General features: G+C 41.1%; 5 protein-coding genes across 9 annotated transcripts; 1 reads left to right on the top strand and 4 right to left on the bottom strand.

Moving 5' to 3' along the window:
* Positions 1 to 6,739: 6,739 nt before the first annotated feature.
* Positions 6,740 to 18,332, bottom strand: arcn1b (archain 1b). The gene is made up of 10 exons (XM_049576925.1): positions 18,159 to 18,332; positions 16,622 to 16,885; positions 13,406 to 13,585; positions 13,050 to 13,255; positions 12,692 to 12,853; positions 12,200 to 12,365; positions 11,018 to 11,165; positions 10,753 to 10,861; positions 9,791 to 9,995; positions 6,740 to 8,470 (listed from the first exon to the last, which is right to left on the bottom strand). Exons 1-10 carry the CDS (start codon positions 18,159 to 18,161, stop codon positions 8,381 to 8,383), a joined length of 1,533 nt encoding a protein of 510 aa, XP_049432882.1. The 5' UTR covers positions 18,162 to 18,332; the 3' UTR covers positions 6,740 to 8,380.
* A 2,973-nt stretch (positions 18,333 to 21,305) lies between these two features.
* On the top strand, positions 21,306 to 37,272 carry LOC125889178 (porphobilinogen deaminase-like). 3 transcript variants are annotated; one of them, XM_049576955.1, is made up of 14 exons: positions 21,306 to 21,577; positions 26,599 to 26,652; positions 27,016 to 27,088; positions 28,692 to 28,741; positions 28,964 to 29,019; positions 29,653 to 29,730; positions 29,911 to 29,988; positions 30,081 to 30,156; positions 31,472 to 31,585; positions 31,682 to 31,720; positions 31,821 to 31,940; positions 32,053 to 32,115; positions 33,265 to 33,357; positions 33,456 to 37,272. In XM_049576955.1, exons 1-14 carry the CDS (start codon positions 21,554 to 21,556, stop codon positions 33,627 to 33,629), a joined length of 1,092 nt encoding a protein of 363 aa, XP_049432912.1. In that variant the 5' UTR covers positions 21,306 to 21,553; the 3' UTR covers positions 33,630 to 37,272. The 3 variants fall into 3 exon arrangements, with proteins under 3 accessions (XP_049432912.1, XP_049432913.1, XP_049432911.1); XM_049576956.1 differs by having other exon boundaries at positions 21,308 to 21,577; positions 32,053 to 32,106; XM_049576954.1 differs by lacking the exon at positions 21,306 to 21,577 and adding an exon at positions 26,146 to 26,462.
* A 5,589-nt stretch (positions 37,273 to 42,861) lies between these two features.
* ubash3bb (ubiquitin associated and SH3 domain containing Bb) lies at positions 42,862 to 109,003 on the bottom strand. 2 transcript variants are annotated; one of them, XM_049576909.1, is made up of 14 exons: positions 108,735 to 109,003; positions 61,039 to 61,092; positions 58,776 to 58,962; positions 57,223 to 57,421; positions 56,496 to 56,665; positions 56,199 to 56,407; positions 55,443 to 55,587; positions 53,180 to 53,306; positions 52,942 to 53,061; positions 52,746 to 52,838; positions 52,484 to 52,628; positions 51,697 to 51,803; positions 51,444 to 51,553; positions 42,862 to 48,653 (listed from the first exon to the last, which is right to left on the bottom strand). In XM_049576909.1, the coding sequence occupies exons 1-14, from the start codon at positions 108,860 to 108,862 to the stop codon at positions 48,516 to 48,518; spliced, it is 1,932 nt and encodes a 643-aa protein (XP_049432866.1). In that variant the 5' UTR covers positions 108,863 to 109,003; the 3' UTR covers positions 42,862 to 48,515. The 2 variants fall into 2 exon arrangements, with proteins under 2 accessions (XP_049432866.1, XP_049432867.1); XM_049576910.1 differs by having other exon boundaries at positions 53,180 to 53,303.
* Positions 109,004 to 111,109: 2,106 nt separating this feature from the next.
* LOC125889158 (glucuronokinase with putative uridyl pyrophosphorylase) lies at positions 111,110 to 124,112 on the bottom strand. The gene is made up of 23 exons (XM_049576913.1): positions 123,964 to 124,112; positions 122,156 to 122,262; positions 122,004 to 122,048; positions 121,744 to 121,897; positions 121,543 to 121,614; positions 119,933 to 120,021; positions 119,623 to 119,779; positions 118,277 to 118,354; positions 117,740 to 117,831; positions 117,473 to 117,578; positions 117,287 to 117,366; positions 117,132 to 117,200; positions 116,837 to 116,897; positions 116,710 to 116,726; positions 116,567 to 116,624; positions 115,679 to 115,771; positions 115,499 to 115,559; positions 115,296 to 115,409; positions 114,820 to 114,877; positions 114,437 to 114,505; positions 112,559 to 112,622; positions 112,365 to 112,436; positions 111,110 to 111,620 (listed from the first exon to the last, which is right to left on the bottom strand). Exons 1-23 carry the CDS (start codon positions 124,018 to 124,020, stop codon positions 111,525 to 111,527), a joined length of 1,869 nt encoding a protein of 622 aa, XP_049432870.1. The 5' UTR covers positions 124,021 to 124,112; the 3' UTR covers positions 111,110 to 111,524.
* Positions 124,113 to 124,242: 130 nt separating this feature from the next.
* On the bottom strand, positions 124,243 to 135,979 carry usf1 (upstream transcription factor 1). 2 transcript variants are annotated; one of them, XM_049576963.1, is made up of 11 exons: positions 135,928 to 135,979; positions 134,351 to 134,412; positions 134,117 to 134,166; positions 133,101 to 133,213; positions 130,105 to 130,218; positions 128,531 to 128,684; positions 128,202 to 128,289; positions 128,035 to 128,093; positions 127,838 to 127,941; positions 127,360 to 127,488; positions 124,243 to 125,061 (listed from the first exon to the last, which is right to left on the bottom strand). In XM_049576963.1, the coding sequence occupies exons 2-11, from the start codon at positions 134,356 to 134,358 to the stop codon at positions 124,972 to 124,974; spliced, it is 909 nt and encodes a 302-aa protein (XP_049432920.1). In that variant the 5' UTR covers positions 134,359 to 134,412; positions 135,928 to 135,979; the 3' UTR covers positions 124,243 to 124,971. The 2 variants fall into 2 exon arrangements, with proteins under 2 accessions (XP_049432920.1, XP_049432921.1); XM_049576964.1 differs by lacking the exon at positions 135,928 to 135,979 and having other exon boundaries at positions 134,351 to 134,619.
* Positions 135,980 to 137,594: the final 1,615 nt, after the last annotated feature.

The raw sequence follows: 137,594 nt of genomic DNA, 5'->3' as shown, positions 1-137,594 counted from the left end.
TTTTCTCCAATCTTAAAGTGAGAGTCGGCCCAGCCAGACCTTTCTTTTCTTGAGACTACATTCTGCTTAACTCAGACCTGTTGTCCTCGTTCTTGGACACTTTTTGTGCCACCTAGTGGTAGTAAGAGCACAATACACTAATCCATGTAAAAACAAGATGGCAGCCATCTCTGCCAAGTCAGTCTGCAGCCGATCCCGACACAAAAGTGGACAAGGTTCAAAACCTGATCACGTTATGGTTGAAACTTGTTTATTTATGATTAATAATGTTTGTAATTTGACTAATTTTAGCAACAGTAACAAGCTGAGACGCTGTTAATTAGGAAGCACTCGTTTGAAGACCCTGGGGATTTATTATCGTTGACAATGTTTAGTTTTTTTATACTTATCAGGTGCTACTGATCCCAAATAGCTCAGAGAATTTGAAAATGCATATCAAACAACAGTTCGGGTCTCAGGAGGATAATAAGATAATATCAGATGACAGTAGTTGTCTATCTCATGTCTGCATCAGCGACAACAGTAAATCTTTAAAGTTGAAGCTGTTGCTGAAGCGTCTCTGCTCTGCTCTCTGTTCTCTAATTAACACCTCAGTGTCAACACACACACACACACACACACACTGAGCAGCAGCGTTTCCCTTTGAACTGCTGCTAAAGAGCCAACACAGCTTTGTTCACCGACTATCTGAGAGTGGGTTTCTTAAAAGCAATCACACACAATGCATGTGCATATATTTAAATGTCCACTGGTGGATTAACAGTCATTCAACAATTATTAAACTAGACACAGAGATGGTTAGGTTGTTTTTTTTTATCTTTGATGGCAGGCTGAGGTATTCGTCCTCCATGTTAATAGGGATTTGTGCGGTTATTTTATTTTATTGAACACATATTCAACCAGGTAAGTTCCACTGAGATCAACAATCTCTTTTACAAGGCAGACCTGGTCCAGACAGCAGCACACCAGAAATTACAGCCACAATAAAACACACGAAAGATCTACAGTAGCATGAAGAAATATCAGAACACCTGCGCACAACGACAAAACCCAACTGACTCATTCATCCTTGTACTAATGAGAGACCAGTTATTACTGTGCATGAAGTTTTTCCAGATAAAGTAAAACTCATCACTTCCTGTGGGCCAGAGGATTTTAGCAGGAAGGAGCCGCCAGACACTCAGTGTTTAGATCAACCGGAAAAGATTTCGTACAGCTGATATTTGCTTGTTGAGTCACTGCTGTGTTATCTCAAGATGAGTTTACTCTGTGGAAATGTCACATATTAGTGGGAGAAAAAAACTTTGAGGCACCTCTACAGTCTTTCTGGTAGAAAAACAATTTTATATCTGAACAGGTCGGAGCTTTCTTGAAGTTTAATGTTTATTCTGAACAGGGTTTCTAAATAAAACACACCGTATATCGGCTGTGATGGTATAGTGTCCGACAGCTTAGTCACCATGAGACAGACTAAACATGATGAGTTTGACTGTGACACACACAAAGTGCATTTTCCTACCTTGAATCTCACTTTCTTCAGCATCATCCTTGAATCCAGGTATCAACTCTGAGACGTCACCAAACTTTTCCAGCTCCACTCTCCATTCACTTCAGTGTAACCAAACTCCAGCTGGTCAATCCTCTGACTCCAGATCCGGTCAAAACATCCAAACCCAGTGACCGTGTGCTCTGCGGTGTGAAGCGTCCGTCTGCCGACTGTGTGTTTAACATGCCAAAGACAACAGTGTCTGCTCCAGCGTGGCCCTGCTCTCCCCTCTCCCTCTCCCTCCTCTGAGACCCTTCACAAAGATAATCAGCCTGCTCATTCATTCGGAAAACAGACACACCCTCTTTTTATGACTGGAGGGCTGCTATTAACACCCCCCTCCTCCAACAACATCCCACAGTCCAAATATGGGTGCTGGTAAGCTCTCTTGAACTCGCCCCCTGTGACCCTTTACAGCCCTGCCTCCCCCCTTCACACTGTTCATCTCCCAGCAGTTACCCATCTGTTGGGCCGCAGTGTCTCAGCTCAACATCTGACTCGTCTCATCTCCATGGCTGTTCCTGTCTCACAGAGTTCATCTGTATGAAGAGACTTAACCTCACTCTGTGCTGCGACATGCTACTCATCATTTACAATTAAATACAACAAGCCACGTACGTGTCAGGGATGATCACTGCAGTGTAGAGTGGCTGCAAAAGTTTGGGCGCCCCTGATCAAAATTTAATTTACAGTGAGTAGTTAAGTAGAAGATGAACTGATCTCCAAAAGGCATGAAGTTAACAGTAATGCATTTCTTCAATATTTTAAGCAAGATTAATCTTTTACAGTTTCAAAATAATATAAAAGGAAAAGGGCCTGACGATGATGGAGCAAAAGGTACCATGTTTCCATCTGAGATGTAGAGGAGCAGAAGTACAGAGTAGCTTCAAATGGAAATACTCAAGTAAAAGCACCTCAAAATTCTTAACTTTTATTGATAGCAGTTGCAAAGTATTTTGTTTCTACTCAATGCTAATTCCAAACAAAAATTAATATTTTTAAAATCACAATTTGTTATTAATCTGGGGGGAAAAAAATACTGTTTTTAAGGGTAAATATTAGAGCTGCCCCCTAATGGTCAACCAAACGTTAGTCGACCAGAAAGGTCATTAGTAAGCAAAATTTCACTGGTCGCTAAGTCACAGAAGAAAAAAAAAAGTGAAACTCTATCAGGAGCTGCACCTTGTCGAAATAAATCCAAACCTATATGACTGGACCATGTGGGGCTTTAATGTGAAAGGACAGACACAGGAAGTGTCCACGCTCAGCAGTCAGACAGGAGTCAGGTTAATCTCCAGGGCTGGTACCTGCGGTTATTCCACAGGCTAGTTAATAACATGTCGGGCAGGAAATCCAAAGTGTGGGATCATTTTGAGAAGGTGAAGGATGAACCCAAGGTGATATGTAAACTCATCTTCATTGGTCGACTACAAACATGACGTATCATCTGAAACATGGAAGTAGCTACATGCCCATTAGCCCACAGCGTCATTAACAGGCGGCTCGCTCAGTGTGTGACGTGCACTTGGAGATAAAATATAGGCCTATATTAATGAAGGGTCATTAGTACGGTTTGTATTTCTCTGTAATGTAGCACAGTGTTAACAATGTTACTGATACTATTCTTTCTCACACCTTCAACTCAAACCACCAACATATATCATTTAATAATAACATTCATATCAGAAACATGCAGGAGACTAGTCCACTGATGGACCTACATGACGACTATTGGTCGACTAGCAACACTCTTAGTCGGGGGCAGCCCCAGTTAATAAGACGCTAGAGTGCAATAAATAACATCTGAGCCTCTAATGTCCTCAACTTCTAGAGACGCCCGTGCACAAGGGGGCAAAATTTTCATGTAATGCCACAAATGAGACCTAATGTGACCTAATGCGTCCTTTGATGTTTGAAGAAGGGTTTGTTTGACCTTTGACCCCATGGGTGCCGCAAACACAAACACACAAAAAGTGCTGAAACTGTATAAGCCCGTCTTAGTTCACAAGCAGTCACCTGTTCAGTCAGTGAAGACACTTTCTTCAGAGAAACACTACCGACAATTCAAAAAAGTTGCTGTTAATTTAGAGACAAAAACTCTGCTCACACACTCCCAAAAGCTCCAGACGATCTAATTCCAGTGAAATATTTCGTCCAAACACATTATTACATCCATCATTACATCTCTTCTTATTGTACACAAGTAGTTGATTCCTCTGATTTAAAAATGGTGGCTGAACTCTGACCTTTTATTGACACCTCAGTTGAGCCAATAGGAGCTTCCATGGCTTCCCTATGGCCTACAATAGCCAATGAGAGCCTGCCTTGTTTACAGAGCCAATCAATAGGCAGCAACTGGCCCGATGGCTTATGGGTGTTGTAGTCAATGACACTCCTGACCTCAAGTGCACTTTTGAACAGATTACAGGCCCCATAGACTGTCATACATGTACAGAAACGATAAATAAAGGGCTCCTCCGTTATCATATATAAGGAAAAATATACGGTTTTTTTTTCAAAATTAGTTTTTCTAGAAGTGTTTTTATACACAACAAGCTCATAAATAGACATTCATTAACACATTAATTGTACTACTTTCCCCTCTTTTTTTGGAAAGTGCCTGGACAAAACCTTAGAAAAACATGGAAAACGTTTATTTTCTATGGTATTGTTTGAATTTGGACTATGTGAGGCTTCATGCTATGGTCCCATGGTGTTGTCCAGCTAATACCTCCAAGGTCTGGTCATCTCTCGTATCTTTTTTTTTTTTTTTTTTTTACAAAATATTCAGGCAAAGATAGAATATAAAAGACAATCTTTAATTTCAGTGTGTTGAAATGTATCATAACTCAGTGACAGGAGCACCTACAGTGATTTCAGTTCATTACAGCTTTCAGTTTGCTTTGAGTATACCCTGGGTGGGCGTTTTAGGTGAATTTCGGTTAATTTTACAGTGTAAATGGCACAGATGCAGCCAACAGATGGCACTAAAGGGCAGAGACAAAAGTTTCACAAAACACTAAATTACCGTTTCATTCTGCCATTATTTAAATTTCTTCGTTGTCCCCTATGGTAATATCTCGATGGAACTGCGCTACGTTGCCTCCATGATCTCCAGTGGCACTGCTCCATTACATACCCACAAGCTGTCAGGGAACGTGCACAAATATCAACGAAATGAACGCAGAGTATGGACAGAGCGCCCAGTCTGTATCTTGAGCATAATGAGGCCTCAATCTTAAAGAGTGTAGGATTTAGTGCCATCTAGTGGTGAGATTACAGATTGCAACCAACTGAAACTTCTCCTGTGTGTTTAGAAGAACGACGGTGGCCAATGTAAAACTTGAATGTAGACATAAACGGCTCATTCTAGGATGAAAACACAACTGGTTTCAGGTGCTTAACCACTAATGGAAACATTGGTATGAATGAAGGACATGCTCGACTTTAATTTGTGAAATGCTGGATAATCTAAGCCACTATTTGCTATCACAGTTTCAGGTTGAACTGCTCATAGGTCTTTGACATGTAACTGGTAACATGGGGTTAGAGGGATTGAGGGTTACAACATAAAAAGGTTGGGAACCACTGTGAGTTACTGAAGGCGCCTGTGCTTTGGTGGTACAATAGAGCTCAGACATGAGTCATGCATGTAGAAATACAACCTGCTGCTCACTGCTCCATGTTTAGTCTGGCTGCTGTGACCCGCACATTTCATGCTAATGAATGAGGCCTCACATGACCTGACAGGATGAGTCAGTCTGAGAGTTTTAGTAAAGATTAAGTGTGGTTAGTCATCACGTAAGATACAGCGATTTGAAATACCCCAGATTTACACTGAGTTCATGCAGGACGGACATGTTATGCGGTTAAAAAGAAAAAGGTGGACACCCAAGATTAGTGTATCTGATCAAATGTCTCCCCTTCTGTTCCCTGAGATATGACAGTGAGTAATGGCCAGTAATTTTTTTTGGAGAATATTATGATGTCACAGTGAAGTTGACCTTTGACCTTTTGGATATAAAAAGTCATCAATTTCTAATTCCATCCTGTTAGACATTTGCATTATGTTTTGTCATAATTAGTATATGAATTTGAGTCTTGGCCAAAAAACGTGAGTTTTAAGTCCAAGCCGATGTTTGTGCCAAATTTGAGGAAATTCCCCTCAAAGAGTTCTTAAGATTTCGTACTCAACAGACGGACGACATTGGAGTGACTTTGATTTTAACCTATAACCCCCAAAATTCAATCAAGTCACTGTCGAGTCCAATTGGAGGTTTGTGCCAAATTTGAGGAAATTTCCTCAAGGTGTTCTGGAAATATTGTGCTCATGAGAATGAGACGGACGGCGACAAAATGACCTTGACCTTTACCCTCTGACCCCCAAATTCAAATCAGGTCATCATTGAGTCAAATTGGACATTTGTGCCAAATTTGAAAGAGATTCCCTGATGGCGTGTTTTAAATATCACGTTCCTGAGGGAGAGACAAACACACGGTCACAGCGGCCTTTGACCTATAACCACCAAAATCCAATCAGTTCTTCTTTGAGTCCAAGTGGAGGTTTGTGCCACATTTGAAAAAAATTCCCTCAAGGTGTTGTAGAAATTTTGTGCTCACGAGAACAAGACGGATGGCAACAAAATGACCTTGACCTTTACCCTATGACCCCCAAATTCAAATCAGGTCATCGTTGAGTCAAATTGGACATTTGTGCCAATTTGAAAGAGATTCCCTGATGGCGTGTTTTAAATATCATGTTCCTGAGGGAGAGGCAAACACACGGTCACAGTGGCCTTTGACCTATGACTACCAAAATCAAATCAGTTCATCTTTGACATTTGTGCCACATTTGAAAAAAATTCCCTCAAGGCATTCTTGAGATATATCGTTCACATGAATGAGACAGACAAGGTCACAGTGACCTTTGACCCCCAAATTCAAATCAGGTCAAGTGGATGTTTGTGCCAAATTTGTGCATGTATTTGCGTGTTTCACTGTCATGGGCTACCTCCGCCTCTGTTTTATGTAATATTCTACTTTTAATCAATTTAATTGTAATTAATACAATAATAAATGCCATTGAAATATAAAATTAAATCTTCCTGACAAGCAACAGGACACGTCACTCTTCAAATTTCTTCACTGCTAATAAAGCCGAGCTAGTCACCGACACAAAGACCCAAGTCAGACTGACATTTTCAATAATACATTTTATTCCATTAAAGATTCTTTTTTTCTAATTGTACACTGGAATGTTAAGATTCCCCTTCAGTAATTTAGTTAAAAATGCTCAATCTAGTCATTTTCAACCCCACATCCACACAACCATTGCTAAGTTGAAATTTGGGGAGTACAAATGGAAAAAAAAAAACAAAACAAAAAAAACAAAAAAAAAAACAATAACATGAAAGACAAGTTATATCTTGAATAATGTTGATGCACTATGAGAATGTAAGTAAAGGATGACTCGGTGGATGAACAGGGGACAGCAGAGATTACTGCCAGGGCTCTGGTGGGCTCTCTGCTTACCTTGGATGTGAGGGGGAGTGGGTCGTATATCAGGCTGGCGGTCTCTGATCCCTGCTGTGTGTGTATGTGTGTGTGTATGGATTTACACCATCATGCCAACACACATCCACCATCTCAGATCCCTAACGCCTTGTGGGACGCTGGATTAAGGGCTTGGATGTTGTTTCTGGGCCGTGTTCAAAGTACTTCCGATATCTGAGGGCTGATCGTTGGACGTAAATGGACCAGAGTGAAACATGGCGTCTCTTTCGGACAAAGTGAGGAGTGGCTGCAATGGTGTTACAAAATATGATAAGAAGAAAATTCAACAGATGCAACAGTCAAACGTATTTACTGGTGGGTGAGTTGCCCTGCAGCTGAGAGCTCCTTACAAAGTCCTGCTCGTCACGGTTGAATTTCAATTATCCAGATTAGTGGTAAACAATGACAAATTATACAGCAAACAGTAAAAAATACCAGTTAAAAATAAAAAGGACAGTTTTGCTGATGACTGCAGACAGTACAGACAGTATACTGAGCACAGAGCCATATGCTGCTTTTCAGCGAAGTGTTACCTCTCTACAAAAACTCCGAAAAGAAAAACTCAAATCGTCTGAAGTGAGATATCAAGAGAGCAAATCACAATAGTTTTACGATTAAAGAGTGACAGGCTTATAATGACTGAGACAGCTACGACTCTGCAGTTATTATTATGGATAAGGAAATCTGAAAAGAAAGAAAGCAAGAACCCCATTCAAGATCGGCTTATTCGATGATTCGCTGTAATGTGACTGAAGAAGAAGAAAGGGTGGAGGATGCGTGATGCTCGGAGGGATGCTAAACTAGCAGCGCTCATTCTAGTGGAGACTGATACAGCGGCCTCTTCAGTGGTCCCTGTTCTCCCCTCTCTATCTCCTGGCAGGGTTTTACTGATAGATCGACGAGGAGACGGCCGCCGGCCTCTCCCGCACCCCCGCAGTCATCCTCTACTTAGTCCCAAGTCCTCTTTACAGTTCTGCTTGGCGAACACAACAGCATCAGTGTAGTTTTCTTTAATGTGTTTGTTTGGGTTTTTCCTGTTCAATTAACTCTATATATAGATGATCCTCTCTCATACAAACATAAATACACCACCGCTGCTCTGCTCCACCACAGGAAGAGGCTTTGCCAGAGGGCTGACGTAGTCCTGTCGATGTACACAGTCTCTGAAATAGTATACAGGGTGGGCAGGCAAGAAATCTTCAATCTTTCTCTGTAGCATAGATTTGGACTTTTTTTGTTGGTGATTTTTTTTTTGATTTTGTCGTTTTCTTTGAATATTTTTTACAGGATTTCATATTTGTCAACAACAAAGGAGGTTTCTGAGGAGAATCTAACAGAGCTGTCGCCGTCTACGTGAGTCACTTTGGTAACCTGGAAGAAAAAGAGAAAGACAGGAAATTAACAGCATGTTTCAGAACATTACTGAGCACAGTCTGGACGGACCTTCACCTGCACATCTTCGCTTCATACAGTTATATCTATCCACGACATTTCTTCAGCCCGGCCTTCAGCCCGATGTTTAGAATTCACAATCTTGACTAGTCAATGTCAACAATTATCCAGTAATCAATTAACCGCTGAGAACATTTTTGGCCAGTTACGCATGATGGTCTATAGGTTTTGCTACTTGCACTTCACACTAGCCGGGTCTGGTGGGAGCTAACGTTAGCTAGCAGCACTGCTCATTCAGGAATTACTGCTTCTAACACTATCCTGACCCAACAGCCATGCTGTCTGTTCAAGGCAGGAATATCGTGCTTTATTTAAGGTACAATCACGTAATGGTGGACACAGTGGTCTCGCCTTTGAGCCACCACAGCAGGTAGCAACAGGGCCAAAATGGCATCTGTATAAGAAACAGACAGGCAACAGGACAGGTGTGACATTTGGACGACATGTTATGCATGAAATCTACTGTGGGAGATTTAAAAAATAGCTGTTAAAAGTTAGGAGCTAATTCAAAGAAGAACAGCGGCCGTAGATGTGAAAACAACAAGGTCCAGGAGATCTGGGAGCTAAGCAGCGCAACCTGGGGGGAGACAAGAGGGTGAGTGCTGCCACTAGCTAGCTATCACCCAATTCGGGAGGTGCCCCGTGCAGAGCAACCAAGGCTAACTTAAGCTGACCAACAGCTAGCCGGCTAACTGTCAATGTCAACAGAAAATCAAAGGCAAGACATTTACATCATAAAACATTAAAATTTTACCACCTCTACATGGATAGCACTTTTAGCGTGCTGAAGTTCACCAGGTCAGTGAAGTGCTGAGCTAAAAGGAAAGGCCTCTTTTATTTCTCATCGCTGCACTTGTTCTTTTGTTTCCTAAAAAAGAACCTGCTAGTCAGCGGCTAATGTGTGCTGGGCTATCAAACTAAAAATTAAGTGATACTGGCGTCGTTAATCCTGACTTGGATCCCTCAGATTTATTGTGACCAACACACATGCTTACTTAACATTTTACAGTGTGAGCTCAACTTGTTGGTGCTCTCTGGTGGACAAACTATGCAACGTAGACAGTTTCTGAACAATCTTAAACTCAGTTTGGCATGTCTGTATGTATTGGTCTCATAAAGCACCTAATACATGGTACCTAATAAACTGGCCACAGAGCGTATGTGATCTGGACTCAGTGGCTCCGGACTCCGATCACACACAGAGACCGTGACAGGAAACGCTTGTTTTCAGTGACCCACCTGGATGTCGCAGTAGTTGCGCTTGGACACAAAGGACACAGCGATGGGGAAAAAGTCGTTGGGCTGTCCGGCAATGCTGAACTCCAGGCTGCCGGTCTTGTTGTTGGCATCGATAACAGGTAGGCACCACTCCAGAATGTTTCGCCTGCTGTCGTGTTTGTACTCTCCATCCAGATCACCAATCACAGGAGCTCCCACACCAGACCTGCACAGGAACAGGTCATGGTATGGTACGTTTTTTAATACAGCAAAAAAGTAGAAATGCCAGAGAAATTTCCTTGACTTTTCAAATTTTAAATACTTGGAAACTAACATAATTTGGGCTTTTTTTTTTTGTATTGAGCAGGAATTCTGAAATGGTCTGAAATGGGCACGTTAAATCAAAACTAGTGATTGTTGTCTAAACGCATTACACCTTAGAAAACACTTGTTGAAAACGTGAAAAGACAGAAATGTGTGATACTGAACTGGAGTTAGACCGTTCAACTGTTTTTCTTTTCTGTGTTCTTCTATATGTATACTACATTACTACTAACATTAGAGTGCAGAGTATCAGTGTTGTTTCTTTCGCCCACTTTGTGTCAGTGGTGACTTTGCTACGTCCCACGACCTCTCTGAGCTCTTTCAGTTTAATAAATGCATGAATAAACACAAGCTAAATAGCCGTCACCAACCTACCCTTCAGTCTTTCTGGCTGAATCTGCTGCCCTGTATTTATCCAGGGAAGTGTCTTTTGTTATTAAGTGGGCCTAATTTCAGCCACACCCTGTTTACGTGATGAAGCTACACACTGACAACTGACAACTTCCTTTACGAGGTTCAGACTGACATGAAGGTCTGTTGATAATGTTGAAGAGTGACTTCAAATTAAAACTAATTTATGTTGATCTCAGGTCTGAGGGTGGTCATTTTTGTCCATCAATAATGCAGTTAATATAAAGTTACTTAGTGGATATACTTACGGTACAGGGATGCTGATGACCACGTCGTTGAGCTCGAGGCTCTCCTCCTGCAGCTCGTATTCAATGTTGACATCACAGCCAGTACCGCTCTCTGAAGGCCAGCAGTTTACTGTGGAAGGGTCAAGACACTCATATTATCAGTCACATTAGAGTCAGATAAGTGACAGTGAATAACAATATACCACAATGCTCTCATTATCACATGAACAGCAGCATCGTATCAAACTGGCTTCGCTCCAGATGAGGTACATGTACTGGTGCTTACTGGTTAGAGGTATGAGGGACTCGTCTGTGGTCTGTAGTCTCCACTTCAGTACACCAACATCATTGTTGAGAGGGAAGGACTTCTCTGGGTTCTTCAGGCCAATCACAGACTCAGCTGTGAACATCTTCTTGTCAACATTGGGATGTGTCTGAGCAGAGACAGAAATACAATTATCAATACAGCTGTCATAAGTCACGGGGTGATGCATGTGTACATTACAGTTCAGGTCATTTAAAATACTGAAAATGAAAGGGCAACGGTTTTAAAGAGATGTCTTTTTAGTGACAGGTGTTTTAGTTGCCTTCTTCCACTTGTCTCTGTTGCCTGTGTGAAAAGCATGAAAGGTGACATCTCACGTTGTAGCATCTTCATCATCTAATTAAAACATTATTTATATATTTACCAGCCCCTCCAGGATGTTACGATGCTGCAACCATAATAATTAACACAAATTCAGCCAATCCCTGGGAATTTCTTCAGACTTTTAAAATTTAAAACAGGTAAAATTTTATCTCATTGCAGAGCTGCGTGCAGCGTATTGATTCCTTTAGTGCCTCCTTGCCCCACTCTCTTTCTTCCTCTATTTATTAGGAGACTACAGCTGCAGGACCGGAGCTCTGAGCCTGGGACAGACTCACACACACACAGTGACAGGGCTAACTGTTAGCATCAAACGGCTAACATTACCCAACGGTTGTTAACAGGCTTGACAACAGAGACAAGTGTCTGTGTCAGAGTGAGCTTGTTGGGACCATTTAATGGTTCAGTGTTGGATGTTAGCTGCTGCTGCGCTAGCTCCTGCTAACCGGGCAGGAGGAGAGCGGGTCACGGAGATGGTCCCTCAGCACTGTGTCGATTGGTAGCAACAGCTACAGCTAATCATCAGCGATCGTGATGCCCAGCGCCCCCACCATCACAAATAGATTCTGAGGGAAACACTGAATGTTTAAAATAATAGGTTCTGTTTCCGAGACAGTATCGCAACTATTTTTTCATTTGCCCATGCAATTTCACTGCAAAAAATGCCTAAACACATTGCAATTTTTCAAAAAGCTGCGGAGAAACCAGGCGTTTCAGGCCCAAAAACCCTGAGAAATCTCGAAAGGACTGATTTACAGAAGCTATACTGTCGTATGACAGAACACTGTCTCCAGCAATTTTCTAAATATGCAGTCAACCTACCTGCAGCTGCAATCCTTTGTTGTCATTATTGTTGATGACGAGGCGGATGCGTCCGTTCTTATCGTCAGTGACTCGGAGCGTCACCATGCCCAGCACCTCCATGTTCTGTAGGCCGCCGTCACGACCGCAAGTCAGCGAGATCTTCTCCTCCACACGCAGATGTACACTGGAGAGGAAACACATTCAGTCATGCTGTGAGTCCCAACAGATGACAGAAGACTAAAAGCAGCTACTGTTGCACTCAAGTCCATATCATTTTAGTGTGGTACAGGAAGTGTTTTCAATGATTAAAATTCAATTTACTGAAATCAAAAGAAAAAGTAGAGAATAGCTGATGAGGTCAGAACATTAAGAAGGAAAAGATATGTAGGATGTTAGTGTACACTGTTTTGTTTGAGTTCAATCAGCATTGAGGTCCTTATAAATACACAACTCACAACACAACTCCCAGATAAACAATAATCAATGATGTAGACTGTGATGCGTGTATACCTCTCCACGTTGACTGGTGGTGGTAGAACTTTGGATACATCTGAGCCCCTCTTTCCTGTGGAGGGCATGATGGTTTCACCCTCGGACTTGAGCTTGTCAACAAAGTTGTCCACCTCTTTCCCTTTAGCACCCAGTTTCAGAGCCTTACTGGGTCCACTTGGTCTGAAAGAAAAGAAAAATCACCTTCTTTGAACAGTGATCTACAAACATTAAAAAGAGCATTAACTTCTAAACACCTCCAATTACAACAACTGCAATGAATGGCCACAAAAGTCCCCGTGCACCATCCTCCAACATAATATGACAACAAAAAGATATGTTCAGATCCAAAAGGATTTCACACATGTATTTCTTGTACCTGACTGGAGCTGGTGTGATCTTGGGCTTCTCAGGCTCGACGATGGTGTCTGTGATGATGGACCCTGAGGAGACGCTGGTCATGCCGGCGCTGCCAAAGCCGCCGAAAGCTGGCACCTTCTTCCCAGAGCGCTCAGCGTCCCTCCTAGCCTGCTGCAGCTCCTTGGCCTTCCTCCTCATCTCTGCCTTGGCCTCTCTTTCCTGAGTCTGTGGACAACATTTAAAGTTTGTTTTGAATTAAATGACACAAACACTAAGATAAATACAGTAATTCATTTCCAAACTGCAGCGTTGAGAGATAAAAAATAGCAGACTTGGATTTCTCCATGGGGATCAGTAGAATGCGCGTGATCTCACCTCTCTGACAGCACGGAAAACCTTCTCCTCGTGGGAGTCCATCTCTGTGAAGGTGCGAATCTGAGCCAGGTTGACGTTCTCTCTGTAGCCGAGCGCCACGATCTCATCGAAGGCAAAGATCAGGTCAAAACAGTGCTCTGATATTTCGCTCTCCTCAAGCACACGACAGTATTCTGGGATCTGGAACGGCAGGGAAGAAAAACGAAGATCAGACATCTGAACCACAGCAGGCAGTCCAACATTTGGCACATGCGGTGAGTAAGAGATGTGAACCCTTAGAGAAGTGACAGAAAAATTATTTCTACAAGACAGTCTGGGCTAAAAGCTCGACGACTGACAACTCCACTGATCTGATCACAAATAAAAACACGAGTAAACGATTTTTTTTAAAGCATTCTCATTATTTTTGTGACATAAATGCACCTTTCACCTGTTTAAAGTCTGCACAGTATTGATAACAGAGCTTGATGTTCAAACCTCTAGTCACAACTAGTCATCACTTATATCACATAACTTTAGGTTACTCACAATTACAATCTTATGTCCCTGTTGGATTGTAATTTAAGTCTTTCCATACTGAGGAAAAGGACATGTATCACGCAAGTGCCCTGACCCCAATTCCACATGAGTATTTCCTCTATAGTATGTGTATGTAAAGTTTTAGTGGCTGACCGCCCAAAACAGCCAAACACATGCTGCATGCCACTTAGATTTTCTTCCTGTTTATATGTGATACACAAAAGGGAAATAACTTACAAGGGGTATCAGATTACTTGAAGAGCACTCACATAAACCAGAAAATAAAGGGGACACATAAGAACAACATTGTTTTCTTTGACATGATGGAATTATGGTCAGCCAACAGATTGACTTGAACTGATTTATTTTGAATGAGCTAAATACTCCAGGCTATACAGGAAGTGAAACTCTGTTTTATCTGATGCTATGCAGAGATTAGGGATGTTCCTGACGACTAATTTCCCTGATGTGTAAACAGAACTTTAAACTCAGACTAGTCGACTGGTCTAAAAGCAAGAAAACACAAATCAATCTATAAAGTTAAACACTGTCTCAAAAAATACTGTAAAAGCCATTTGAGATGGCTGATCACATTTTTCAATAATCAAATCAGGTTTTAAATGCTGTCGTAGCACTTTGCACCGTGCCCTATGAACACTGCACTTTAGGGATGCATGATATTGGATTTTTTTTTTTGCCAATATGCAACAACTCATTTGACTGATAACCAATAACGATACCAAAAAATCCATTTTTCCCCACCTTATTTTAATGAGCATTAAGTCTCCTCTGTTGTGGAATTAACATCATATTATACATGCATACACTTATCATGATGGCCCACCAGCAGATGGAGACATGAAATACAGTGCTTTTCAATGTGTGTAAAATTCATTCAACGTCTAAAATAAGAAAAAGCATATTGGCTGATTCTAGTAGTTCATGTTTATTGGTATGATACCGATATTATCATGCATCCTTATTGCATATTATCCCACAAGTCATGACAGCAGCTCACAAAATAAAAGTTAACTACTAACCTTAATTGAAAGCAACATTCTTTAGGAAAATAAATCTTAAGGAAACGTGCCTGATTATTACAACATCATTTTTAGTGATGACGCAACCACACAGCAAACAGCCTATCTTATGTTTAAAAAGATAATAATAGTCTTCAGAATATGTGTTAATATATCATTTAAATGTGTACACTCATTTAAATTATAAGTTTAACCAACTACAGGGTGTCTACATGCTTTTTAAGACCCTTTCAAGACACCTTTTAACCAAATTTAGGAGAGATTTTTGGACAAATCATATTTTACTTATCTAAGCATTGCAGGTAAAAAGTGTATAGCGTATGTGGTCTTGTGCAGGGGTAGGTGTTTTGTAGAATATGGTTATTAGAGTGAGTTAAGTTAATCTACATTTTGCCAACAGGTGCAAGTACAAAATAAAATGACAGTATTATAGTTTATTGAAGATTTGTAACATTTGAAATGTGGACTTTTACACAGAAAGGCTTCACTCATTTTCACTAAAAGCTGTAGACATTAAATAAGATAAAATGTTAGCAGTTACAACCTCACAAATTCAAACTGAAGACTATTTAACAACTTTTAAGGCCTTATTGTTATACAATTGAATTTAACACTTTTTAAGACTTTTCAAGGACCTGCAGACACCCTGAACTAGTATTTCTCTCGCCGACTTGTAAGGGTAGCAACATTGAATCGACTAATCATGCACATCCCCCTCTCTGTCTCTCTCTCTGTCTATGAATCATTTTGTCATATGGATTACTCTGAGTTCAATATGTTGATCTGTTCTGTACGACATCTATTGGAAGAGGGATCCCTCCTTAGTTGCTCTTCCTGAGGTTTCTACCACCCGTTAAATGTTTTTTATTGGGGGAGTTTTCCCTTATCTGCTGTGAGGGTCTGAGAACAGAGGGATGTTATAAGCTGTAAAGCCCTGTGAGGCAAATAGGGATTTGTGATAGTGGGCTTTATAAATTAATTGATTTGAATCCCTACTAGAGATATAACAATTAGTTAGCTTTTCTCATCCAATTCTCTGTTTACTTCCCAAATAATATTTTCCTAATTCAATACAAAATCACTTACAGTTGTGAAATGCAATAACGAGGCCCAGCACTGAACATGGCTCTGCCTCAAACTTGTACATTTGCTTTTCTTTAGTTTAATGTGATCTGTGGTTGTCAGCCACTGCATGACAGCTACGTTTGAAATTAGGATGAGGAAATAGTAAAATGTTCATAAATGGTTGTACCTATAAATTTCTACTAGATTATCAAAGAAGCAGACTGTAATCCATTCTGTTTTTAGCTTCAAATACTGTTGGATATCCACAATCCCATTCCTTCATTGACAGGCTGTTGATACACACAGAGATGCTGAAGACTGCGACTGTCAGTGCATGTTAAAAAAAACTCAAGACTCAAAAGGAGATGACAAGAAGCTGGTGACAGAGGCTGAAAGATTTCAGTGAAAAAGTATACATCTACTACATGCAGTTATTTGGATTCATTTAGAAGTAACTCATATGGACCTACAGCTACAGAAGAGAAGTCATTTAAGATATTGCCAGTCCCTTATACTGCAGTGTAAAATGTTGACTTTACATCAGACAGATGATGGATGTAATTTAATTTTACAGACACAAACATTTCCTTACCACTCGGGAGAAGAGTCTGAGTGTCTCCAAGTCCTCCAGGATGTTGCTGTTCTTGGTGGTGATGAGGACCATGTACAGTTTCTCCAGCGGCTGGTACACATAGCGAACACTGTCTGTTTCCACAAAGGTGTGCTGCTTGCCCGTGTTCATGAGTTTAGGGAAAGCAGCCAAAAGACCCTCGATACGCGTCCGGGTCATTTCCACAAACTGCCGTGATACAATGGCCTTGCCGGCCTTGGTGCACACCGCCGCTGCCAACAGCACCTGGAGGTGAGGAGAAAACCTGACTGTTACAATGCCTGCAGAGCTTTATTAATATAATAAACACAGTGTACATGCATAATTTGTTTGAGCATGAAAACGTTACTGCTAGGCAAAACTGAGTTATAATACTGGAGGAACTTAATGCACAAATTAAGCTGACAGTTCCCTTCACTTCAACCTGCAGTAACCAGAATTGGCACTAATGTTTGCATCTTCCTAGGAAGATCAAGTACTGCAGAGTTAAACATCACTGTATTTAGTGTTAGACAAAACTGAGTGGCAGATTCAGCATTCACATAACCCACTCAGCTAGTAGCACAACTCATAGTGCTGGTTGGCACTTCTTAAGACAACCTACTATGTTGAGTGTTGGTGGAAGAAGACTGTAAGAGTAACTGGACACTTGCTTTATAACCTGACATTTTCAAAAAATAATTGTTGCTGCAGAGATGCCATGCATGCCGAATTTAACAATGGTGTGAAGTGATGGATCTGAAGACACTAAGTCGTGTTTACGATGTGTGTATGTCTGCTGAAGAGCTAAACTAACTTTGAATCACCAAAATTTTGAATGGAGTTTGGTGACACACTAGAGACAACGGCTGTGTGGAGAGGTACGATACATTTCCAGTAAATTAACTTAATTAAAATTTAAGTTTATGTTAATATAAATAGGCATCATATGAGTGCACTCTTTGTTTCAGTCTGGGGAATGAATGAAGGAAGTGTATTGATTCCACGTTGACAATGGCTTAAGTTAGAAATGAAAGACATCGATTGCGATGGACCTGAACTTGCATGATATGGAGGTTAACGTTGACAGTACTGAATATGTGTTGTAGCAGCTGCGCAGTCATAATGATAACACAAATGTATACATGGCTATGGTTTATTAAAGGACAGTATTCAGTGTTACCTGGTTGGAAACAATATGACAGCAGGTAACGTTAGCTCGGATCCGGCTAATGACAGGAGCTAGCGCTAGCTTGTCAAGCTAGTTAACGTCAGCAATGTCTGCACACTCAGAGCCGCCTACTCACCTGATATTTAACTCGAAATAATAAAACGACAAGCCATTTACTTTATTTTAGCAACTCAACATAAGGTCAGCGCTGTCAGCCCAGTGGAAAGCAACGTCTGACTTTCCCATTATTTCGCTCTTGGAGGACCTAGCTAGCTGGTAGCTAGCTTTAGCCATGTTAGCCAGTGTTATGATAATTGCTAGGCCCGATCAAAGCAAAGGAAATAACTTGATTGTTCGACTGTCACTCACCATTTTGGTCTCTCTCTATAGTACGACGATCTTCCGTCTCTGGTGTTTCTTGATTTGGTGATCTCTAGTCACTGTGGAATAGCAAGGTGCGAGTGTGCAGCTGTCTTCAAGTTGTGTGATTGTTAGCTAGCTAGCGTCAATATGGCAGCAGTACAGAGCCACGTCTCCACCGGAAGTAGCGATAGAACTGCCCACTGTGGAAACCAGTGACGTGGGCCCCAAAATGTTGGCTCTGTTTCATAAATGTGTTACTCGCACCACTTCCACAGGCGTGTACTACTCCTGTTGACATTATCAGGTGATGTTGAACAGGGCTGTGGAAGTTATTAAACTTAAATCATCATGATCATTAGAATGTATCACCATTATGTGCACTATGACAGACACCTACATAGTTATTATTATGATTATAATGAACTTTTTTTTTTTATGAAGCACCTTCCAAAGTGCTGTACACTAAAACTAAAAACATTTAAAACACAGGGAGAATAAAAGAAATAACATGTGATAAAATGTCGTCTAGTAAAAGACGAAATAAGGAAGGTTAAAACTAAAATCAAGATGGCTGCAAAAGCTCTGTCCCCTTTGGTCCTCAGCCTGGACTCTGGGACGAGCACAAGACCTCTGCCCAAGGATGTCAAACTCGCAAAGGTTCCTAAGGGACTAACATGTCCATAAAGAGCCTTAAAAGTAATCAGTGAGATTTTAAAGTCAATCCTTAAACAAACAGGGAGCCGATGTAAAGAGGCTAAAACATTAATACTGTAGGCAGTCCATACAGACAGATTACACTGTAATATCCTCCTGAGACCAGAGCTTTTGCTTGCCATGCATTTTGTTATTTCTCCTAGTTATTTGGGATTAGTAGGATCTGATAAGTATAAAAAAAACTAAGAAAAGAAAGTAGTTTTGAACTAAATTATGTCTTCATGTGGGCACATTGGGTTTATTTTATTTCAAGTGTATAATAAAGTCTAAAGATTCAATGCCTGAACATCGTTGTGCAAGAACAAAATTACAAACAATACATTTGTTCCGTGTTTTGTAACTCTACAGGTCAGAAGTCATTGTTCAAGTCTAAAACTGTTCAGAACTGTTCATTTCAATGCCTGAAAACTAAACTGTGATTTGTTCATTCTGTGATTCAGTATGTATTTCCCTGGCTCCTCACTCCAAGCTACGAATGTCCTTTGTGTCTGTAGGAACAGTTTGCAACACCTAACTGGCCTGTGTGAAATGTTGCAACAATCAAATCCCAATGTCCTCAAACAAATATTTCCAAATTTACAGTGTCTTAGTTTGTTACTGTTGCTAAAATTGGTCAAATTTGTCTGCAATATCAAACTCAAAGTCACCAAAGTCACACAGTAACACAAACTAACTGATCAAAGCAGCCGCAGACCAACAGCTCCTGTGTTCAACATGCTAGAATTACTGTTTTTCTCAGTGGAGTCTGGCTTTGACGAGAGATAGACGGGGAACTGAAACCATTAACGGCTTTCCTGTCAAAACAGGCCATCTGACATTAAGTAAAAACTCTCAATATAACACACACTTAAGGTGATAGTGATTTCTTTTAGGTGGCTTAAATATGTTTTGTTGCTGATCCCTCCACTTCAGTATATTGTTTAGCTTCTCTGTCAGACTCCTGCCTGCTCCTGGGGGTGTGCCAGCTGACATCTACTGTGTGTAATACACTGACCTTCGATGAGTACCCCATGCAACCTGACTTCAAAAAATCCAAACTATCCCTTTAATTTTAAGTTATTTTTTTGACACCTGTAATTATGAAGTTTATGCACCAGTAAAGCACAGTATCAGCTGACATGAGTTAGGCCCTATGCTGCTTGAGCTTGAAGCCATGTCTTGAAGAGGATCCATGTGTTACAATCTAGTCATAAGACCTTTATGACATTTCTCAGTTTGTGCTTATGTGTTGCAGATTCCCAGAATAATGTATTAACTTAAACTTTGCAAACCTGGGGACAGGTGATTTTGTTTAAAGACAGCATAAAACATCTTTAAAGATCTCAGTTTAATCTGAAAGTACCACACATGCCATTTCAGCCTTGGCTTGGGGACCAGAGGGTTGCCGGTTCAAGGTCATGCACGGAGCTGGACTGGTAGCTGGAGAGGTGCAAGTTTGTCCCCTGGGCACTGCCTTGAGCAAGGCGCTTAACCCCCAGCTGCTCGGGACGCCTGTCCAAGGCAGCCCCCTCACTGTGACATCTTTCCATTTAATGCATGTAGAGGTCCTGTTTGTGTATTTCGGGACAGTGTGTAGCCTATATGACAACAGAGTGAAAGTAATTGAGTTTCCCCCTCTTAATAAAGTATATCATCTTCTTCTCTTCTCTGTGGAGATCGGACATCTGGAGGGAGCTCGGAGTAGAGCCGCTGCTCCTTCGCGTCGAAAGGGGTCAGTTGAGGTGGTTCAACATCTGATCAGGATCCTCCTGATGGAGGTGTTCTGGGTACGTCCCACTAGTAGGAGGCCCCGGGGCAGACCCAGAACACACTGGAGGGATTACATATCTCATCTGGCCTGGGAACGCCTTGGGGTCCTCCAGGAGGAGCTGGAAAGTGTTGCTGGGGAGAGGGATGTCTGGGGTGCTTTGCCCGGTCCCGGATAAGCGGATGAAAATGGAAGGATGGATCTTCTTTCATCCAAAGCTCCTCCAAACTACAGAACTCACAGTGTTGCAGTGACTCTGTTTGGTCAGCAGATGTCATTATTTGAAGTGTGAGTGATGAGAATGGAGCCACACTGTCAGCTCTGTTTATTCAGTGTGAATGGAAGGTTTTGACACATTTCACCCTTATATATCTGAGTAAACGAGGCGTATAGGGACAATGCTGTATTCTAAGAAACTTGCCTCCTCTCCCTCCCTAAAGACTGTCTGAATTGTCCTGTCCACCCCTTTTGGCAACACTTTCCCACGGAGGCTGTAGATAGGTGTGGTACCTGACAGACAAGTCCAAAGCTTACGTTTATTATGTTTATTAAGGCCACATCATCACGTCATGACTTATAAAGAACACGTCTAATGGTGCACGTGTGTTTAGCTCTGATGGTGGCAGTTTTCATTTGACAATTATAGGACTTTATCACAGCTACAGAAAAATAGAAAAACCCGCACCACACACCAAACCCATATTCTTCTTATTTCTTCACCGGGCTCAAACTTTACTCAAGAGGAAACTGACAGACGGAACAAGGAAATGACCTCTAACCGGCCCAATGACATCACAGGTTCCGCGTTCATTCATAGGGAAGTAGTATGAGAGCAGCGCCCTGACTACTTTCAAGGATTTCGTGTTTTTAATCGTCTCTGAGTGAAGCTAAGAGGACTGCTGGGTCGTGCTACATCACCGGAGTGAACCGGATCACAGACATGTCGGAGGAAGCAGCCTCTCCGGTAGGTTTTAACCAAACTGCCTGGGTGGTTTGCAGCATGCGTGGAGCACCTTCACTGCTCGCTGTGGGTGAACAGCGCCATTTCCGCATGCGGCGTAATTTGGAGCGCGGTGATTGGTTCATCCTCCTGTCAGTCACAGAGCTCGGGTTCCTATTGGTCGGTTAGAAAGAAATGAGCGGTTTGTTGATCTTTGACAGATACGAGCATGAAAAAGCAAATGACTGTGAAATTAGACCGTTTTGAGCACCGTGTTCACCTGCTAGCTTATTAAACTAATATAATATAGAGTGTAAATCTTTTGTTAACATTACGGAAGCAGGAAAAGTTTCCCTAAATATCCATTCAAAGCTCTGTGTCCCTTTTTATCTGATTAACCTTGCAGCCCAAACTGTTAACCTATTACACCTCCAAACACGCTATGGATGGTAACTCTTTAACAAGGGACAGTTTTACTGGTATTCGGCAAAGAAACTGAGCAGAATCGTTTCATATTTTACTTGCTTTTATAACCGAATTGCATTTTTATGAAACGGGCAACATTGCCTGCTCCCGCCCACCAACGTTACATGTGGCTGTGATGGTCTGAAACCATTTTAACCATTAAAACAAAACAGGCACATAATAGGATAAATTAAGCATAATAAACTTTAAATTAACCATAAATTAATCATTATTAAAACAAAAATAAAAAATATATAATAAGGTTGAATAAGCAATTTTAAATATTTATTTATTACTGATTAATCTGTAGAGGTATTTTGCACATTAGAAGTGTATTAATTTAAGGGACTTGGTGTAAAGTTTAATTTCATTATAGTAGCCAATAAAGATAGGTGGTGTTTTATATACATTTAAAATAAGCAAATCATTGATCATCAGGTCCAGTTTTTTATCTGTTAATGACACACCACAAAGACTCTTATGAACTGAAACAGGCGTTATTGTGGTTTTCCTACATTGTCACTCTCTAGATTGTCACCAGAATAACTGTGTATGAGAGCATGAAATAAATAAATATTCTGTCATCACTGCAGAAAACACACATTGTTCTCAAAACCAGATCCTAGTCTTAAATTCATTGGAAAGGTCAAAATAACTCATTATTTTGTTGTGGATTTCTTTTGTTTTGGGTGTTTTTCTCAACTTGAATACTGTTGATTGGTCAAATAGGTTAAAAATATTTCTAGAAGATTGCACAGGGTATAAATCATTTGTTGAGATGGATCAAATTAATTTGCTTAAACATCTTTTGTCAAGAAAATGATATCCGTTCATAAAAAGGGTGTGTACATGGGATGAGGACTGAGAATGCAGTTGTGTGTTTTTGGCTGAGATGAGAGGTGTGTTGGTACAGCCTTGATGAGTCAATTAAATTCTGTGAGGTTGCAGTCATATCTGGATTTATAACAAAACTCGTGATAAGAAAGTCTATTTCCATTTGTATCTAATATGTGAGTCCAGAGATAGTCTGAAACATGCGACACAAAAAAACAGCATGAATGTTAAAATTCTTTTCATGGTACGATAACAGTCTCAGAAAAGGTGAATGATGTAACAGCATTTATATTATCAGTCAGAATGAAGGGTTATTGTTGGTTGAACAAACCTTTTTACGACTAACTGAAACGTGAAACCATTTTGTTGATGGAAGTGTGTGTGTGTAAAAAGACCCTTTAGAATATAACTAAAGTAAACAGAGTCGTTGCATTTATTTTCAATATTGTAGATAAGAAAATGAACACAGTTTGATAACTGTCACCTTTTATATCATGGTATACCTTTAAACTGGTATATCGCTGCAGCCCTCATTACATTAAAGGATAACTTCAGTATTTTTCAACCTGGGCTCTATTTCCCCATGTGTATGTGTGCGTATGATTCATAGGTACAACTCGTTTTAAAATTGGTTCAGTATTGAGGGAGGCGGATGCAGCCGGCAGCTGTGAAATGAGCTAAAACGGTAACGGGGGCAAATACGTCCTGCATAAGTTTGCGCATTAAAAGAGCTTGTTTTTCACCACTGACCGGTTCAGATCACCAGTGCTATCTCTGTAGATAGCATACTCAGCGTTTCCCTTACCTCTGGGCTGTGTGACGTCATCTCATGAGAGCTTTGCTCACTGTGTCTGTAGCTCTCTCTGCTCGTGGGACAGCCGTTTTCTTGAGGAAGAGGTGTTTCGGGATTGGATGTCTTCTCTTCTTCGGCTGGCAGTAGTCATCTTGGGAGAAGTGAGCACTGCAGACCCGATGGTCTGCAAGGCGCAGTGTCTGCAGAGGAGTGTTAGCATCCATTTGTAGCACAACTAGCCACAACTTCAGCATCTCGCCGTCCGACAAAGGCAGCCTATGAAAGCTGTACGAGGTGTTGCGCGACATCCTGTTCTTGCAATTCGGATAAGCACAAACATGAACCATTGTTTTCAATCGATGCAGTAAAACTCTCAGCTGTACTCTGGGACAACCAGAGCCACTCTGAGCGGCGCTCTGCATGGCTCCTCTGTTTTCTTCCGGCAACAAGCAAAGCTCTCGCGAGATGACGTCACAGCCAGGAGGAGGTGAAGGGTCAGGGAGACGCTTAGTATGCTATCTACAGAGATAGCACTGGCGATCTGAACCGGTCAGTGGCGGAAAAAAGCACTTTAAATGCGCAAACTTATACGGGACGCATTTGCCCCCGTTACCGTGTTAGCTCGTTTCGCGGCTGCCGGCTGCATCCACCTCCCTCAATACTGAACCAATTTTAGAACGAGTGGTACCCATGAATCATACGCACACATACACATGGGGAAATAGGGCCCGGGTGGAAAAATACCGAAGTTGTCCTTTAAGCTGTTTGTTCTACTTCATACATGCCGAATGGAAGAATGGCAATGACTTATTAAAAGTATAAATATCACACTGTAAACATACTTCATTACAAGCAGGAGTCCTGCATTGAAAATGTCACTTCAGTAAAAGAATACAGGCCTACATTATACTCATTGAGTGTTTTCAGAAAATGTATTAAAGTAAAAGTAGCCGACTCAATGCAGGAAAAATATGCATGCTACTATTGTAGTACAGGATATATCATTATAGTACAGTCCATTAAATGTTTCATTTTGGCATTAAAAAAAGAAAACAGTTAATCGGTAGCCTAATTAATTTTTGGATTATTGATCAACCACCTAATTGATTAATCGACTAATCATTTATGATCAGACCTTTCTGTGCTGTTGGATAGTTTGGGAGTGTGTTACTGAGTGGAAGGTGGCACCTTGTATGGTAGCCTCTGCCACCAGTGTGTGAATGTGTGTGTGAATGTGACTGGGAGAAGTAGTAGTGTTAAAAGGGCTTTGAGTGGTCCCCAGACTAGAAGAGCACTATACAAGTGCAGTATATTTACCATATATACAGTACTTGAGTAAATATACTTAGTTACATTTCACCACTGTTGACGACAAGCATAAAAAAGAGAAGAGATTGCAAGATATTCCTGTTTTGACACTGTAACGTTGTCTATGAGACTCCATAGTGGCCAAGGTGGCCTAATTGTATAAGTACAGAAGTATATTGACGCCACGGCAGAAAAAAAATCAGGTAATAACACGAAAGGTTTCTTGATAAACATGTTTTCATCTTATAAAAAAAAAAGTTCCTTAACAAGAGAACATTGTGTTGTAACATGTAAATATCTTGTAAAAAAAAAAAAAAAAAATCAAAAGCATCTTGTTATAACGAGAGCCTTGTCATGTAATTACGTGATACTGGAGCATTTTTTACAAGTATTTTCTGGCCTGGCAGTTCTAGAGTTGCAGCGGTGTGAGAGTTTTACTGTACGATAACTGTCTCAGAAAATATGGCGGTGTCATGGTATCAAGATATTACAGAATTTATATTATCATCAGTCAGAATCACCCTTAAAGGAAAGAAAACAGAAGGGTTATCTTTTACTGAACAAACGTTTCATCACTATAATCAAAAATGATTTTGTTAATGGAAGTGTGCGTAAAAAGTCTAAAATAAAGGAGATTCAACATCTAGTTGCATTTTTTAAAAATATTGTAGATAAGCAAATGTACATGTATGATAACTGGCAACTTTTATATCACTGTATACCTTGCAACTAGTGTATTGCTGCAACCCTAAGCAGTTCTGCGTTTCCATATATATATATATATATATATATATATATATATAAGTAATCACGTACATTCATAAAGAAATATATATATATATATATATATATATATATATATATATATAAATAAAACAAGTAAATTGTGAAATGATTTGATAAAACTTTTAAATTTCAGCTTATTAAATGTAACATTACTCTACAAGAATGTGATATACTATTACACATTTAAAAACTGTCTTCATGTTCACTGTAAACATGTTAATATCAGTTCATATGTTATTAAAGCAAAGTGCTTTTTTCCAGTGATACACTTTTTTAAATTTTATATTTCCATCAAAGAAACAGCGGTGACAAATCTGCTTTAAAAGTTCATTTTACATCCACTTGTGGCTGATGGTGCAGACACAGAGATCAAAGTTTGTAGCCGCAGAGCGCTCCATGTATCAAACACCCTGTGACCACACCTCACACACCAGCCTCCACTCGGCCGCCCCTCCCTGCCTTTATAACGGACTCAGTGAATCGGCACACTTATCTTTTGGCACCAGAGATATCATGGGGTGGAGGTCCTGAAGGAGGAGGGGTGAGCGTCCGGTAAAAAAAGACCACTGTTCAGTATCTTGAGGCTATATGACCTCAGTCCAGCTCCTCACCAAGACACAGCAGGCGGTCCCAGCCACACAGCCGACACAATAGCCTCCACAGTGCACACGCTCGCTGCGGACACACGGGATCATGGAGCAAGGACCTTACAAGTATATCAGGGTGAGGCGGGCAGAGAAAATGGTTCAGTGCGTTTATGAGCTGGTTATAGAGGTGGTTGTTTAAGTGTCCGGCTGGTTGAGGCGTGAGAATGTTGAACAGTGACGGCAGAAAGTAAGTTTGTCTTTTGTCCCCGCAGGATGGGAATGGAAAGGTCAGTCGGGTCATTCGGATCGGAACCCGCAAGAGCCAGGTACTGTACTGCTTTTGTTAAAACATGAGCTTAAGTGCATCATTGCTGCTTTAAATATTTGCCTTTGATTTCGGTTTTAGCTCTAACTGAAATGTGAATGCAACCCTGACAGAGCCACAGTGTGTCAGTTAAACATGAATTATCTGATGCAGCATTCCTGCGTGCTGCTTCAGATACAGCCGAGCTACATATCTGGGGCTCCTCTCGCAGAGATAACACAGCGCTGCCTCAACATTGTCATTTTGAGATAACTCTTCCACCTCCAGTGTGTCATACTGATTTGATGGTCTGCTCTGTGGATGGGTGTTAGAATTTTCTACGACCATCAGTACAATCCAGCTAAAGTGTCTTCTTCTGTCACAGCTGGCTCGCATCCAGACCGACAGCGTGGCGGACAAGTTGAAAGAACTGTACCCCGAAATCCAGGTGGAGATAGGTGAGGATCTTCATCACAGCGTTTTCTAGAATTTTCATGGACACCTGTTTCATATTTGGCAACATGCAAATTAGGGATAACAATATTCATTTTTAAGATTCGTTATATAGGCAAAAATTGCTGCACAGATAAAACACTGACTGTGTCACAAAAATGAAATGAGAATATTCACGTATCGGACTGATCAGATGAGATGAAGATACAACATGAGAGAAGCGCTCTGTGTGCGCCGTCAAGTTTAATCATTTGCTTGCTTTTCTTATTTCCATTTCTCTTCTTGTGCACTGACTTTCTAAAGCACCAGCACACTTCACCATCAGTTCATCATACCGAAAAGTCACCAACTAGTGCCAACAGTACGGGACACACCGCATAAACTACAGCCACAGACACTTGCTAACAGTCTGACATTGGCTGATGGTGTGTCAGGGCTTTTAACCAGACAGAAAATGTCCTGCATACAGGCATTAAACTACGAACTGGCAGGAAGCAGAGTTAGACCACTGATAGTAGGAATACTTTTTGTAAAGAGTGTTAAAAAGCTATAAAGATTATTATTTATGGGATTATTCATCCCAAACATTTCCAGCAATACTCAAACCCAGTTTTGGTTGGAGGTGCCTGTCAGTGGTGTCTTATCATCATCATCGTCATCATCATCATCATCATCATGCATTCTGTCATAAATTAGACTTCTTATCCAGTTTTTAGCCACATTTTTACAACACACTTTTTTGTTTTGGTCATTTTTTACTAAATGTTTTAACTGGATGAAAGATTTTACTCAAAGGACTTCTGGATCTTGAGTTAGCAAACATTAGCGGCCGCTCGGCTCTCGCCCCTGCTGTGATTTTTAATGTGAAACTGCTTTATTCAGGGGTTTTTTATCAGTCTAATTCACCTGATCTGTTTGTTTAAAGAGGAAGAGACTGGGAGAAACTGACTGCGATGATGGCATTGCTCCATCTTCTGTCACTCTTTTGATTTAGAGACCCCTCATGACAGAAAATTACATATTGTACAAGGGATGCACGATGATATCAGCACGTCATCGGCCAATATTGGCTTTAAAATGAATCAGAATCAGCTAACGTGCTTTTTCTTATATTGAACAATAAATGAATATCACGTACATTGAAAAAAAAAAATCATGTCTCCATCTGCTGGTGGGCCGTCACTCTAAGAGTATGCATATATAATGTGATGTTAATTCCACTATAGAAAAGACAATGCTCACTAAAAGTGGGTGTGGAAAAGGGTAGATACATCAATATCGTTATCGGCCATTAAGTTGTTATATAGCAGCATATCGGATATCAGCAAAGAAATCTATTATCGTACATCCCTATATTGTATATTTTATGTTAAAATGTAGCTTGTTGTCATTACTTCCTCTATCTTATCTGGCCTCACACAACCAATGCTTGTTTCCACTTCTAAAGTATTGTTGTCTGGACCTCCAGTGTGCCTGCCAGAGGGTGCACTCTCTCTCCAAAAACTTGTGAATGAACTGCAGACCTGTGTCTGTAATGTCACATTGGTGTTTTTGCTAGTTGACACTGGTTGCTCATATTATTAAATCTCTGTATCTCCTCTCTTTCAGTTGGCATGACAACGACAGGAGACAAAATCCTTGACACAGCGTTATCAAAGGTGAGGTTTGTCACGATGGCCACAAATCAGAGGTTACACTATTAACAGACATGTTCACCTTTTTCAACATCTGCAAACACAAAAGCAGTCAGTATTTAAAATACACTGCAGACTTGTAGGTACATTAATGAGTACAGTATGGATCTGCGACTTGTGAAAGTCTTAATTTAAGCGTAACAGATAAATGTGATGTAACATTTGTTTTTTGTGTGTCGAATGCAGATCGGAGAGAAGAGTTTGTTCACCAAAGAGTTGGAGAACGCTCTGGAGAGGAATGAGTGAGTGTTAGCGCTGTCATCTGTGGCTGACACCACGCTGGCTTCACACCATTGTTTCACCAACTGTTAGGGTCTCACTGACAGGGGATCACTTGTAAAGTGAACATTGTAGCTGTTAGTTACAGATACATGGTCTCATTCATGAAATGTGGGTAAATCTGTGAGTAGATTTGCACATGAAAAACCTACACTGGATTCATGAATGCAGTAGAAAACTTGGATTTAATTGTGGGCATGTGTGTACGTTCATGAAAGCCTATCAATCAATTTACACACAAATTTATTCCACTCACGTTTCATGAATGAGACCCACTTTGTGCCAATACTTACGGCTTTAACACATTTTCATGCCACAAAAATCTCTTAAGGACAAAAAAACTTTTAAACAAAATGTAGTATTGAGCCCACATCCACAACACTCTCTGAAAATCTGTAAGAGCACCCACTGTGTGCTCCACATAAAATCCATACAGAGGAAAGTCCTTTGATTTCCTCCACAGCCTCTGATGTAGCAGGTGACTCTGATCTATAGCTGCCTCGAGGATGTAAAACACACGCAGTACTGAATGGCTGTATTATACCATGAGACATAAATGGAGCATGGATATATGAGTGTTCCTCTGTGTCCTGCAGGGTCGATCTGGTTGTTCACTCACTCAAAGACCTTCCCACCACGCTGCCCTCAGGATTCACCATCGGGGCCGTGCTCAAGTGAGTGCACTCACACAACACTGTTAAGTATTGATTATCTTTGACTTTATGAGAAACGGTATAAATGTTGAATTAAATCTGGATCACTGAGTCTCAAACAAAAGTGATACAGACCTAAATAAATATGAATCTGAAACTGAACATCACATTAATGAATCTCTTTGCTGCCTGCTGCTTCAGGAGAGAAAGCCCCCATGATGCAGTGGTGTTACACCCCAAACATGTCGGGAAAACTCTTGATACTCTGCCAGAAAACAGGTACAGTCCAGGAGAACATTAAACTAGTCATGTTTGTTTTTTCCACTCATATTAAAAGTATGATAACTCTCCTTCATATTGTGTTTGTGTAGTGTGATCGGCACCAGTTCACTGCGCCGCGCCGCTCAGCTGAAGAAGAGATTTCCCCACCTTCAATTCAAAGATATCGTATCCTTTCAGGAGACTTCCTGTTGTGAGTCAGAACATGATGAAAGCTGGAGATACGATGGAAGTTGTTTAGATTTTACTGCACAAGGTTTACTGAAAGGTTTTAAGGCCCTGACACATCAAGCTGACGGTCAGCCATTAACATTTGATCATCAGTAGGGCATAGCCGGTGTGGCGTGTCCCACACTGTTGCCCCTTGTAAGCCCCCGTTAGCTTTTTTTAATCAGATCAGCACATTGAATCGGTAACAGCGGAGCCCATACTGATTGGAAGTTCAGCTCAGCGCATGAGAAGAGAAAGGGAGGAAGTGAGGAAAGCAAACAAACAGCAAAGTCTAGAGGGAGTGAGATCAAAATAAACTTGTTACATATGTCATGCTGCTATGCGAAACCAGGCTCGAGAAACCTCATCAGCCTCATCAGCTAGCAAGCTCGTAACTGAGTGTCTCTCCCTACGTGTTGCATTAGATGTGAGGAGTGTGCCTGAACTTCCCTGGGTGAGTGTGACCTCTGCTATCTGGGGTGTGTGTGGTTGACTCACCACCAGGCCACCGCTCTTGTTCGGACTGGATGACTCCACAGGACACTCTTGGAGTGCCGTTCCGTCGGACCAGTCAGCCTTGCTAGCTCCTCTTCGTGGTTGTGCAGAGTGAACGTGTATTTGCATTGACAATTTGCGGTAGCATGTCAAACGTTTTCTCAGTCTCTTTAGTCTTCAGAATGTCTTGCCTCCTGCATCTCCCTCATGGCATGGCCTCCCCACCTCTCCCTCCAGGTGTGGCTAATAGTTGCTAATGAGTCATTACCAGCAACCCCCAGGTGTGATGTCAGTGCTGACCCTGCCTCCTACCACCTGCCTAAACCACACCCACATCTACAAGACATTCATTAAGCTACCAACAAAGCATCATAACACATAAGATTATTTTTCTTTAGCCACTGAGCTGTTTAGCAGAAACATTTTCTCATGGTTTGTGTTATTGTTCACTGGCGCACGATAAATATAGTCTGTTCTTTCAACACTGGACTGTGTTGTTAAATTGCTAACTGGCTAACTAGTGTCAAGACAGTCTTCTGGTTTCCCTTTCTGAATGATGATTAAAGATGATCGACGTCTGCTGATGTAGAGAGTTATGTTCTCTCACACAGGTGCAGAATGTACGTGCTGTTTGGTCATCGGGTGAAGTTGTTGCGGTGTTTTAGCTGAAGTCGGTTTGGTGTCTGGGCCTAAGAGTAGTATTTCTCATAAGTGATGCTGCTAGCAAGCCAGAATGGATATTAGTCTGTGAGGTGTTTTCCTGAGCTGGCGTCTGCAGCGTGGGAACCTGAACACACGTCTGAAGAAGCTGGATGAGAAGGACGACTATGCTGCCATCATCCTGGCTGCTGCCGGCCTCAGGAGAATGGGCTGGGACAACCGGATCAGCCAGGTACAGTTCATGATCATCTGAAGTCCTTTCTGTGAGGTCCCTCTGGGTGACATTCATCATCTAACAGTCCAACTGTCTGATTGTTTCCACTGGTAGATCCTGGAGCCTGAAGACTGTATGTACGCTGTCGGACAGGTGAGAACCGCAGGATGGAAAACATGATGAATACACAGATAGAGAGCGAAATAACAGCTTAAAAATGCCACACTACATCTGTATGTGTTCTTGTTGTCAGGGGGCTCTGGCGGTGGAGGTTCGGGCCAGAGATACCGACATCCTGGAGATGGTGTCTGTCCTCCACCACCCAGACACTGTGCTGCGCTGCATAGCTGAGAGAGCCTTCCTCAAACGCCTGGTACATCACACACACACACACACACACACACACACACACACTTTCTTTTACGTATTCTCACATTGTATAAATATGGAAATCTTCCTGTGTTCAATTTAACTTCCATTTGTAGGAGGGTGGGTGCAGTGTTCCAGTGGCTGTACACACAGAAGTGAAGGACTCCGAGGTAAGGATGGTGGGTAGTGACAGATGCACACATACAACTAAACATTTGCTAAGCCCCGCCCCTCTCTAGTTACTGTTGCTGTGCCTGTTTATGTTCTCACACAGTTTATCACCCACAATTTTTAGTCTTTTGTTTCTCAACACATCCTTGATTGCAGACTTAAATCACCCGATTGGACAGTGGGGGGGGGCTGATGAAAAAAGAGATGATGTGAGGCGCCTCCGCTCTAACTGTGCATTCACACCAAACGCGATGGACGCCATGAACGCCACAAGTTTCCATTCAAAATCAATGTAAATGACGCGATGACACGGGCGACGCGTTTCAGACGATAAGAGCGATGCGATGAAGCGATGACGCGTCCATCGCCTCATCGCGTGTATCGCTTGAAGTTCAAAAATTTAAACTTTTCAAGCAACATCACGTGACACTGTGCCGCGACATCCAATCAGCGTTGATATCCAACCATTCATAAAGAAATTATAAGCTACTAACCGGAGACAGATGGACAGGCGCTCCGCAGCTGGGATGGAGCGCCTGTAGTTGGTGTCCAGGCGGGAGATCCTAGCAGGAGGTGAAGAAAATTGCGGGAGGAGGGTTGCGTCATCGCGATTGAAGCGATGAAGTGATGATCAAAAAGGTGACATTTGTGATCAAGCGACGCGATACTCGCGTTACGGGCAATGACATCGCGTCCATCGCGTTTGGTGTGAACGCACGGTAAAACTCAAGGAGTTCAGAGCATTTTGGCAAAAATGCCAGGCGTCTAGAGTGCAGAAACGCCAAGCACATTGCAACACAAAAAACACCAGCAAAAAGCTTCAGTCTCATTAAGAACAATTTCAAAAAGCTGCCTCCAGCTGCTGAAACACTCTCTGCATGATCGAGGCCTAATAAAATTGTTCAGAAAGTGCTGCCAACGTGGATGTCACGTGTCATATTAGAGGCAGACGCTGCTGTTTTACGTCGTGCCTGTCACAATGAGCACCAGCTCTGTGTAAAAAGGGCTAATGTGACTTGATGGTTTAAGTGTCCAGTCTGTTTCTTTACAGAACATAGTCATAAAGTTTGTAAATAAAGCAAACTGAATAAGAAAAAAAGGTAGAGATTAGCTTTTATATTCAAGTATTAAAGTTGAGGGTCAAACTGTTTTTGCAGCTTTACCTGACGGGGGCAGTCTACAGCCTGGATGGATCGGACAGTCTGAAGGACACCATGCAGACTAGCGTTTCTGTTGCTGCTACTGACAAGGTAACAGCTCAGCGTGCACAGTTTTCGTCACATTGATGACATTTTATTTGTGTCAGTCCTCATATCATCATACTGATAATGTGTGTTTGTGATGTCAGAGCGTAGAGGAAGTGGACGAACAGGTCCAGCGAGTGGGAGTCACAGCCAGCAAGATCTCGGGTGAAGCCCTAGACGGGGCTGAGCGGCTGGGGGTCAACCTGGCCAACCTACTGCTGAGCAAAGGAGCCAAGGAGATCTTGACGGTGGCGAGGCAACTTAATGACGCCAGTTAATCCCGCCCAGCTGAGGGTCAAGGCTCCGGAGGTGACCGGGTCCTCGAGTGCAGTCAGTCACAGCCTTGTGTCAAGTAAAAACTTGAATTCCTTTTTTATGTTACACATTTGATGTTTTGAAAGTGAAAGAACGGCGACTCTGTTGCACCAGGTGAGCTCAGCCAACGGCAAATAAATTATTGAGGGTTTTCAACACTACTTGGACCAAAGTTGTGCTCAGTGTTACAATGCTGCTGTCATTAAAAGCTTGTTCAGAGTCTGTAGCACTCTTGGTCTTGGTTCCAGCCTGCTCTTACATATAGTACCTCATGGAACCATCTCCTGAGCCATACGGGATTATCAGTGACAAACACACAATGGCCTTCAAACATTTACATCAGTTACACTACCATCACTGGCTTTTTTTGTTTTTTATAAGTATACTGGTACAGTATCAGTGTCGGTATATTAAAAGGGAGGCCACTAAAACTAAACATTCTCAAATACTTGACCCCATAACCAAGAATGGTTCATCAGCGTCCATTGTTCCCCAAAAGAGACGTAACCCAGAGTTCTTCTCTAAGCTCTTAGACGCACTCTCATTTCAAGAAGCTGACTGATAGCACCAAAGATGCGTTTTCGAACATGTGTGCACATTTTGCTGTTCGGAGCAGGCTGCACTGCACTGAAGTGGGTTTCATTAGGTTTGAGAGTTGAGAAATGTAAATATAAATGTAAATTCAGTCCTTAATTCATCTGTGGCCACAAGTCAGCAGACCTTATACACGGATGTAATGAAGGATGTTTTTTCATGTTGGCCTCCCGATAAATACAGTAACCTTTTTTGCGTAGCTTCTAGAGATGTTCTGATACCATTACTGATTGCGATACCTGAACTTGATTATCGGCCAATACCAATTACCTATATGATACCATTGCCTTTTTACCAGCATAACCTGCTGGTGAAGAAGAACTGATTTCTGGAAAACTGCTGTTATCTGCAGGTGTGAAACTACTTTTTAGTTTAGTGATAGAAGATGTGGTATCATGATGCATGGAATAGCATGCTCACCATATCACATGCCTTTCTGACACTGGTATCGGAACAACTCTAATAGCTTTGCTCCTTCATTCAGCTCATTTTCAGCTGAGGAGGTTCACTGCTTTTAAGAGTATACTAGCTACCTATTTTACAGAGAGAGAGAGAATATATTTAATATACATGATGAGAAGCTGGAGGGCGCATTTGGTTTTATCCCACCTGTGGCACAGCTAGTGATGCTTAGTTTGTGCAGCTGCGTCCCACTACATGAACGCTGAAGCAATCCCTGCATCTGTTTTCAGTTTCCTGCTCTGATTTTAAAAGTGTCCTGGGCTGCTATTTAGCAACAGTTTGAGCTGTTCATGCTTTGCTGATATTGTGTCTCAGATGCAATATCGACCCATAAGCATTAACTGTGAGCCGATCATTTCAGGGTTCCCACGGTCATGGAAAACCTGAGTCAGGTATTAGTAAATATTAAAAGTTTTGGAAAACTCATGAAATTTTGATGTTTGTAATAAAAGTAATTGTTACGTTAATCTAAACGTAATGGCGAATTTATTTTCTGTAAGCTAGCTGTTGACATAATGTAGCTTTAATATGCGTCAATTTATATATAGATATATCGTTCTAGCATCAACACTGTGATGGGCAATTGTCGCATCAAAACGTGCAACGTCAAGTAAGGCAAATTACCTCAAACAACTTATCTGCTGCTTGATACAAATGGAAAACTTGGACAGTTCTCATTTTCCTTGACTAATACCCACCAAGCCTTCTGCTTTTAGACGTTGCGTGTATATGTGACGTAGTGTGGTGGTGTTTGTTATGGGAAGTGAGACTCTCCTGCATTTGTGTGTGTAGAACAGTATCGTAACCAGGCCGGCAAGCGCAGCAGACACAGTGAAGGGCATGCTTTTCCCCAAAATTTTATTATGGGTTCTTGAGGAGTCATGGAAAAGTTTTGAGGTTTTGTCCATGAAAATTTGTGGGAACCCTGTTATTTTTAAATGTGGTGTAAACGCCACAGTTGTGGATCATAGTAGTATAGCCGACTGTATAAAAGGTAAAGGGCACAGCAGTGAACTCAGTCATACCTCTTTTCCACCAAAGTAGCTCTGGTTCTTGAACCGGTTCTGTTCAGGACTGTTGGAACCTTGTTGCTCTCTCGCGAACCACGCCATGTTTCCACCAGTGTCAATCAGAACCAATGTAATCAAGGGTGCGTCATTAACGGAGGTCGCTTCACAATGCACAGTTTAAGTAAACAGTAGTAGCAAGATCGGTCGCCTTGATTACCTGCGAACGTTTGTCCTGTTATTTGTTTTTATCTAAAAACTAACTGTTAAGACCACAGCATGTTTCTCTTCCCTGATGATTTCTTAATTAACAGGTTACGAACCAATTAATTTTTTGTAAAAATGCTCCAAACGGTTCGAGCTTAGGTGTGGGAACCAGAATAGAGCCCGTTCCATGTTGGTGGAAAAGGGGTACCATTGGCTTTCATGAACTGGGGTTAATCACTGTTGTGTTAGAGATGTAAAGTAGCTCAATAAATCGTATTTAACTGAAAGCATCACAGGTTATTTCTTTGTTTCACAGCTGTATACTCTGACTCACAACTTGAATAATGGCCATTATGGACTCGTTCTTGTATGTTGTGGTGTAGATCTACAGAAGCACCACTGCATTCAACAAACAAAAAAACGTAGCCGTATCTCTTGATTTTAAGATAGTTTTCTTGTAATTGCAAGACAAAGATCATGTCATCATGAGGCAGTATTCTTGTAATTATGACTTGGCATCATAATTATAATTATCTCCTAATAATGACACCTTTATCTCATGTATGAGATGTGCATCTTGTATTTATCGTATATTTCTTCTTTTTGAGATAATTATTAGACCTTTCCTTGTAATTATGAGATAATTATTTCATAATTTTGAGAGATGCTCATTCACAATTAAGAGATACATAAGTCATAAGTACGGGAATATGCTTTGGTGAGTGCAGTGCATGTCAGTAGGGTACATCCACAATATATATCAAATTAACTAAGACAAGAATGAAAAACATTTTTGCTGTAATATTTTCATGCCAGATGCTGTACTCCACATATCAGAACTGAAATGTTTCCAGAAGCAATATATTTTCAAACTTGTCGACTTTGATGACTTGCCTAATGAAATAAACATGTATTCAATGCCATAGTTTGTCTTGTTAGTTTTATCAAAGTGCCATCTCAGTAAATGTATTATTTCTGCACATCTGCCTTACATCAAACATCGAACAACGCCTTCATTCTTTCTTTATTCAGTGTCAGTACACCGACTGTACAGTTAGTTTGATGCCATATTGTATTTCTTTTATTTTATGGATTTTTATTGTATATTATCCTTAATTTAAACCTCCTGAGAGACACTGTGAGGCATATTTGTTTTGGCTTTAATTTCTGTATGAATTAATGTAGAGTGTTCCTGTATTTAGATCACAGTACTCATTGTTGCATCAATCTGTTATGACATGTTTACATGGTATCTGGTAAGTGTCTTTGTTTTGCCACTTATTCCAAGACAATGTCAAATAAAACTACTGATGTCAATAAAGCTATGTGTGTTATACCTTCCGTTTTTATGATTCTGTGTCGGCATCAGCTGGAGGCATTATGTTTTTGGGTTATCTGTCTGTCCCACTGGGGGATCATGAGAGAATTTCTTCAGATTTGGCACAAACGTTCACTTGGACTCAACGATGAACTGATAAGACATTGGTGGTGAAAAGTTAAAGTCACTGTGCCCTTGTGTCCATCTCATTCTCGTGAAAGCAATATCTAAAGAAGGCCTTGAGGGAGTCTCTTCAAATTTGGCACAAATGTCCACTTGGACTCAAGAATGAACTGATTAGAATTTAGTGGTCATAGGTCAAGGTCACTGTGACCTCACAAAACATGTTTTATTGCTATAACTCAGGAATTCATACTCTAATTATGACAAAATTTCACACAAATATTTAGTGGGATACGATGATGAAGTGATGACATTTTATATTCAAAAGGTCAAAGGTCAACTTCACTGTGACATCATAATGCCACAAGTGGCTCTTTAGCCCCTCTCCAGTGGCTTTGACAAAAAAAAAAATAAAAAAAATCTGGAAATGAATAACGGATGTTCTTTTTTTACATTTTAATTTCTATATATCAGTGTTGTAGGCCTTAAGAAATTCTTACATTCTCCAACTGTAAAAATGTGAAGCCTCTATATTAAATTAAAATGTTTTAACATTTCAACAACTAAAACTGACTGCCTAGCACCTTTTCCTTGAAATTTTGCTGAACCTCAATAGCAGCAGCTAGTCTTGAGTCTTCCTCGGTGGCTAGCTCTGGATGCTAAATCCAAAAAAGTAAGTCTTGGAATAAAATAGAGAATTTAGTAGTCCGTGGACAGAATTGTTTGCTTTTACTGCCAGCTCTGCAAAGTTAAAGTGCCAAATAATTATAAACAGTGCTGTGCAGAGTCACTGCCTTGTGTCGGCTAATTTAGACTCAATAGGCTGTTTTACCATCATTAAAAGCCTTAAACACGTTTTGCGGCAGTGCTGGGCTCCAGTCATTCATGTGTAGGATGTCTCCTCTGTTGAGAAAGCAGCTGGAGCTTCCTGTTACAGTGGTCACGGCCCACTCTGCCACATCACTTCCTCCAGCTCACATCACACTCTGGTTTTTGTCCTCAAATATTTGAACTGTACACTTGACTGGGAAAGTAGAAAGAGTCTTGCAGCTCCAGTCTTCTACCAGCCATAAAAACTAAAGGCCAGGGTCTGTCAGTTTTAACAGGAGGAAGAGTCGAGACAATGGCAGCAGTTCCCCACCAGTGAGTGACATCAGCCTTTTAAATACCGTCTTGGGTCACAGCCAGAATTTAGCTTCCCCCTCCGAGGAGCTCCAGGGTCACCTAACATCCTGAACACCCTCTGCAACTAGATGGAGAAACAGGAGGAGCAACAGCTCATGGTGGTGTGGTCATCCAACAGGAACAAGTTCTTTACTCCAAGGATTTCAACAACGAAGAGGGTGCCTTCACTGAATTAAAGCATTTAAAGTGACTGGTGAATGTTTTAAAATCAGAAGCTCCAGTGGGCTGCAATCTGCAACCTCACTGCTAGATGCTGCTAAAATACACGAGACTAGTGATACTCATCTTTTGGCCTGTGGGCCAAATCTGGCCTGGGATAGATGGCAAGGTGGCCTGCTGACCATTTTCTAATGAATAATGAAAATAAACTGATGCACTGCTATATACACTCACCAGCCACTTTAATAGGTACACCTTGCTAGTACCAGGTTGGACCCCTTTTTTTCCCTTCAGAACTGCCTTATTTCTTGGTGTCACAGATTCCTCACAGATTGTGGTCCATATTGACATGATGACATCACACAGTTGCTGCAGATTTGTCCGCTGCACATCCATGATGAGAATCTCCCGTTCCACCTGTGGAGTGTGGAGGCCATTGGAGTACAGTGAACTCATTGTCATGTTTGAGATGATGTGAGCTTTGTGACATGGTGCGTTATCCTGCTGGAAGTAGCCATCAGAAGATGGGTACACTGTGGTCATAAAGGGATGGACACGCTCAGCAACAATACTCAGGTAGGCTGTGGTGTTTAAACCATGCTCAGTTGGTACTAAGAAAATCTCCCCCACACCATTACACCACCAGCAGCAGCAGCAGCAGCCTGAAGCGTTGATACAAGGCAGGATGGATCCATGCTTCCATCTGAATGTGGTTTTTCCAATCTTCTATTGTCCAGTTTTGGTGAGAAAACCCGTGTGAATTGTAGCCTCAGTTTCCTGTTGTTAGCTGACAGGAGTGGCACCTGGTGTGGTCTTCTGCTGCTGTAGCCCATCTGCTTCAAGGTTGGACAAGGTGTTGTTGCTTCAGAGATGCTCTTCTGCACACCTTGGTTGGAACCAGTGCTTATTTGACTTCCTGTTGCCTTTCTATCATCTTGAACCAGTCTGGCCATTCTCCTCTGACCTCTGGCATCAACAAGGCATTTTGGCTCACTGGATATTTTCTCTTTTTGGGACCATCCTCTGTAAACCCTAGAGATGGTTGTGCTGAACATCCCAGTAAATACTCAGAGCAGCCTGTCTGGCACCAACAACCATGCCACGTTCAAAGTCACTTAAATCACCTTTCTTCATCATTCTGATGCTCCGTTTGAGCTTCAGCAGCTCGTCTTCACCATGTCTACATGACTAAATGCGTTGAGCTGCTGCCACCTGATTGGCTGATTAGCCTTTTCCATTAATGAGCAGTTGGTACCTTCTACCAATATGACAAACCGTTGTTGTTTTTAATTGACAAAGACAGCATATACAAAACATCGCATAAATGATACAGCACAAGTAACAGAACAACATATATTAAAGTTTTACAATTATGTATTAAGAATATATCATTTATTGCTGCCTTAATTACCACCAGAGGAATGATAACATGGCCTCAGTGCTTATGATTCAGTTACTAACTTTCTGATGCACAAGTACATGTACAATATAGTACAAAATGCTGATACTCTCTGTGTGAAGATAATATTCACAATCACCATAAATTAACCAGACACCCAATAAGTTTGTTATTTCAGTGTATTAACAAACTGTTAAGAATAAGAAATGAACGTTGGAGCTCGGAGGAGAGTATCCTGTAACGTTACTTACGTTACCGCGCCGACCTGACCTCGGTAAATCCATTGGCCGCTGCCTAACGAGCTCCTTCACAGAAAAAAACTGTTTTAAATCCATATATCGATGCCAAAAAACTATAATGTCCAAGGGTGAGTCTCACAGTGTTGTGTTGTCCTCTCTTGAGCCGCCGACAGACGTAATCTCAACTGCTAAGCTAGCTAACGGCTAGCGAGCTACAGTCCACACTGGCTAAAAGCAGCCAAAGTAGCTAGCTCGATGCTAACGGGCTAATCCGTCCTCACAGTTTGGTCCAAAAGGGTCTTTTTTACTGCCATTCACAGTCACTGAACAAAGCCCCACACTCTGCATGCTCCCGTGTTCACAGTCACCTCTGATCGGCTCAATATTTAGTCCTTTTTCCTGCTAACTGCTAGCTACTCTCCTCCATGACTCCGTCTCTCCGGGGTTGCCAGGAGTGACCTTCTTCTTCTTCTACGCCGCCATGAGCTGATTACCACCACTTCAACTTGACCTTTGCTCAGTAAAACAAAAGGATGTGAATTATTATTTTCCGTAGGCCTTTTCAAATTTAAAAGGAAACGTTATTTATACATGCATAAATTCAAATAATGAAATAACAGTACTACACAATGCAAACACCAGTACATGGTCTTAGACCAGTGTGTTCACATAGGTAGGCCTACAGCTTCTTTATTTAAAAAAAGGGTCAGGTAGGACTGTAGTGAATACCAGTTTTGGGACAATGAAGTGTCAGTGACAAAAACTATAAGATCTTATATGGTAGTAGTGAGATAAGGTGTCTTTTTTTATTCAGTGAATGCAATGTGCTTCATTCACTGGCCCCTGGCCCGCTGTCATTCTGTAAAAGTGGCCTCTGAGCAAATTAAGTTGAGTATCCCTGCACTAGCACTGTCATCACTTCATCATACCACCAACATGTACCACTGAGCGCCACAGGAAATCATTCCTGCCTGTGGCCATCAAACTGTACAACTCTTCCCTCTGAGTGGCCCATAGACTATTTCACCCACTGTCAACATGTGCACTATGAACTTAACTTAATGCAATGCAATAATACAATACAATTTGTTATCTATGTTTGCCACTGTGTCTGTGTATATTTGATTTAGGTTACTATATATATTTTTGTAAATAATCTTGTTTGTTTTCTTATATTTTCACTTCGAATTGCTCGGTACGATATATCTTTCTACTCTTGTGAGGAGCACCTGTAACGCCAACAATTTCCCCTCGGGGATCAATAAAGTATCTCTGATTCTGATCATTATATCCTGTTAGAAATTTGTGTAAAACTTTGTCATAATTAGTGTAAGAATTCTTGAGTTATGTCCAAAAACATGTTTTGTGAGGTCACATTGACCTTCGACCTTCTACCGCCAACTTCTAATCAGTTCATTTCTGAAATTTGAGAGAACTCTCTCAAGGCCTTTTTGAGATACTGCATTGACAAGAATAAGATGGATGGAAGGTCACAGTGACCTTGACCTTTGACCCAAGTCCAAGTGAACATTAATGCCAGATTTGAACAAATTACTTGAAGGCTTTCTTAAGATATCGGGTTCAAGAGAACGAGACACATAACACCAGAGTGGGGCGTCGGTGACTTAGTGGTAGAGCAGGCGCCTCATGTACAAGGCCGTTGCCGCAGCGGCCCAGGTTCGACTCCAGCCTGTGGCCCTTTACTGCATCACTCCCTCTCTCTCCCTCCCCAACACTTGCCTGTCTTATACATTAAAGGCTAAAAAGCCCCAAAAAATATCTTTAAAAAAAAAAAAATGTAACATCAGAGTGACCTTGACCTTTGACCTTCCAATTTGAATCAGGTTATTGTTAAGATCAATTGGATGTTTGTGCCAAATTGAAGGATTTAAGTGTTCTTGAGATATTGCTTCACAAGAATGAGACGAACACGCGTTCACAGTGGCCTTGACATTTTTACCACCAAAATCTTATCAATTCATCCTTGAGTCCAAGTGGACGTTTGTGCCAAATTTGAAAACATTCTCCCAAATATCAAGCTCACAGGCAAAGAACAGATGAAGGAACGTATGAACAGATGGACAACCAGAAAATTTAATGCTTATGGCCACAGCTAACGTCAGCACGGAGGCTTAAAAAAGGAGTATGTACTGTCAGGGTCTATCTCTGCCTTTGTCTTTTGTCATATTCTACTGTTAATTAATTTAATTGTAATCAATCCAATGCTAAATGCCATTAAAACGTAAAACAAGCCACAGGACACATCGTTATTCAAACTTCTTCACTACTTAACAGAATAAATAATGTTCTTGAGATATCATGTTCATGAGAGTGGGACAGACAACCCCAAAACGCCAGCGCAGAGGTATGAAAACATTCTTATTTTAACCGGAGGACAAAAACCTTCTGGTATGATCTAATATCGGAGACAGAAAAGCTTTCACTGGTCAGCTGTGTTTTACCCCTGTCATTCTGGATACGCTCACAAATCAAAACCAAAAGAAGGATGTAAAGTTTTATTGGATTTGAACTCCTTTACAGTGTCTGCAGCGTCGGTGCAACCCAGATGGATAGATACATGTAGTAACTGTGCACCTGCTGTTTGGTGATGTTATTGCTATGGAGAAAATAATATTTCATGTTCAATCAGAACAAATGAACACTGTCACAAATCATACAATGGCATGTTATTTGCTTTCCCTCCCGAGTATTCAAAATATGAAATTACTGGAGCTGTTTAAAAATGACAACTGCTTTTCTCTTTTTTATAATTCAATGCTTTACAAACACAACGACATTCAAAACTAAAATAAAACATACAGGAAGCCGAGAGACACGTCTTAAATTACAAATCAACAAATACAGATTTTAAAAGAAGTAACTTTAAGTTAATTGCTGTACACGTTTGGTGATATGTTCAGACAATAAATAAAGACTACAGGAACAACATGGCTTCTTCCTCTCTGGTTCTCTCACACCACTCTCCTCTTCTGGTCTTAATGCAACGTGTGCTGCTCCAGTACGTCGTCTGATGAAAATGACATTTAGCTCCAAATAGAAAACCTTCCACATTTCTGCAGAAGCAGTGTTTCTTCCCAACACCTGCAAAGCATTTGCAACATTCGCACAGCAATACATTTAAAGATGTTACTGCTGATCAGAGAAACAGGAATGTGTTGAGGTGGTTGTTTCTGTTCTCACAAGATGGACGACACAGACGTAGGCGTTAAATCTACTTTATGATGTCCCAGGAAAATAATATGTTGATCATGATGTTTTAGAAGTCGTGCATTTTTTTCCTGAATAAAGTTAGATATGAGGCAGATGATTCCCAGGGAAGATTTCCAGAAGAGCCGAATAGGACCGAATCACATTGTGCTGCAGTCAGTGGAGAAATGTTTGTTCACTTAGCTTTCATTCTGCTATCTGCAGCTCCATTTCTACTTACAAGTGAAATGTCAAGTGCTCAGAATGCTCTTTAGATTTATAGTTGTTATACATTTGAAAATATGAACAGACGTGTTTGAACAGACTGTTTTTCAAGTGTTTAGATCCAGTATTGTTCACAACCATGTTTACTTTAAGTCCCAAGGAATAGCGCCAAACTTTGAAGCCAATTTTCATAGTGGCCAAAAGTGGAATTACACCGTCATGTGACACCACGGGGCCCAAAATACTTTTCCCATAGAGTGTGCCAGTAAACCTGGAACTCCGTTAGCGCTTTTAGCACTTCCAGTTCTCTCGTCTAAAAGTCAATACATTTTTTTAATGGGATTTTGGTAAAATGCCTCAAATAAGTTCTGTGGTTAACAAAAGCTTAAGCGAGTTTCAGGTTTTGTTCTACGACATAAAACACGTCAGTAAATACCCTACTTGTGAATTCTGAAGCTTTTACGTGTTGTAAAAAAGGCGGTTGCTAACAAGTTGCTCAATACGACTACAAACCCTGTCGGGGACAGTAAACGTCATCACCCTAGAACAGGCGAGAGTGCTGTCAGTCCGCCATCACAGCTTCTTATTTAGCTTAAACAGTCCGATTTCCCCATTATACAATGTTTTTAAAATAAAGCGGCCGAAATCAGTTGAAAGCTTAGTGGAGGTGACGTCAAGAGTCACGCGACCGTGGAGTAGTCATGTAGTCCGTTAAAGCCTGACGTTAGCTTTTTACTTCTGGCGATCGCATTTAAGCTTCAAATGCGGTATGAAAGGTGTTCATATGTGAAGATTAACTCGCTGAACAAAACTTGTAAGTATCATAAACTTGTGTTAGCCACAGAGCTTATTTTCTGACATAATCCAAAACGCAATGCAAAAATCACATTCACTTTCTCTTCTGGGAACCAGAGTGATGCTAAACTTCCGGGTTTTGACGTCAGCCCTGGCACACTCTATAGACTTAGATTGTAAAAGACACCTGTAAAGGGTTTTGCACAGACTCCACCAAAATTGTTGCAGGTCTAAAAATGAATACGACCTCATGTTGTGTCAATCATGTTTGCACACTGAGTCAGAAACTGTTCAATTTTCTGCGTTTTTCACATCTGTCAGAGCCTTCAGAGACGTTTGACCAGGAATCAGGGAAGAAAATGTGGCGGTTTCAATGATTTTTTACTAATTCAACAATTTTTCTAGGCCTGGAAAATGAGATTGTGACATTCCATCACTTTTCCAGGTCTTCTCTGACTGTGGGAACCCTGCAAAAAAAGGTGGCCAACAAAATGGATTTTTGGGGCGAAATCTCACTGTGGACAAGTGAAACTGAAGGGACTATATGACTATAGAAAATACCTGATGTCACAGACAAGACACTTAACTGTCAATTCTCCAAGCAACTAAATATCTCGAAAAGGCTCCAAATGTGACCCAGAACTGACGGGAGTCATGAATGAGGCTTTGATGAAATCTGTCTCATAGTAAGTTCAAAACGTGCAACTTTTAAAAATGTCTTCATGAGCTACATGAGTGGTGTGCGTCAAACATCAGCCTGAGCAAACTCTCTCTTCCACTTCTCCCTCTACAGCTACGAGTGGGCAGTCAAGTCCATCAGGAGACATCACTTTAATTCCAACAGGCACTCACAACAACACAGTCACTCCATCAATGGAACAAGTTTCAAAGCTGCATATACGTATGTCTTAAATGCAGTCGACACCTGAGATACCGAGCATAAGTTCATGCATGCTGTTAATATTTTTGCTTGTAACATCTGAAAGACAGGTTTATAAATAAATAAAAATGAAACTGGAAGACTTTTTTTTTTTTTTTTCCCAAAATATGATTATTTACAGCTACTCTGAGGAAAACATTTAACAGACGCACACTAAAGATGTGCTGGACCAGAATCAAGAAGCTACTGTGTGATTGTCAATATTGCAGGTTGTGCTGTTACAGTTTTTACATGAAGAAGACACTGCTGCACTGGATGTGCTTCCAAAATAGAGACAACATGTGGGGCCACGTTATATGAGTAGCATCAGGAAGGTCCCTTACGAAGACTTGAAGCCTGCACTGATATGTTTCCTCTCAGCCACTGAAGAAGGGTGAAGCAGGGCAAATGTACGGTGGACAGCAGTACTGTTATGATAAAACACTCTTTGTACGTATTCTCAACAGTCTCATTCAATTTTGGAAACTAAGCATAAACTGAAGAGCAAATTAGATGTTGTAGATACAAATTATGCAAACAGTTGACTAGCAACTAAAGTCTATGGCCTCTCAAGAAACCCACTGAGGCTGTGATGTGCATTACACACCATAAAAAACAAATGCTGAGACCACTTTGTCATTAGGTTCTTTAGATTACTGGGGGCTTTTTTCTTACCCAAATCAAAATGGTGTACACTCTTCTCTGTAAAAACGACTTGCTAACGCAGCATGTTATCTGTCTTACATGTTGAATGCTAAGATTTAGCATTTGAGATACACTGGAACTACAGTGGCATGCTTAAGTTTGGGAACCCCTGGTCAAAGTTTTGTTTACTGCGAACAGTCAATTAAGTAGAAGATGAACTGATCTCCAAAAGGCATGAAGTTAAAGATGAAACATGCTTTCCAACATTTTAAGCAAGATCAGTGATTTTTTTTTTTTTTTGTGTGTTGTACAATTTTAGAGTGAAAAAAAATGAAAGGAGCACAATGTAAAAGTTTGGGCACCCCAAGAGATTTGAGCTCTCAGACAACTTTTCCCAGGGTCTCAGACCTTGATGAGCTTGTCAGGGCTCTGGTTTGTTCACAGTCATTGTTAGCAAAGGCCAGGTGATGCTAATTTCAAAGCTTTAAAGACTCTGACTCCTGAAACCTTGTCCCAACAGTCAGCAGCCATGGGCTCCTCTAAACAGCTGCCTAGCACTCTGAAAACTAAAATAACTGATGAAGACTAGAAGAAGACAGCAAAGTGTTGTCAGGGAGCTGTTTCCTCAGTTGGTCATGTCAGTAAGAAATGGCAGTTAACAGGAACTGTGGAGGTCAAGCTGAAAACTCTCTGAGAGAGCTGCTCGTAGGATTGTTAGAAAGGCAAATCAAACCTCTGTTTGACTGCAAAAGACCTGCAGGAAGATTTCTCAGACTCTGGAGTGGTGGTGCACTGTTCTACTGTGCAGACACACCTGGACAAATATGAGCTTCATGGAAGAGTCATCAGAAGAAAACCTTTCCTGTGTCCTCACCACAACATTCAGCCTCACAAGTTTGCAAAGGAACATGTGAACAAGCCTGATGCTTTTTGGAAACAAGTCCTGTGGACTGATGAAGGTAAAACAGAACTTTGTGGACACAATGAGCAAAGGTATGTTTGGAGAACAAACTGTTAAACACGGGGGTGGATGGATGATGCTTTGGGCTTGTGTTGCAGCCAGTGGCACGGGGAACATTTCACAGGTAGAGGGAAGAATGGATTCAGGTAAATTCCAGACATCACAGCATCTGTAAAAAAGCTGATGATGAAGAGAGGATGGCTTCTACAACAGGACAATGATCCTAAACACACCTCCAGATCCACAATGGACGACCTCAAGAGGAGCCAGCTGAAGGTTTGGCCACGCCCCTCACAGTCCCCCGACCTAAACATCATTAACAACTGTGGATAGAGCTCAAAGAGCAGAGCATGAAGACGGCCCAAGAATCTCACAGAGCTAGAAGCCTTTTGCAGGAAGAATGGGTGAAAATCCTCCAAACAAGAAGTGAAAGACTCTGAGCTGGATACAGAAAGTGTTCAGAAGCTGTGATACTTGCCAAGGGGGGCGCTACTAAGTGCTGACCATGCAGGGAGCCCAAACTTTTGCTTCAGGCCCCTTTTTTTTTTTTTTGCTATTTTGAAACTGTAAAAGATTGAAATTAAAAAGTAATCTTACTTAAAATATTGAAGGAATGTGTCATCTTTAACGTCATGCCTTTTGGAGATCAACTGATCTTTTACTTAATTCTTAACAGTAAACCAAATGTTGACCAGGGGTGCCCAAACTTTTGCATGTCTCGTTAATGTTAAACGTGAGCTAGCTCAGTTTGGGCAAGTAAACCAACTGGAGTTTAGTTTGTATTCAGGAAACTTAAACTTTTTGTCTCAGTAAAAAACAGACAAATTTCAGTGAAAATGAACCAAACTGATGAGTTAAAATTAAAACCTGAGTCACCATAGCTGAAAATACAGGTAGCTAAAACCTCCCAGCTCCATCGCTTTTGCTTTTCATGGCATTCCTTCAGTGTCACACTACGTCTACTGTAACCCTGCGTTCTTCATGTGATACATTCATGTTGGTAGGAAATTATTTTTAACTGGTCACACACAGAGCACGCTGTTAAATGTGATAAAATGTAGCTGGGATGATAACGTCCACACAGAAACCAGCTGGATCTCAGTGACAGCTCCCCCAACATAGTGCGGCTAACATCCACACTGCCCAAACTAACGTCTCCCTCATTCTTGCAAACAAACAAATAAACAAACAAAACAATGCAATGACATTTGAGAGTGTACATTTGCTAAATCATTGTTGAAACCAGCCTCAGAGGGGCGCCGTCAGTTCACCAACCACGCACCGGCTGGTACTCGGCTCCTCATCCTCAGACCGTCGCTGTGAAGCCGTCAGCTGTGTAAAGACGCTGAAGAGAGAAAGGTTCCAGTATTTTTAGGTCTGAAACTTGTCGGTTCAGATCAGATGTCATTCTTGCAGAAGTGTCTCCCTCCAGTCAAAGGAGTGGTTTGGTCCATGTGTGAGGGGGAGGATGGGAGGGTCCACTAACTGCCACACCCCTGTGTCGCCCTGCTCCTCGCAGGAGCAGAAGCCCAGGTAGGGGATCTGAGGACCGAGCAGAGGAGTTAAATGTTAGACTGAGAAGAAACTGAAGGAAATGACACGTGCTTTTTGGATGAGAGTAAATTCAGTGTTTCCCAGTATTTCCCGGTGTTCCTGTCTGTCTTCCTCCCCCTGTTTAGTTTTGTCTGTGTGCTGGCGTGGGCTGATCCCCCTCCCTGGTTTCCCTGGTTCCAGGCTCTGCTCACAATACTCACCTGCCTGCTGTCAGCTCATCGACCACTCACTGCCAGATCGTTGTTTAACCAAGTGGTAATAACCTCACGGCCAACTAAGACATTCTTAGTAACTTCTTCCTCGTGTGTTTTCTCATGTTCAAGATCATCCCTCTCCTGCACACCACACCAGCTTCCTCTCAGCCTCCTCCACTCCATTCTACAGACCCCAGATCACGACCACTCTAATTTCTTGTGACAATAAACCTCTTCATCATCTCCTTCCTGTGTCCTGCACTTGGGTTTCCCTTGTGCTCATAACAATATGAAGCTGCACTGCTTGCGTCAGTGTCATACAACATGTTGCACTCTACAGCCATCTTGTGGCATAAACAATAACACTGTTTCATCATATGAAAATTACAGTTGAAAGTTCAATATTGTCTGATTTTCTAGGCGTTGATTTGCTTTTGTTAGTTTCCTATTTGGTGTGCATGTTAAATATTTCTATATTTGGCCATTACAATTCCATCGCGGTGGAAAAGCCTCTGAAATTTTCGCTCATGGTCCATTTGAAAATATAATAAATAGTGAGCTACTACTTGCTTACTACTATTATTCCTAAACTCACAGTACTACTGATCCAACATGCACATGCACAGTGGTGTGCAGTAGAGGGCTGCATTGGGATTGGGTCCCACTGGACCCAATGTAAATATCGCGGGAGTGGGTGGTTTGAACTTTGCTGCAGGCAGGAACGGGCGGCTAAAAAAACACTGCAGGATCATTACGCACGACAATTACGCACGGCTACGCGGTCTTTATAACTCACTGTGAACCTATGTTGCATAATAAAGATTTACCCCCTCATAATTTTTAACTGCCCCCTCAGTAACTTCATCCTAGCGCCGGGCATGCGGAAACGAAACAAACAACCCCATGAATCTCTTTATTAAAAGCCTATAAAATGACATGTTTTCTCCTGTGGGACGGGAGAAGACACAAAATCAGTGCATCTCTATTATTGTGCGGGCATAAAGTCTCAGAGTTTTGCGGGTGCGGGCAGGAGTGGACATACACATTGCGGGAGTGGGCGGTAATGGTCACAAATTCAGCGGGAGAGGGCAGGAGCGGGAAAGGTAGAAAGGAAGAAAACAGTCCCGCACAGGGCTCTAGTGTGCAGTTGATGAGGTGGGTGTACTACTAGTTAGATGGATAGGTAACTAGGAAGTGTGCAGAGTCCTGCACGGGTCGATTTCTAAAAACCCACACCTGCCTGTACCCATAAAGCTCAGTACCCGAACAGACACATAACCCGTCATTATGTGTAAGTCAAAGCTGCACCTGTTAATAAAAGTCCCGCAACCTGACAGGATTCGACAGGATAGATAAATGACCTCAATGACCTCTTGCCTCCTCCCATATTTTGTTGATTGACTTTTGCAACAAATGTTTAAATTATTTCTTAAAGGGATAGTGCACCCAAAACTGAAATTTCAGCCATTATCTACTCACCCATATGCCGAGGGAGGCTCAGGTGAAGTTTTAGAGTCCTCACAACACTTGCAGAGATCCAAGGGGAGAGGAGGTAGCAACACAACTCCACCTAATGGAGGCTGACAGCGCCCCAGATTCAAACGTCCAAAAATACATAACTGAAACCACAAAATATCTCCATACTGCTCGTCCGTAGTGATCCAAGTGTCCTGAAGCCCTGACATAAAAAGTTGTTTGGAAAAACGTCATTTGAATTCTGTTTTTAGCCTCTACATAAAGGCGGCCTTTACATGAAGGCGGTGCCCATGTCTCACGGTCTCACGCAAGCACAGACACGTCAGCGCGGTGCACAGAGAGGCAGTCAGAGCTACAGGCTACAATGAGGCTAAAAACAGAGTTTAAATGACGTTTTTCCAAACAACTTTTTATGTCGGGGCTTCTTGGACGTTTGAATCTGGGGCGCTGTCAGCCATTAGGTGTGCAGTTGTGCTGCTACCCACTCCCCCCTTGGATCTCCGCAAGTGTTGTGAGGACTCTAAAACTTCACCAGAGCCTCCCTCGGCATATGAGTGAGTAGATAATGGCTGAATTTTCATTTTTGGGTGCACTATCCCTTTAAATTTATTAAATAAAATTTCTGATTCACAGTTTCAATTAAAATCTACTGAGTAGCTCACAACACGAGCCAAAAAAAAAACATTCTGCAGATTTTCATTTTGGATCATGGCTGAAAACAGCAGATTTCTTCCGAGCCAGAAAAAGAACTGTGATCTAAAGAGGAAGTTTGGTCTGGTAGCAATCCACAAACAGCACAAAGTCGTTGTGAGTAGGCGAGAACATGCAGCTCCCTGGCTGCCTCCTTGTTCACCGAGCTGGAGTCAAAAAATGACATGCTCAAGTATCCAAATATGCTTAAGATTCACTGAAAACATCTCTTTGATTTGTTCTTCCCTTTTCATTTATACGCATGATTCCTCACATCTCTGGAGTTTCATCAACCATGTGTTTGCACGATGGGCATGTGGAGAAGAACTGAGGAAACCAGATGGAAGTAATGAAGGATGGACAGGAAAGTGGGATGTATTATCAGAAAGAAAATCAGATGGACTAGATAAAAACAGACCTTTCGGACTACTTGGATGAAGTCCTTGGCGCTCTGTGGGCCGCGGCCCTGCAGCTGGCGTGTGCAGGCCTCTAAGGAAGAAGCGTGGGCTACAATCAGTACGTTGTTTCCTACGGAGAGTGGTAACCCAGGCAGGATGCAACATCAGCAGTGGACAAACACATGAGCACGTAAAACAACAGAGAAAAAAGTTCACCCACACAGACTCGGAAACATCTTCCAGACGCTCCAGGAGCTCTGCTGTGAGTCTTACCAGTGTTTTTGCAGTCGGACAGGATATCTTTGGTCACTTGGTAGCTCCGGCTCATGTAGTTCTCATACGACTCGGACACAGTGAGCTTGCTGACTGGGATCAGAGGTCTGTATGGACACACACAATAATATAATAAAAAATCGGTTTTATATAGTGCTTTTCTAAATACTCAAAGACGCTTTACAAAAGAATAAGCACAGAAACAGGCACTCAAAACAAAACACTCAAACAAAGGACACTCAAACAAAACACTTAAAAGGGAAAGAGTGGGTGGAGGATGACAGGGGAGGATTTTTAGGTGCAGGAGGTGATCCTGAAGAGATGGGATTTAAGCTGACTCTTGAATGAGGGGAGTGTGTCAGAGTTCCGGATGGCCAGCGGCAGGGAGTTCCAGAGGGTAGGGCCGGCGATGGCGAATGCTCTGTCCCCCAGGGTGCGGTACTTGGTCTTGGTGATGGGGGTGAGAAGGTTGGCATCGGTGGAGCGGAGTACAGTACACTTTACTCCTAATGTTAAAAGGTGGGACACGGAGCAGTCGAGCTACCAAAGTAGGGGACTGACCACCGGCAGTTCAGTCAACCTGCTGGTTAATTTATTTGTGGAAAAAAAGCTCTGTACCCTTGAATCATCATGCTCTACTCTCAGAGCAGTTAAAACCAAATTGTAAGCCCCTTTCCACCAAACACTTTCCATAAGGTGCCTTTAGAACCAAAAATAACCCTTCAGACAGTACCCTTCAGATGGTACCTACACCCTCGGTCTGTGTGTTTTGCCTTGTTTGTCTCACCTGTACGTTGTGTCCACACTGAAGTGAGCTGCAGCCAGGTCAGTGGGAGGTATCCATGCAGGCAGGGAGTTCCCAGAAACCCACTTGGTCCATTCAAAAAGCCCCGGCTCCACTCGCACCTTCAGCTTCCCGTCCTGCTGCAGACCTGTTCACGCAAACACAGCTCGTCTTTAAAGCCAAACAAAGACCACTGATCCTTGTGAGACCTCTGTTACATCCCTAGCACACTACATTCGATCAATGAGCTGGAGAATGATATTACCTTTCAGGATGTTCTGTGCAGTCTGAACACATCGCAGAGATGGAGAGCAGTACACAAAGTCTATCACTGTGTTACTCTCCAACAGGGCCTCACCTGAAACAGCATGATAAACACACATACACAGTTCATAAACGCATGAGACATGATCCCTGACACCGGGCGTAGAGCATCACTTTGACCTGTACTGGTGACGTACCCACTAGTCGAGCCTGTGTGGATCCAAACACAGTGATAGGAGCGTCCATGTCGTAGTCTCTCTGTCCTCCCCACAGCGGCAAACTGGGAGGCATGTTCAGATTGGAACGTACATATCTACCTGCAGGACAACAAAAGCACACATTCTCCAGTGAAGGCTGCTTTTTATTAAAGAGAAGTAGAAGGAAGGTATCGTTTTGACTTTTTCCTGTCGCCTACCTGTACCTTTGACTTCTCACCTTTACTGTCCGAGCAGAGGGAGAGCCAGTGTTTGCCAAAGACCACGTCCATCCTCTCACCGTGCCGACAGACAAAAAGTGTCCGCTTAGGCTGCCTGGAGTGACTGCCACTAATCCGCAGGACCTGCTGGAAATAAAAAGCATAAATTAATTGCTTTGTAAAAATGTGTTTACATAATAGCACATATGTTCAATCTAATAATTGAAAGATACATTGTGGCATGAAGTTTAGAGGTCCAGTGTGCAGGATTTAGGGGGATATAAATCTTAGGTTTGCTCACACTTAAGTTTTAGTTTTTCATTAGCTGAGGAAATTACTTAAGGGTGTCGCACAGAATCTCTTAAAAGGTTTCCTTAATCGAAGAAAGACGTTAAGGCATTTACTGCACTGAAAGAGATTTTACAACAGTAAAATTCTGTTTCCATGGAGACCATTTGTTTGCTTGAACATGCGCTTGTGCTAACCTGTTGTCACACCTAAGTATCCTTTGACAAAGTCAGCCTGAAGTGGCAGAAGATAAGACAAAACCAAATTGGTCGGAGGAAGAAAAAAAAATCAAACTTCTAGAGGAATTCAATAAAAGAAAGAACAAACTGAAAAGTACATTTGATCCAAAACACCAGCAAACATGAAGCAATGACTGTGGGAGGAAATTGCAAGGTTTGGACGGGAACTTCACCGCAGTGTTCAGCAGATGGATGAGGGCGTTTGAAACCTGGTGAGTGACGCAGCACACTGTTGACTTGTGTACGTGAAATTCCTCGCCAATAAAAGATCCCGTTGCATAAAACGGGGCTAGAAGAGTGCAGCTTCGGAAAGTTGAGTGATCCAACATCAGGCGTTAGGACAAATCATAGATTGACCTCTAGACAAATCTATTGTGCAAAATCAATTGCTCGTCTTTAAGGGTGTCCATCAGGTCCTCCTCTTTTTGGGATGCCGTCATTTTGGTCATTTATCACCATAAACTCAGACATGTTACCATTAAGATGATGTCAGAGGTACCTTGTGATTTTTTTCCCTTACTTTGGTTGCTAAGGTCCTCTCTGCAACGGTTGAATGAACTTTAAGCAATTCCTTAAGTATAAGACCAAGATAAAGAGAAAAACTTAAGGAAACCTTAAGGAGAAGACATGTTTTGTGCAACCAATTTTTTTAAAGGAAGACTTAACTTAGATTTAAAGAAAAATCTTCACTTAAGGTGGTTTGTGAAACCGGCACCTGGATCTAATGTTACTGGACAAAAAAGATGACCACTCATTAGCATGTGTTGGAATAGCTGCGCGCAACAGCATTACAAATACATATAAACATTAAATACATTAAAGTTTAAAAATGGTCAAACGGTGTGCATGGGGTACATGCAACTCTGACACAAGGTATCCTGAGAGGCTGGGCGACCAGGTGTGTTTTTATACTTTAAACCACATCTCAACCGAGAAAAGTGTCTCCTTTGGATAAAGTTGTGTGGTAACATTAGACCACAACATCAACTCAACGTGAATAAGATTAACAATGATGTCTACATCTGTTCTAAGGTAAGTCAACATTGTGTTTGAGGCAACATATTGTCACTTTGCTGGAAAGAAATATAAAGTTATCTTTAACATCTCTAGCTAACGTTAGCTAAAGTTAGCCTAACGTTAGCTCCTAGCTGCGTTGTTCATCATGTCACCTTGTTTGCTGGGAGTTCATTAGCCTATTTTGTTCTAGTTTTGTACTTTGGTGATGGTACATCATTGTTAGCTGTTGTCCAAAGGGCTCTAGTTAAGCTAACGTTAACTTCTGGAGCTTAGCTTCATTAACTTATCTGTAATGGCAGAGATAACAAAGGTTGGCAAACGTTATGCTGAATGATTCAGTGTAAATACTGTAGCACCAAACTAACGGAGAGACACTCTTGGTAAAGATGGTAAAAAGGCCGTTATCCTTTTCTCATATTCTGAGCCAAAAACCTTAACTTCAGTGGCACTTTAACTTGTTGTTTTTGATGGTGACGGCAACGAGATGCGGTTCACAAGCGTGACCTGTAAATTTTGGCTTGTAATTTAAGCTTTTCATCGACCTTCTCAACAATAAAATGATGAATATATCCCTCCAATGCGTAGTTTAGGCCCTTTTGGTTACTTCTCAATGACATCTGATCGTTATGTCCCCAAAAAGCTTAGCCGTAGGTCAATTCTCCGCTAGACACCACCAAATCCCCCTAAACTTTACACACTTCATCTTTAAATACAACCATCAGCCCTAAAAAAAATCCACCTGCATTGGATGACAAATGAGACTAAGGGTGGGCGTGTCTCCGGGACTGCTGTTATCAGGGCGTCGGCTGTCCAGCAGTCCGTCAAACATCCCTCTCTCCTTGCTGCTCTTGTCACTGGGCCCACAGCTGAAGAACGAATGGGAGCTGTGGTGGGCGAGCAGAACAGACATTATATAACCACGTCATTTCTTTCACTTGGCATTTACAAAAAGCTGAGCCATGGAGTCTTTTGGCAGCGGCTAAAATACTTTTTGATATGTTACTGAGGATTTTGTTTAATTGTACTAATGTCACTTTGGAAAATCAGCTTAGCTGTGAAGAAGCACAAAGGAATTTTGAAAGAAGCGTAGGAGCAGCACACTGATGGGATGTTGATCCTGGAGCATGTCCTTCTTGGCAAAAGTAGTCAGTTTGAGTGTGTTCACAATGACACTCTGTCAGTCTCATTTTGATATTTCTTAAGTACAAGACGACATTTTGATCTGGTTGTTGCATTATAAAAAGTTGTGGGGTCAGTATATTTATTAGGAAACAAACTCCAAGACTGAACATTGTCATTGAATTTAATGGTAATTCAATGCAGTTGGATACACTAACATCTCTATCCTGCACTGGGAAATATCAGGTTTTGAAGATGTTATTGAAGATCTAATTGTACTTTATTCTCTTTCAGTGTCAAACAGGTGTTTTATCTATTTATCTTGCTTTGGGTAACTGAGACCAGCTCTTAAGTGAGTGTGAGGTGCTCTGCTCACCCGTGGAAGACCCAGGTGTCTGACTCATCCGCCAGACTCACATAGTTCTCCGGCAGCAGGCCAGACAGCCCAGAAGCCAGCGAGGTCCCGTACACCCAGCCCTCACTGGTGCTACTCTGATCCACCGGAGACATGAAGACAAAATCGCCAGGGACCAGCTCCAGCTCGTCCTCGTTCTGAGGCATGTAGGGATACATCACCCGCAGTGTCTGCAGAGGCATGTCGACATTTAGAACAAACAATCATGCTGTTGGTTAATAGATGTCTGTGAGCAGTGTGAGTGTGAGTATTAGCCACCTCATGGTTTGCAAAACGAATGTCCCGGGAGAACAGGACTGCCAGCCAATCACAGCCCAGCTTGACTTCGATTCCCTTGGCCAGTTTCTCCAGTGATGGGAGGTGATTGGTGGGGAAGTTGTAAGCCAGAGTTACGTGGAGCTGCTTCTTATGAGGCTCCACATGAACCTCTGGAAAGATGAGACAAGACTTCGGTTTACACCCAGTATGTCACATACAAAATATATAGCCTTTGTTATCTGTACAAAGTTAAAAAATAATCTGTTGCAGCAGCAGCAGTGGGGTAAAACTGCACAAAGCATCAGAGAGGAGTAAAAATCAGATTTGGACAACACGCTCTAATCTGTCTCTTTACCAGAAACAGAAATATGACAGAGCATTAGCACTAACACCACGGCTCTAATCTGATTTGGCACTTAGCTGCCTGATATACTGTTTGGCAGTCGATCTCATTTTCGCCTGTGTTTAAAAAAAAGTCTCACTGACAGACTGAGTGAGTGATTTAATAACCCAGCATGACCGCCGCCCTGACCAATCACTTACCGCCGCTGGTTGAAGAGACAGCAGGTCGCCACACGTTACATGGTGATTACATGATGATGCTCAACTCTACACCGCGATGAAGACGGTTAAGATGGGACAGACAGACAGGAAGACGTGCAGCTAAGATCCTAAACATGCTCCAAACCCAGGTCATTGTGGGTATACAGTGTATCATGGCTCTTACCTGCCTTCCTGGCGGCCTCTGTGGCGAAGTCGGCCGCAAACTGCTTCAGGATGTCAGCCACCTGCTCCTCCACGAAAAGACCAATGAAGTTGGAGGATGTGTAGAGTTCAAGCGGCAGCGGGCTGGGGAATCGCCCTCGCCACTGCTGGACGCAGGTCTGAAGGGCCTCACATAGAGCTTCTACTTTGTGGTCAGCACACTGTGAGGAAGCAGAAAGGACGATGTCACTTTATCTATCGGCTGTTTGTCATTCAGACAGAAGTGTCCATTAACCTCCTAACAAATTTCTTCAGACATAACAGGACATTTATGTAAAGTACCACAATGCCTGGATGATATTTGGCGTCTGGTGCGTGAGAGGAAACGTGGCTCTGCTGAGAAAAGCAGCGAGTTGGAAAGTTATGATATGAAGGAAGTAAAATGTTCTCTCAAAGGCTGAATCTGTGATGGATTTCAAAATTTATTTGGCCACTGACAACTTCTTCATGACCACCGTGAGCATGAGGAACGCTCGCCCACCTCTCTATCTGTAAATCTTCTCTCATTTTTATTATTAACTATTAAACAGAATATTCTGTTGCTGACTTTTGACTGTCCAACTGATTGGAAGATCTCATTCAGGGCGCCCTGTTTAAACTGTTCTGGCCTGTCTACTGTTGCTGCTTCCTCTGCAAGCTGCTTTGCAACCTGCCTCCACCCCAGCTCCTCCTTTTCATGCTGTGTCTGACTTATCAATGTCATTTCTGTTTGTCAGTGATGCTGCTCTGTTCTGTGCCGGGGGTCTTTGCTGCTGCTCTCCCTGCCTTAGGCTTTCCATGTAGGCACATGGAAGGGCAGGGAGTTTTGCTTTCTCGGCCTCAGGCTTTTCTCGTATGCACGTGGAAGGGCAGACAGGTATGCTCTCTCTGCCTCAGGCTTTTGTAGGCTTTGTGTAGGCCCAAGGAGAGGCAGAGAGGCCCCAGAACAGAGCCATGCAGCCAAATATACTGCAAATGGAAATAAAGATTTCTTTGACTAAAGTGGTCCTGACTTAAGTACCCATTTGGTTGCAACTGCGTTATTTGAAAAAGTAATTAGTTACCTGTGTAGTTAGCCCCAAAGGTAGTGGAATTGCAGTAACTTTTAAAGTCCCAACACTGCTGGTTTCACGCAATTCCACTGACAGTCATGGCAGTGATGCATAAAGAAGCTGTCAAAGCAGGATTTAGAATATTGTCTATGCAAATGTTTTATTAGTAAGGAAATTCAATCAACAGATTTATCAGTGAATGTAAAAAAAAAAGTCCATCTTTTTTCACGAGACAACTGTTGCCAATGAGAAAAAAATAAATATTATAGAGTGGTGTGATATGAAAACAATCTCCTCAACAACTTAAAATGAGCTCATTCACAGTTTCCTGGTTTATAGAAATGATTTAATCTTGGCATTAAGGAGGGAAAACATGATGACAAATATCTGGGGAATGAGCTCAGAACCACTGATGACCTTTAACCGTCAGTGTTCATAAAATTGCTCAGTGTTAGTTGAAGTTTGGTTCAATTCTCCGACTCACCATGAAGAACTGGCAGAGGGTGATGTGTGGGAAAATGTTGTGGGCTTTGTTTTTGCCACAGGTGACCCGGCTCTGTTGCCAGAAGTGGGAGAGCTGGTTCTGTAGTGGTCCGCTGGGTCGCAGGTAGAGGACAAACTCCCTGGGCAGAGGGTCGTCCAGGAACGGGTCGTCCACATGGGAGAACAGCCTGAGTGGGGAATCAAGGGAAAGTCTCAGCTCTAACTGTGCTGTGTCTTCACATAGAGCCTTTATTCTTCTATGTTGCAGCTTTGAAGAAATCCTGCTGAGTCACTTGTGGCACATATATAACGTTAAAAGAAGCAGACAGCCTTAGTGGAAATAATTTCAGCTGTGTGACCAGTTCAGCGAGGCCGGCACAGTGAAGCCCTACAGCTCCTTTATAATTGGAACATTTTCTGTTCTGAACCGAGAGTCTGGGACAGAAAACTTTTCCGCCTCTCCTGCTGCTTCGCTAGTAACATCACTCTCGCCCCGCAGCGATGACAGCAGAGAATTTAAATGAATAAACTTTCATTCAACATTTCAAGTGATTCGAATGAAGATTTCTTCATGTGCATGGTTAATGGTGAAAACAGGCTCTATCTTTTCACCAGGGCTGTTTCTGACATGCTGCGTAATTGGTGGATAGCATCGGCTTTCTTATCTGGAGATTTGTTGGTCACGGAGATTTAGTCAGTCTGGCCGGGGGAATTTCATGAGACTCTTCTAAGTATTTATTATTTAATTTGTGGCTGTGTTGAGATTTTCAAAAGAGGCCACATCACAATGAAAACAAAAACAGACAGCCGCAGTAAAACCTTTAATTTAAATGGGTTTTTTTCTGAACTTTTTTGTTATGGACCTTCACAAAATGTCGAATTTGGTAAAGTGAAATGAAAGTGTATTCACTCCCTTTGCTATGACGGCGAGAAATTAGGGGTGCGTTCCGACTCGCATACTTTTTCTTTTACCTTTAGTAAGTACTGCAGCTGCCCTAAGGAAGTACATACTGTTGCATGCAGTACGCACACAATTGGGACATACTACTTCCTCATAACGTCACACCCTTGACCCTTTTACTAAAACAAAATGCTGTCAAGCTCGACAGAGACAGAGGAGAGACTTGATGTTGTTGTTTTGCAACAAGTAATAACTGCATACAGTGTAGTTTCTAGCACATTATATTCACGGTTACATTAAAATTACATTTATATTTACATTTCTCTGTCATTGCTCAGGAGATGTGACGAATCAATCGCTGCACAGTGGACTGTGGGTCAGAATAGCCTAAAAAGTACGCTGGCTTGCATACTGCAAAATTGGATGTATGCATGTAGCAGAACATCCTGGTATTTTTGGCATACTGCGTTTGACATGCTATGTACTGGGACGTACTAAATCTTTTCTAACATACTATGATATAGTATGGTAGATACCAGTTAGCTTTAAAAGTAACCTAATTATTTAAATAAGTCCGCCTGTGTGCAGTTTAAGTGTCACATGATCTCAGTATATCACCACCTGAGCTGAAAGGCTCCAGAGTCTGCATCTAAATGTCCACCCTCTGGACCTGCGGACTGAGAGCTCGTGGTCTTGAGTCGTACGTACTATGATGCTATGATGAGGTTTTTTTTTTTAAAACAGGAAAGGAATTTGTGTGTTACAGTTAAAACTGGCCTGACTCAGTTATAAACAGGTTTTCAGCAGCTTCCTGTTACGCAACAAAACACATTGCAATACAGAATAAAAACAGAAACAACAAAAAAAACCATCTGAAACTGAGCACCATTAAATCCATTATTACATAATGGGAAAGAATGGTGCAGCACAACAAACTTGCCAAGAGAGGTCCACCCACCAAAACTCACAGACCAGGGAAGAACGGTGTTAATCAGAGGTAAAAGAGAGACTCCAGGTGTGTATATACTGCGATCATGTGACACTTTAATTGCTCACAGGCGGACTTTATTCGACTCATTAGGTGAATAACTGGTAGCTCCAGGTATTAATTATTCTGAAAATTTTAAAACAATTTTTGTATTTTCATTTCAGTTTTGACTTTTTTCTGCAGGTCTATTAAAAAAATCAATTTATATTACAGGTTGTAGTGCAACAAAATAGGAAAACATCCAGGAGAGGTGAATACTTTTACAAGGCACTGTTCAACCTCTCCAGCAGAGGGCAGTATAACACACGTTTTCCCCTGACCTGTGCTGAGTATACATGTGAATGTACTGTAAACACATTTGTTGTTTTATCTCACCAGTCACATGCTGCCTGCACACTCCGACCTCCCGTTGACACCAGAGCTTTCAGCCTGTAGAGGGAAAGAAAATAAATCTGATTACATCCTCAACAATGCTGAGAACATTTGCCCACACTTTACTCATCTGTATTCTGAACAGTATGGGACTAGTTAGTGCACTGCAGCAATGAGAAACCCAGAGAAGTAACACATTGATTCTGTTCTCTGTACTGTAGTTTGTGTCCTCAGGAGTTTTCTGGCAGCAGATGGTAAATAAAAGGAGAACTGCTCTGGCTGCACACCTATGTGGAAACTCTGTAAACACTTACAGAAATAATATGGAAAAAGTTGTTGACAGAACTGAAGTGCCACTGGAGTCAGGAACAAACATCACTGGAGAAAGATAACTGGTGAATTATTCAGCGTTTTCCTAGTGTAACTGGCTGAGGTGAATATCTGTACTGAAATTCGGCTGCTGTCAACTCGGAGAGAAAAACATCACAATGTCAAATGGAAATGATTTCTTTTCTTTTACTGGTTAGAGGTTAGAGAAGACTGTATTTGGCAGTGGTGGAGGTCACAAACTATTTTCTACCATCCCTAAAATTACCATTAAAAGCTTTTGTTCACGCCTCTTTGCCTAAACATTTACTGAAGGTAATGAGACTTTTATTTTGATACGTTTAAACTGACTTAATTATTTTAAAGCTGCATTAATTAATTTTGAAATTGGGGACTGAAACCAGATGTCAACAGTTGGCTCTTTACAGATTCACCTGTCACAGAGCAACATGATCACTGATTTGGAGTCGCATCTGTGTCCCCCTTATTACATTCACTCTCTTCCTAACTCTGTTTTTTAAGCGGGATTTGTACTTGTGCGGCAGACCCTACACTGTAGTCTACGCACGTGACCTATGTCATTGTGAGCATTTATACTTGTGTGGTGGTGTGTCACTCTGCAGTTACACCTCCAAAACACTAGTCGGCAGTGGGGTTTCTGTGAAGTGCTGTAAAGTTTAGTTGATTCAAAACACACATTAAACACACATTAAACATGGCTTCATAGAGACAGTTTCAAACACAAGTACACAAATCAGCTTCACTATAACTCGCAGCATTCACAGACAAACACTTGTCTTCATCTGGACACATTTTCCCCACAAATACAACATGCTAACGTTATTAGCACAAGCCTATGGCATTTTACATTGTATAAATTAGCCTAGTGGCTAGTGGACTTTTCCTCTACTCATTTGAAGCCAGGGACAACAGCAACATTTAACAAAGGTAACGTTACAAAATTCAGCTCCATTACAACTCACAAGGTTCACTGACAAAACAACTGTCTTATACTAAACACGTTTTCCAAACAAATACAACATGCTAACATTATTAGCACAAGCCTATGGCATTTTACATTGTATAAATTAGCCTAGCAGCTAGCAGAAATTTCCTCTGCTCATATGAAGCCAGGATAAGACTTAAAATGATATTTCTGTGGAGGCTTTATTGTCTTCACAATTTATTATTCTTATCTGTGAAATTAAAGTAAATCAAAGCTTTGTTTCCACTGAGGGAAATGGTTTCAGCTTACAGAAACGGACAGGAGGTCTGCGTCACTGTGGCGTGTAGTTACATTTCTGGTGAGGTTGAATATACAAGTACTGAAAATGATTTAATGTAAAATTTCATAGAGAAAAACAGCACCTACTGCTACACCAATCTGCGTCCCTACACCGAACAAGTTCTCGACTCCACTAACCATGACTATCCATGATAGGATATTGCTAACGTCGGGGCACCGCCGTGAAGATGATGGTATAAAAACAGGAATAAAATGTTTTGTCTATAAATGTTAATAGGTCGTTGTTTATTAAAATATTAGATTTGTTTTGAGTCAAAACATCCTATATGTGAATAACTATTGTTCAGTTTTTTTTTTTCATATTTTTAAAACTCTGTATGCAAAATATGAAATAAAGTAGCTAATAAATTGGTATACAGAGATTTGATATAATTGTTCTATGTTGAAGTTGTCTGCTTGTCTTTATATTTGAAAATAAAAAAAAGACCTGTTTTCAAACAGAAAACATTTGCCATAGCAAAAAAAAAGCACAGGAGTAATTACGAACATTAACGATGGTGCTGCTTCATTTAGACGTCCCAGTAAACCAGTGTACATAATTTCAGGGATACATTTGAGTAACTGTATTTTATTTTCAACCATGCACAAACGCGCCATGATTTTTTTGCACGATGATGTCAGTGTGTCTGCACTGACAAACATTTCTGCCCAGAGTGAAATGTCTCAACATCTACCTGGTGGACTGGTACATGATGAATCATTTACTCACACAACTACAGCCTGTCCCCGGACCAATGGTACTAGTAGTTTTAAACTAGTTTTGTTTTCCGATAAAACAAACCTGTTTCAGTTATCATGTTGTTTATTTTTTCCACTCTCACCTTTAAATCCAGAGTGAGTAATTGTACATTTATGTCATACCAAGCACAGATTGATGCTGACAAAGTCTGGGGGCAGAAAAATATGGAAGAAGAAGAGTCAGTTCCTCAAGATGATACACAGCATGTGTGGGCAGACATTAACATACGCTCCTTTCATAAGAAGGACTGACTCCCCTTAACCACGATGTAAGACTGCCAGTTAGTTGTGACAGAGTGATTTGTCCATTAGAAGTGTGTCATGTCTTCAGTGACGAACCTCACAGCGCATATTAAGTTTTACTATCAGCTCTTTCAGGCTGAACAGCTGAAGAGACCGATCAGTCAGTGACAAAGAGAGCTGTGTGAACGCTGAACTGAACGTCTTCAAATCAACATATCTAAGTCCTGATTTAACAAACCAAACAAGACTGCAGCTGATAATAAAGACGGCTGTCTCCATTGTCATTTCAACATTGTGCAGGTTTTAATTTGCTGGGACGTGTGATGAATTAACAGAGATTAAAGACGCAGACAGAACAGCGATTCATCCATTCATGCCTCCGTCCTTACCTCAGCAACACCTGGAGGCTTTGGCTGATAAGCCGGAGAAAGAAAAGGCAGCTCAGATTTTTCATATTAGAGCCGCAGAATCTAATTAGCTGCCACTCAGAAGATAAGAGCTTGTACATGCTAATGTGGTTTTCATCTCTGGGGAGCGAACGGCTTCCTCAGCACGGCACGAGATGCTGTTCCTGTGGGACAGGATGGACCGTGGAGTCGCTACAGAGAGGTGTGTGTGTGTGCGTGATTTCATTAATGAACTGCAGGATATGATTATTACAGGTCTTTGAAGGTGGCTGCACATATGCTCCGACTGCAAACCAATGATTAGGTTATATTGCAGTGTGCCAATAATGTGTATTTTGAATTTGTATTTTTATGCCTCCGTGTTGGCGACAGCTACGGCTGTAGGCATTATATTTTTTGGGTTGCCTGTCCTTCCATCCAAATCTTTTTTTTGTGTGTGTGTGTGTGTGGCTTTTCTGCCTTTATTTGATAGATATTTGATAGAGTCAGCATGAAGGAGGCAGAGAGAGGGGATGACATGCAGCGAACAGCTGTGGGCTGGAATCGAACCCACGGCCACTGCTGCAGGGACGTAGCCTTGGTACATGGGGCGCCCCCCGTTCATCCAATTCTTGTAATCACAATATCTTGACAACACCTTGAGGGAATTTCTTCAAACTTTGCACAAAAGTCCAGTTGGCCTTAACAATACACACATTAGATTGGGCATACATCAAAGGTCAAGGTCATTATGACCTTGTCTGTCTTACCCTCGTGAATGCAATATCTAAAGAACACCTTGAGGGAATATCTTCTAATTTGGCTCAAACATCCACTTGGACTCAAGAATAAACTGATTAGAATTTGGTGGTTGAAGTTCAAAGGTCAAGGTCACTGTTACCTCGTCTGTCTCATTCTTTTTAACAGGATATCTCAAGAGCACCCTAAAGGAATTTCTTTAATTGTGGCACAAATGTCCACTTAGACTCAAAGATGAACTGAGTAGATTTGGGTGGTCAAAGGTCACTGTGACCTTGCATCTGTCTCATCCTTGTGAATGCGATATCTCAAGAATACCTCAAGGAAATTTCTTCAGATTTGACACAATGTTCATTTGGGTTCAAGAATGAAGTGATTAAAATTTGGTGGGCAAAAGTCAAAGGTCACTGTGACCTTGCTTTTGTCTCATTCTAATGAATATGATATCTCAAGATGGCCTTTAGGGTGTTTTCTCAAATTTGGTACAAATGTCCACTTAGACTCAAGAATGAACTGGCTAGAATTTAGAGGTCAAAGGTCACTGTAACCTCACGAAACATTTTTTTGGCCATAACTCAAGACTTCGTATGCTAATTACGACAGAATTTCACAAATATTCTAACAGGATAAACTTATGAAGTGATGACATTTTATAACCAAAAGGCCAAAGGTCAACTTCACTGTGACATCATAATGTTCTGCAAAAACACTTTCCTTTACGCAGCGTCACATCTCAGGGACAGAAGGGCAGACATTTGGTCAGACACTGAATTGGTGACTCTAATCTTGACACTGTGTTGACTGTATAAATCTTCTGTGCTGTCGGGGGAGGGGATGTGTGTGAAGCATTCATGTTTTCACAGACATGGACATTAACTGTAACTGCAACTTGACTGGTGCACGTAGGCATTCAAACATGAGGCAGTAATTGTAGTTGCCTTTTTTTTCTTTCTATAACTATAATAAATCATATGTGTCATGTGAAACAGGCTGCTCGCAGTCCACAGTAAATTATAACCCAATTCTGAGTCTGTTGAGCCTCTGTTTTAGCTTCTCCTACTGCAGCTTATTATTTTGGTTCTACAACCCGAAAATTTACTATAATTGAGTCTCACTGCTCACAACAGTCCTGTTTCCAGCTGCAGGCAGCTGTTTCCAGCTAACAAGCTCTGATAAACCCACTGAGTGCGACCTCCTCAGCACCAAACAGCAGACAGACTCAGTTAGCATCAAGACAACGAAGAGAGGAACATCTAGCTGCTGCAGAGACAGAAATTTCCCTCAGCAGAAGACAAAATACTAAAAGGAGTGTACAGAGTATAAATTATATACTGAGTGCCCTGGTGAAATGTCAGGAAGGTATGAAGGTTTGTTTCATTGTTTCATTTTCGTTGACAAGACGTGACAAAAATGTTAGTGGTGGACTATCGGATATTGAAAGAGGGGAGGGGTTATGCTTTGCCGACTACAACTAGACTAAATATGTGTGATGATTATGAGGGTTTCATAGTTTTGATTTTTTTTTTTTTAATCTAAGTTGATGTTGGTTAATATCTTGTGGATTGAGTTTATTCTTCTACGAACAACCTCTGAAACATGATAAAGACCTTCCTGGGACACTAAAACTGAAACCCATTTCGAGTGAATCACACAGCAGGCAGGAAAAAGTGGGTTTTTATAGATGTGACTGCAGTAAATTTGTTGACTATGACCCAACGTATTACATCAACAGAGGGCGACCGATCTGTTTTTTGGAAATCATAAGTGCTGGAAGGTCAGAGTAAAACTGGTCCGTGTACGCAAATCGCAAATCATATCTACCGAGAAAAAACAAAACACCCAGACTTCTTTATGCAACCACACCACAGCGAGCTCAGTAAGCAGCAGCTCTGACCACAGTGGAGACAGGCAAATACATCAGTCAGCTCACTGGTGCGCTGGCGGCTGCTTGGGTTTTATGAAGCTGCCGTGTCCCACAGGTGTAGACCTACATACCATTGCATATGTGTGTGAGAGAATCAGAAAGAAGGAAGAGAGAGCGAGAGGCAGCCGCTGAAGGAAGCTGTTTAAGGAAGGGCCTTAAACCACTTCAACACACACCCACACACCAACAAACAGTAAATCAAGCCTGGGATGGGGAGCATAAAGGAAAAGCTCTGCCGCACATTAATACCTGGGTTACACTTGGCGTCAGTGACGAGCCGATACCTGACTAAAACACAGCAGGCTTTCATGAGAAAGAACTGGAAAGGAGAAGTGGGTCCTTTTGTCACTGTGTTAGTCAGTACGCGAGTCGAGCGGTATGTCACTTACTGTAGATAGTCACTCAAATGTAATTTTACTTATTACAGGAAATATGTAATACTGACAACCATATGTATCATCCGTGCTGCTTAAAGGTCACAGTGTCTGTATTATCCTTAAACTACTAGATAAGACTGCTAGATAAGCAATGAATTTGACCTCTGAAATGCGCCATCATAACCACAGTAGTCGTTGTTAGTCAGTCATAACTGCAAACAGAGGAGACAATTTTTCCCGGTTCCTTGTTTGTCGTGACAAACGTACAGCTCAACAAAAAGGGGACTGCACAGATGGAAAATGTTGCTGCATCAGAGAGATATGAATCTTAAATACATTACAAGTATGACTTATGCAAACAGTAAATGGTTTTCACAATCCAACTGGCCAGTCGCTAAACCCGTCCACTGAGCTTTGATTGCCCGATCATACTTTGTGACTTTACCATGGCACAGCTAGCCATGGGTGTGGAACTGGATACAGCATCGGACGTGGGACCCGTCATTCTTTTGAAAATTGCTCAGCAGCGCCAGGCCACCAGGACGTACGCCAGGCTTTAAGGACAATTTTCGTAGTGATTTAACGGTGGAATTACAACTTCTGGATCCATCATGTGATGCCCTGCAGCCCAAAAAGACATTCTCGTTGATGTACATGACAAATCGTCTGTAAATCAATGGATACATTTTTTGAGTGTCACAACCCCGCAAAATCACTCATTTCACTATCAGGATTTGATCCATTCAATCCAGTTACAGTTGGAAAACTCGAGAAGAGTGCGCCTACTCTATGGGCTGCAAGATGCAGAGGCAGTGCACGTGATCCCCTGTGGCCCAAAAAGCATTTTCCCTATAGACCACCATTGTAAAAGAAACATCTGTAAAACTGTTGACAGGACACCTCAAACTGCAAACAAGGTCAGTTATGAATCTTTCTATTCTAATTTTTTTCCATGGAGGTTTTCTGTTTGTAAAACTTTCCTGAGGCCGAGATAAGTGATTTAAAAATCTGTGACGTCATCACAATGTAAAGTCTATGAACCAGCAGGAGAAACATTACTACACATATTCAATGGGCCGCCTACCGCAGAAGTAAACCCAGAAGCTAGAAACTTTTTTGGGCATATGCGCCAGGCGAGCAACTCCACTGTAATGAGTAGGCATGAAATCAGCCGTTTTAACAATCAGGATTTGATCCATTTGCTCCAATTACAATTGGAAAAGTCTAGAAGAGTCGCACAATTTAATTATTTTATCCTCATCCAAGTTAGCAGAGCGCTAAACCGGAAACAGCTGGCTCGACTGGCTGAAGACTCCATTGCGCCTGCTCTTTGGGCCGTACAATACGGAAGCAGTGCCGATCATCTGGGTAATCTTACAATTTTCAATGCGCCGGGCGAGCAACTCCACTGGAATGAGTAGTCGCCATCTTGGCACCCAGTATTCTACATATTAATACAAATCTGTGGTAAAAGCCTGAGTTTACACTTTCAGCATGATGTCATGTATCGAGTCATCAAGTGCGTATTTAAGACCCATAATGCTCCCATTTAAAATGAGTCAGTCGGACACATTAAAAGTTTATCTCCAAGTCATGTAGATAACGAGCTTTTTATCTACAGCTGATCGGGTAGCAGCAGTTTCAAACATTTCAACTGAAAAAGCTGTTCCTGAGAAAAAGCCTATGTCGCACTTGGAGTCATACTTTTTCCAAATTCTGGTTAAATTGAATGAGCACTTAGTTTCCAAGACGTAAAATAAACAGCAATGAGCAACTGCACCACAGACCAAAAATTATTTCAACATTAGGCAGCCTAATCATTAGAGTATCTGTCATTGATCGCATGATGACACAATGTGTGACCAGTCACTTGTAATTAACATCCAGGAGTCACAAATTTGGTTGAGTTTGTTGGCAGAGGTGGGAAGTAATGTATTACACGTAACTCACAAGTAAAAAAGTAGTCTTTTTTTAAGGAAGTGACACTCAGTCTAAAAATGGCTTAATATGAAGCTGAGAGGCTTCGGCACATTACAGCAGACAGTGTGGCCTTGATCATTGCACAAGAGTTGTTTCTAGGAAAAATGTGGACAAACCCACATCAACTTCTGCAGCCTGAGTTTATGACCCCACTATTAGAAAGATGGGAATAATAATAGCTTAGAAAGACAAATATGAGTGTCAAATGTGTGAACAACACTTGACTGATTCTCAGGACTTCTGGGACCGCGCTCAATGAACAGATGAGTCACAACTGGATATTTGTGGCTGGCACAGCCCCTGTTATGTCTGCTGAAAAGCAAACACTGCATTCCACGGCAGGACCCTCGCATGTGGTGGCAGCGGTGTCTCGATTTGCAGATGCTTTGCCTGCATCAAGACTGCTCAGTCACCTCATGATTCTGAGAGAATTCTGCAGAATCACATCAGGCGCTGTGTTCATGGGCTGAAGCCGGAGCAGCACAGGGTCATGCTGTGTGACAATCATCCAAAACAAACCAGAACTAACACATGAGACTGGAGAACGAGAAATGTACAGCTCTGGAACAGCAAAGTCCAAAATCCAAAGCTTGTACAAGCAACTCCTGCTCGAGAGCAAACAAATGTCACCGAGCTGAAGTGTATTTATATCAAGGAACGAGCCAAAATTCCTCCACAACACTGTGTGAGACTGAGCAAGTACTACTGTTCGTGTTCAGCTGCACTTACTGCTGCTAAATGTGGTGTGACCAGTTACTGAATCTAAACGAGACATTATCACACAGAGACTTGTGGTATTGCATAACTCGCCACTTTAAACAAATCGTCTTAGGATCAGTGCTGAAATATATATCACAGTTTGTGGTTCTTAACTCCGTGCGCCTTTTGGTACTGATGTTTCCATCAAAGGTTTGAAATTCACTGCAGAAACTGTGTTAAAATACAGAAAAACTTTGCTGCCCTACAAAAGCTGACTGCAACTGTGAATACTGAAACTGAGGAAAATGGCTTCAGAGTATTTTGATTGTCCAGCGACTTGTCAAATACGTACTCATGAAATCATTTTTATGGCTGAAAAACCAGGGATTTGACCCCCTGCACTCTGCCTCTGTATCACCTTAAACAGCTAAAGTGCAAAAACTAAAACTTTAGTGTCTTATCTTTTTCACTGGGAGGGAAACCGTTTTAATTTTTCACTAGATGCCTGTAAATGTCTGTTTTAAAAGTATTAAGAGAAAAAATGTTAAGCAACCCTCAGGCATTATTTTGTTGTCACTTCTAGGGCTGGGCGATACGACGACTATGTACGATATATTGAAATATTTTTAAGCAAGATGTACATTTAGACAACGTTTCGATATAGAGTCAAATCGTGTTACATGACACATACCAGTGTTCATCTCTCCTCTGTCATACTCTCCGTACAGCTCCACCCCACTCACTCACTCACAAGTTCTCCGGCAACACTTTACACCATACCCTACGCTGTAGCCTGACGTGCACCTCTCCAGAACTACGTGTCGCGGTGACGCAGACCTCCTGTCTATCTTTGAAAGCTGAAATGAAGCTTTAATTTACTTTAAGAAGAAGAAACAATAAATTGTGAAGACAGTAAAGCCTCCACAAAAACAGCATTTTAAGTCTTATGTGTGATCTATCCGCCATAGGCTTGTGCTAATAACGTTAGCATGTTGTATTTGTTTGGAAAATGTGTTTAGTATAAGACAGTTGTTTTGTCAGTGAACCTTGTGAGCTGTAATGGAGCCGAATTTTGTAACGTTACCTTTGTTAAATGTTGCTGTTGTCCCTGGCTTCATATGAGAAGAGGAAAAGTCAGCTAGCTGCTAGGCTAATTTACACCATGTCAAATGCCATAGGCTTGTGCTAATAACGTTAGCATGTTACATTTGTTTGGAAAACGGTGTTCAGTATAAGACAGTTGTTTTGCTGGTGAACCTTGTGAGTTGTAATGGAGCCAAATCTTGTACTGTTACCTTTGTTAAATGTTGCTGTTGTCCCTGGCTTCATATGAGGAGAGAAAATTTCCGCTATCCACTAGGCTAATTTATACAATGTAAAATGTCATAGGCTTGTGCTAATAACGTTAGCATGTTGTATTTGTTTGGAAAACGTGTAGTATAAGACAGTTGTTTTGTCAGTGAACCCAGTGAGTTGTAAGGGAGCTGAATTTTGTAACATAACCTTTGTTAAATGTTGCTGTTGTCCCTGGCTTCATATGAGGAAAGAAAATGTCCGCTAGCTGCTAGGCTAATTTATACAGTGTGAAATGCCTCAGAGCCGAGCACCAAATGCAGGTAGATTTCCTTTTTGGTGGCGAGTAAATGTTTGAACCGGAAAAAAGAATTATGTATAAAAGGTGTTTCAAGTCTTGGGTTTATTTTTTTAGATTAAAAAAACAATACAGACGTTTCTTGAGCTGAAATTGTCTGAGAAGATTTTCAAACAAGTTTATTTCGAGTTTATTTTTGCTCTCAGTTGTGATTTTACAGTGTCATTTCCTGCTTTTGAAACAGAAATGTTTGTTGTAACTGGATGACCTTTACTCCATGTGTCCCAGGGTTACTTCTGGTCACCTGTGAATTAATTTCAGTTCCAACCTACAGTTGTACGTGTTCTCTTATCATGCAAAACCAACAGGGGTAGTTGGTACCTAACTTTAAAGGGACTCTTTTTTCTCCACGTTTGTACCTGTTTCTGAATCATGGCTTTAGAATAACCACAGCAGAAAAAAACAGACAAAACATGTCTTTGGATTCCCCATGACAACCCACATTTCCCTTTTCTGCTGTTGCCTGTCAGGGTTTCCATAGCTGTGGGTTGTTGTTTCATAAGGCGAGCCCTGAGCTGAGTCAAACATGTCGATTAGAGGCCAGCAGGGGACTCGAGGACGATCCCATGTAAACACGGCAGGGAGCTTTTTTTGGAACAAACTAATTTCAGTCTGAATCATGAAAGAAATCAAACCTGATCTGTTCAGAGGGCTGATGTTAGAGCGGCCTGGCCTGAGGTTTGCTGATCAAAGCAGGGAGTGATCAGTTAGGTCTGGTGGGAACGCAGAGCTGCCTCGCTAAACCCTCAAAGGCCAGCTACTCACCACTCCCTCAGTCCTCATGATGACAGTGCAACTCTGCACACGCTCCAAACCCTCCACACTCTGAGCAGAAGTCAGTGGCTTCAAGCAGATGCAGCCCTGCCATAAAATGAAGCTCAACAGAACAGATTTCTTTATCTCATTTACCGTGGTTTTTACAGAAACTGGGTCTCAGAGAAGCACTGGAGGGACACTTCAAGAGCAGACACATTTCACTAACATGATTTACTGTAGAAAAGCCACCAGTTCAGCAGAGTATAAGCGTCTTCTGCTGCTTTGGACTGCTACATTTTTAGTTTGTTAGAAGACTGGTGGTCAAGTTTCCCAAAGATAACACTACTTGTACCGTAGAGCCACAAATTATGGCCCAGAAAATGACAGACTGACTGTGACAAATGTACATGACGCATCAGAGCAAAGAAAGTTTGTCCTGAAGCAAACTTTTACTGGTCAGTGTACGAAACAGCAGTAGAGTCGTCTTGGCAATAAGAAAATATCACAAGAGTTTCAACACTGTGAGCTAAGACTGAACTGCAAATAACCTGCCTCCAAACTGCTCCAACACTGTTATTTTTTAAGCCAGTATTTTACAAATGTTGAGGTCATGAGCCCCCCAAAAAGTCTGTACTTTTTAAAAACTAAAATCACATTCTAATACTGTTATTCCTCTCTTCATTTAATTATTTATTGGCCTGAAAATCTGTCACCATGTGTGATATTTATTTGCAAAATGTTAATGCTAATCAACAGAAAAATAATCAGCAATAATTTTGATAATCGATTAACCTTGTGTGCGTCTGGCGCCAAGCTAACAAACCAAAGGCGGATTTATACTTGTGTGCCAGCCTTACGCCGTAGCCTATGCCTCTGTGAGCATTTATACTTGTGCGGTCTCTGCAGGTACACCTTCAAAACACACATTAAACATGACTTAATAGCAACAGTTTCAAACACAAGTACACAAATCAGCTTCACTATAACTCGCAGCATTCACAGACAAACACTTGTCTTCATCTGGACACATTTTCCCCACAAATACAACATGCTAATGTTATTAGCACAAGCCTATGGCATTTCACATTGTATAAATTAGCCTAGCAGCTAGCGGAGATTTCCTCTGCTCATATGAAGCCAGGGACAACAGCAACATTTAACAAAGGTAACGTTACAAAATTCAGCTCCATTACAACTCACAAGGTTCAGGTCTTATACTAAACACGTTTTCCAAACAAATACAACATGCTAACGTTATTAGCACAAGCCTATGGCATTTTACATTGTATAAATTAGCCTAGCGACTAGCAGAGATTTCCTCTGCTCATATGAAGCCAGGATAAATCACACACAAGACTTAAAATGCTATTTTTGTGGAGGCTTTATTGTCTTCACAATTTATTGTTTCTTATCTGTGAAATTAAAGTAAATCAAAGCTTTGTTTCCACTGAGGGAAATGGTTTCAGCTTACAAAAACAGATGACACCTGTATATTAAATACGTGTATGTAATGTATCAATGTATGTAATATGCAAAATATTAATTTATTCGCATTTATTTATTTATTAACTTTTTATGTTATTTATTTACTTATTGTTTTATTTCTTACTTCATTTTTTATGTAATGCTTTGGCAATAATATATTTTTGTTCATGCTACTAAAGCAATTTGAATTTAATTGAACTGAGGTCTCCGTCACTGCAACATCTAGTTACATCTCTGAGTAGGTGCACGTCAGGCTACGACAAAGGGTAAGATCCTAAGGTGGGATTCATCTGGTTGTTCCAAGGTCGAGGCTTAAATCTAAAGGTGACCATGCTTTTGCCATCAGAGCCCCTCGGCTTTGGAACGACCTGCCTGAGTAAATACAGCTCGCAGAAATATTTCCAATCACTTACTAAAACCCATTTCTATAGACTTGCTTTTATGTGATATCATCTTTATGATTTCTTTTTATTTGTTTATTTTATTCCCTTTTTATTGTGTCATTTTATTGCTTTTGTTTTCATTTTAAAAAAATCACCACTAAAAATAGCAAAAGTGCAGACAAAAGGTGCAATGATAAAAAGATTGTTTAAAATGAATTAAAATCAAGTTTAAAAATAAGTTTGCAGTCATGACAGGGTGGAGCAGGCAGTGTGAAAAAGGAAGGTTTTTAATTTTGAAGTAAAAGCAGTCAACAATTAATCCACAAAATAGTTAAGCCTTGAATATCAGAATGGTACTGAAAGGCCGATATCGGCCCCGTGCATTTGTCAGACTCTGGTGGTTGCCACTCCCTGCGTCCCCATGACAGAAAGACGACTCTACAGCTGTTTCACCGCCTCACAGTCCAGACAAAAACTCTTAGAGGCTCTCCACCTGTGAGTACACACAACAGAGTGGGTTGAGAGCTCTCTGAATAAAAGTTCTTTGTAGGAAAACGTCCCTCGACGATGATTTTTTCCTCATCAGTAATCAAAACAGAGGAAAAACGTCAAACTAAATGCAGGCTGCTGCTCTGGTTTTCCTCAGCCTCACAAGGAGGCTGTTTCCACTCGAGCTGCTGTATCCACTCACAGGTCAGACTCACTTTAGAAACATTACATTATGCACACACACACACACACACACACACACACACACACACACACACACACGCACGTTACAATCAGTTTCTGCCTGATAAAAAAAAATAATCTCCTGCTGTGGCTTCAAGCAACAGGTTGTGAAGATACAGCCCTAAACATGTTTTTGTCACCTAGTTAACACATACAGAGTTCTCCTGTCATCTTAAAGGCTTTTGTTGTGAGAAAACCACTTGCTCTTTCTCGCCCACGGAGATGTGAAAACAAGTTTTCCAACCATAGAGAGATCCTCTGTTAACTGCTCGACTCACAGAGACAGGAAGAGAAACAGACAAGGCAATGAGCAACACGCCCACGCAACACAACACTGCTATGACCTATAGGCCTACATCATGCACGACGTCTAACTTTAACACTCAGAAGAATACAGCACGGCCCTAAACACAAAGGGTGATCCAAAAATAAACAGTATAAGTGAGCAGAATCTGCATTTACTGCTCACGACGGTGGGAAGTGTTCGGTGTCTGTTACACAGGGAGAAGTGAATGAGTTTTACATTCTGACTCTTAGTTTTTGTGAGAGCAGCAGACATACAGCAGATATCCGGGATTAAATATAACTAATTATTTGAATAAATATTGTCGCAGAGCACAGCCCAATGCCATATTAAAGGGACAGTTTTGATTTTTTGAAGTGGCACTGTATGAGGTACTTATCCATAGTCACTAAGTACGTTTACATGACATCAGAAAATATTGATTTATTGTGTCCAACTAATACTTGACTAACTTGAGTTTCTCATAGTGGGACTAACACACCCAGATAATGTGACTGGGAGTTGGATTCCTCCTGCATGTATACAGTCAATCAGACCCAAACTGGCCGAGGCGCTCTGAGCATGCTCCACAGTTTCCACCCCGGGCTTTGACCTGGAAGTGGAATAGCATTAAATGTGTAACAGAAGAAGAAGCTGGTAACAACATGAAGAAATCTACATCCAGAGCTGTGACTTTTTGGACGGACGAGGAGACAGTTCATGATGCGTCGGCTCAAAGAGTTAAATATTTTAAAATACATGGATGGTGGGGACTCACAGAATGGCGACCTGTTCAAAAACAGCTGGACCACGCACGACTGTTTGGTCTGTGACATAACAGGTCAGCCATAAAAAGGTCCAATACTAACAAGTTGAAAGGGGGCATATCGACACCAGCCGTAGCGGAGTCTGTATACTGGGACAAGGACAGTAGTCCAATTAAATGGCCTAGCTCAGCTGTAACTGTAGCTCCACTTAACTGTGCATGTAAACGTAGTGAGTGTATTACATACAGTAGATATCAGTCAGTATTTTTTTTGTATAAATATTAATGCTACAAATACAAATTAAACTTTAGGTAGCCGACTAGAATAATATAATCAATTGATTTTTCAGTCCATTACACACATTTTGTTGCTGCAGATGAACAGACTAAAAACGTCATGTTATTAGATAAAACAGATGTTGAAAAGTTTTCCTTTGGGGACAAAATTTACATTTGAAAAAAGGTAATAAATCGCAAAATGTCTTATCGTAATACTCAGCATATCATAATACTGCAATAAAATAAAGTACCGTGACTTAAGTATGGTGATAGTATCATAAAGTGGATTGGAGTCTGGCTTTGAAGAGACTGTATAACAGCTTCATTTTCCCGTTGGAAATCACAGTCTGACATTAAGGTGAAGCAGTGAAAATACTCTCAGTATGGTGTACACTTAAAATGATACTGATCTTTTTTAGGTGGCTTAAATACATTTTGCCGCTGACCCCTCCACAGCAGTACATTGCTTAGTTTACATGTCAGACTCCAGCCTGCTTCTCTAAACTGGGGGCGTGCTGACTGACATCTACTGTTTCTATGTATCATCCACTTCAGCAGGACGTGTTTTCCTGACCTCCAAAATAGTAGTCTGACAACAACTGGAAATAAATCTTAATTATTTATTAGGTAAAAATATTGAATATTTGCTGGTATTTTACTGCTGTTGTGAAGCTTTTGACACTTAACTATTTTTGCCTTTTCTCATTTCACACAATATATAAATGTAAGTTGTACATTCAGTGTTTGAGGACTATGAGCTCTGGTAACTTGATATTTTAACAGATTAAATGATTAATCCACCACTATAGGAAATATTTACATTGATTATTCCATCACACATTAGACATTCTGCATCTATTATTTAGTGGAGCTTGGTTTCCATCAGGATGACTCACAGTTCAGTGACAAGATAAAACCCCTTCTATCAACTCAAGAGGACCCGGGGTTACCTTTACTTAAACCCACACCTTTAGTCATTTTTTCCCACCCACAAAATGTTCCAAATTCACCTGAAGAAATAAAGTTTAACTGACATTTAGTGTCAATTTGTGAATCAGAAATGTGTCATAAAGGCCTTGTGAATACAACTGTCATTAATCCCTATTGCAAGTCTTAGCCTAACTTAGCCTATTTAGAGCAACTGGCCTACGCTGCATCTATACTGTGCTGAAAACACACCTGAAACACACATTAAACACGACTGAATAGTGACATTTCACAAAAATACAAAATCATGCTCCATTATAACTTGAAAGGTTCACAGACAAAACACTTTCCCCACAAGTACAAAATGCTAACATTATAGCATGCACTTATGACACTTTATATTGTGAAAATTAGCCTAGGAGCTAACAGAGTTTCCCTCTATCCATATTTAACCCAGCATTTATCAAAAGTAACTTGCAGCAATCAAAGACAAAGCACTTGTCTTTATCTGGACACATTTTCTCAACAAATACAACATGCTAACATTATTAGCACAAGCCTATGGCAATTTAGATTTTAGAAATTAGCTTAGCAGCTGGCACAAATTTCCTCTACTCATATGACGCTATGGACAACAGCAACATTTAACAAAGGTGACGTTACAAAATTTCACAGACAAAATAACTGTCTTATACTAAACACGTTTTACTTAAACAACGTGGCAATGATTTTAGCATAAACCAGAGACATATTACATTGCATAAATTAGCCTAGCAACTAGCAGAGTTTCCCTCTACTCATATGAAACCAAGAAAAAAAAGCAACATTTAACAAAAGTAATGATACAAAATTTGGTTCGCTGTCTTATACCAAAGACGTTTTCCATATTTGTACAACCTGCTAACAATATTAGCATAAACCTATGACATTCTATATTGCATAAATTAGCCTAGTGGCTAGCAGGGTTTCCCTCCACTCATACGAAACCAAAATAAAGCAACATTTAACAAAAGTAATGTTATAAAATTCAGCTTTATTACAGCTCACAAGGTTCACCGACAAACACATTTCCCTACTTATACAACATGCTAACGATACTAGTATAAACCTATGACATTTTGCATTGCATAAATTAGCCTAGAGGCTAGTGGACTTTTCTCTGCTCACATAAAGTCAGAATAAATCACACAAAGGACTTAAAATACAATCTTATTTTTGTCTTCACAAAGTATTGTCTCTTATCTGTAGTGGAAAACTGAATAAAAGCTTTGTTTCTGCTGAGGGAAATGGTGTCAGCTTACAGAAATCAACAGGAGGTCAATGTTACTGTGACATGTAATTAAATTTCTGGGGAGGTGCACATCTACACGTCTATGCTATGAGAAAAGCAGAAGCATAAATCCTACTTTAAAGGTGAACGGCACTTATTTTGCACATCAAAGTGAGCTCACAGGTGTCGTGGAGTAAAAAAAGGCTTTTGTGTCTGCAGACGGAGCTGTGTGAAGTTTGATAAATTCCCTTCAGTGGTGTCGCTCAGGTCAGCTTCGCTTGGGGCTGAAGACTACAAAAAGGAAATGAAAAACTCTGTGGGTGTGAAGTTAGATTGGTCAGATTAGAAAACCGTAACGGAGCATTTAGATCACCATAATGTGCTGAAACGCTCCATAATAAGCCGTGACACTGCAGGCCTGACAAACTAACACATCAGATGGTGTTGAGTAAAATGTTCTGATACCACGCTGGAAAAAATACTTTGCGCATTATGCATATTTAGCGTGAGTAATATGATGATAAATGTCACCAACATGCTGACATGTACTAGTTTTGGCCGGGTGGGATCCTCAGACATGATACCAACTCATCGTTAACATTTTTTATTTCATATATTGTTAGTGGAGCATGACAAAACTCAACGTGTCTTTTTCACAGAGGTTGGAGACTCTGTATCCTGCCACAGAGACATGTGTCTAGCATTTGTCCTGAGTGACTGTACCACCAACAGACTTCACAGCAGAGCCGGCTGTGTGTAGCGTTGGTCACATGGTCGTACTGCAGCGTGCAGCAGAACTGTCGGGCTGTGTGACTGTGTGATGCAGCAGGGTGATGGGGTGAAATTAAAATCTGCTTGAGTCCCCACTAAGACTTGAGCCAGCAACACTTGTCCGTCTCCTGCTTCATATCGCAGCTGTCAGTGGGCGACAGTTCACTAAGAGCATATTAAAGTTCACATAAAACTGATATTTGACAGTCAAAGTGAAGGCTGGACATTTGAAACATACTGTGGCACAATTCTGTTGAGATTTATTCTGCTTCACAAGGAACAGCTTAGGTGTTTTGTTTAATTGAAATAAAATATAGTAAGCAGTCGTCAAGGTCAGTTGTCTTGACAGTGAGGGTGGCAGCTAATTCAGGATGCTCTGGTTCGTCCCTGCAATGTCTGACACCTGCTGAAACCAAATTAGTTTCACCTGCTCCCACAGACAAATGTAACACATGTGAAAACACCCAAACATGTCTGACACACTCCAGCAAATACACAGGACTGATCTTGACCTTTTATTAAAAACGAAAAGTCAGTTCAGTCCAATTTGACGGATATGATTTAATTACATTTTTATAGCTGTAGCTGGAGGCATTATGTTTTTGAGGTTGTCTGTCTGTCCCATTATCCTGAACACGATATAGCAATAATGCCTTGTGAGAATTTCTTTAAATGTGGCACAAACGTCCCCTTGGACTCAACAATGAACTGACTGGATGGATGTTTGTGTTTAAAGGTCAAGGTCACTGTGATGTTGTCTGTCTCATTCTCATAAATGCAATATCTCAATAATGCCTTGAGTGAATTTCTTCAAACTTGGCACAAACATCCAAAAATAAACTGAGTAGATGTTTGTGTTAAAAGGTGAAGGTCACTGTGACCTTGTCTGTCTCATTTTCCTGAATACGATATCTCAATAATGCCTCCTTGGACTCAGTGATGAGCTGACTAGAGTTTTTGTAGTCAAAGGTCAAGGGTAATGTGACCTTGCATCCATCTCATTCTCGTGAATGTGACATCCTTGAGGGAATTTCCTTAAATTTGACACAAACATCCACTTGGACAAGGGAAAAAACACAAATGCCCCCTTGGACTCTATGGTGAACTGATTAGATTTTTGCAGTTAAAACTCAAAGGTCAAGGTCTCAGTGACCTCAAGAATTTATACTAAACACTCAAAACTCAAGAATTTATGCACTAATTAAGATGTGTGTGAAGCGTTCATGTTTTCATAGACATGGATGGAAACTGTAAGAGAAACTTCACTGGTGCATGGAGGCATATGACCATGGGGCAGTTATACTAGTTATAGCAAAATGAATCATATCACACTATCTGCTCGAAGCCTTTAACCCGAACTTTAAACATTTGATCAGACTGAACACAGTATCTCACTGTGATAATTAAATTCTCCGCTGGTCTCATACTGTTTATCAGCTGTCCAGCATTTACACAGACCACAAACGGGCCCACCCATGTAAGAGGAAGCACACGCACACACACACACATACACACACACCGCCCACTCACGGGAAGCCTCGTTCAGCTGAGCAGCTCTGTCACTGTGGGAAATCCCATGGCTCTGTGTCCTCTGACTGCATGCATCCTCACACTTCCTGTTTACAAACACACACACACACACACACACACACACACACACATTTGCAGAGAGGCATGCATTCAAACGACCACACACTGTAGAGACCTGAATGTATAAACAGGCCTGTGTACACGTGAACAGAGAGAGATCTGTGGGGCAGCTCGCCACACAGAGGTAAAACCACAGAGTTCTGATCCTCTCTGTCTCGCTGTGTTTCTAATACAGTCGCTTCAAAACTTTTCAGATCGGTGCGAAGCTGCATGTGTGCACGAGAGATTTTACCCTCTCAGATGAGTTCATTTAACAGTTTAAAACCTGAACTATACGGCAACTCACAAGAAAAAAGGTTAGAGAGAGGTCTTAAAGAAATAAACAAGATCTTCTGCAGCACTATTTTAGTCTTTCTCTTTTCTTACCGCTGATCTAGTGCATATAAAAAGTAGTGTCACTTTTCATGTGCAAAACTGAACTAAAATGTCAGTGTCTGAAATGTGCATCTCAGTTTGTCTTTAAGTGTCGCCGCTCTGAACAGCTGTTAACACTTTCTGAAGTGGTTTGACAACATGTCGTGCGAACCAGCAGTGTAGGTACTACTTTTTACAACTGCGACCTGAGGAATTACTGTAGAAAAAAACTTTATTTCTTTATTTATTATATATTCCAGATTAATTTTTAACTTTTGCTGTTGGCTTGTAGAAAGTAGGAAATCTAAAGTACATTTAAATGACTTCTTAACACCTTATATGCTGGTTCCCCACTGCCTACATTAGTATTTTTGCTTATTGTGATGTAATTTATTGAAGTATCTTTAAATACTTCATATCCCTAAAATCAATACAATCTAGGCTAAAAGTTTATGTAAGTCAATAAACCATAATAATTTATAAAAATTATTGAAATTGTGCGATTAGAAAATGTATATACAAAAATCAGACTTTTTAAATACGTTTTTACAAAATAAAAACACAAAACACATTGATTCAAAAGATTTTTATATTTAGAAACATTAAGAAAATATTTCTTAACACTGCGTAATTTATTTGAACTCTGCACATTATTTAGTTTTTCAATTATACTCATTTTTATGAGCAAAATACAATTCATTTGTTGATACTCCGACGCCACTGCGTGTTTTTGCACCACACATACCGTAGCACAGTGACGTCATTACAAGCGTACAACATGATGACACAGATTACAGAATCTTTAATAAAAAATAAATCTTCTATCTATGGTTTTTATTCGGGCCCGACACTGACCGCAGGCGGTTGCAAAGGCTCTCTTAAAAGTGAAGGAATTATTATTATTTTTCTTCGAAAAGAATTGCATTTGTGAGGAACTTGGTTAACGGGTGTCACAAAGTGGCTCAGCAGTGCCGCCATTGCAATATCTACAAAGCGGCCCAAGCTGGTTTCACCTACATGTACGAAACTTGGTAGGCACATGTAACATCCCAAGACGTACAAAAAAGTCTCTTGGAGCCATGCCCTAAACGCAACAGGAAGTCAGCCATTTTGAATTTTATGTGGAATTTTTGTGCATTTTTGGCCATTTCCAAGGGTCATACTTAATGAACTCCTCCTACAGATTTGATCCGATTGACTTTAAATTTTGCCTGTGCCATCTAAAGACCTTTGACACCAAAAGTTGAAAGTCAAAGCTTGAGTTTTTGCTGAACCGTGTGATCATGGCGAGGTGTCAAATGTCAGTGTTTTGCCACCAAACAGGAAGTGGTTTGTAACTCCAGCAAACATAGTACAATCTGCCCCAGGTATGGTATCATAAGGTCATGGCGTGATGATGGTGAAGACATTTAGCTTTCTGCTGCAATAAGAATAAATGTTCTATCTTTTCTGGTTCTTATTTTAAATCTATTTAAACAGCATCATGCAAACAACAATCTCCTGCAGCCGTCTGTGGGAAATCCATTTTTAAAGGGTTAATGACTTTATCTGTGACTCAGCTGCATTTTTCATAACCTGGCAAAGGTTTTAATTATTTATTATTTATATAAAAGTTATTAAATTATTAATGGCTTATTAATGATCTATAATGCAACAGTAAAATATTTATATACAGTTAACAAGGCCACTTATCACAACTAAACTGCTTCATGTTATTACAAAGTGACAGCTGACCTTAAATCTATTGTACCAATGATCTCGTTGTTTAGTTGAGTTTCAGAACATCAGCAGTGGAGCTATATGTGCTGTAACAAAACAGAAAGTATAACTTTAACCAAAATAACTTACTGTGACCTGAATCTATTGATAAAACTCAACCTAACCTAAAACCAAAACCCGAGCTTAACACTTAAAAGAAATAGGTGCGATAACAACTTTGTGCTACTTACATACACACAAACACAAATTTGTAAGGTTATAAAAAAAACTGGGCCTTTCTGTAGTGACAAAAATCCCCCCGTGTGAATCAATTCATTTTCATTCTGAATCAGAAAATGGTCGGCGGGCCAGATTTGGTCCACAGACCACAAGTTGAGTATCACTGCTCTGCTCTACAAACACAGAGGATAAAGTAAAATATGTTTACTACACTACAGCTCTGCTTTCAGCCCAACATGCTGCTTAAAATCTGAGCAGAGAGGAGACGGCTGACTGCAGTGTGTTCGACAGTGCGGTGAATGGGTGGTTTTTCAAGGTTGTTCCTGAGCTGCTTCAGTAGCTCTGGTTGAATTGGCAGAAGTTTGTGTTTGTTCTCAGAGACTTTGTTTCTATACTGAGCCAGCATTGTGATGTGTGCGGCGGACGGGGATACAAACTTCCGTCACAATAATAGAACTGATAATCTTTTTCCTGTGTTACTGTACATTGTTCCAGGGAGTCTCCAGCCACACAGAAGAACACACACACACACACGCTCTACACTTCAGCTCACACTGGTTACTTAAGATTAGCACAAATCCACATACAGATATTTTTGGATTTAAGCTGCTGTTGACTTATATTTTGTGCAACAATTTTAAATATGCAGTTTTTCCGGAGGTTTTTCTTCTTGGCCTCTTTGACAGTGTCTCCTGGCAGCAGTCACACTGACACCATGAAGCACGATGAACAAATTAAATTATGGATGCGTTTAAATTGCTCTGCATTTCTGCATGGATGACTGAGTTTAGCGTATGATCATAAAATATATGCCAGAGCCAATGTCACAGTTTAACCTCTGATACAGATGTGGCCAGTTAGCTGCATTACTGATACTGTCAGAGTTATCGTTCAAGATTTTCCACTTAATTTACCCCATAAAGACAGTGGCAGGACAAACTGAGACTGAATACAGACAACACTTGTGATTTTTGTGACTTTTTTAATTTATTTTTTCTTTGTCTTAATGTTTATTTTGGATAGACATGCAGAGTTTTATCAATAGGAAGCTGCTTTTGACAAAAGCTGGCAGGTTTGATCTAATCATTTTGCAGCATTTTGATTTTAAAGATGCACTGCAGAAAAAGACACGCAACTCTCCGAAGAACAAAAATACAAACAGTCTTTCTCTGTGGTGGCTCAAGCCAACAGCCAATTTAACACAAGACTTGCTTATCACTTTCTCTAGGGCTGCCCCGTAACAGTCCACCGAATGTTAGTCGACCAGAAAGGCCATTGGTCGGCAGGATTTAATCGGTCGCTTAATCACAGAGAAAAGAAAAAAAGAAACTCTATTTGTCATAACAAATCAAAACCTATATGACTGGACCATGTGGAATTTAATTTGAAAGGACAGACACAGGAAGTGTCCACGCTCAGCAGTCAGACAGGAGTCAGGTTAATCTCCAGGGCTGGTACCTGCGGTTATTCCACAGGCTAGTTAATAACATGTCGGGCAGGAAATCCAAAGTGTGGGATCATTTTGAGAAGGTGAAGGACGAACCCAAGGTGATATGTAAACTCATCTTCATTGGTCGACTACAAACATGACGTATCATCTGAAACATGGAAGTAGCTACATGCCCATTAGCCCACAGCGTCATTAACAGGCGGCTCGCTCTGGCTCTGGTGCCCTACACATGGCAGCACTGGGTACTGCAATTTCCAGGGTCCGTCACGTTCCGTCCCATGTGTAAGTCAGTGGATACATTATTTTGAGTGTCACAGTCCCTTCCAGATGATTTGTTTAACAATGGCGATATAATCCAGTTGGTCCAATATCATTTGGTAAGCGTAAAGGTTTTTAAATAATTCATTTAAATAATTTTGTCACCAGTGCCAGATCACATGGTCCACTCAAATAGGTTTGATTTATTTTGTTTCACATTTGGATTTTTTGTTTTTTTCTGCAACTAATGAATAAATGAAATGAATGAAATCTTTCAGACTAATGACCTTTCTGGTCAACTAACATTTGGTTGACTATTCGGGGGCAGCTCTGTGCTCCAAGCAACTTTTTCAGGAATGAACAGGGCCCCATCTTGAATGCTGTTTCCAGGTCTCTTAATACACCCATGGTTGCCCCTGGCAGACGCTGCAGAACATTAGCCCTTTCTTTTAGTTGTAACACACCCATTGAAATTTATCTATGAAGCTATCAATGGATTCTTGTTCTCTTTTTGACTCGTAAAATTCAGTTGTAGCATTTTTTGCCACACTTGGCCAGGCTGCAGCGCCTGAAGGAACACTGCCACCACTGACACAAAGTTTATCTGCTTGTGAATGTGTGTGTGTGTTTGAAGTATTGTAGAGAAAAATGCATTTGTTTGAAATCCAAATACTAAGTGGTGCATATGGTGAAGACTCATGCGGTGGGGAAAGTCAATTTCTCTTCCATTTGTCTACAAAAAAATCCACATCCTGAACAAGTGGACGAGCCTTAATGTGCAGCCTTGCACTTTAATAATTTGACTATTTATTTCATAACTTATTTATTTAACACGAGTACTCTCTGGCTCCGTGCAAAATTGGCAGTGAGACTCTGACTCCGCCGTGCCCTGACCCATTACACATTATTAGCTCAAGCTAAAACCCGACACATTCCTAACAAAAACATTACAAGCTTCACTGAGGTGGTATTTATTGCAGGGATATTGCATTGTAACTCATTACATTGCACAAGTGTTTCACCCACAGTTTTTCTTGATGGAGAAAGCTTGAGCAGTGTTGAGTTTTGGCTCTGCAGTGAAATGACTGGTGCTTCTGGGCCATCTCTGCCTCCAGGAAATGTTTGTCGAGCTAAAACTCTAATCTGCTCAGTAATAAGAGGACGCTCAGCCTGTTTGTTATTCATGGTGAAAATGAACTCTGGGTTTAGAGCCTTTTGTTGGCGTCTTCAGGGAAACAATAAGCATCTTTCTCCACAACTCATTTCTGTGTTGTTTGTCCTCCCATCTCATTAATCCTAATTGCTCCTTGCTGGTGAGTGACTACAGACGCTCCAGCCGCCCAAATCCACAGAGAGTGCTCAGTGTTCAGACAACTTATTCACCACTCACTGATTCATGTCCAATTACGCACACATATAAACCATTTTACACACACACACACACACACACACACACACACACACACACACACACACACTAATCTAACGCAGGAAAATCCCCTTCATATTCCACTGTTAACAGCTTGGCATTGACCTACCAGACACTGTGCTCACTGGCCCTCATCACTGGACCAACCACAGTCACATCTCTGTCATCACTATGAGGTTTAATGCTATAAAAAAAATCTGTCAATGTATGCCTCCATTTCTATCCAGCGATATAATCTACATCATGATCTACATGGCTTCCATTAAAGCTGCATTCCTCTTTTTCGGGCCACTTGAGGGCAGTAGAGAGCACACAGCCCTGACATTTAGCTGCCTTACAACCAGGGGAGCCCATACGGGGGGAAAAAGAGGAAGAAAAATAAGATGATAAACTTTATTAATCCCAGAGGGGAAATAAAAAATGCTTTCACTCTGTTATCATATTCACACAGGCCCGAAATACACACATGCAGAAACAGGACCTATACACGCATTCAATGGAGAAATGTCAGAGTGAGGGGGCTGCCTTGGACAGGCGCCCCGAGCAGTTGGGGGTCCAGAGCCTTACTCAAGGACACCTTGGCAGTGGCACCTCTCCAGCTACCAGTCCAGCTCCATACTTGGTCCGTACAGGGACTTAAACCGGCCCCCTGGTTGCCAAGTCAAGTCCCTATAGACTGAGCTACTGCTGCCCCAAAGGAATGCTTTCTGGGGCACAGCTAGCGTGGTTGGAGGGGTCCATGGAGGCCAGCAATGTCATGTTCATCCAGAAATATACACACTGATGACCAAGACTTTATTTTGATCCGAAATATTCTCCATCATTTATCAAAGCAACAAAAATAAGCCATAAGCCATTTCTGTTGGCGGGCCTGTTTACAATATTGGTACAGCGAACAAGCTGTTTAATTTCTTATGCAGCAGACCCAGAGACCTGATGAATGTAAGCCCAATATTCACTCTCGTTGTAGCTCTATTTTGGTCTCTAATAACTCCTGAGAAACTTATATCTGGCTTACAAACTGCTAGATGTCCTTATTTCCTCACCAGCTGATTGCCATCTTTGTTGTCTGGTTGTTAGCGTACCGTGGGTTAATCTGAGCTTTTCTTTGCTGCAAACTAGTAAAGAATGAATGGTGCTTTATATTTCAGAGCTATCAAACCAGAAACAGTAAGAAAGAAGGGCTGAGAAGCTGTATGGAGCTGTGGAGTTGGGTTATATTCTTCCAACTGGGTTCATGATTCTGACCAAATGTCTCCCCTTCTCTTCCTGCAATATGATGTTAAGTAATGGCCAGAAAAGGGTTTTATGCAGAACGTTATGATGTCATAGTGAAGTTGACCTTTGTCCTTTTGGATATAAAATGTCATCACTTCATCATTATATCCTATCAGACAATAATTCTTTAGTTATGGCCAAAAACATGCTTTGTAAGGTCACAGTGACCTTGACATTTGAATTTGGACCACCAAATTCTAATCCGTTCATTCTTGAGTGGACGTTTGTGCCAAATTTTAAGAAATTCCCTCAAAGGACCTGACATACCAAGCTGATGGTCGGCAGTCGGTCAATGTTGGCCCGTCGGTGAGTGTCTGCCCCCCTTGTCGGTGCAGTGTGTTTCCCACACTGTTGGCCCTTTCATTATGGCCAATAAACATGTTTTTGTGAGGTCACAATGATCTTTGACCTTTGACCACCAAATTCTAATTGGTTCATTCTTGAACTCAAGTATACATTTGTGTCAAACTTGAACAAATTCCCTCAAGGTGTTCTTGAGATATTGCATGCACAAGACTGAGACAGATGCAAGGTCACAGTGTACTTTGAACAACAAAATCTAATCAGGTCATCATTAAGTCCAAGTGGACATTCTTGCCAAAATTGAGGAAATTCTTAAAGGTGTTCTTGAGATATCCCATTTAAAATTAGACAATCCAGGTCACAGTGACCTTGACCTTTGACCTTTGTGCCAAATTTGAAGAAATTCCCCTAACGTATTCTTGGGATATCGGGCTCATGAGAATGAGAGAGATGCAATGTCACAATGATATGACCTCTGACCTTTGAATGGGATGGACGGACAGATGGACAACCCGAAAATGTAATGCCTCTGGTTATGGCTTCTGCCAGCAAGGAGGCATAAAAATTCTGACGCAGCTTTAAGTTCTCTGAATCTACTCTCTTATTTTACTGATAATCATTTCCCATATGTGAACAGCTGCACTGGTTCACAGCCTGGACAGCAACCGAATGAACAGGTTGTGTTTGAGTGAGAGAACAACACCAGTTTAAAAACGCTGTTCAAGCATCAAGTGATCACGTACAGCACTCGGGAGAAGAGGGTGACTGGAAGTTCATCATATAATCTATAAGTAGCTTTAACTGATTATAACAGGCTCATGCTTCAAAGCAGCGAGGACTGAAGATCACTGTTCTCAATAATAAACCACTGATCACACATGAATACTGTGTTTACATACATTGGAAGTAACAGAGCAAAAACTCTGCCAGCTCAGTGTGAAAACACCGTTCAATAATTCACACCTCACAGACCAAACCACCGTCATCGTTTTGACATAACATCTCACTGTACAAGAGTAAAGCATAAAGGAGAGCTCTTTATCAACTGGAGCACTAAACGCAATTGTCCTCATGCCGAGCAACATATGGAACATGCACGAACTTTAATATGCTAAACGTGCTCAGTGAAAGACATTTAGGTCACTGCAGAATAAAACAATGCATCCGAGGCAATGTTCAGAGATCTACCATCTACCATCACGTCACGGAGATGTAACACAAACATCATCCTATCTAAAGCTTTTGAAATGTTTCAATTACAGCTCTATTCTCAATCACAATCAAATCTGAATGTGGAGTTTGAAAGTTTTTTTTTTTTTAAATCAATGTTAGTTGCAAATCACAACCATACAGATTAAAACTCCATTTCTCTGTGACTGCTTACTTTCAGAAAAATTATACTGAATGTTTGTCATATTTATACTCTTTCTCAAATAAACAATAGGTTACAAATCTTGTTGTTTTTTTTTTTTTTTACACAGTTTTTCTACAGTCGATTCGTTATTTATTTTTGGATTTAAATTCCTAATATACATGCTTTTGGAAAAGAAAATCACAGAAAATCTGTACCATCAGCACAGTTTCAAGATTAATGTCACCAATTCAGTATCTCCCCTTCTGTTCCTGAGATATGACGTGGCCAGAAAAGTGTTTTATGCAGAACATTATGATGTCACAGTGACATTGACCTTTGATCTTTTGGATATAAAGTGTCACCACTTCATCTTTTTATCCTGTTAGACATTTCTGTAAAATTTTGTCATAATTAGCGCATGAATTCTTGACTTATAGCCAAGAACGTGTTTTGTGAGGTCACAGTGACCTTTGACCTTTGAGGTCCAAGTGGATGCTTGTACTAACTTTGAGGAAACTCCCTCAAGGCTTACTTAAACTACTGTGCTCACGAGAATGAGAGAGATGCAAGGTCACAGTGACCTTGACCTTTGACCACCAAAATCTGTTCATCGTTGAGTCTGAGTGAACGTTTGTGCCAAATTCCTCTAGCTGTTCTTGACATCTGCATTCCATTAACAAGAATAGGCCAGACAAGGTAACAGAGACCATGGCCTTTGGCTTATGACCACCGAAATCTAACCAGTCCATCATTAAGTCCAAGTGAACGTTTGTGTTAAATTTGAAGATATTCCCTCATCAAAAAGCCAATGTGATTTCCGATGATATTTCAGAAAATAAGCTCTGTGGCAACCAAACATTTATGATACTTTTACAATTTTTTTCAGCAAGATTATTTTTACAAATAAACACCACTTTTTGGAGCATAATTGCAATTGCGGGAAGTAAAAAGCTACCGTTCGGCTATGACTTCAATATCACCACCACAACACGGCTGTAAAGCCATGATGTTTTGTAGTCTCATTCAGTAGTGCAATCCACTATTTATTTTACATGTGCAACAGCTTGATACACCCTTTTTTACGCTATTTATTTCCGATTTCATAAGTGATTATGTTGTGTGTTTTTTACTTGCTTATTTTAATAACTACTTGGCACCTGATCAGATGTAGCACTCCTATATTTTGTTGTATACTCTTTGTACAATGACAATGAACTTTCTATCCTATTCACTTGTTAGCAACCTCTTCTTTTAAGACATGTAAAAGCTTAAAAATTAACAAGTGGAGTATTTACTGATGTATTTTTTATGTTATAGAACAAAACATGAAAGTCTCATAAGCTTGTGTTAGCCACAGACATTGACTTCGAATCAAAAGGGCCGTGAGAGGTAAAATACTTCCTCATATAGGACTCATTTCTGAGGAACTCTATTAAAGGCTGGTTAGCTTAGACTAAGGTGAGACTTCCTGCTGGTCACACAGTATCCTTCGGTTTGAATATTTTTTCACACCAACAAGAACATGACATTAATGATAAGCAACAAGACCACGGTACTGAGCAAGGTTGACTTGTAATGAAACTATGTGCATATTTGTTTCATTAGATGAGTCTGTTGCTCCTGTGTAACTGAGACGGTAACTTATTAGAGGAGGAGTCTGATCTATTTTTAAAGCTTTCTCGTTGCTTTTCTCTTCAGCTCAAAGTATTGATTCCTGAAGGACACGAGCAGAATTAAAATCATCAATACCCTGTGTGCATTATTGGATCACTAATTGGACAAGATCACTTCTTCTCTGGCAATGATGCACTTTCTCTCTGTATTAATGTCTAATGGTTTTACTGTCTCTCCATATAAAAGCCATCGACCTGATTCAGAATGCACACGCACCTCTTCATGGACGGCTGAGCAGCTTCTCCTGTCAAGACACGGCACTTGGCTTTACATGTAGCTATAGATTAGATATCATGTAACGTTTGAGCTGAAGTGCAGCCACGTAGGAGCTGTGCTTTATCTCGCAGCAGCTTGGTCTCAGAAAACAGTGTTTTTTTCACACTGATGCTCGCTCTGGTGCGTTTAGATATGACATGTGCTATCTGCTGGGTTCTACAGAGTATGGTGGGCGCACAAAGAATACATAAAGATTCACTAAATTTAGAAAACGCATTGTGGTCTGAAATTTATAATTGCGGAGCACAACCAGCTTTTACTGTCTGGTGCCACAAAACGCTCCTTAACACCAGCAATATCCACATCCAATCAGGCCTGTAATTAAATGTCTCATCAAATCTATTTTCCTCCCCAATCATTTCAATCCAGTCATCCAGCAGGATTACTGGAGCGCAGTGGGAGGGAGAACGGAGCAGGAAGCCGGTCCAAGATGAAGGAGCCTCCTGTCGTGTCTCAGTGAAGTGAATGTGAGGGCAGACGGCAGGAGCTGGAGGACGCTGGCTGCTGGAGCCGCTCCAGTCGCTGTATTGGCAAAGGTACTACAGGCACAGATGGCTCAGTCATCACTGCACACACACACACACACACACACACACACACACACACACACACACGTAAAAGCCCCTGACAGGAGATGACACATGAGCACACGCACATGCAAACAGCAGCAAACAAGTACTATGCACATTAGTACGCAGCCACCCACAGACTGGAATATGTGAATGAACACACACACACTCACACACACACACACACACAGTCCACATCAAATTGGGCATGAGATTAAATGCCACATCAAATCTACTTTAGTTCCTGATCCTTTCAACCCGTAGTGCCCTCCTCGACAAAACCAAAATAAAAACAGCAACTGTGTTCACAGATTAGTTGTGTGTGCCCGTGTGTGTGTGTGTGTGTGTGTGTGTGTGTGTGTGTGTGTGTGTTACAGAGACCGAGAGAGTCCCTCTTACAGTGACAGAAGAATCATGGGACAAGGACACACTCCTCTTTTCCAGTGCACAGCTAACTGGACTGAGCAGTGTGGTAGAAATCTGGTTTGCTCTCACAGGGCAGATGCAGCGTGTGCTCTCTGCCCACCAGGCAGCTGCATGTGTTATGAACTTCAGCTCACACAGAAAGACTTACAAAACTGAGAAAGAGAAAATAAATTTTTAAAATGTGCTGGAGAGCATGGAGAGCTGGTTCTGGGTCTGAATGATAATGGTTTGAGGGCTGATATTGATGTTTTTACAGAGAACAGGTCTGAGGCTGCAGAGAGCTGCCGTATGCTGCTGTGCTCAGCCTAAAAATGAGTGAGTGAACTTTACAGTGTCATCCTCAGTGGCATTGTTAGACCTGGGTATCTGAGGCTTCAGTTTTATGAATAGCCCCGGAACTGTATAGACTGTAGGTAATTAATCTGACAATGTGTAATGACTGTGATGACCATATTCTAAGAAAGAAATGTTCATGGACGCATTTGAGGGGAAATACTGTATAGACCCTTTTAGGGCTGATGTCACAGTGACGTCAGTTTGTTAGCTGGAAGCAAAACACGACTCTCCACCACAGGGCTGTAAGATCCAACTCAACTGTAAAGTTGAGCTGATTGCAAAGACACCCAAAACACACATTAAACACACTTTAAACATGGCTTAATAGAGACAGTTTCAAACACAAGAACAGACCCTACGCACGTGTCCTACGCTGTCGTTTATACTTGTGCGGTGGTGTGTCTGTGTCAGTTGATTCAGTTGCTTCTAAACACACATTAAACACACATTAAACGTGGCTTAATAGAGACAATTTCAAACACAAGTACACAAATCAGCTTCACTATAACTCGCAGCATTCACAGACAAACACTTGTCTTTATCTGGACACATTTTCCCCACAAATACAACATGCTAACGTTATTAGCACAAGCCTATGGCATTTTACATTGTATAAATTAGCCTAGCAACGAGTAGAGAACGACAGCAACATTTAACAAAGGTAACGTTACAAAATTTGGCTCCATTACAGCTCACAAGGTTCACTGACAAAACAACTGTCTGATACTAAACACATTTTCCAAACAAATACAACATGCTAACGTTATTAGCACAAGCTTATAGCATTTTACATTGTATGAATTAGCCTAGCGACTAGCAGAGATTTCCTCTGCTCATATGAAGCCAGGATAAATCACACACAAGACTTAAAATACTATTTTTGTGGAGACTTTATTGTCTTCACAATTTATTGTTTCTTATCTGTGAAATAAAGTAAATAAAAGCTTTGTTTCCACTGAGGGAAATGGTTTCAGCTACAGAAACAGACAGGAGGTCTGCGTCGCTGCGACATGTAGTAACATTTCTTGGGAGGTGCACGTCAGGCTGTGGCCTAGGGTATGGAGTAGGCTATAGCCTGCTGTCGAATCAAGCATAAAGTTTAAGTATATATTCCATTTGAGAGATGGCAGGGTGTGTTGAGACAAAACATTACCGAGACACATGTTAATACCAGGTGTAAACAGGCTGTGTGCACAGGAATCTGCCTGAATGTGACTTTATTTGCCCAAATTTAGATTAAAACTCTGAAAATGATAATTCTTTTCTGGCAAAAAGTCACAAGCTACATGTACACAGGACGCTTGTTTGTTATATGGGAAATAAACTGACTAGACTCAGTCAGCTGGACTCGGTCAATACCAGAGGCTGCAACAGGTGAAACTAGTGTCAAAGGCCGAGACAAGCTCGAGTCAAAATACCTACTTAGACTGCACATTAACAAGACCACACTGATGCAATAGCCTCATCCAAGTGTATAAATAAATATTAAAATAATGGGGGGCGGCACGGTGGTGTGGTGGTTAGCACTCTCGCCTCACAGCAAGAGGGTTGCCGGTTCGATCCCGGGCGTGGGAGCCCTTCTGTGTGGAGTTTGTATGTTCTCCCCGTGTCAGCGTGGGTTCTCTCCGGGCACTCCAGCTTCCTCCCACAGTCCAAAATCATGCAGGTTAATTGATAACTCTAAATTGTCCGTAGGTGTGAATGTGAGTGTGAATGGTTGTCTGTCTCTATGTGTCAGCCCTGTGATAGTCTGGCGACCTGTCCAGGGTGAACCCTGCCTCTCGCCCAATGTAGCTGGGATAGGCTCCAGCCCCCCCGCGACCCTCAAGAGGATGAAGCAGTTAGAAGATGAATGAATGAATGAATTAAAATAATGGGCTCTAAAAAGACCAAAAAATCTGACATTAGCAGCTAAAAGCATTGTGACCAAAATTTCAAATACAGTGTGTAACCGCTGCATTCATCGTCTTATTTAACTGTAGTTAAATAAGACGATAAATGACTAAAGAGAAGACACAGTGGCCTATATCAGACACATCGTTAATGACTCATTCACACAGATGAGGTTTTAATTCACACCTGGTGTGAGACATAGTGAGATTCTGTTATTACTGAGCACAGCATTGTCTTCAGAGATCTGAAACGTAAGAGGAGAGAATCTTAGAGATGGTGTTATTTAGCATTAATCAGCTGGAGAGGAGCCGAAGGACGCATCAATACGAGGCATTAATCCTGGAGTAAAGCACTCTGTCAGAGCCCTGTATTGTGATTTGGGGAAATCCCAGCAGGTTTGACTGAAAAACTGATGGAAGAAATGTCAAAGAATCACTATACATGACATCATGTAGAGACTTCTGGCAGCACTGCAATACTAAAAAGAAAAACTAGCCTTGCTGTTACATGCCTCCACACACCAGTTTCTCTCTCAGTTCACATCCATGTATGTGAAAACATGAATGCTTAACACACAGAAGATCTACACAATCAGCACAGTTTCACGGTGGACACCCAAGATCAGTGTCACCGCTTCAGTATCTGACCTAATGTCTCCTCCTCTGTTCCTGAGTAATGGGCAGAATAGTGTTTTATGTAGAATATTATGGTGTCACCCTCGACCTTGTGGATACAAAATGTCATCACTTTATTCTGTCCTATTGGTTTTGTCATAATTAGCATAAATATTCTTGAATTATGGCCCAAAACATGTATTGTGACCTCATTCTGACCTTGATCTTTGAGCACTAAATTCTAATAAATTTATTCTTCAGTCCAAGTGGACGTTTGTGCCAAATCTGAAAAAATTCCTTCAATGCGTTCTTGAGATATCGCGTTCACTGGAATGAGACATATAAGGTCACAGTGACCTTGACCTTTGACATATGACCACCAAAATCTAATTGGTTCAATGTTAAATATAAGTGGACGTTTGTGCCAAATTTGAAGAAATCCCCTCAAGGTGTTCTTCAGATATCGTCCCATGAGAATGGTTCTGACAGACGGACGGATGGACGGCATCTGCTGCAAGAAACTATTTTACATTATTATTATGTGGATAATAAAAATCACAAGAGTAATTACGAACTATAAAATGTCTGAAGCATGGCACCTAATTATTTAGTATTTGCTGTGATATGGTTTGAGTAAATGAAATGCTGGTTTTAAATGGATTGATTGTCACTAACTTCTTTTAGTCATGTGTAAAGTAAAAGTTTAAAGCTCATTTAACGTTTTTTTGATTCATTTCAAAAACATCCACTTCCTGTCAGAGGTCATTTTAAGACATCACTTTGTGCTCTGTTAACTTTTAAACTTTAAATTTCTTGGTTACCAACACTGCTCTTTGACAATATTGTTTCAGCAGTGTGAGACTGGAGGTGGAGTGTTGTGGTTTGGGGGGTTCATAGAGGACAGCTGTCAATCCTCGCAGCCCCCAGGCCTGAAACCTGCTGCTGGCTCAGCAACTGTAGGCCGACAGCTGTCCTGGGAGCTGCTTACTGAGGTTAGACGGATACATGCAGCTGATATCGGCCATTTATTACAAACCTGACAGCAGCCAGGAAGACAGCGTCACTGCAGCGTGGCACAACCACAGTGAGCGGAGTTAATATGTACGTTACCAATAACTCAACACTACACTGGAACCATTTCTTAATCAGAACAGGAAACACTATAACAGAGTGTTAGATGAAAACATTCAATGAGGGCATTTCCTTCCACATTTATTTTAACTTATGTATATTAATGATGAAATTCTGTGTATATTTTTGTGTATTAGTAAGACATGAAGCAACCCAAAGGTGGATGTGCCCTTTTTCTTTGCTGGTTTACTGTGTTTCTTTTCTTGCACGTCTTCAGATGCTACCTCCCCCCGCTCATCAGCGTGCAGAGAGTGGGTGGACACACATGTGATCTAATCATCCATTGAGGACGTGGTGGTTAAATACCAGAAGAAGGGAATGTACAGGGCCGGTGGGCCAGCGTGGCAGTGTGGGTGCTGTGTGCTGGATTGCCGAAGAAAGTCGAATTGTAGTGCGCAGGAGACACCAATATTTCCTCCCGTCTGGAGGGCGGCGAGCTTTTTGTTTAGTTGTTGATTTTAATCATTTAATTGCTTATTGTCATTTTTTATCACTTCCTTTACTTCTATAGAAAGTAGTTTTTGTTAACATTTTAATGACTTTATGTACATTATTATGTCCTTGATTTTTTGTCAAATAATTCCACAACTTTTCTTTATACACACATCTCTGCTTGCCTTTTTCCCTTTTTCCCCGGTTTCATTTTTATTGTTACTTCCCTCATCCCCATCCTCTGTGAAATTTAACAAATGTCAGAATATCGCTTTACTCAGGTGGAAAAGTTTGATTTTATGTACGCGACATGAGGATTTTCTACCTGGAAGTTACTGTAAATAAAACATTTTGATTCGGTCTATTGTGAAAAGCCTTGCCATTGAAACCCATTTTTCCTTTTTGAATTTTTTTGAAAAATCAGTTTGAAAAAATCAATTACAAGAGATTAAGGAAAGCAAAAAACACTTTTAATAATTTTATGTTACGTATTTAAGGCATCAAATGGTACGATCTAAAGACACTACATACTGGAGAACAGCTTCAAACTAAGGATTTTTTGTTTTGTATACTTTATTTTTATTATTTTCCCCCCCAAAAAAGACAAAACCAAGGACAACAGGCAGGGACATCAAATGTGAAGGTGAAATGCTCACATCAAGTACAGCAGAAAATTAAAAGTAGCAAGGTTACATTGTCGTATTAAGGACAATGGGTCTTTATGCCCATGATTGTCCTTTAAGGTCACAAAGGTTCTTGTGATCCATGACTTTGATTCATGGAAAGCCAGGGTATTTTTAAGGAAGGAGAAATCTTTCACTTATTCGTAAGCTATGGTCTTAATATTAGGCCATTTCCTGGTTGTTGCTTTTTAACTCAAGCTAAAGATTTTAGCCACCTAGTAATCTTTTCAACCTTCAGGAGATCATGTACTCAAACTTTGATACTAACTTTCCTTTTACGCTGCTCATGTAGTATCTCTACATCTGTGCCTGAGGCAACACGCTGATATTGAAGCAGAGCCTCGATAGTCAAATTAAGAATGACTGTGAAATCATCTAGGAACGAGAGCCAGGTGAATACGGTGGGTCACTACAAACCTCTACGACAGACACCAAGCACAAATACTACACACTATGTGAGACTAAAGCGGAGTCTCCTAAATGAACTATAATTAGCAGGGGCTCTTCTTAGACAACGTATTTGTTTGTGGGTAATTCGTATTGCAAAGCTGCCTGCTCTACCTTGATTTTCATACAGCCACGGTGAGATATTTGAGTGGAGACAATGGCCCCATAATCTGATAGCACTGTCTGTTTGCCTGCTTCCGGACAGAGTTTCAAATGAACCATGATATGATCACCGAGCTGCAGTGGAAGTGCACCAGTGAACGACAGCAGCTATATCCAGACAGTGATGCACCTCTCCTATTTCAGGAAGGAAGGCTAATGACATTTATATGACCTTGTTAGAGGCTTCCCATTGAGGCAGATATATAATGATGACACATCAAATGTAATACTACGTATATCGTTTTGATTCTACGATCATCTTCAAATAGTCCCAAAGAGCTGGGAAGGCAGATTGGAGGCGAACCTTCAGAATAAGCTCACATTCATCTGCATTTCAAAGATACTGGGCTAAAAAACAAGGGAATGACTCAATAATTCATGAGAGTTACCAACTCCACAGCACTTTAGAGTTCCCATAGCTGGGATATACTGTATGCAGCTCTCACAGATGTAGCTGACTTGAACCCACGTACAGTAGACATTTTCTTTTCCTCCTTCAAATCAGCAAATATGCAGTAACCCTCGAGCTGAGCCATACAGAAAATACATTTCCTATGTAGACAGCTGTTGTGAAATGGGAGAGAAAACACTAAATCAGCACAGACAAAGTGTAGAGCAAACATGGCACTGTAAATGCAAATATGTCATCCGTCACACTGTTTTCGGCCGTACATCTGGGGCCCAGGAGATTCAAGTTGAGCATTATAGCTCTCAGTGTAACAGTATACAATTTTATGACCAGTGTAGCAATTGTGAAAAACCACATTATCTACACAGGAAGTGAGTGGGCGTCCATCAGATGGAGCATAAGAACTCAAATCTTACTTCATGAACTGACAACAGCTGTTTGTCGAGCTAAAATAAGGCCAAACACACAGTATCACATTACAAATCTGTCTCCAGACTTTGTTAAGGGAGTAATTCCTGCTCTGGAACATCAGTGCAAAACACTGCAGTGTGAATTCAGTCCAATTTTAGCTGCTTTAAAAGTGCTATAAGGCATGCTTTGTTAAGTGTTACGAAACATCTTTTGGAGATCATCTGCTCTGGTGGGGGTATAAGAAGAGATGACACCGTTTCAAACACAGAGAGCTAACTTTAATTATTGAGCCAGAACTTTATATCTGAGGATACTGATCCGATCGCACTAATAAGACAGCTGTGGGTACAGTGAAAGCAGACTGGAGACGCTGTGGTGAAGCAAAGAAACGCTTTCACTTCTTTGTCTATGTCTTCTCATAATTCTACCTACTGCTGATAGAGCCCGGAAAGTTAGTGAGGGTGTACACTGAACATTTGTGACTTGACTAAAAATGACTGCGTTGTAAAGAGAAATGTCTGAAACTGTGAAGAATTTACTCCTTCATTCCTTCATACTGACTCATTTCTTCGATCGAGAGCAACACTACTTAACCATAGAGCTCTGAAGTCAACTACTGAATACGTCGATCAATAAAGAATTAAAATGGAGCATAAAAATATATAAAATAATAACATTTTTAACAGCTTTTTAATAAAGCAAAAACTACAATAAAATAGAAAATTTTAAAAATCATAAAAATAAAATTTTAAAAAAATTAAAAAGCAAAAAGCTTTTAATTCTTTTCATTTACAGTGACTTTAATATATCAATTTTACATTTATTTTTCTTACACATTTTCATTTTATTTTTTCAAGTCTTTAGTTTTCCTATTTTCTTATTTTAGCCATTGTAAACATTTAATCATTTTACAATTTACTACCTGTTTTCCTCACAGAACATTAACTAAATTCCTTATCATCCTTTTTTTCTACGCACATGGCCTACGCCGTTGTCAGCATTAATACTTGTGCGGTGGTGTTTCTGTGTCACTCTGCAGTTACACCTCCAAAACACTAGTCGACAGCGGGGATTCTGTGAAGTGCTGTAAAGTCTGATGGACTTAAAACTCACCTAAAACACACATTTTCCCCACAAATACAACATGCTAAAATTATTAGCATAAGCCTATGGCATTTTACATTGTATAAATTAGCCTAGCAGCTAATGAACTTTTCCTCTACTCATATGAAGCCAGGGACAACAGCAACATTTAACAAAGGTAACGTTACAAAAATCCGGCTCCATTACAACTCACAAGGTTCACTGACAAAACAACTGTCTTATACTGAACACGTTTTCCCCACAAATATGAAATGCTAACATTATTAGCACAAGCCTATGGCATTTTACATTGTATAAATTAGCCTAGCGACTAGTGAAGATTTCCTCTGCTCATTTGAAGCCGGGATAAATCACACACAAGACTTAAAATGCTATTTTAGTGGAGGCTTTATTGTCTTCACAGTTTATTGTTTCTTATCTGTGAAATTAAAGTAAATCAAAGCGTCTGTGACATGTAGTTACTTTTTAGCCTCCAAGGTAACGCTAACAAAGTTAGCTAGCTAACGAAAATTAGAAGTTCACAGACACCACACTTAAATCCATTGTATTATCTTCATCCACACACAGTGTAGGCTGCATGTGTCTCTTGTCTTAATCAAGCATACAGTGGGAATGGAAAAACCAAACCGGTAGAAAACAGTGTGTTGATGTAGGATCACATCACTCATAGTGAGAAGCTGATTTAGAAATAATGTTTTTGTGGCCTTCAACAGTGAGAGTTTTGATTAAATCAGAGGAATATGTTTGTATCCTTCAGCTAAAATATTTTAATACATGGACTGAGAACATGCCTGAGCAGGTTGTGATGTCTCATGGTCATACATCTCGTCTTCCTGAGCAGAAATCTGACTCTAACTGAGCTCTCAGTGCCAACATGCAGAGATGCTTTAGCAGCCCAGTCAGCCTCTTCTCGTAAAAACCAGCATGACTCTGCTTGTTTCATGTCTGATTGATCATTACATTAAGAGCTGACATGCACAAGGCTGTCATTTACAAAGTCGGAGAGATGCACCTTGTGACTTACTGGAAGCTTTAATTTACACAATCGATTTTGTTTTCAGAGTGATTTAACCTGGAGGCGTTGCACAGTAGACCTACAGACATTTCCTGCTTCCAAGATGATGGAAATGTCAGTTAATAATGGCAAGATGGATTTTTTCATTGTCAGTACTTTGTAAAGTAGCTGACTGGAGACTGTGCTCCTTTGACATTATATTGTGGGTTTGATAAGGTTCTTATTACGTCTGTCTTTTTAACTACGAGACATTTCAACTGAAATAAAATCACAATAAGACAGATATATTTATTATTCACTCTTCTCTGGAACTGAATTCTTGTCTGGGAGAAAAAATCCTTAAATGGCACATTGGGCTCTTCACTATAACCAAAATGATAGTATACACTCAGTGGCCACTTTATTAGGTACACCTTGCTAGCACTGGGTTGGACCCCTTTTGCCTTCAGAACTGCTTTAATTCTTGGTGTCATAGATTCAACAAGGTGCTGGAAACATTCCTCAGAGATTTTGGTCCATATCGACTGGATAGCACAGTTGCTGCAGACAGTACGCAGTAGCCTACGCACGTGTCCTACGCTGTTGTGAGCATTTATACGTGTGCGGTGGTGTGTCTGTGTCAGTTGATTCAGTTGCTTCTAAACACACAGTAAACAAACATTAAACATGGCTTAATAGAGACAGTTTCAAACACAAGTACACAAATCAGCTTCACTATAACTCGCAGCATTCACAGACAAACACTTGTCTTTATCTGGACACATTTTCCCCACAAATACAACATGCTAACATTATTAGCACAAGCCTATGGCATTTTACATTGTTTAAATTAGCCCAGAGGCTAGTGGAGTTTTCCGCTACTCATATGAAGCCAGGGACAACAGCAACATTTAACAAAGGTAACGTTGCAAAATTTGGCTCCATTACAGCTCACAAGGTTCACTGACAAAACAACTGTCTGATACTGAACATGTTTTCCAAACAAATACAACATGCTAACGTTATTAGCACAAGCCTATGGCATTTTACATTGTATAAATTAGCCTAGCAGCTAGCAGAAATTTCCTCTGCTCATATGAAGCCAGGATAAATCACACACATGACTTAAAATGATATTTTTGTGGAGGCTTTATTGTCTTCACAGTTTATTGTTTCTTATCTGTGAAACTAAAGTAAATAAAAGCTTAGTTTCCACTGAGGGAAATGGTTTCAGCTTACAGAAACAGACAGGAGGTCTGCGTCACTGTGACGTGCAGTTACATTTCTGGGGAGGTACACATCAGGCTACAGCGTATGGTACGGCGTAGGGTCTACGTCAACACATAAATAAATCAATTTCCTCTAATGTCGTGTGAATGTACTGACTCACATTCACACTTCTGACAGCTGGCAGTTTTTGATGCTTGAAGCTGCACAATACTAAAATGGTATTCAGGTTCAACACCCCAAGCAACAAATTTGTCAGTAAAAACCACATTCAATGTTTCTGCTATAAGTGTTTTATAATCAAATCCTCCTGTAGTGATATCACTAAACTCTGTTTCATACAGCTGGTGTGTATCCACACTGGTAGAAATATGGGGATGCCCCCAAACCAAAACAATGTCCTGACTAGAACACCAGATAAATTTAATCTTCCTATGCAGAAATAATCCTTTTACAGCAGAACCAGGACACCTGAAGTTGGTCAGGAAATTTAGTGGGTCAACCACTGTCGACAGAAAGAAGAGGCAGCGAGACGGACAGACGGAGAAGGGGAGTTAATAAGTGGCCGTGTCAAGGCCAAGCAGGCTGATATAAAAGAGGTTGTGGCTTCCCTGAGGGAGTGTGTTCTAGGCCAACGCTGGCCTGCCTGGGGGCCTATCATCATCGTCTGCTGTGTCCGTTCAGCGAACCACAGCACACTTCCTCTGACACACACACACACACACACACACACACTCGCAAACACTAACACACACACACCCAAGCACTCATGATGTGTGACATCTGTCTGGGTGAAAGGGGTGGAAAGACTCCCAAGGTTAAGTGTGTGCGCTGAAAAAAAGGAGAAGCTCCGTGAGATTTCCTCCAGACTTCAAACAATACGGACAAAAATAGGTCCAGATAGTTTCCCTAATTAATATGACACAATACTGATTCTACCACGTACGGTTCATGAAAGCTTTTCCATCTGCTGTCCTGACCGGCCCGTGTCACAGAGGTCGTTCCTTGGAAAATCCTCTGCTTCACAGGAAGTGATGTTTTTATGTTTAATGTTTGTTCAAAATGAGACGTAGAAGTTAGTCAATGACAGCCATCACACAAGGAAAATTATTTTACAGTCGTGGCCACAGCATTTGACACATAAATGATTTCTGAGAGCTGCAGTGCAAAACACATGGACAGAATACATGCTGTCAGACCGATAAAATAACCTGCCAATATTAAACGTACTGATATTAGTGTATATGTGGAGCCACGAAGCGAGAAAATGCTGTACAGAAGTGCCAAAATTATGTTCCATATTAACTCCAATAAAGTTAATTTTCTCCTGATTTGTGTGTGTGAAAAAGTTTAATTTCAGTGTCAGAATGTTTAGAAGGGTTGGGCTTTGTTAAAAAGGGGTGCAGTATTTACTTCAGTGACTGTGGGGCGAAGGAAACAGTCGTAATGAACGGACTCAGGGCTGCTGCTCGTCTCCTAAAGGTGGCGGGAGCAGTGGCAACACCCACACAGATACAGGAAATGGATCTAAAGTGGGCCGTCTCTAACCCGTGTCTGGTGTGATTAGAAATTTAGCCAAAATGTAAGGACATGTCAAGTTCTAAATATATATTTACAGAAAACAGATGTAGATATGATTTAATTCAATTTTTAGCAGTCTTTTTCAGGTACGTTTGTTGGGGTTTGGGAGATTTCACTTTTCTTTTTTGCTTATTTTCAGATAATTGTTTGTTGTTTTTTTTTACTTTTCTTTTGTGGGCTATTTTTACGTAATTTTTTGTTGATTTATTTACTTTTCTTTTTGCACATTTTTAGGTAATATTCTTGTTTTTTGTATTTTTTCTTTATTTTTGTTTATTTTTCAGGTTATTTTCTTGTTTTTTTTATTTTCTTTTTTGTGCTTATTTTCAAGTAATTGTTTGTTGTTGTTTTTTTACTTTTCTTTTGTGCTCATTTTCACTTAATTTTTTGGTGCTGTGTTTTTACTTTTCTTGTCTGCTTATTTGCAGAATTTATTTTTTTAACTTTTCTTTTGTGAGCTATTTTTACTTTTCTTTTTAGCATATTTTTTGGGTAATTTTCTTGTTTTTTTTACTTTTCTTTTTTGTTAATTTTCACATACTTTTATTTTTTTTGACGTATTTTCAGGTAATTTCCTTGACTGTTTTTTTGTTGTTTGTTTTTTGGGGGCGGGGGCTTATTTTGGAGACATTTCTTACTTACTAAAGTTACTTCTTAAAACTTTTTAATATCTTGCTAATTTTTGAGTCATTTCATAAATTTCCCATTGCCATCTTCCATTTTTTTTTGAAAAATAAATAAATAAATAAATAAATAAATAAAGCCAATCTGCTCAGGTTTCAGAAGGTTAAAACAGTATGTACTTAAAACAACCAAAGAGCTCACAGAACAATGGCCAAGAGTCAGTGAGAGGAAAAAGTCTATCAATTTTGTATGATTGCTTAAAAACAAACAAAGAAACAAAAACATAATACAGACAGAGATCAGGAAAACTCATCTCTGATGAAATATTTACAGGAAATAAGCTGCTCAAGGTTCATCCAAATTGCTCATTTTACACAAACTTCCTGCAGTTAATGCGTTCAATATCAGAATCAGAAATCAGAAATACTTAATTGATCCCTTGATTCGTTACCGTCGCTCAGTAAAGAATAGAGACTTATAAGAAGTAAGAATAAGAGTATGAAATAGAAGTATATAAATATAAAGTAATAATAATAATAAAATAGAAATGAAAATGTGCATTAAAAATTAAAATAATAAAATATGCAATATGCTACAGTGTTTAACCATTCTACTTAAGATATTATAAATATTTAAAAATAAATATATTTAAATATGGTTGCTGTGCTGAGGCTGTGAGTGTTTAAGTTTTAAGTATAATATATACATCAATAGAATAAAACAAGAATAAAATAATTGTGTATTTTATCCATTGTTCTGTACTGTTAGTGTTACGCACTGAATATAATATGAAATATCCATCAAATATGTCACTTCGGGGTCACGAAAAGGGTCGTCAGTTTACTCAGTGATAGCATAGGGCTGCCTTAAGGGACTGTTCATTATTTATAATGGGGCAGGGGTGGTGCAAATCAGGGGAGGCATGTTAGATCTTTTTTTAGGCACTTGGGACTGACTTGTGTTTTTTATTTTAGCTCAGGGGAAGGACATACATCTTTAAATGCTCGTATTTTGTACTTATTATAAATACCCTCTGAATCTAGCAGGTTTGAAGGCAAGTTATTTTTAAAAAATCTCAAAAAAATCACACCAAAACTATCAAAACTTGCATGATAATGATGTGATTTTTAAGTAGGATGTGCATTTTGCTAGCTCCAATACCTTAATTTGGTGGCAATATATTTTTTTAAATGGTTAGGGCTAATTATGGTGGAGGGAGGGTCATGCATTTTCCCCCAGACACTCAGGGAGGCTAAAAAAAAGCCACACCCCAACCAGCCCCCTTCGAACCACCAGCAGCTGTACTTGGCTAGTGCCCTTTAGCAAATGTGATTTTAGCAATTTCACTGCTCTTCCTTTGCTTGCTAAACTATTTGCAAGTGAACATGTGACCAAAGAAATGCCAAATATCAACATGATAAATCCCTCCAACTGTATTCCAGTATTCATTAGTGACTGTGTGTGTTAATTGCTGTTTTCCTGGCTGGTGATGGAGTATACAGTGGTGTTGTGTTTACAGTGAGAGCCTGTAACCGACAGGACGGATGTGAACTCACTGATCTGGCCAAGTCAAAGACAGTCCCTCCATTCAGTAACAGCAGAGGACGCAGGGTGAACCGTATGACACCCTCCCCCTCCACAAACACACTCACAGTCATGACTTCATGACTCCTGACTCCAGTTTTCTCAATAGTTTACGTATGACAGCTCCTCAAGGAAACAGCTGGAACAGGAGTTTGGACCAAACTGAAACTGACTGAAACTGAAATACAAAGGTAACAAAACTGTTTTAAATTATCAGAGCTCCAATTTAAACAAAGGTAAGGGATTGTTCGTTACTTATGAGGGGGACGGGGGTGGCGCAAAAAGGGGATGCATTGGAGAAATTATCATTGGATTTTCAAATTTCTGACAGTCCCAGGACACATGATGTGAGATGAACACTTCTGTTAGAAAGAAACATAACCAAATCCACAACACGTTCTCATCCCATTATCACATATCGGCACTTTGTCAGTGGACTTTCACGTCTACGTATTGCACTCTAGGTATCCTCCTGTGTCTGCTGTTGACGTTCTGCGAGGTTGCAACCAATGCTGAGACGCCACTAAAAGCACTTGGTTAGGTTTGCAAAAAAACATCATGGTTTGGCTCCACATTCATACGGGTAACAAACACTGGGCTCCCGGGTGAAAGTCCAGGGTTTGTTGGACCCATCCATCCCAAAATAGGGACTGTCCTGCTTCTTGTATTATGTTGTTACCTGGAGTGTTTCAATTTCATGCTGTCTGGTGACGTATCTTACCACTGCAAAAAGTTTGCGTCACAAACTGACACCACCCAGTGGTGTATTATACCACCGTGAAAGGTGACTTTTGGTGTCTGTGTCTGACGCCAAAATCACTAACAAATCAGCGGTATTTGACAACATCTGAATGAGAACAGGCTGGTATTTTGTATTTATGTTTAGGGCTGCTCCCGACTAAGAATTTTCCTTTTCAAGCAATAGTCCATTAGTCGGCTAGTTGCCCGCATGTTTACGATATTAGTGTAATGATTAAATGATATATTTTGGTGGTTTGAGTTGAAGGTGTGAGAAAGAATAGTATCAGTAACATTGTTAACACTGTGCTACATTACAGAGAAATACAAACCGTACTAATGAACCTTCATTAATATAGGCCTATATTTTATCTCCAAGTGCACGTCACACACTGAGCGAGCCGCCTGTTAATGACGCTGTGGGCTAATGGGCATGTAGCTACTTCCATGTTTCAGATGATACGTCATGTCTGTAGTCGACCAATGAAGATGAGTTTACATATCACCTTGGGTTCGTCCTTCACCTTCTCAAAATGATCCCACACTTTGGATTTCCTGCCCGACATGTTATTAACTAGCCTGTGGAATAACCGCAGGTACCAGCCCTGGAGATTAACCTGACTCCTGTCTGACTGCTGAGCGTGGACACTTCCTGTGTCTGTCCTTTCACATTAAAGTCACACATGCCTTTCTGGTCGACTAACGTTTGGTCGACTATTAGGGGCAGCCCTATTTATTTTACTGCACATTTTCAAATTAAACATTAAACTGGTGGAGACCCACCAGGAGCCCAGATTAGACGGCATGTTTTTACATATTGCTGCTTTGTTAGTGGACTTTTACGTCTACGTATGGCATGCTAGGGATCCTCCTGTGTCTGCTGTTGTTGTTCTGTGACACTGCAACCAATGCCAGGATGTCAACAAAAACACAGGGTTAGGTTTAAAAAACGATCATGGTTTGGCTCTACATTCGTACAGGAAGAGCTCCCAGGTGAAAGTCCAGGGTTTGTTAGACCCTCCCAACCACCCTATTGGGACTTTTCAGCTCCTTGTATTGCATCATTACCTGCAGTGTTTCAATCTCACACCATCCAGTGGCAAATCATACCACTGCAAAAAGTTCCACCTGACTGCGTCACAAACTGACACCACCCAGTGCTGTATCACACCACCACGAAATGTGGCGTTTGGCACTGACATAACAGTGGTATTTGATGACTTAAAATGAAAAGGCTGGCACCGCTTTCTTAATGGACTTTTACGTCTATGTATGACGTGTTAAGTATCCTCCTGTGTCTGCTGCTGATATTCCATGATGCTGCAACCGACACCAGGGCGTCATCAAAAGCACAAGGTTAGGTTTAGGTAACATGGTTTGGTTTAGAAAAAAAAGGAACATGGTTTGTCTCTACATTCATATCTGATGGCTTTGGAATAAGAACAAGCTGAAATCTGAGCTTAACATCGTAATATTTCATCAGAAATTAAACCCAAACTGTCATTTCCAGCAGTCTTTGGACACATCATGTGCGACGAACGCTTCCACCAGAGGAAAACAACATGACCAAATCTGATATCTTAAAACAGTGATGTTTCATCACAGCCACTTTATTCTATGTCTCATTTAAAACTGTTTGCTCGAAACTGACCAGCATGCACAGCAAGAGTGAAAAACTGAGGCTCTTTTGAACTCCAGGGTTTCATCTTCAACTTTTAACTTTCAAACATCACAAGGTAAGTTTTAAAAATCTAATAACTGATTTATGATGGAGGGAGGGTCCTGTATTTTCTGCCAGTCACTCAGAGACTTGAGGAAAAATATTTGTAGCTTCAGGGAGGCTAAAAATAAATAAAAATGAAAAACAAAGTCACACCCAGCCACAGCACACCTCTGATAAATACAGAACAGTCTCTAAGGAGGAGAAAAGGAAAATATAGTGTAAATTTCAGAGGCGTTTTTGTTGCATTTGGTGCCAACGTTACACTTCTTTAATGTCCCACTCCTGCTCCTCTCAGCTGTTCGCCTCTGAGCTGTGTTCCCGTCACTACAGAGCTGTTTCAATGTATTTAATCCTGATAAATGACACTTTATTCCACTCCTCAGCAGCGTGTGTGTGTACACAGGGAGGACCAGCTAGCTGCGCACAGTCAGACCCGGTGTGATGCTGCGTTTGACCCGTCCGCTACAATAACTCTACAACAAACCGTTACTCAGTGCTCACACACCGGCCATGTCCCCGTCTGCTCACACACACACACACACACACACACACACACACACACACACACACACACACACACACAGTGCTCAGGTCAGGCTACTCACGCCCTTGGTCTGGGGAAGCCCATGGATAACAGCACGTCCAGGTTAGAGCCACATTTCACCGAACCCGGCCGGTTCTGCCGGAGCCTCCGAGGGAGGATCTTACTGTAGAGGTCCTCTTTGGCAGCCATGGTCCGCCGGTCCACCCAGTCCGCTACAAGCCCGATACAGTCCAGCACCCGACAGACCTCCGGCTAGTCCATGAGCCTCGGCCGGGTCCGCATGAGTGGAGAGGTAAAGGCAACTGCTCGGAGCTGCTGCTGGAGCAGGGCTGCGCGTCCAGGCAGCGCCGCGCTACTCCGCCCACTGGAGGAAACAGCAAATTAGATCTGCTCACTGGGGTTGTACACAGCAGAGGAGGCACAGTACACACTGTGGTGGGTCAGAATGGGACTCGCTGGGTTTGTACACAGCAGAGGAGGCACAGTACACACACTGTGGTGGGTCAGAATGGGACTCACTGGGGTTGTACACAGCAGAGGAGGCACAGTACACACTGTGGTGGGTCAGAATGGGACTCGCTGGGTTTGTACACAGCAGAGGAGGCACAGTACACACTGTGGTGGGTCAGAATGGGACTCGCTGGGTTTATACACAGCAGAGGAGGCACAATACACACTGTAGTGGGTCAGAATGGGACTCGCTGGGTTTATGCGCAGCAGAGGAGGCACAGTACACACTGTGGTGGGTCAGAATGGGACTCACTGGGTTTGTACACAGCAGAGGAGGCACAATACACACTGTAGTGGGTCAGAATGGGACTCGCTGGGTTTATGCGCAGCAGAGGAGGCACAGTACACACTGTGGTGGGTCAGAATGGGACTCACTGGGTTTGTACACAGCAGAGGAGGCACAACACACACTGTGGTGGGTCAGAATGGGACTCACTGGGTTTATACACAGCAGTGGAGGCACAACACACACTGTGGTGGGTCAGAATGGGACTCACTGGGTTTTAAGAGTTTTTAAAGATGCCATATTCTCTTTTTAAAAATAACCAGAATTAAACACATTAATCACGGCCAGATATTGTAAAAACAGAAATTATAGTTTACACTGGACACATCATGTGTGACTAACATTTCTGTCAGGAACAATATATAACCAAATCTGAGCTTCAAATAGTGATGTTTTATTGATATTCTTTTTAACTCCAGGATTTTGTCTTTAACTTTCAAACATCAAAGGGTAAGTTTTAAAAACTCTGATAACTAATTTATGGTTGAGGGAGGACTCTAAGAAAAAGATTTGTAGCCTCAGGAAGGCTCAAAATAAAAAACAAAAAAAACCAAACAGAAAACAAAAAAAATAAGTCGTACCCCAGCCACCCTTCTCCTCTGATAAGTAAAGGACAGTCCCTAAGAAGTGTAAAAGGAAAATATAATCAAAATGTGACTGTGTGTGACCTTTTCGTGTTTTTTCCACTCTCCCTGAAGCTACAAATATTTTTCCTTGAGTCCTCCCTCCATCATAAATTAGTTATTAGATCTTTAAAACTTACCCTTTGATGTGTCAAAGTCAAAAGCTGAAGACGAAATCCTGAAGTTATTAAAAAAAACATCAGTTCTTCACTCGTGTCACGCTGGTTAGTTTCGAGCAAATGGTTTATATTTGGACAGATTTTAAATGAGACGTAGAATAAAGTGATTTTGATGAAACATCACCAATTTAAGCTCAGATTTGGTCATGTTTTTTTCTAGTGGAAGCATTCGTCGCATATGATGACAACAATAATTCCGACAATAATTCATGTTTTTACAGTTTCTGGCTGTGATAAATGTTATATTTTGGCGATTTTTAAAGAAAAGCTGCCTCCTAACCAGCCTGCAGGTTTGGAAGGCAGCTTTTCTTTCTTTATAAAAAAAGTCCCTCCTTAGTGCTTAAAAATATTGACACACCTCCCCCCTTTTTTGCACCACGCGCTCCCCTCCCCCTTCACAAGTAATGAACAGTCCCTAAGGAGTGACGGAGACCTTGGAGAGCTTCCACCATTTCTTTTTCAATACAAAGTCTTTCAACAGATTTATTCAGCCAGTTTTAATTTGGTTATGGTTCTAATTAATTGAAATTAAAGATAATTCTAAAAAACAATAATAAACAATGAGAATAAATATAATAATAATAAAAAAAAATTAAAAAAAAAAGATTTCTGATTAAAACTAGAATCAGTCCCACTTTTCCCCCCAGTTCGACGCCCCTGGGACTGAGGGTCATACAATGTGACTTACATGTTATTTCAATTGATTTGACATGGTGGGTTTACCTTTAACTCTGTGTGTGTGATATGGGTTAAACAGTAGGGACGGGTCAAATGATGCATGGATTATTTACAAGCTACACAGTAAACATGACAAAACACCAAGAACTATAAAATCTGCTTTAATTTGTGTACAAAAATGACATTCATTATACAAAGATAATAAAAAGTCTGATGTATCACGATGTAGAAAAATAATTACATTATTTTTACATTGTTGTGATGATGAATGTGACGCAGTCTTAAATCCTGAACTTTATAATCTACAGCAAAACTTTGACTAATTTTACGGGAACAAAGTGAAGTCTGATGTCTGACTCAACATTTTGTGATCAATCTGGTAAATTATTACCTAAACTATCACCTGATTATTTTCAATTCATGGCTCTCATATAATTTCATGTAACTGATCCTGATCGTCTCTGTTCATTGTGATAATAATACATCCTATGAGATGACACTGAGCCTCACCGAGAGGGCCACACTGGCCTGAGTTGGCCCGGAGTAGCCTGACCGAGTCGTGGGGAGATGTGAGGTTAGAGTTGGCAGCCGACGGAGCTGGCAGATGGGTTGTATGGTGCTATGACACAGAAGACACAGCCTGCCTCCTGGAACGCTTGTCTCATCTCCACCTAGTGGGGCAAACACAGACTGCATCAGACAGACAGACAGACAGACAGACAGACAGCAGGGCATTTATATGATTCACAAATACAGTTCATACAGGGGTATTTATGCAGCACACAGAACAGAAAATAAGTTTTTGTTTTCAAGCCGTCTAAGTACAAGACAGCTGGGATCATTCAACAGATGACTCCCTCTGTTTTTCTCCATCGTCAAGATATTAAAACTTTATAGCTGTTTTGTTTCTGATCATTTAGTTGAAAAGAGAACTCGTTTGTTTTGGGGCTGAAAAGTAGTGCAAAGATATGCTATGACCAGAGACAATGCAAACAGTGTATTTCATGTTTTAGCGTAACAAACCCAACGTTACATATGTCTGCACAGAAACACAAATCAAAGTGACAAAGTCGATCTTTCAGTTAGCAGAGAACTCGAGGATTATTTCTCTTGATTACATCAGAAACTCATGGTTTTAGTAATGTAGAATTTAGCTCTGACTAAACCTCACATTCTGAGCCGTCACATCATCGAGTACGTTTACTTTAAGACAGCAGTTCAGTCGATTTGTGTGCACTTGTATGTTTTGAAATTTCATCCAAATTTAGTATATTTTGAAATCCAGCAGATCACTTATATCTAACGGACACTTGGGAATGTCAGCATGAATGTAAAGCTCCACTCTCATGTCCTCGGACAGCTACAGAGAGGAAACATCAGCTCAGGACAACAACATCCACATGGCGCAGTCTTACAAGTCTCCCTTCGTCCAGACACAGACCCACCACGGCCCCGCCGCTGCCTGGTAACTTCACCGCAGAGCCGAACTGCAAGGAGCAGCAAAACCTTTATGAATGCATAATCAGAAAAGCCCTCCAGCAGGGGCACACAGAGGGAGATGGAGAACAGGGTGAATACTGTTCAGTAAAACAGGAAGTGGAAGTCTTACCTGTCTTGCCAGCTGAACCATCTTCAGATTCCCAGGACCCAGACAGTCATCAGTGTACACTGACCTGTGGGATATGTTGTTACTTGACAAACTTAGGCCAAAGCAAGTGTAATTTTCAACACAGAAAGGTCAACTTGGGCTCAAATTGAAGCTTATAAACTTGGGAAGTTTTCTGTGTATGAGTGAAGCAGTGATATTAAACTCAAAGTGATGAAAAATAATCATTTTTGGTGAGAATTTGTAATTCTTTTGTTTCTTTGGGGATGTTGTGTGTGATATTTTGAAAAGAAAATGGCAGCAAGCCCCAGAATCTTATTTTGCTACTTCCCTCTTTGTGTCAGGATACTCCTTACCAAATTTTATACTAGTATGACAATCTATGCCATCATAGTGCCCTAACATTTGCATTTACATCAATTTTCGAGAAAAAATGTCCCAAAAAGGGGCTTTGGGCCCCCTGAGACCAAACGGCCTGGAGTTGGGGGTGCTCGTTATCAACTTATGATGGCCCATGGTAAAGGCAGACAGGAAGTAATAACAAAAAAAGGTAGCCAAAAAACATCACAAGGGCTGGATCTGGCTCCCGACCTACTCCAAAGTCGTTGAAATGCGGTGTTTGGGCAGTGACTTGCGGCAGAAACCAACGAACAAAGGCGTCCTTTGACATCGGCATGATACGTAGGTGGTTGCTGTAATAGTTTAACGGTGCCCAGTGGCGTCAGGGGGAAACGCTACGGGACAAGGTTGAAAGTTAAGGCGACAAAAGTCCAACTGCGGCAGGTGGATGGGTCCAACAAACACAGAGTTTGCCCCGAAAGAGTGGTGTTCAGGTCCCGTAAGACTCTAAAGCCAAACCCTGTTATTTCTTCCTAAACCCAACCAAGGGAAAAAATGTCAATTCGCGGTGTTGTATCGACGTAGTGCTTTTATTTTGAAAGAGACTGTATGTAAACTTTAAATTCCCTGTGAAAATGGAAGTGTATTTTGAAAGGAGACAATGCATGTAACAGGCTGAACTTGACACGGTGTCCCAGAGCGCCAGCAACCAACACACCCAGGGTACCTTGCACATCGTATGTGGACGTGGAGAGTCCATGATTAAACGTCAATGGCTACGGTTACATGATGGCTTCTCATTCAGAATGAAATAAATCTGAATGAAATCATTCGGAATTAAAGTGTTTCCAGGTAGTTTACATGGGAAATATTCATTCTGAATGAGGGTTCAGACCTTTATTCAGGTCTGCGCAAGGTTTGGGGCAGGGAAGGTTTCTGATTGGATAGGGGGCGGGGCGGATGTTACGTGTTTACGTTTACCGGAAGTAAACACTGTAGTCCTCGCTCCGGATAACAAAATGCTTGACGACGCCGTTCTCAGTGCCTTTTTCAGGCGTGTTTTGCTTATATTCTTGAAGCAGCAGTACGACAACAACCTTGTTCTGCTAATGCTTCGTCTGTTGAGGAGGAGAAGGGAGGTAGAAGGTCGAAGAAGGGAGATAGAAGACCGTGCTGTGGCGTATGGAAACCGGTGAGTGCAACAAGTCCGACTGCTCTATCTCAGCCTGTTGCTATGCGCGCTATATACGTCATGGCGCCAGAAGGGCAAGGAAACGAGCATGCGCAGAAAGACCGGAATGAACTTGGAGGAATGGAATGAGTGTATATATACACACAAAATTCTTTCATTCGGAATGACAAACGGATTAAATCACCCCCTTTAATCGGATTTAATTTTCAATCGGAATGACCATTTACATGACCACTTTTAATCGGAATGGCCTTAAATTGTGCATGTAAACGTACTGAATGTGTGACGAGGTCGGGGTGAGAATGTGTTGGCTCAGAGTGAAACTCAAACATATAAAATACACTGTTTACCTCCGCAGCTCAAAGTTCTGGTCCATCAGTTGTGCCAGACGCCTCCAGTCTCCGTCCCCCAGAGCCGTCCTGAGGGGAGAACATTTTCAGTCAAGACGCAATGTTTCCTCTTGTGCCCTGAACTTCTGAAATGTCAAAACAAAAACTAAAAGCAGGCACATTTTGGCAGCAAAGTTGCAGCAAATTGGCATGTGGTATTTCTTGGAACTCAGAGTGCATAAACATTTCACACATTTCATAAAGACCAAAGCCAATTAAAGCTGTGCAAAGGCTAGATGTAATTAATCCCATGGTTATTTATGTTGAGCTTTTACCCTGATTTACTTGACAAAACATCCACTGCTATTTACTGCATAAATTCTTTATGAACAACTCAAAACAACCTTGCTTGATCCGTGAGCTCAGCAAAAGTCTTCATGGCCTCGACGACCAGAGGTTCCCCTGTGGAAAGACGGAGCAGCATGAAAGTAGTTCAACCAATGAACCGATGTGTTTCCGTTTTTATAACTCCTCAGAGGACGGAGAGATGGAAATATACACATGGGCTTGTATGTTATTCTAAAAAATGACTGAAGAACCTTTTCCCCAAAGACTTACACAGCCAACAGAAAATAAAATATAAGACATTTACATCAGGAAAACAAAATTTCACTACTTCTTATGGATGGCTGGCACTTTGAAACGTGGCTCCACAGAGTCAACAGATGGAGCACTGTACTAAAAGGAAAAGCTTCTTTTCAGGTTATCAAAAGCAAAATGAACCAGAACTGACATCCCTGGCCCCAACAGTAGATGCATTGTTTAATCTTGCACTGAAATTTGACCTGGACGCCGATGTAATGATTGACGTGAGACGCACCACTGAGCCAGCGCTGTCTGATGTTGCTGTGGATGCGTCCAGAGTCGCTGGGGTCGCTCAGGTAGGCCAGCCAGAACGGTGGGAGCCCACTCATGTCCATAGAGATATAGTTCCCTGAGAAATGTAAAGACACACAGATATTAAGAGAGAAATATATTTATATGTATCACCTCTTCACCAACTTTAGCCGGTGACTTCAGTACCGTAGCCCTGCTGGTCCATGAGCTCCTTGCTGAAATCCATGTAGACTAAACCTTCATAGACCTGCAGAGACAAGAACAAACAACTCACGCTACTGTAGGCGTTCAGTTAAAGATGAGAGTCCTGCTGTGCAGCTGTGACACAGTCCAGCACATCTGTGCAGAGATGATTCTGTTACTGACTTGGACGACTCGGTCCTGCAGACCTGCCGTGATAAAGAGTTCATCAGTCTCCACGTTGAGGATGAAGTTGGCTCTGATCGGCTTTGGGAGATCCTGGAGAGTAAAAAAGACACGGTACATACGTTTTATGTCATTTTCACATGTATTTATTTACTCAGTTTTTAATTTGAGTCTTTTTATTAACTTGTAGAGATGACTTTTGACTCTTTTTTTAAAACGCTCTGATCAACTCATTTTAATGTGTTCTTCAGGAATACAGGGTTCTCACAAGTTTTCAAGCACCCATGATAAAATTGTCATTTCACAAAAGCATGCACTTCACTTGCCGGCCTGGTTACGGTACTTTTCTCCACACACACATGCAGGATAGTCTCTCTTCCCATAACAAACACCACCACACTACGTCACATATACACGTAACGTCTAAAAGCAGAAGGCTTGGCCGCTATAAGTCATGGAGAATGAGAACTGTGCAAGTTTTACATTTGTATCAAGCATCAGATAAGTTGAGTTAATTTAATGATTTGACATTGCACGTCCTTTGATCCGACTATTGTGCATCACAGTGTCGATGCTGAAACGATGTATCGTGAAGTTGACGCATATCAGAGCTACGTTATGTCAACAGCTAACTTACAGAAGAAAGAAAAATGCCGTTATGTTACATCACGTGGAAGATTACTGTAATAATTAACAATAAGTTTTCTAAAACTTTCAGTGATTTTAATTCCATAACTTTTCCAGCCTTTCCATGTACGTGGGATCCCTGGGAATAGCATGTTACGAACACGATTTTAAAAATGACCGTGGAAAATTTGTGAAATTCCTAATTCAGAAAAGGAGAGGCTGATATCAGGACTGATGGAAACATCAAGAAATAACCCTTACACTGTCGGTGATGTTGTAGAACTTCATGAGACACTTCAGGGTCGCTGAGACGATGGCACTGTGAGAAGACAAAATTCAAAGTGTGCAAAACTACCTTTAAACTGGCTGATAAAGATAAGAAAACACCAAACAGAACTTTTTACCTGCTTCCAGCGAGGCCCTGCATCAACAGAGACAAATCAGTTCATCATTACTTCATTATACACGATGTGGTGTGAATTATTGTGTCGCTTTATTTTCTTAGAGACCAGTATCTGAATGATTCCTCACCACTTGCCGAGGAATGTTGGTGTCGTACTTCAGTGTGAAGTTCTGCTTTGTCAAAGCGATACTGCAGATAAAGACAAACAACACACAGCAGAGTGTGAAGGAGCATCAGCAGTGACAGTGATTGTCCTGAGCGGGGAGTGTCCACCAGTGCAGCAACAATATTCCAGCCTGTTTTGGCTCGCAGACTGAACAAAGTTGGAGATAAAGGGCACGTGCTGATGCTTATATAATTTTTTCATTTACATGTCATTAAGGGTTTTTTCCCCAGCGTTATCTTGGTCTCATGTGATCTTACCCTTGTTTGGAGCAGAACTGGTAGAACTTCTTACAGGTGGCCTGCAGCAGCCGCAGACCTCCCAGGTACCTGCAGAGGACGATGAACAGAGCATTCTGGAAAAAAGCCTGAACACAACCAAGTGTGTTACGTACTTAAAGCTGTCGTGTACACACCCCTCCTTCCTGCTGATGCAGAACAGATCTTGCAAACTTCCAAACTCTGTGGGGTCGTTGAGCGGATGAGGGACTAACACCTGCAACGTCACAGAAATGCACATGAGTGTTAGACAGTGTGTTCCTGATGAAGGTGTTTTAGCTTGTGTGTGTGTATATGTGTGTGTGTGTGTGTGTGTGTGTTACCAGAGTCTGGCTCTCCACTAGAGTGACCTCAGCCCAGAAGTTAGAGATGGACATAGCGATGGTTTTCCCATTGAAGCCGTCTGAAGGATTCCCCATTAGTCCCACCCTGTGAGGCGTCATATATTTTGGAGATCAGTTCTTACAGTGTCAGAGTGTGTTCAAACATTCAAGTGCTCTTGTTGTGATTTAGGGAGGAGGAGGAGGAGGAGGAGGAGGAGTAACCTGAGCTAAATTCAGGTGGAGTGTGAGGACTTTGTGTTTCCTGACCTGGCGTATGATCTGCATGTGATTGGTTTGGCAGGTCTGTCTTGTTGCTTGGTGGAGTAGTGTGTGAGCCACTTGGTGTAATCTGACAGGCCCTGAGACGTCAGGAGGAGGAGTGTTATTGGAGTGAAGTCGTTACAGTACATAATATATGATACAGACACAGTTATCAGCAGCAGAGCAGCAGTGTTTTGTCTCTGTTAACAAACACCTGCACATGAAGAACAACCTGTGATCTATATTTATATTGTGTCCGGGTCAGACAGACGGACAACCGGAAAACAACCTGACGACAGCTTCCTGTCACGGTTATCCCCGATACGGATGTATAATAATAAAGATGATATCTCTGGTTCTGCTGCATCGATTTTGATCCTTTTTTTTCTGTCCATCTTGAGCCTGCAGCAGACTAAGAGCGTAATTAATAACTAGGCCTTCATCGAGCTTCCTCCTTTATAATCCATGACTTTGCAGAACTCTCAGCCTCGTGTGGAAAAAAATCCTGAAACACTGCTGACAAACTGAGGTAAGGATACAAACCACTTGTCCAATGAGCTGGAAGCCAGTCGGCAGCTTCATCCCAAACACATCACGCTGCTTCTCATTAATGAGCCACTCCTGCAGAGAAGGGAGACACAAAGGAACGAGTTATAACCAGCTGTGGAGGAAGTAAAAGCAGTAACACCACACTGTGTAAGTACTCTGTTACAAGTTAAAGTCCCACATTCAATATTTTACTCAAGTAAAAGTGAAAAAGTATCAGCATCAGAATATAGTTAAAGATCATGTGGAGGGTGCTGGTTTTTTAGGGATTGCCAGTCAGTTGTTTATGTGTGATACTGATTGAGAGGAGGAGTGAGTTGACCCAGCGTTCCTTCCCCCTCACAAAGGGGCTTCTAAATACGGTGGCCAACATGAAAATGCAAATGTCCCTATCTAGAGCCAGTGTTTGGTTTATTCTGGGCTACTGCAGAAACATGTCAGTGCAACACAACTTAATCTGAGGTAACGAAAACACAATAATTCTCTTTTTCAGGTCATTATACACCAAAAAAACATACTGAGCGAATGCTGTGCCCCAGTGCCCACAGAAGAGGAATGCCTCTGTTGCAAGGAATGGGACCGGTTGCAGCCTTATTTTCAAGGTCTGGATGTGACCGAGGACGAGACACCTCCACCTGGAGTAGTATCCAGCTGGGCTTTATCTAGAGCTCGCCAGATATATTTCGGCTGTGCTTTGGAAAGCAGAGCTAAATGGTAAACAAACATGGCAGCACACCGGTAAGGTAAGACAACACGTTTACATGTGGTTTTCTATATGTTCTCTGACATTTATCCTAACGATATGAGGTGGTCTTTGTGGAAAAAAAGCTTGTTTAGTGGACTAACTTTGCACTTGAAGGTTGCCCGTTCACTTAGGTTTTAACAGGTCTGACGCTACTATGCACCCCGGCTGTATCTAGGCTAACGGCTAACATGCTAACTATTATTTTTATGTCACTAGTCACTTGAAACAAATTTAGGACGATAGGAGACAGGTTGAAATAAACCGAAATTTCCCTTTAAATACAGGACTTAGTTACTTTCCATCACTGGTTATAACTTTATAAATTCATGATGATGCACTGATGTTATTAGTAAAGTAGGACTGATGACAAGCTAAGTGAGTTTTATCTTAATAAAAAGCAAAGTTAAAGCACAAATTGACAAAAACATATTGTGCAGTCATGTACAGAATAAAATAAAGTCGCATGAGGGCAGTGATAGCTATCAGTCTTTCCCACTGAACTCAATGGTTTGTCTAATATTTGTCTTAGAAGTTAGACAGCAGATCTAGTGTCAGTAGTTGATTTCGTTTCATCGTTATTGCATTAACACTTACTAACCCAGAATCGTCCGAACGACCGGACTGAGCCTTGAGGCTGCAGGCTGAGGAAGTCAGACAGGTACGGCAGAGTGTCTTTTCTGATGCAGTAAAACACCACGCTGGCCAGCCGGGACGCCGTCCGTCCTTCCTGCGGTTTCTCCAGGAAGCGAGTTATCCTGATGCAGAAAACTACAGCTGATTAAAATCAAAGCTTGACACATAGTGACGTATAAAATGTCAATAACGTTCATAAACGCCACACACAGATGTACTCCTTAACTCTACTGTTAGAACATGTTGTGCTCTGTGGGACTGAAGGTTAAACTCACCTGTGGGTGTCAGGACAGACCTCCACGATGCCCCTGGAGCTGCTTTTCTCTCCTTCCTCCAGCTCATAGTAAATGATCAGCTCTCCAGGCTGCAGCACACACAGAAGGATGAGCTGCTTGTGACTTCACCTCCACAGAAACATTTGCACAATCTTGATAAACGTCCTTCACACACAACAGGTCATATGACAGGGGACTCCACTTGCTTTGCCCAGGAGCCACTTTTGTGAAATGACAGGAGGCCAGGGGCCCGTACATAGACAAACATTAGCAAAGCGTTTGCTGTCTGGGCCCCGCTGAGGCTCTGGAACAATCTCTTTTAAGTCCCTTCTTAAAACATTATGTTATTTCAGAGCCTTCGCGGATTTTACCTGAGTTTTAAGTTCATTTAAACTGTTTTTATTTCCTCAGTTTTTATACACCAAAGTGTTTTTATCAGTTATTTTAAAGGTTGTTTTCATGTCTTGTCTGTTTTAGTTTTTGACATGTAATGCACTTGGTGACTTTGTTTTGACAAGCGCTTTTTTATTTATCAGATAAATTGAATAAACAAGGCAGACATACAAAGAGGCGTGTCTGGGATTTGAGGACATTTGGGGCCACGCTTGGGAAAGCAGAGCTAGATGGTAAACAAACATGGCAGCACACCGGTAAGGTAAGACAACACGTTTACATGTGGTTTTCTATATGTTCTCTGACATTTATCCTAACGATATGAGGCGGTCTTTGTGGAGAAAAAGCTTGTTTAGTGGACTAACTTTGCACTTGAAGGTTGCCCGTTCACTTACGTTTTAACAGGTCTGACGCTACTATGCGCCCCGGCTGTATCTAGGCTAACGGCTAACATGCTAACTATTATTTTTATGTGACTAGTCACTTGAAACAAATTTAGGACGATAGGAGACAGGTTGAAATAAACCGAAATTTCCCTTTAACCTGGACCCCAGATCCTCCCCTGGTGCTGGGGCTGACCTAAATGCTTCAAAGCTTCAATCATTGCCATGGTAATCAACGTCCAAATCAGTAACCTAATTGTTACAGCTGTATGTGCTGCTGTCCCTTCTCCCTCCACTGTAGATCTGGCCAGGTGTGCTGCGTTACTTAAGGAGGTGCATACACCTGAGGAGAGAATCACATGAATCTGAGCATGTGAAAGGTGTCTTACGTGGTTATTTTGGGTCAGTGGTGTAGTTTAGGGCCGCCCAAGAGTAGGGCCTAACAAAACACGTTTTTTCTATACCATTACTCCCAAAAAGCCCCCAAAATAGCCCATAAATTAAGAAAAGGTAATCCAGCAAACTGTCGATTTACCGGTCTATCTACGCCGGGGGCAGACCAGAATGCACTGGAGGGATTACATATCTCATCTGGCCTGGGAACACCTCGGGGTCCTCCAGGAGGAGCTGGAAAGTGTTGCTGGGGAGAGGGACGTCTGCTGCCCCTGCAACCCAGCTTCGGATAAGCGGTTAAAAATGGATGGATGGATTAGAAAATGGTTGGCGGGTCACCCTGCAACCTATTGCGGGCCAGGTCTGGCCCACGGGCCGTGAGTTCAGTATCACTGTTGTGTTCTCTAATGTCTATGATCAAGCTGTGTTGTGGTTAATCACCTCTGACCTGAAGAATCGGATCACTTGAGCGATGTCAAAGTTCTGGTCTGCACACAGCATGTCTCCTGCGATCTGCTCACACAAACAGACAACAGAAAACATCATATGGCCGACATTGAGTCAGATCTACCAGAACACACCCTGTGACATGCCGTGTGAATGGACGCGCTCCAACACCAACAACAGACGGACTCATCGTACCACCATGATGTCATCCTGCAGCTTGCGGCTGCGTATGGCCAGCTCCAGGTCAGCCACGGCCCCCAGACGGTCCTCCAACGTAGTGCTGCCGTCATTTATGATGTTCTCCACGGGGAAGTCATTGGCTGTGGCCCAGCGCTCGTAGTGCTTATACCTGGTCAGAGTAACAGAGTGAGAGAGCGGAGGAGGAGCAGAGCGAGAGGCGTTTAACACGGCTGCTGAGTCAACACCGGCTGGTTCATGCAGCAGTTAGAACTCACTTGTCTGCATTCGTGACCAGATACACCTCTGTGAACAGCTGCCGCCTGGAGAGAAGTCACAGACGCAGAAGAAGAAGTTAACCAGTAACTGTTTTAAAGTTCACAGATAACCAAAGATTAACCCTGTTCATGTTGGAGCCACTGTTACGCACATGTTGACCGTTTCCCACCAGAAGTCGAGGATCTTCTTCCCTCCGATGCCAGGAAGTAAAGCCTTCGGCACACCTGTCAGGTGGCTGTATAAACCTGTGTCATCATTCTGGAAGAGGTGGGAGTAAAACAGATGGATTCAGATACAGGTTACAAATCACCATGGTAACAAACTACATACAAATCTTTATTATTGATGTTCACATGAGGTCTATATGTAGAATATACACATGCTTAGTAAATCAATGCAAACTGAGGATATTACATAAACTCTAAGCTCAAACTGGGGATCATTGGTTTTCCTGGATACAAGACGTCACCTTCCAACATGACAACATCACGCCAGACACACGGATGGTGGACATGCACAGTTAAGTGGAGCTGCAGTTACAGCTTGACTAGGCCATATAACTGGACTACTGTCCTTGTCCCAGTACACAAGCACAGGAGGGGAATCAATTTATTGACTGAAGTGTGTCTGACTCCTCTACGATAGGTGGAGAGACGCCTTTCAGCTTGTTAGTACTGGACATTTTTCCTGTTGACCTATTACGTCAAAGACCAAACAACAGCCGACACATCATGAACTGTGTCTCCACGTCTGTCCAGAAAGTCACTGGTCTGGATGCAGATTTCTTCATGTTGTTACCAGCTTCTTCTGTTACGCATTTAATGCTATTTGACTCCTGGGTCGAAGCCCGGGGTGGAAACTGTGGAGCATGCTCAGAGCGCCTCGGCCAGTTTGGGTCTGATTGACTGTATACATGCAGGAGGAATTCAACTCCCAGTCATATTATCTGGGTGTGTTAGTCCCACTTTGAGAAATTCTATCTAGCATGATTTCAGTCAGACTAACATGTTTAAATGGATTTTAAAAGTTTGGTTTTAGTCGGACTGACACAATAAATCAATTTTCTCATCTTAAACTCAGATTTGATTGTTTTTTCCCCCCGACTGAAGCGTTCTCACTCATGATGCATCCTGGGACCATCAGAAATGTAAAAATTCAACAATAATTTCTGTTTTTACAGTTTCTAGTCGTGATAAATGATGGAATTTGGGCAATTTTTGGTCAAATAAACACGTAATACAACCATTTAATTTGTATGCCTCTCCCCTGATTCAAAATAAAAAACGTAAGTCCCTCCCTAGTGCCTAAAAATTACTTGACATGCCTCAACCTTTTTGCACCCGCCAATTCCCCCTCATAAGTAATGAACAGTCCCTAAGCGCTGAGAGAGGTCTTGGAGAGCTTCCACTATTTCTTTCATTGGTAAACAAATACAAGATACAACCATTCAAATATGTATGCCTCTGCCCTAAGGCCAAAAAAAGCATACGTTTTGCACCACCCACTTCCCCCTCATTGATAACGAACAGTCCCTAAAAACGCGTGAGGCTGTTATGTCAACCATTAGATGAGATCAGTAATTCTGCATACATATAAACCAATAAAAATCAGGGATTTAAAAAAAAACTCAACTTCCAGGAGGTGGTGCTACAGTGTTATTGCACCACATTGCTCGGTAGGGGCCGGTGAAGACTGTGAGGCAATGATAAACATGCAATTTAATAAACAAATAACTGTAGGATTGTGAAGTCGGATGAGCCGAATACACCAGAACATCCTCGGGACTCAGTTAACGTCATAAAATGTGGTCTAACGTGTTTTAATTTCAGCCGACAGGTATCACAAAGGTGAATTAGCAGATTCTTTAACGTAGTTTGGTGTGTGAGCGCTGTGTACCAAACGCGAACTTTGCACTCTTTCAACTCATCTCGTCTGTGCTGCAGCATTAAAGCGACTCACCTTGATTTGTGTCTCTAAGACGGTGCCGTGTCCCGCTACCAGCAGTATGCAGATCATTGGTGAAACTTCACTGTGTCCTTGTGTTGATTTTAATCAGTAAGAACAGAAGGCAGGGGCTGACAAATATACGGAATCTGCAGGAGCATAATTTTCCCAGCGGCAATGAAGTAATCTACTTCCGTAGCGGACCTTCAAAATAAAACACTCAGGACTACTTCAGTTCATCTTAATGCTCCAGACATGCAGACAATTAGCGTGTAATAAAAACACGTGTACATCTTTTAACCAATTTACCAACTTTAATAAACACAACTGAAACTGGCGTATGACATACAGTATATTATTTGATTTTTTATTATAAAGACATACATAGCCTACCTACAATGCAATGCTTAACAACCCCTGTTTGTTTATTTATTTATTTAGTTAGTTACATTGTTGCAATGCAATTATTGTCCCCAGTGAGGTTTCATGAAACATACAAAAATACAAAGCAAACGAGCCGAGCGATGAACTGGATGACAAACATGGTGCCGACCGGTCAGAGTGAGATGGAAAACAGGTCAAAGCATGAATGAATACATCAACATAAGTGCGTTTGATACGGAGGAGCACGGTACTGCAGAGGTTAAGAGAAAGAAAGACATGAGCAGTTGGTCGTGTTTCAGAGCTTACTGTACTGGAGGTTAATGAACAATCATGTCTGAGGAGGAAGGCATTCAACGAGGGCTTTGTTAAACCGACCGACAACTTCTGTAACTAAAGATGTTAGTTTTACATCATGTTATCATGATGGGGTTGTTTTCACCAGGCGAAGGATTTAAATTCTGTAAAAAGCTTCAAAGATAATATTCAAAGGAGTCATTAGGCAAAGAAGATGAATGACAATATTCAATTATGTCCCCTCTGTCATGCACGCTTGATCACAAATAAAGTATCTCAAAGCATTTCAAGTACTCTTTTGGCCCATACATGGTTGTCTTCAAATACCCAGAGGCTTCAGGCTCCTCACTGGGGGTCTGTGCTGGAAGATCCCACAATGCCGTGCTGTCGCAGCAGGTTCCTCAGGATCTGATTCTTGGACTTCCAGTCTTCCACCTGAGCAGCAACAACAGGACAGATATCATAGAGGTAATGTAGTGATAATGTCTCATCGGCTGCTTCGTGACTGTTATCAGGAATGCAATAACCATGACGAGCTAAGTCATGTTTACCTGTGGAAACAGGATGTTCAGGCCCCAACAAAAGGCGCATCACACTGTCTTAGTTTTTAATTGACTGCCACTGATTTAAAAAACTTTAAAAAAAAAAAAACACTTGCTGCACTTTATTTGATTCTTGCCAGGCAACCACCCATCACCTCCCTACCCTAACCTTTCTGTATAATAAATCCACCATTTATTTTGGCTGGCTAAAACCACCTACTTGTTCTAACAGTTATCAGTGTGTAGCTGCTGACATGTTGAGGCAGAGGGTACTGTCTGTAGCTCTGGTTGAGGGTGAGAGACTGTCAGCAGATAAACAGAGATCTGTGTGGGTACATGAGACCCTAAAAAAGAGGCTGGATCATGGGGAGTACCACCAGTTGGTCCAGGAGCTTCTCCTCCATGATGACTCAGGGGCAGTTTGACAACCTGCTGTCTATCATCAGGCCGTATAGCTCTGGGTATCCAGCAACAGCTACCACCAGTTTCTCCTCCATGGTTGACCAACTGTTAACTTGCTGTTGTGAACACCACAGAAGGCCCGCCTCTCAAATCATCTGACTGGACAAAAGGGAAAAAGTGGAGATAATGTGGGGCACTTTTCCACTCTGAGTTGAAGATTTTTCAACTCAAGGAGTTCAGAGCGCTCTGGCAAAAACACCGGGTGCCTAGAGTGCAGAAACGTGAGGCCTGCCGCAACGCAAAAAACATGAGCGCAAAGCTTCATTCTAGTGTTGTCACGATACCAAAATCTTTGTTTCGGTAACAATACCAATATGAATTTCAATACTTTTCGATACTCTTCGGTACTTTTCCTAAGGAAAAGTCCTTTTGGATACAAACCTTTAGAACAATAAATAGTAGAGGTGTAACGGTACCAAAAAAATCATGGTTCGGTAAGTACCTCGGTACAGACGTCACGGTTTGGTAACTCAAATGTTCCACCAAGTTTGTGTTGTCTCGTGTTGTCTCCCTTTGCGAGGCAGACTTTCTCTTGTCTTTTTTCACGTGCGCCAGCTGCGAATGTTGATACAGGTGTTGTCTTACACACCACTTGTGCAATCTGTGCTCCAGTAGGAACAAGGAAGGTGTTTGTGTGCATAATTGAGTAAAATAAATTAACTAAATTAATGAATTGAATCAATTTCAAAGTACCAGTATTTTCCAAATGCAGTATAGTACCGTTTGGAATACTCTAGTACCGCGGTACTATTTTAGTACCGGTATACCGTGCAACACTACTTCATTCTCGTTAAAAACTATTACAAAAAGGCGCCTCCAGCTGCTTTAAAATGCTTTCTGTGTGATCAGGGCCATAGACTGCTACATTGGGCTGATAACTGGTCTTTCATAACAGCATAGCTGAATGCTTTATGAGTAATATTCTGGCTTTAAATAAACAAATCTGAGTTCAGAGTTAAACAAATGTCCTTTACTGCAGTGGTGTCTTGCTGGTAAACCAGTGCAATAACACTGTGAAGTCGGGCTGGGTGATGAAACAATAATCATCTAGTTTTCCTTATAGGTATAATAAATGTTCGATAAATCTTCCATATGAATGAACCACCCATACGCCGGTACAGGTAGACAATGATGCTCCTTAAACACCAGCTGCCACCCAGCATTTAACAGAAGAAGACTTAGAAGATCTAAAATCAGTTATATTTGAATTAATCTCCATTAAATCCTCATGTTTGTATTCTGAGTGACGTCCTGACAACAGACCCCTCAGGGACCGCTACAGTAAAATGTCTGCCACTGATATCTGGGCTGAATAATGTCGGCATGTTTCCTGGCCAAAGCTCCACTTTTAAATTTCACATTTTTTCCAATTTTTAAACCATTTAATGCATCACTGATTTCATGTTTCTTGATTTAAATTATAAACTTGCAAGTCATCCCAGTTCAGCAGTTTTGCATGTGGACTGTGGAGGTCGGACACAAACTGGGTTATAACCAATTTCACACGAGTGCCTTAAGTAAAACGGAGTCCTACATTCACACAGCCAACCTATCAGTCATGGGGTAATGCTGACCGTTATTAACCCACTAATCCTCATCTCCACTGTCAGTGCACATGTGATCCACAGCTGTAATGGCGGCAGAACGGATCAGCAGGCGGATCAGTTTACAGGAAGTGTTAAATGCTGTTTCACACTGGCAGGGACAATATTCTGGAGACGAGACAAACCTCCTGTCTGAGTAGCTGGTTGTCGATCCTGAGACGATCGAGAGTGCTGATGTCTTCCCCCAGCTTCAGGTTGCTCTGTCGGAGCTCCTTGATGTACTCGCAGGCTTTGGACAAGATTCCTCCTTTACTCTGAAACAAGAGAACGCAAACATTCAGAGACGGCTTGTTTTGTTTTCTCAATCTTTTTAATTTCAATTCAATTTTATTTATAAAGCCCAGTGCCCATGTTTACAAATGCAGCGACGACACAGATGTTTCATATACAAGACGTATACAACGAGGACAAAGTGTCTCTGTCTCCTTCCCTCCCTCGGCCTCTCTGTTGATGCTCTGTGCAGAAATAAGGTTAACAGCCTGAATAAATAAAAAGATTTAAATTGTTTTCCAGCACTAGATTCACTTGAAAGGCCAAAAACGACTTTTTAACTCCCCCCACAAAGATTTTTAAATGTTTCAGACATCATGGAGTTTGACCTACTTCACTCACCTGTCCCGTCTTGGTGTAGTCGATGTTACAGTCTGGGATGGCCTTTGACAGCTGCACGATCCAGTTGTTGATCTTGTCCCTGCGCCGGCGCTCCACTGTTGGAACAACATTTAGATTTGGAGTCATACATGCTCAGATGTTTTTAAGTAAAATACAGCCAACTTCAAACAGTGGATGAGAGTGCTCACCTTCGTTGTGCTGGGCTCGCCTCTTATCATCTCTGGAACCCCGAGGAGCCTCTTGCTTTCTGGAGAACACAACAGAACAAAGATGTTAAGTCGGCTCGATTTACAGGATGTAAAAGATTTCCTACATTAAGATGTGCACTAATGCAACAGTGCTGTAATGTATTTACGCTATGTATGGCTGAGTGCGAGGTGCGATTGTCCGTTGATTGGAGCCCGTCAAAACTTCCTGGGGTGACATCATCACGTAAAGCTGCCCTGTAAAATAAAATCTTACTATCAGCTGCAGAGAAGAAATATAGCATCTTAAAGGGAACATCTTACAGAATTAATGCACATTAAAGCCTTTAAATTACGCGCAATTAAAAAATACACTCCTCTTTGTCCTCCAAAAAATTAAAAATGAGTTTGTGGTTAATGGTTTAAAAAGTTCAAACTACATTTAATTGTAGTAATTATGATGTGAAAATGTCTCTGTGCTGTGTCAGGCACTAATTACCTGTGGGTGTGGTCTGGCCCAGCAGTGTGTCAGAGGCCTGCACTGTGGTCACCATGGTGCCAGTGGTGGCGTCTGCGATGGTGGCAGGGTAGTAGGTGTACTGCGTCTCTGCGCTGCCGTCTCCCTCCAACCCCTCAGGCTGGGAGAACACAGCCTGACGTCAAAGATATTGACTTGTTAACATTATCTCCACTGTTACTCAAAAGAATTTTAATTTTTTTTTTAAAAAATCTGTCAGGATTTTTTAAACCCACAAGCTGGTTCAAGAGTTATTAATGTGGATATCCTGTAAACAATCATCATAAATATGACAACATTAGGTAAAAGCACTCACAATTTTCAACTTCAGCGTGATAACAGAAAAATGTTCTTCAACAGTGTTGCCAACTTGGCATCTTTCTCACTAGGTTTAGCGACTTTTCAGACCCTCTTAGCGACTTTATTTCTAAAAAACAACAACTATAGACAGTTTTATTCAGACCATCAGGGAAAGTGAGATATATGTTTAAATATATTATATTTCATTTCATTCCCATGCATGTTGCTCAGAGTGAGCACAGTCCACAGCTCTCTGCTGAGTCTCTCCCCCTCTTTCCTTTTGTGCAGCAGCACTGTGCAGACACAGGCCAGGCCAGGCTGCAAGGTGGGGAGGATGCCACGGAGCGTCCTGACTGAGACTTCATTGAGAATTGTCTGCTATCGCCTTTTGAAGCTGGTGCTAGCAACTTTCATTGGAACAGTAGTGTTGAACCATGCTGACCGGACCAGATCAGATTCTTCTTAAAAAGATCAGCAACAGAAATTCAGCACTGTACGTCAGACGAACCTGAGCTATAAAATATGATGATCTTTACTGAAGTGTCAGAGCAGCAGAAATACAAGCGCAGAAGCACAGTATTAATTGTTTGTCTGTAACTGTATTGCTAGCCAACTGAGTTTGAGTCTATGTTTACTTCCTGTCAGCTGACAAGGAAAATATAAAAGAAGGAAAGGTCATGGCGTCAGTGCCAGTGTTCGAGGAGCCAGACTTGAGTGTAAGTTGTACTGAAGTTGCCCTGAGAAAAGTAAATGTTTAGACCTACATCATCCTTTAGAAACAGAGAACATCAGAGGCGGCGATAAGTAAATCAATGACTTGTAATGCCTCCTGACCACTAAAAGTGGTCAATCAAGGTCACCACTTACTTTAAGGAAAGTTCCACCCTCAAACTCTCTCAAAACTTCAATGTAGCTTCAGTCTGTGAATGTTTGATGACATCCACAGTGCTGAATATTAGTGATGACGGGGTGTCACTGAACCTGTTCAACCTGTCACAATGTCTACCTCTGTAGCAAGGAGGTTAGTTTATCCATGTTATTCTTTTACACACAAGAGAAGACATCTGTCCTATGTTTAAGACAAAACATGTTTTGGGGTTGGTGTTAAATTACAGAGCTTAGATTTCCTTTGCCATAAAGGAACTAAACGTGTATCTGAACACTTTAATAGCAGCAGTAGTGACTTACAAGGTTAGCAGATTTGTCTTTTACAGAGATCAGAAATTCACACTCATTCAGTTCAGTGTCGTTCTCACCTGTGTGACAGTCTGAGTGGTTGCGGGGAAACCAGTGACGAGGCTGACGGCTGCAGCTCCATCTGTCTGACCCTCCAACTGGCCATCTGATACCTGGATCACTCTGTAGGTCACCTGCAACACAACACATTACACTGAGTGGTCAATATCTCATTACCACTGAGGTGACAACTGTTCACAGCTGGAGAGGAAACAGAGTCTGAATCTAACGTCTTCTTTTAGGTCTCTATTAAGTAAAGTGGGTCATGAGTACAGAGGCCAGAGGGTGATGTGACGGACACACTGTCTGGCACTGCTATCAAGAAATGTGGAGTCACAGAAAAGATGCATACATGTTAAAATCAGTTTGTATGTATACAGACTGTATTTATGGGGAGTTGGGAACACCCACAAGACATCAAGGAGGAAAACAAAGCATTCACGACATACACTACTGCATGCCAAATAAACATCCAGAGTTAAAGGCTATTTCAAAACCTGGACCCTATTTTCCTATTTTTGAAATTAGTTCAGCACTGAGAGAGAGCAGTGGCTGTAATGTAAACACTGAGGGCATGTTCACACCATCAATTTACGTACACTAAAAGTGCTTGTAAGTGTTTGAAAAGGTTACTGACACGACGCCTACGGCAACAGTCCTTTTCGCTCAAGAGTAAGATCCTTTTAGTTCAACCAGTATCAGCCCAAAAATCACTATCGTCAAACCCACCAGATTCCACTGAAATTAACAATAATTTTATCATCATAAAACACACATCATTCAAAATGAACAGAAGCACAATAAAACTCACAGACACCATCCTGGTTTGTCTTGCCACTGCTTTTACAATCACCAATTCTGGTTTGGTTTAAAAAGCCCTTAATTCACCCAGTTAGATGTGAAAATAATGCTGGCCCTATACACGCTAAAATTGCTGTTTATTTAAATGGAGTCTGGTGGGTTTGGCGATGGCAATTTTACAGCTAATCTGGTTAAACAGAAAGAATCTCTCACTTTATCCAAAGAGTTTAAATTTGTTTAGCCACTGGTAACAAAATTGTGATGTGAACCACGAAGGATCTTGCTTGCGTGATAGCATCGAAACACACCATCAAGACGTAGGCTAATGGCGTGAAGTAATGTTAACGTTTTTATGCTGTCTCGAAATGTGTATGGAAGTCACTAAAACATGCTAGTGTATTACATCTGCATCGACATTACACCTAACTATGAACAGAAACCAACTGTATCTATGCAATTACAGCAGAAAACTTGTTATATAAATATAGTTTTTCTAATATTTTTGTAGCACAAACCCTTGTCACTCATGGCAACTACAAATTTATTGTGTCAAATGCAATTTTCTGCTCTCTGTTCTCGAGACTGTAGCAAAAGTGAGAGGACCTTATGATGACGGTTTGGCTCAAACAATGAGCTCCTTTCGGCCCTTCGTTTTTGTTTGTTTTTTCCAGCTTGGGTGGCAACAGTTGTCAGTCATGTGACACCAAAGGTTTTGACAAGATGCTGTGGATTCAGAAGTGGATGTCTACTTACATAAGGGGATAGTTCAGGGTTTTTTTTAAGTGGGGTTGTACTTAACCATAGGCAGTATATTACACACAGTAGATGTCAGTGGGGACGCCCCCTGTTTGGAGAGGCTGAGATCGAAGCAAAGCAATCTACTGCTGTGGAGGGGTCAGCAACAAGATGTATTTTAGCCACCTAAAAAAATCAATATCATTTTAAGTGTACAGTATATTGAAAGTACTGAAAGTCACTGATTCACCTTAATGTCAGGCAGTGATTTCCAACTGAAAATGAAGCTGTTATATATCATTCTCTTCAAAGCCAGACTCCATTCAGAAAAACAGTGATTTAACACCACTGAACACCGGAGCTGCTGGTCTACTGCTGCCTCCATCAGTTACTGTGTGACTTTGGCATTTAAAGGGGTTAGTTTGGATTCGATTCGAAACAGGATGTCTGACATTAAGATAACGCAGTGAAAATACTCTCAATATAACATACACTTAAACTGATACAAATTTTTTTGTGGGACTTTTTACAGGTGGCTAAAAGACATTTTGTTGCTGACCCCTCCACAGCAGTATTTTGTTTAGCTTCCATGTCTGATGTCTGTCTGATGGCTCTATGTGTGTATAGTACAACGTCCTCAGAGATTTCCCTTGAATTACAGTGTCCCCCTGTATACTTACATGAGTGTGTTTGTGGTTATGTGTGATCCATCGCACTGCTCAAGTGCATCTTAGTGGAAATAAAAGTCAGTGGCTCTTTTTAAAAAGGATTGTGCAAATTTGCAGGAAAGCCCTATCAGTGTTTTTTCAGCATTGGCAGTATAAAAACAAAATCGGGGAGTGCAGCAAAATGCCGCCTACCTACTTTTGTTTATACAGAATGCGCCTTTTTCGGGGCAATGGGGGTGTGAGCAAGTAACAAAACGTGTAGCTCAGCGTGTGACGTAAACAGTGACGTGGGAGGGAAGCCGCGGCTGGTCAGTCCTTCTGTGATTCTCTTATAAGTCGGCCCGTTCTTCACCGTCCCCGTCATCTGACGGTTAATGGCCTCTTTGTTTGCGAGGACAAGGAGGTTGCGCAATTCCTTGTCTCCCCAGTTGCTCATCTTTACAGTGTCTGTCAGGTTTGCGTTTCCCTCTTGCTACTAGCTGCTCGCTAATTCCTGCTATCAGCTGTTTCCTGTTTATCCACCGCCAGTGGCTTGCATATACGGCGTCATCAACAGCTCCTCTCACAAGTCTTCGACAGCTCCTCCCGTTGTGGAAGGCCGCCTCGGTCTGTTTAAACTAAAAGGGTTCCGCCAATATGTCTACCCTACGAGGTGGAAAATTGGGCACCTTGGATCAACTCGCCTTTCCGCCTCTGTGTGTCTAAACACTTGCAGCTGGCCAGCAAATCGGCCCAACATTCGCGGAAAATCTGGCAGTGTAAAAGGGGCTAAAGAGCGTCTCTCCACAAATGACCAAATGTTTTTGTCCTACCTGCCCGCCTGCTCCTTCCGTCTTGAAGAGATATTTGATGGGCTGGTCGGTGAAGGTGGCAGCAGACTGGATGGTGGCGATAGCTGCCGGGTCCTCTGCCGTGGCTACGGACCCTGACAGAACACAAAGCCACATAAGATGTTAGTCAACTTTATAGATTTCAAAAATAGCTCATGGGAAGAACAAATTTAAGATGACTTAAAACCATATTATTAGTGCTTCAGGTGTCCTCGGATGACCATGTGTGATCTTATAACGTAAAAGAGTGCAAGGAAATGATATATGGGAACTACATACAATGTTTTAATGGTTTAAGTGTCTTAGGGAATACACCAGTGATACTCAACTTATGGCCTGCGGGCCAGATAGAGTGCCAGGTGGTGATTTTACACGTTTAACACGAACAGCGAGCTCACAGCTGAAAGTCTGGAGTTTTTGACCAATCCATCTCAATGACCCGTCTGTCCAATGTGGATTTTCTAGCTTTTTATTAGGGGTTACTGTAGTTTCCCGGAGTGTCAACAAATACCGCCGCCTGGGTCGTGTAATACCGCTGCTAAAGGTGCCTCTGTGCAGCTGTGTCCGACGCTGACGGCCACTAATGCCTGGTTCACACTACACCACATTTTTGTCTGTTCCAACAGTCACTGTGTCACATTGGGTTGGCTGAGCCCTGAATGTGCTCAAATTTTAGAAACACCCCTGCTTAAACCTGACAGCTGCTATGACTGGCCCCTGGCTGCCTGTCATTTTGCAAAAGTGGCCCCCAAGTAAGGCCAGTTGAGCATCCCTGACATACAGTCACAGTGGCTTTAAATGGGCCATGATACTTCAGGAACATAAGATAACATTGAAAACCTGAACCACCATCCACTTAGATTTGTCAACTTTCAAAGGCAGTGTGTGACACTGAGTCTGAACCATTAAAGCACATATAAACCGCATTTTGTAACTTTACACTTTTCCCAGCACAGTTAAGATGGTGACATTAGCAGAGTAATAGTATTTTATTTTACCTTCCTCGTTGACGGTGACACTTCCATCAGGTTCAGGGCTTTTCTGTTGGCTGTACACAAACAAACACACACACACACACATATATAAACACACACAAACAACAGAGGAGTCATGTTGTGGTTCAATTAATCACATTATTAAATTAACTACCAGCCCGTCAGTGAACTGGAGGGCTAACAATGTATTTGGTGCTGTTACTGGTTGACAATGGCGCATGTTACCGTCCCACTCACCTTTTCATTTCTGCCGACAGTCTTGGACGAAGAGACCGCCTTCGCTCGCGCCCTCAGCCAGACTGAGAAACAAGTTCATAAGTTTGACACGAACCCGGAAGAAACTATAATCTGAACCAAACAACACTGACTACAGATGTGTCTTTACACCACAACAACCCAGGAGATTAAACCCGGGACGGTTTTAGGATGGGGCTGTCGGTAGCTAGCTGAGTGGCTGCTGTGCGCGAGCTGAGTCAGAGAGAACGTTACCATGGGTGATACCGGAAGCTGGCTGTCTCTGCCTTCAAAATTAAAGCTGAAAAGAAGTCAGCGATAAAATTAAAAAAAAATTGTAAATAAGGTTTAAAGACATGATATTCAGGAGCTACAGGGTTGAAGGAGGGGTCTGAAATTCACCAGCTGTTCAGAGGGATTGCTGCTTATTTTCTCAACTTAGGCTTCTACATATATATATTTTTTTTAAGTTAAAAAAAATGTATTAATTTGTGGGTGTAAAACATATCTGTACTGGAAATTATGTACATTCATATTAATATATTATATAGATTAATTTACTGAACTATATAAAAGATAGCAGGACAAGTTGATTAGGATATTTATGTAATATTAATATTAATTTAGTGTATATGATACTTTTACACAGGTTTATATTTGTAAGAAATATATTTTGTAATTAATATTATATATTCACATGGGTTATTTCTGTGGGACAAAGTTAAGTTGTAATAAAAACTGCATATATAGAAAAGTCTATGGTAAGATAATAAAGCATAAAATAAGAAATTACCAAATTAAAAATGAGTGAGCATTACTGTGTTCCTCAAAAAAATTAAAATAAGGTATAAAGATATGATATCACTGCTTACTTTCTCAACTTATATATATTTTATTTTTCTTTTTAAAACAATGTATTAATTTGAGTTAAATAGTTATTCATTCATAGATATGTGGCTGTACACATACATATATATTCATTGGGGAAATTATGTAAATTCATAGTTATATATTATATATTTTAGATATTAATTTACTCAAATCTAAAAAGAAAGCAGGGCAAGTTAATTATGACATATATGTAATGTTAATATTTATTTTTGAGGCAAAAATAATTGGTGATACATATATATCATACATTTAGATGGATTTATATTTTGTAAGAGATATTTTGAGATTAATATTATATATTTACATGGGTTATTTTGTGGGATAAAGTTAAATGTGATTAAAACTGTATATTGAGAAACGTCTAAGGTAAGGTAATTTTTGTATTTCTTTATTTTAGTTTATTTTAATTTATTTTATGTTAATGTATTTTATTTTGGAGACACGCACCGGAAGTCCTGTGTTTCACTGTAGCTAGCATGACACGGATCTTACGTGTCTGCTACATTACACTCGGCCCCAGCGGTTTTTACAGATGTTTAACAAAGCACTTTCCTCTTCGCTAACTTTGTGAGCGCAGTGTTCGCTACAATAAATGCACACAGTCAAAATACGACATTCAAAAAGCTAAAATATTCACACGGTGCTGAGCAACGTTGGAAATATTCCTGTGTGAACAAAGATCTACTTACGCCGCAGAGGTCCCTCCCCCGATATTTGTCAACACACCAACGTCGGTGTCGGTTTTACGCATGCGCGAAAGATTCTTTTCAGCTGATTGCAGATCAGTTGATAACTGCTGAACAGAGATTTAAATACAATGAGCAGTGCGAACAGCTGACCCGCGGTCAGTGAGTGATACTGACATGGTTTTGATGGAGATGGGGCGTTGAGGGACTGTTGTGTTTCTGATACTCTCGGTTACAACAAATAGTTGACAGCTCGATTGTTTTCATTTAAGAGTCTAAGAATGTTTATTTTATTTTATTTTATTTTATTTTGTCTTATTTAATTAACTTCTTCAACTATCTTGAACCTTTAACAAATAATATGAACAGAATCAAACGAAGCGTTGACAAAACAAAACTAAAACAGTACCGGACAGTTTTAGGTTCTTTGCATATTTATGTTGTTAATGCAAAATATATATATATTATGATTTATTATTATAGGTTAAGGTACCCAGCAGCTACATAAAGTAATAAAAACATTATGATGATTATGATGCATCAGTAATTATAATCCAACTCAACTCAACTGTATTTAGTATTTATTCTTACAAAAAAGATGATTAAAAGTCCACAGAATAAAAGAAAGTAAATAAATAGAAAATAATATAAGTCATATTGGACGGAGTACTTTTACTTTTGGTACTTTAAGTATATGTTGCAGCCTAACCTTTTGCACTTAAATTTAGGTTTTCATAGCATGACTGTTACCTGTAACAGAGTATTTCAACATGGTGGTATTGGTACTTTTACTGAAGAAAATGATCTCAGTACTTGTTCCACCACTGAAATCTGGCAAGAAGTAATTTGACTAATGAGGAAAAATGAATTAATATCTTTGTTAGAGTAACCAAAGCACCCAAACACAACATTTCTATAGCAAATAGTCACATCCAGGGGTTTGTACTCAGCTATAGATTCACTAAGATCTTTCCACAGCTAGAACTGTGCATTTCATATTTCATATCTTAAATATAAAATATCCCTTATTTAACACAGTTTTTTGTTTTACTTTTCAGCACCTTCTACAAAAAATAATTAGCTAATCAATCAGTTAATTCAATTCATTTTTATATTTAATTTAATTTAATTCATTTTTATATTTAATTTAACTTAATTTTGTACCTTTTTTTAAAATCTTTTTTTTTTTTTTTTTTAATTGTTCAATTGATTTCACCATAAGGAAAATTCCACATCTGCAAAAAGAGGTGGGTGGACTCATGGACAACATGACACCACAGAAAGAGGCCTTAGAAATAAAAAAGGCAATAAAAATGAACAATGTGTTTAATAAATTCCTGATGATCAGATGAGACAGTATTTTGAGTTCATATCACTTCCCCATTATCTATCTTATTTTTTTCTTTTCTTTAAATGTATCTCTGTGTGTGTGTGTATATATATATACCCACAGACTGTAAAATCACTCACATGGTGTGTATGTTTGTTTTTTCAATAAAGAATTAAAAAAAAAAAAAAAAAACTTGACAAATGAACGCAGTGTCCAAACCAGCCGAGTGGGATCACTGTTGAGGCGACTAACAGCTGGGTGTGTGACTTTATTATTGTCACAACTGTATTAACATAATCGCTTAAACATTTACAGGGAGACCTATAATTAATATAAAACC

The sequence above is a fragment of the Epinephelus fuscoguttatus genome, linkage group LG5, assembly GCF_011397635.1.
Source record: "Epinephelus fuscoguttatus linkage group LG5, E.fuscoguttatus.final_Chr_v1".
Classification (NCBI taxonomy): domain Eukaryota; kingdom Metazoa; phylum Chordata; class Actinopteri; order Perciformes; family Serranidae; genus Epinephelus; species Epinephelus fuscoguttatus.
Note: the sequence above shows the minus strand (reverse complement) of the source record. Positions and strands in the feature narration are given on the sequence as shown.

What these genes read in the sequence shown, in the direction of transcription:
- ubash3bb (XM_049576909.1), bottom strand. Translation starts at nt 108,862, where the DNA reads ATGGCTGCCAAAGAGGACCTCTACAGTAAGATCCTCCCTCGGAGGCTC. An exon ending in CCTCTGCTCGGACAGTAAAG is followed by an intron (nt 53,062 to 53,179) that starts GTGAGAAGTCAA and finishes GTTGTCCTGCAG; the next exon opens with GTAGATATGTACGTTCCAAT. An exon ending in AGTGTGGACACAACGTACAG is followed by an intron (nt 51,804 to 52,483) that starts GTGAGACAAACA and finishes GTGTCCATACAG; the next exon opens with ACCTCTGATCCCAGTCAGCA.
- LOC125889158 (XM_049576913.1), bottom strand. Translation starts at nt 124,020, where the DNA reads ATGATCTGCATACTGCTGGTAGCGGGACACGGCACCGTCTTAGAGACA. An exon ending in TCTTAGAGACACAAATCAAG is followed by an intron (nt 122,263 to 123,963) that starts GTGAGTCGCTTT and finishes CACCTCTTCCAG; the next exon opens with AATGATGACACAGGTTTATA. An exon ending in CAGAACTTTGAGCTGCGGAG is followed by an intron (nt 112,623 to 114,436) that starts GTAAACAGTGTA and finishes CATATCCCACAG; the next exon opens with GTCAGTGTACACTGATGACT.
- LOC125889178 (XM_049576954.1), top strand. Translation starts at nt 26,433, where the DNA reads ATGGAGCAAGGACCTTACAAGTATATCAGG. An exon ending in CGAAATCCAGGTGGAGATAG is followed by an intron (nt 27,089 to 28,691) that starts GTGAGGATCTTC and finishes CCTCTCTTTCAG; the next exon opens with TTGGCATGACAACGACAGGA. An exon ending in ACCATCGGGGCCGTGCTCAA is followed by an intron (nt 29,731 to 29,910) that starts GTGAGTGCACTC and finishes CTGCTGCTTCAG; the next exon opens with GAGAGAAAGCCCCCATGATG.
- arcn1b (XM_049576925.1), bottom strand. An exon ending in TCAGACTCTTCTCCCGAGTG is followed by an intron (nt 13,586 to 16,621) that starts GTAAGGAAATGT and finishes CTGCCGTTCCAG; the next exon opens with ATCCCAGAATACTGTCGTGT. An exon ending in CCACCAGTCAACGTGGAGAG is followed by an intron (nt 12,366 to 12,691) that starts GTATACACGCAT and finishes TTTCCTCTCCAG; the next exon opens with TGTACATCTGCGTGTGGAGG.
- usf1 (XM_049576963.1), bottom strand. An exon ending in CCACTCAGACTGTCACACAG is followed by an intron (nt 128,685 to 130,104) that starts GTGAGAACGACA and finishes CTTTGACGTCAG; the next exon opens with GCTGTGTTCTCCCAGCCTGA. An exon ending in GGGCCAGACCACACCCACAG is followed by an intron (nt 128,290 to 128,530) that starts GTAATTAGTGCC and finishes TTTATTTTACAG; the next exon opens with GGCAGCTTTACGTGATGATG.